General features: G+C 39.0%; 1 protein-coding gene across 5 annotated transcripts; it reads left to right on the top strand.

The window, feature by feature from the left end:
- Positions 1–25,247: 25,247 nt before the first annotated feature.
- adgrl1a (adhesion G protein-coupled receptor L1a) lies at positions 25,248–137,066 on the top strand. Of its 5 annotated transcripts, none has more exons than XR_003674621.1 (26): positions 25,248–26,132; positions 75,263–75,442; positions 89,698–89,911; positions 92,323–92,432; positions 101,457–101,471; positions 108,813–109,020; positions 109,210–109,474; positions 110,204–110,531; positions 112,022–112,315; positions 113,540–113,643; positions 115,517–115,702; positions 115,897–115,935; positions 120,984–121,164; positions 121,987–122,109; positions 122,986–123,194; positions 123,277–123,453; positions 125,089–125,292; positions 125,841–126,061; positions 126,321–126,387; positions 126,558–126,649; positions 127,359–127,527; positions 128,337–128,492; positions 129,941–130,037; positions 133,607–133,729; positions 135,622–135,705; positions 135,791–135,921. XR_003674621.1 is itself a non-coding variant. In XM_028454883.1 (26 exons), the coding sequence occupies exons 2-26, from the start codon at positions 75,373–75,375 to the stop codon at positions 136,684–136,686; spliced, it is 4,566 nt and encodes a 1,521-aa protein (XP_028310684.1). In that variant the 5' UTR covers positions 25,250–26,132; positions 75,263–75,372; the 3' UTR covers positions 136,687–137,066. The 5 variants fall into 5 exon arrangements, 4 of the variants coding, with proteins under 4 accessions (XP_028310684.1, XP_028310686.1, XP_028310685.1 ...); XM_028454883.1 differs by having other exon boundaries at positions 25,250–26,132; positions 135,688–135,705; positions 135,791–137,066; XM_028454884.1 differs by having other exon boundaries at positions 25,251–26,132; positions 123,280–123,453; positions 135,688–135,705; positions 135,791–137,066.
- Positions 137,067–144,179: the final 7,113 nt, after the last annotated feature.

Raw genomic sequence — 144,179 nt, 5'->3', positions numbered from 1 at the left:
GTCTAAATCTTTATTATCATAAAACTGCAGCACATGTAGGGTTTTCAGACCTTAAGATGGGGTGATGGCTTTATATACACACTTACATTTAACATATTACACACTAATTACCCACAATGGAAAAGGTAGGAGAGACTTTAAAACGTATCATATTTATGTCATTTGAAAAACTATAATTTTATAATTTTAATAAACCATTTGCTGAAATCAGATTTTTGGCTCATTGTGCTGTTGCAGGCGTGTCTTTAAAATCAGACGAGGTCACAGTGCAGTCCAGTTAGAGAACCCAGAGCGCACAACGTAATTAAATGTGAGGAATTTTCTGTCCAAATCAGATCTTGAAATGATCGCGCGTTCATCTCATCACGCATTGATTACTGCAATTCGGTTTTCTCCTGTTTTAACAAGTCGACTCTAAAGAGACTTCAGACTGTTCAGAATGCTGCTGCCAGACTTTTGACCGTTGCTCCCAGAACAGCCCACATTACCCCCATTCTCTCTGGTCTTCATTGGGTTCCAGTTAATTTTCATATTGAGTTTAAAATCCTCGTCCTTACTTTCCGTGCGATGCATGGTCAGGCCCCTCAATACATCACTGACATGTTGTGCCCCTACACTTGAGGGCGCACCCTTCGGTCATTAGGCCAAGGTCTTCTCATGATCCCAAAAACTCATTTTAAAACCCAGGGTGACCTGGCGTTCCAGTCAGTGGCACCAAGACTCTGGAATAGCCTACACTAGTCCCTCTGTGAGCTTTTGGTAAAATTGCTTTTAATGTTTATGATCTTTTTATGATATTCCTACTGTTGTTTTAAATTATCTTGTGATTTATTATCCTTTTGTGATGTTGCTGCTGTTGTTTTAATTTCATTTTTGCCTGTACATCAGTTTGTGATTTTACCTGTGAAAAGCACTCTAGAAATAAAATTTACTTACTTACTTACTTAATTGTAAAGTACAAAGAATGTGCAAATTTTACATCGCAGGCTGGGTTTCAGTACAGATTGCAGACACAAAACTAGTTTAAGGTTAACGCACCTCGTTGCATCACTACTGGTAGCAGCTAGTGATTCCACCTGTGGCTCAGTAGCAGGTATTGACGTCTGCCTGCAGTTTCCAAGCAAAACCGTACCTTTCAGCTGATTAGAGGTGTGAAAAAAAAAATCAATTTCAGGATATATCGTCATTTTTTTTGCGTGCCGAATTTAAATTAAAATCAAAATTAAATTAAATGTTCTATATTTTTTGTATAATCAATTTTTTCTTCATTGTATTTTTCACATTTTTGTGGACGTGTGCTTTCTACTGCTGGAGACATTGTCACTTCTCAGCGGAGCAGCCTAACTACAGGGCATGTTGACCAGCTCCTGTTCCTACATAAAAACCTTGAAAATTATACCACTTCTGCACCTCCACTCCGATAGATGGCGTCGTAGATATGATAATAATAATAATAATAAATCGGATGTTTTGAAGCAAATAGTTCTGACTCAATTTGTCCTCTGAATGAACAATATCTTCTGATGAACATATACAGCAACTTGATTTTTCATCTCTACGTTTATATTTGATATTAACTGAGTAGAATAACGCAATATATCGCAATATCGTGATATTATTGTATCTTGACCCAAGTATCGTGATACGTATTGTATTGCAACATCCTTGCCGATACTCACCCATACAGCTGATGTACCGATTCATAATAATATTTCTTAAATGATGCAGTTAAGTTTAACACATAAAGTAATGGAACTTAAATTTTACTGTAGAGCTGTATTTCGCACACAACACCCATTAAGCCAACCTTTTTCCTGTCGTGACCCCATTTTTATATCACAAATTTCTGGAGACCCTAGAAACTTTTTTTTTCTCTCTAAAATACAGAGTAGCCATTATCGACGCACAAAGTAACAATAAGCACCAACTCAGATATATTTGTACTGCATTTTATTTGAACTAGATTTATATTTGCGGATGTGAAAGTACAGTTGTTTGAGTTGCATATGAAAAAAATAATTACTATACAGTATAAGCTTTCTGCGTCTCCCTGCTCTATATGTCTTTTATTAACTGTGCAAAATAAATAAATAAAAAAAAACAGTTTTAAAATGTCAAATTAATTTTGTTTTATTTTATTTATTTTTTTAAATGTAGACATTTTAACATATATTTTTATCATTAAAAAAAAAAAATCTTCAGCGCAAGAAAATAATAGAACAGGGAAGTTTTGACTTTGTAGACGGTCCCTGCCATCCCAACTGTAATGAAGAAAACAGCTCACTACACTACGTTACACTGTGTACAGAGAGGGGTGGACTGTGAGATTATATATCCATGTGAGAAAATAGAATCTGTGAATATCTTTCTCACTTATTGTAACTCATGTGTCCAGCTCTGTACCCAGTGGGTCATGGACTGGTACTGGTTGGAGGGCACGGTGGATGTAATCGCGAGATGGCTGAATGAGCTCTTGTGACACCACCGGCTACCTTTCTATCTCTCTTGTCAGCCAGGTTTATCTTACTGAACCACAGCCCTGAATAATGACGGTGTTTGATCCAGCTGACAGAAGCCCAAGCTAACCCGCCCCTAATTCAAGGAGAACACGCCTAACTCAGCCTCTAGGTAAGCCATGCTGCATGTGCTGGCCAAATTAGGGACAATATTTTTATTTGCAACATTCTATAGCCAGGGTAGGGTAGGATACTCGAGAGTGCAGTTACTTTAGCAAAATATTGCTCTGGTAAATGTTAAGAGTTGCTGTGTAAAGATTTACTCAACTAACTGGGGGTTTCCACTGGATACGTCTCCGCTGTGCCACGGCACCGATCCGGTATTGCCCCTCTGTCCACCGTCCGGTAATCCCCACCGGTTGCGTTTTGAGTGCGCCACGGTGCACAAGATAGAGGAGTTCTCACGATATTTATATAATCACGCGAGAATGCAGTTAAAGGTATGTATATGTGTTATAAACGCAACAATAAACAGATAAACAGGTCAGTGTTCCTAACGAAGGAGAACAAGAAGGTTGGACTCTCTGGATTTGTCGTAGCCACATTTTTTTAACAACAGCCAACAGAGAAGAGATAAAACTGCACCAGTAAAACATGAACTAAATCAAAGTTGCTGCAGTTTACAGTGTAGTTACAGTATAAGAGGAAATAATATAGTGAATGTGATTTTGTTTTTGCACATTATGACGTTTTGGTGATGTAGTTATTTAAAATATAATCTGAAGAGTTTGATTTTGAAAAGTAACCAGATATTTTGCGTTTATCTGGCAGAGGGCACCGGACTGGGAAGGAGCAGACACGCAGCGCAGCGGACCTCGTTGAAATTAACACATAGATTAAAGTGGAGTTTTTACTAAATTATGTGTTTTTATATATTTATATAAAAAACATAATTGTCATAGTCATTCAGTCAGGCAAGTGTTGAATTTCCAATCTGTGTCAGGATTTTGAAATGGAACTGAGATTTCTTAGTAATAACTGTCTAACAAGCTGAAAACAAGTGGTGATTATTTTGAGGGACAACTTCTATATTTGGGGATAAGTGTACAACAGATTAACGACAAATATGAGTTAGAATAAGGTATCAAATACCAAATGAAATCCCCTCTTTACATCTATTTAACACATCTTAGTGTCTCATCAGGACTGAGTCTGATTTAAAGCCAGACAGTGAACTTAGTTTATTGGCTCATTTTTCCCTCTTCCTGTTTTGACAAACTATTATTTAAATGTCCTTGTTTAGGGAATACCCCATTCTTGCATGGCTGGCCAAATAAAGCCCTGACTGTGAAGGTGATGGACAGAGCACTGAAATCAAAAACAGAGAGGAGTCTACGCTTCCCATTTGGCTACAATAAAGCATTAACTCTACGTCGGCACAGCACTGTTGGTGCTTGCACACTCCAATATTTCTGCCTGCCACGTATGACTGTGACTCAGTACGTAACTGATCACAGGTGTACCTTTACTCACAGTAATGGGTCCACAGTTGTAATTGCTCTAAACAAATAAGGTGTGATCACACATTCAGCAAATCTTCACATCAGTAGCAATCACTGACATGTGGTGAGGTTCATTTGTGGTGAGGTATTGACTTTCTCGGAATCAGCTTTACGAATATAATAGATTAAATGCTCGAAGCAGGCCCATCCACACAGTATTGATCTTTTAAAGCAGAGGTAACGCAGCAGGAAGTCCTGATTGCTAAATGTAGAATCACCTCATTCACTGAGTGAAGAGTCATTACATCACAAACATCACTGACATGTTCAAGTTTTGAATAATAATGGAGGGAGAGGTTTTTTAAAAAAATGCGCTGTGGACAATTATATTAATTGAATTATAGGGTAAGATTAATAAAGGAATCAAATCATAATTTGTTTGTTTATTTATATAAAATGTAACTTCCCCTCTCATTTTGCCAGCATTCAATGTCTTGTGTCAGTTAATGCGGTTCTTTACTGTAATCTGCATTATCTTGGTGAATTTACCACTCTTTTAAAGGGGCTTAAGGCAAGATCTAGAAATCAGACTCCATAGTGACACCACAGTGGTTAGTGTAACTGCAGCCTTCAGCCAAGCCACCGCGGGAGCGCGCATCAACTCTTTAGCATCGGAGCACAGCTGATTAGATACTTTGACTAGAGGATGGACACCCGACCAAAGCCTGACGGCACCTGACGGATCGGGTTCAGACAGATTTTTTAGAACTGGTGGTCATGTTTGGTCACATAGTGTTGTTTGCGTGCAGCGTTCTTCCTTTCCCGCTGCAGCTGCTGTAGCCATAGAATGCAGCTTCAACCGAAGCAGTGAGAGCAGGATCCCAGTGGAGGGAGGATGGAGCGAAGGAGGACAAAAATAAAGGAATACATTGTTGAATTAAACGTTCTTTTATCTGCACAATAACATGGATTATCCTTATCTTTGATACATCATGTAAATAGATCCGATGGGTCTCTTGCGTGCGCTGCGCCCCTGTTTATGTTTCACTTTCTCTTGTTACCCATGCGCTGATCTGATGTTGACATTAACAGTTGTTTGTTCATAAAATCGGTGCTTACGACTAAAACAAATGTAAATATGTCATTCTTCTAAGAAAAAAATGAGGTTTTCACTGTTGGGTCGGACTCGGATGAGAAATGCAGCCCGATTCACACTCCACCTGTGACACGGGTATTTATTTACTCGCTGTTCATTTGACTGTTTACTGCAAGACCTGTGCACATGCCTCTGCGTACATCTGTGGAACCAAACAGTAGTTTAGTCAACCGTACTTGTACTCGTACTTCTTACAGTCATCAAGTCGTCTTCTTCTCCTTTTTTTAAAATTTTGGGTCTCCCCTCCAAGAACAAGCACAAGTGTCATTTGACGTCACTATCAGCGTCATTTGACACCATGACTTCAGAACTGCGCTGCAAATTTGTGCCCGGGACAGCAGTACAAAATATATCACACAATCTGTTTAAAGCAATAGAGAGAAATATGTGTGGGCTCAGAAAGTTTTACTTTCTCTATAAACACAAATGAGTAGCTTATTCACCATTGGATAGAACTGATTTAAAAAATAACTTAAACATAACAACAAAACTAAACAAGTTACACATGTATATATCGTCGATAATTACAGAAGCCAGGGTGTATGATATAAAAGTGTTTGAGAACAATATGTTGATGACATTTACAGCACACAACGTTATCTGTAAGGAATTCTGTAATCCAAGGTGAAGTCCTGCAGCTCTGGGCCTCACTGAGTTCATCTCTGTATTCAGAAAAAAGCTTTTCATCAATGTTTGTTTTTTCTTTAATGGATGAGGTGATGCTCTGAACATCCCTGGGTTTAATCAACACAAACTTGTGTCTCTGTCCAATGATAGTTTTCACTTTTTAAGACAACTAAAGCTTTATCCTGGGATGACTTAGAGTTTAACATTTATGTTGGTTTTACATATTGTATGTATTAATGAAATTTCATTAGAAATAATCACACAGTTACATGTCACATTCACTGTTTTTTTTTCTTAATTCTTCACCAATGCAGTATTACTTTGAACTAATGTGTGGAAATCAGGAAGATTCTAAAACAATTGTCAATTATAATTTAATGCAAAACTGGGAAACCATCTTACAGTTCTATGTAGAGTTCGACACATATGTAGTTAACAATTCTTAGAATACGTTTCACATCAAACTTTCTCAAATTTTACCATTTAAAAAACAATTAAAACCTATATTTTCTTTGATTTGGAAGATTAACAAGGTAACCAATAGATAGGAAAGAAATTAGATGAAAGATATTTGTTTTTAGTGTATTTTACAGCTGATTTAGGACCCGTTATCATTACAGATGCGAACAGAAAGCGAACACAAGAGAAAGGTTAACTTTTATTAGGTTATTTATTTTCATCTCAGTAATTGTAACTGATTGTAATTGAACTTTAGTAATTGAGAACATAATTGTAATTTATTGTAATTGGGAAAAAAAATGCTGGTCACTGTAATTATAATTTAATTTTAATTGAAGATGGGTAATTGTAAACCTAATTGTAACGAGGGATAGACCGATGTGGATTTTTTTGGGGCCGATGTCAATTTTTTCCCATCAGCCTGAGCCGATGACCGATACAAACTGCTGATTTCCTTGAGCCGATATTTGCTCCCTTAATTTACATCATAAAAATTACACAATGACAACAAATGGTACGAGTCTCAATTTTTAAAAAAGGACCATTTATTGCAATGAACAAAGGTGAGGTAGATTGACGACAAGTAAAAAATAGTTTACGAATATTAAAAACAGGTGAACAAGAACAAGAACAAGCAAAAAATATTTCTGCTCTCTGTAAATAATGCGGATCGGCGAATGCAGCAGCCCGCATCGCCCGAAGCCGATACATGTAAAAAAATGCAATAATCGACCGATGTATCGGTCTATCACTAATTGTATCTGAAAAATGTAATTGACCCCAACCCTGGTATTAACAAAAATTAATTAGAAATAATCACACATTTACAGGTCACATTCACTGTTTTATTCTTCATTCACCACCAATTGCACCAATGCATAGTATAACTTTGAACTAATGTGTGGAAAACTGGAAGAAATTCAGTTACTGGTAAAATGAGTGCATCGCCAACAAAAGATTCTTATATAGAAATGAAGCTCTGACGAGTGACCTCTCACATACTGTATTGATTGCTTCATCCGAACATCGCACACAGCATATAGAGAGCGGGTGAGGAGGGCATCTCTGATTTTTATTTTCTTTATATCCTCAACGTTAGCCTTAATGACTGAGTGAAGAACTGAAAGAACACAACACAGTTTAGTCCAATCATTAGTTCGATTTCCCCATCCAGAAAACTTTGACTTTGCTTCTTGCTAACTTCTCTTAGTTCTCATAAGTTCTCTGGTCTCCTGATGCCTTTCTTCTTCCCATCTCCCTCATCACCTCCACTCTCATCCTCCTGGTCAGGGAAACTGGTCTCAGCAGTACGACTGACCCCGAAAACCCAGAGCTGCGTACGTAGACACATTTACACACTCCTACTCTTTCAGCGGGTCCCTCTGAGGCACATAGTGTTAGAGTAATATCCAAAGTGCAGGTGGGACTTAGATGCGCTCTTCAGTTTGCTAGCAAGGCTGAACAAAGCATGGACGAGCTTGAATGAGCCAAGTAACGGAGTGATGATCACTGCAGAGATTGAACAATCAAAGTAGGAAGGCCAATGTGGGGGCTTCGTGGAGTAAGGGAACTTGTGCACTAATTGTATCTTATGACTAATTGGTAAATTAGTGAAACCTATTTCAAGGCGGCAGGCTTAGCTTTGGGGGACACCCACAGCTCATTACAGACTCATATTCTGGGCAGAGGAGGAGAAAAATAAAGGAAATTATACAATTGCTCAGGTGAGAATGGCAATTAGGCAAGTGCTTAAGAAGAACAGGAAATGAAGCCTCATACACACATAATTTACTTTAGTCTCTTGTGACTGGCTATAAATCACCGCTGATCCAGTTCATGTAGTTACGGTATATGCAGAGGAAATCAATGCGCCGTGTTTTGCATTCTGTTTACGTCCGTTTTTGTCTGCATACAAACTTCTGATCTTGTTTTCTTTTTTGGTGTTCTGATGTTCTTAAGTGTAATTACACGCCATGTATCAGGTTAATAGAGTTATTAAACAGATTCTAATCAATCACCTAAAAAGTAAGTGCAACTTTTATGGCGCGTCACTTCCAAGTGATGAAATTGATGATAAGCACTCCCTGTAAAACTGTCAGACAGCTTCTTAACACAATATTTATACACATCGATGCTACATTTTTACCCTATTTCTATAATGAGGTTTTTTTGTTTTTTTTCTTTAATTATTGGAGCATGATAAACTGTTTTACTGAAGACCAACATTCGTTTTTTGGTCCTATAAGATTTATTTTCAGTGGACATTAAATCAACATAACCCCAAACTCCCTAGCATTGCTTTGATATATCTTATCTTCTTCAAGTAACAATATTATTGTATATACAGTAAACATATAGCCTGACTAGCTTTCTAGAAACGAAGCTCTGGTTTCATAATGATTTCGTTAAGTTTTTGACATATTTTACACAATTAAAAAGTTTCAAAATTCTACAAAGCTCCAACACAATTGTAGAAATTTTGTGTCTTGCTTTAATTTCCTACAGCCTCCATCTTCTTTTATAATATACCTCGTAAGCCCAAAGTGTATTTCCATTTTTCCTTTATTTTATTTTTTAATGCATTTTTTATATTTCCACACAGACTCCATCGATTCCTCCAAGACCTCTTTCCCAGCCTCCCTAACCAATTTGCAGGGAGTAAAACTAATATTGTCTTTAATCAGATGCAATTAGGTCTGCAAGTTAAGATCTTCTTCCAATTAAAACTCATTAGGCACATAACGTCGTTAGGAGAGTCTTGGGTAACCACCACTTGCACTGGCAGCCCACTCGTCACAAACAACACTGCAAGTCAATCACTATGAGCCACATGGACAATTTATTACATAATAACTGAGCTGAAAAGAGGTGCAGATGTACAAATATGAGTTCTAACCCACTTTATTTGTTCCATTTTATCAATACATCATTTGAGGAAGCTTACAACTCTACATACAATGTCTTAAAACTATAAGTATGCGTCAGTACTTTTCAGAAGACATGTAACAGTTGAACTACAGAGACAATGCTGGTGATTATTACAGAGGGAGAACCAATGGCTTTTGGCTTGAATTTGATTTTTTGCCAAGTGAAGTTTTTCCTCCACTTGTGCAATCATTAAGATTATAATAGAACAGGTGCACGTTTGTGCTTTAAAGGCATCATTACTAAGTGTTCAAATACACTTAAATGTGAGCCTAACATGTGCATTTGATGTGTAGATATGATTAGATATATTAGGGGTGAGACGATATACAAAGTTCACGAGAAGAGATGATATACGATACTGGATTCACTATAACGATACGAGACAATATTTTTGGAAAGGGATAAAACACACAAAAAATGTTGTTTGAAAAAAAAAAAAAAAACATGCTTTCATTTGACATACTTACATATACTCTGGGTATGATCTTTTCAACTCCATATGAATAAAAATAAACAATAACTAAGCTAATAATAATACTTATTAAGACCACTTTTTCCCCAATTGAAATGAAATGCAAAAACAGAGACTGACAATTCTTACCAGTGTAAAATTAAAACCAAATCTCGTTGTTACCATCATGGCAATCTTCAAAAAAAAACATTGAACTACAACAGTCTACACAGCATGTTCTTTCAACAATATTAGCACATCTACATTTAGCAGCAATTAAGACCTTTGGGCACTGACTATGTCCCCTGCAGTTGAAAAGACATCAGTGACGACATACCTTCTTGTGACGTTTTAATATTGTGATATATTTTCACACAATATGTTGTCCCACCCTTAAAAGATGAGGCCAATCCGGAATACAACGCTCAACTAATTAATTCTACAATAACTTACCGTAGTTGTCTTTTTTCATAATGTTAAAACAGGAAATAGCAACTGAAGTTTCCTGTTAACAGGCGTTATACTGTATGTCTTCAAGGGTTTTAGGTAAAACTGTCACTTTAATGCGGTCATTTACAAGAAAAAATAATGCACTAAAAAAATGAACGCTGTTAATCGCTTCTTTTTTTGCACCCCAAACAGCGAGGAACCTTTCTAATTGGATGAGTTCCCGGTATACCCATAGTAATGATGCACCGGCTAAAACGGAACCTGAAGGGAAGTCTTTGTGCGTGTTAATTTTAGTAAAAAATACACACCGGATTAAAAACTGAAGCCCGTTGTGTGAAAATTGTGCAACAAAGAGCTTGTGGATCAGCATAGCTCTGCTAGCCTCCAGCGGAGCTTTCCCACCTCAATGCTAACTATGTAGCAGCTAGCACGGACAGCACAGATCCACACACTGGACATGACTCCTTCACAGTGGAAGGATTCAGAGCCAAAATGAATAAATCCATGAATGACAAATGAACAAAGTCAGTGGATAAATTATTTTAGTGGGCAGTCGACCACTCTCAGTGGTAGACGATGTGGGCGGGGCTACTACTACTACTAGGAGTGATTACTTGATGTTATTACAGTACTTTATTTTGTGATGAACAATTTAATTTTTGATGTGCTAATTTACAGCACTGTGATTTATGGGTCTGTTTAATTTATTATATGTAATCTGAAGGAGAGAAAAAGCATTCATTGTATTGATCATAAAAGTGTTCTTACTGTTTATGATGTGCTAACTTATAGCACTACCTGATGTTTTATTTCATTCATATTTTATATCATTTGGAGATTGACAAAAGTACACATCAATATTTCCCATGATGGTCTAAATTAAAGGTGTCAGCAGCCCTTGGGTCTAGTCTCACATACACAGGAATGTAAATGGTTTAAGTCTGTTAAAAACAATAAATGACTTTATATGGACACTTTATTATACATCAATGTTTCAATCTACCACAATAATGTAATTTAAATAAAAAATACCTAAAGTTGAGGGCACTTTTAGGTTAGATTAAAAAAGATATTAAATAGATTAATTAATCACAGAGCAATCGCACAATATTTTTAATCTATTGACAGCGCTAGTTTTAGTTTCAGCTGTCTGTTGAACTTAAAAAAGACTTTTCCTAGTTTTTATTGTTTATTTGTATCTGTTTAATACACAGGAAGTAGTGCCTTTAACTCCAGGAAGTAGTCACCGCTAGGACTTAGGTGAATACCAACTTACTTTGCATAGAAAGTTGGATGAACACTGAGCAGGTTACCATCAATCAAAAAACTACAAGTTGGTAAATTAAAGGGACCATGTTAAGCTAAATCAACTTTTCTGTGCTTTAAACATCATAAAAGTGTTATCTGGGTTTCATACACATGCTCAAAGTGTTTTTTTCATTGATTCCCTCAATCGTTAGTTAGAGGGTGATTTGCTCCTTTCTTACTGCAGGGTGAGCCCAAACACCTCGTTCCAATTTAATGACGCGTTCCCACTTTGATGACAAATTTGATGCGGCACTGAGCTGAAGAAGCCGCGCCTCCAGGAAGCTCTCTGCTGTGATTGGCATGTAAACAGACAAGCCCACAAAGGTGACCATTTTAGCGTCCTTCGAGAAGTGCTATGTATGTATTTTCTACAGTCTATGTATGTACCGGTGAACGCCCCGCCCCCATGCTCGATCTCATGTTTATAAAGCAACATGAGCTCAGCTACGCAGTGGGTGGGAGGAGGGCGGGCCAGGCCTCTGGCCCTACGTCACCGTGCGGGGAGGAGGAAGTCAGTGTCCCGTCTAAAGACACGCCCACTCATGAATATGCATAAGTAGGACACAAATCAGCCTGTTTGCGTAGAATTGCTCAAAAAGTAACTTTTCAGAGGCTAAAACTCTGGAAAACAGGCGCGTTTGGGAAAATAAACTTCAAATACTATGTTTTTGGGGTTCTTAGATCAAATATAGATGGAGGTAAAAATAGCATGATGTGGGACCTTTAAGTTGCAAAGAAAGATGCGAAAAAAAAAGGAGTTTGAATAGAGGCACGTGCTGTATTGGCGTGAACGCCTCTGCAAAATTGCAAACTTGTAATTACTTTGGAAAGCTGCCATGATTAGCAAGATAAAGCAAATATCTCCATAGCGTTGTAATTTAAAAATGTAGCTCAGCCATGCGGTGAAAGCGAGTGCACTGTCTTCATAAATTTACTCAGAGGGCAAATAATCAATATCGCAGCTGACCATGACCCAACTGTGACACAAGAATCAACACCATCCGAAGCAAGGTCAGACTTTAAGTTTTCATTACCGGCTGATGAATAAAGGGACCATTCAGCACACACATTGCAATAAACCATCAGATAACAAACACATGCACAACATGATGAATCCCCATGAAAACACTTCCTGTTTTGCTTGAACTACCTTACATAATGGCTCTACAAAAACACTGATAAAGGGTAGACATTCTAGTTCTTTTCCGTCTACCTGAAAAGCAGTCCCTAATGATTCCTGTGCCTAGTGCTGAAGAGTTTTTTCTGCAGCCTTCAGACTGAACTACCTTGAAGTTAATATGTTCACAGACACGGGGGATTTTACAAGAGAGAAATTCATACTATTGCAACATTGACTTTAAAAGTACAGAAGTTTCCTTAGGCATGTAAAGAAATCTAACGTCCCTCCGTAATACTTCTAAGAGGCTGAAATGGTTGAACATAAAGTACTGCAGGTTTGGAAAAAGATTTATCAATACAAGGGTTTCAGTTGGAAGGGTAAGGCCTCTAAGAATGCCTGTGTGACACCAATCAACAGTAATTACTGCAGGGGTTAGAGTTTTCCTCTTGTCTCTAATTGGCCATTGCTGTCAATCAACAAGTGATTTCTGTTCACAATCGAACCAAAGGGAATGATAGAAGCTCCGGTGGTGGGATAATTGAAAATAATTGAGCAAATTGCAGATTTGAGAAGTTGGTTTCATCAGCACTGCGGGGGCGGAATATGAGCATGTGGAGGGATGAGAGGTGAACAGAGAAAAATCCAGATCTTAATGATAATGAACAAAACACTCATCTTCATTGTGCCTCCACCCTCGAGGACAGATGCGCTTATCGGAATAATCATCCTTTTCGTGTCCCAATGTCACTTTCACGGGAGGGGATGAGAACCTGTGATCTCAGCATCCTGAACCTCTGAAGCTACGTCACACAAGTCTGAGGGTTTACATCCTGGCCTTGGTCTTAATGATCTAGGAGACAACACATAAATTATATAAAGACAAAAATCTCAAAAACACATACTGTCATGTAAAACCATAATAAATTATATTGTTTTATTGCAAAAAAAAAAGAAAAATACTGTACAATTATTAAACAAAGCAGGATATTATGACCAGGTACAGCCGTTATTTGTTAAATCAAAACGTAGTAAATTTAAAGCTTTTATTCATTATAAAATAACAGATCATGTTCAAAGCAAAAATAAATACTCTTCCAGAAGGAGTTCAAAAAATACTTCTCACTACAGATCGGCAAATACAGCCTAAGAGAGATGTTTATTTTACCAAGAGCAACAATAGAAGTTAAACAAAGATATCTGTCTGTTCTAGGGGTTAACTTATGGAAAACTGTTGATAAAGAAATAAAAATGAATTAAAAAATGAAATGTTGAATATGAAATAAAGTACTTGTGTGTGTATAGTGCAATATATATTGCATTATTTGAAAAAAAGCAACTCAAGCATTCACCTTGCATTTCTTTTGTGTGTATTATTGGAAAAGGTAACTTGAATATTATTTATGTTGAGCATATAAGCATTTTTGCTTCTGCCTGTTTCAGTCTTGACTGGCGCCCTGTTCAGGGTGTACCCCCGCCCAGCGCCCAATGAGAGCCAGAGATTGGCACTGGGAGGATGGATGGATGTTTCAGTCTTGTTTTATATTTTTAAATTGTGATTTATGTTTGAATATTTTTTGTTAGACTGAAACAAACAAACAAACTGAAACTGAAAAGCCCTTTAAGCACGGGGGAAGTGTGCCTTTATGTGTAACTGCTATGTTGATTTTTTTTTGCACATCTATTTAAAGCATGAGTTATGTGTTAAGCCTGTTCTGAGACTCAGTTTGGTAGAGGGTGTGTCAAGACATGAGGCAAGCAGCGAGCATGGTTTATTGAATTGTCCAGGCAGTGAAAACAGGGAACTAGCTTCAGGGTGTGGAAAATAAACATTTGTGTACCACCAACCAAACAACACTAATCTGCTTTTTCCCTTTATTCCATTCTATTGTTGGTCCAGCTGGCAGTGTGACAGTACTGACAAGCTACTAGTACCAAACATTGTCATCAAGTTTCAGGTGTTTGTCAGCTCGCGTGTCTCTACCTCCTACTCTTACCATCCTCAAGAGCTGTTTATCTTCCACATTACGATAAAAAAAACAAAATATCCCATCTGTAATTTACATCTCCATATGCTGCAAGTGGCACCAGGGACAGTGGATAATTGGGTTGTAGAGTGGTGAAGGCAAGAACAGGATAGAAAGGGATACTAGGAAGGCCAAGTGGAAGGAAAAAAAAACTGGCTATTAGAAGACGGTCTCTTTTTTTGTCTGTCACTCGTATTATGCCATGCCTGCCTGTAACTGCTTGTGCAGCTGAATAGATTTACCATGGCCTCCCGTTCTCTTACTACCGGTACTTGCCTCCCCCAGCCTTGCTCCCTCCGCTCCTGCCTCATTCATATTCATCCCACAAGCCTCATGCTTGGTCTCTCTCTCTCTTTCTCTCTGCTCCTTCTCACTCCCTCCCTTCCCATTCCTTACTCTTTTTCTCTCATTTTCACTCAGTCTTCCTTTCTCTCTTTCACTGTCACCCACAGCATGGTGTTAATACACCAATTAGTGCTAAGAGCACATAATGGACGATGTCATGCTGCAAACAAGAAAAAGAAACAGTGAAAAAGTGAATGAAAAAAAAGGAAAGTGAGAATAAATCTAAGTGAGGTAAAAAAAAAATAAAAAATAAAAGAAAACAAGAAGAGATGGAAGTATTTTGCAAATGTGTTAAAACATCCCAATGGAAATAGTGATGAGAAGTGGGTTTAGGTGGACAGAGGTTGGCCGGCAAAAGCAAAAGAGTTACACCAACGCTTTAGTTTGCTCCGAGAACTGCTGTGTTAAGCTTTTGTCAGACTCTTGAACTTTCGTCGGTTTGCTTCTCTTTAAGGAATTGGAAATAACACACAATCTCCCTTCCTGACATTGTGCTCCTTTCAACGCCTACAGGCCTTCTACTTCACTGCAGTGTACATTCAAAGCATGCATGAAAGGTTTTAAAGGCTTCCTCTAGCAACGCTAGTTCTGCATAATGCCTAATATTTTTTTAGTTTTACACAAGCTGGATATTTTATTGTAGGATTTGGATTTTTTAAATAAAAAAGTGAGAAAGTGAACATGTCATTGTGGATGTCTCACTAATGTGATGGGAAGTGTTGTTCTCTTACAGCAGGGCGAGTGGTCATGATCTTTCTGTGCATTTGAGTTTGGATGTTTTACTCGTGTGTTTTCATTTGAGCACACTAAATGTTTTACATTTATAGGAGCAGAGAATGTGGTCTGTCCCTGTAGATCAGTGGTTCCCAACCTTTATTGTCTTGTGTACCCCGTGAGCCTTCCTGTCATACCCCCTGACTCATACGTGTTCATGATTCTCCAAAAGTAGAACATAACACAACTGAATATTCAACACAAGTCATTTTATTTCATCTTCTTAAATTGAACAATTAATATTCAGGCATTATATTCATATTTAATTCAAATTAAACATAAAATTACGTTGCCTTCAAGGCAATTAAAATGATAAATATAAGAAATAATATTATTAATAGTAAATGTTTGTATTATTAATACTGTATTATTAATACTGTATTATTAATACTAATATATTATGATTATATTGTTATTAAAGAAAATAATAAAGTTTAAATTATAAAAAAAAAAGAATAAATAAAAATAATAATTTATATAAATAAATAAATATAAAACAAATAATTAACCTGCCTGTGATATATATTTAAGTTTTCTGACATTAACCACAAAAGGAACTTCTTTGAATATGTCCCCTTTAAACACGCATTTAAACTTTAAAAACAAGTCATTGTGCACACGTACCATTTTATTGACGGACTTGTGAAATTAATAGAATATTTTTTATTATCTTGGAAATAAATAGCTTTTTTTTCCCACGTACCCCCTTGTAATGTTCTCACGTACCCCTAGCAGTACACATACCCCTGGTTGGGAAACACTGCTGTAGATGGATGGATCGACTTCTCACTTGCAGCCTCTGCCTTTAGCCCTGATCACCAATGATCCTAATCACAATAAAGATGTCAGCTATCAAAGTTGGATAGATTTAAGGATGGAATTACTTTTGACTTGTACTAGTATTTTACAAAATGTTGCTCAGCACATTCAAAAATGTGATTGGCTTTCATAATTTGTCGATCAATCTAAAACGAGTATCGACAAAACACTGAAAACAGGAGCTATTTGCTAAAAAAAAAAAATTGCAAAAACGGTCTTGCATAGATATAAGCACTGGGAAAAATTGTCATCATCAAACATGAGCTTGAACAAATTAAAATATGCCTGCTGTATGAGTCAAATTTCTCCTTTCATTAGAAATGAAGGCTTATTCCAGTAAACAAGGCTACTGATGTTTTGTTGATAAAGTATTTCTTATCATGCAAAGACATCAATGTGTGCAGAATATAAATGAGACACAAAAGAACAAAAGCGTGATTTTCAACATCAAGACTTTTAGAGTCATGGTCGAGCTGTAATGGATTTATTCACAACCTTAAAACTACTCATACAAAATCATTACAATGCAAGATATGCTGTGCTTTTCCCTCTAATATTCTTACATTGTATGTGAAAAAAGGGAAATTAGACATCCATAAAATAAAGAGTCCAGTTGTAGTTAGTTTTTTCAATTAAAGACTTATTTAGCTGGGTTTGTCTTGAGTTAAATATTAAAATATTATATGAGTATAAATAATACCAGCTCTTGCTTCAAGACACCTGAAACAGAAAAGAACATGATACACTATGAAACACTCGTTCCTAGTGGTTAGGTTAATATTAATATTAAACGTGATCACTACAGAGGCGAAGCTTGCCCGCTTTAATTATCGCAATTATACGATGTACGCATTAGTAAATACGTAGGTTTTGAATATAGCGGTCTCTCACAATGGTCTGAGGCGTTGATCATTTACTTGTAATGGTCTGTGATTTTGACCAAAACAACGAGACCATGTCTGTTTTAGGTTATTGATATTATACGACATACGCTTTAGCAAATAAGTAGGTTTTGAGTTATTTCTAAAGGTGGAGAGGGTAGCAGCCTCCCGTACTAAAATTGGGAGCTGGTTCCAAAGGCGAGGAGCCTCTTCTACTTCTGGACACTTTAGGAACTTCAAGGAAGACCAGCAGACTGACAGCGGAGTGTTCTGCCTGGACTATAGGGCACTAATAGGTCTTTAAGATATACAGGAGCTTGATCACGTAGAGCTTTGTAGGTTAACAGGAGGATTTTAAACTCTATACTAGATTATACAGGAAGCCAATGAAGGGAAGCTAATATTGGAGAAATATGCTCTCTCCTGTTAGTACCTGTTAGTATTCTGGCTGCAGCATTCTGAATTAACTGGAGACTTTTTAGTGAGTTGCTAGGACATCCTGACAGTAAAGAGTTACAATAATCTAGTCTAGATGTAACAAATGCATGGATCAGCTTTTCAGTATCACTCTGGGCCATGATATTCCTGATTTTAGAGATATTACGGAGGTGAAAGCAGGCTGTCCTTGTTATTTGTTTAATATGAGAGTTAAAAGATAAGTCAGTATCAAAGATAATGCCTAAGTTTTACACTGTGGTGCTGGGTGACAGAGTAATGCCATCCAGAGACACTATTTGCTCTGATAATTTATCTCTGAGGTGTTTTGGATCAAATAAAATCACTTCGATTTTATCCTGGTTGAGAAGGAGAAAGTTACAGCTCATCCAGGATGTGATGTCTTTAATACAAGCCTGGAGTTTTAATAACTGATGAGTTTCGTATGATTTCAATGACAAATAGAGCTGTGTATCATCCGCATAGCAATGGAAATGTATATCATGTTCTCTGATAATGTTAGATACTGGAAGCATATATAATGTAAAGAGTATTGGTCCCAAAACTGAACCTTGAGGAACTCCACGATTAACTCTGGAATGAGCTGAGGATAGATTAATAACGTGAACAAAGTGGGTTCTGTCTGATAGGTAGGATTCAAACCAACCCAGCGCTGTTTCTTTAATCCCAAAAACGCTTTCCAGTCTCTGCAGCAATAAATAATGATCCACTGTATCGAAGGCTGCACTGAGATCTATGAGCACCAGAACTGAGACCAACCCTCTGTCTGAGGCTAAGAGGAGATCATTGGTTACTTTTACCAAGGCAGTCTCTGAGCTGTGATGGGCTCTGAAGCCAGACTGAAAGCTCTTGTATAAATTGTTCCTATGAAGGTGATCACATAGTTGACCTGCCATGATTTTTTCAAGAATTTTGGAAACAAAATGGAGATTGGATTTGGCCTATAATTGGACAAGTCACTTGGATCGAGGGTAGGTTTTTTAAGGAGAGGTTTGATTACAGCGGTTTTAAAGATGTATTAATCCAGTTTACCATATTAGTGCTAATTAGTGGAAAAACATCTTTAAATAATTGCTATTGGATCTAAAATGCAGGTTGTTGGTTTAGAAGCACTAACTATTGATGTCAGTTCAGATAGACCAATTGGAGTGAAACTGTGTAAATAAAAGCTACATATTGGGGATGTTTCAGGAGCTGCTTTGTTTAGGAAATTATGGAGCACGCCTGCAGGGGGATCATTAGCTTTTTTTTTCTAATTGTTAGAGTTTTATCAGTAAAGAAGTTGATAAAGTTGTCACTGCTCAGGTTGACAGGAATATAGGGTTCAACAGAGCTGTGGCTTTTGGTGAGCCTGGCTACAGTGTTGAATAGAAACCAAGGATTATTCTTGTTTTCCTCTATTAAAGTTGAATAACAGGGGGTTCTAGCTTTGCGGAGAGCTTATTTATAAGCAAACAAACTTTTTCTCCAGGATATGAACTCTACCATGTTTGAGGAGAAGCACTTTCTTTCTCGTTTTTGCGATGCCTGTTTTAGAAGACGCAATCCAGATTTAAATCTGTGCTTTGCGCAGCTCATACAAGCATTTCATGGAAACTGCATCTTTTATATAGTCTTAATCTGATAATTATCAAAATTCTGGCCTAAGTATGAGTTAGTCAACAAATGTTTAAAATATTCATTTTTGTCGTGAGGTCTTTCTTTCATAGTAATATGGTTTATACTAAAAACTGTGATAAATCAATCAGCTGATATCACTTGATTAGCAAGACGACACAAATTATACATTTAGTTTAGCATGCCCTGGGTCATACGTTCAATTATTGGTTCATATAGCTATTCTGTTTTACATTTAGTAATGGGTTTGTAGAGTTTTAGTGATTTCCCTGTCCGTGCTCACAATATATCTACATAACAGTAATCATGGTTAGGTAAAAATGTGCCCTAATCATGACCTTCCTATACTCTGCCAATGTCAATTGTTTGCCTTTTGGAATGCATGGATTTTTTCTTTTTTTTTTTACAAATGCAAAAGATCTATTTTTACTGTTTGTTATGAAAAATAGTGCTTCTTGTATTTATTAGGATGCAAACCATGCGGTGCATGCTTTCAATCTCTTCTATTCTGGACTTTGTGGTCCAGACTGTACAGCAGGCGAGGACGTTTGTCTACTTTCTAACTCTCTCTTTATGAATAACTCCCGAATTTGGAGAAAAGACTAACACAGCATGTGTGCATGCCACAAAGCTCAAACTACATTATGCTTGCAGCCTGTTGACACAATGAGGCAGGCAGCCCATGAAGGTCACCCGAACTGAGCAGGTACTGTGTGACAGAAGGCTAAGTGGCGAAGGCGTTAGGAGCCTCTTCTGTTGAACCCAACATTTGCCCTCATAATAGAAACTGACAAAAGCATTTTCAAGGGGCACAGAGAAATTGCAAAATGCACAGTGTACAGGTGCAATTATTACTTGTGATGTGGAAGTTAAATAATTTCATCTGGCAGCATAGTTCACCCCGTCGACTCCTGGCGTCAAAACACTGTCCTGAATTAATCTGAAAACCTGCTCAATCATGGCAAGGATGATCTCATTTTTGACCAATCTGTTAAAAACTGAATTATATATGCATTGTTTTAATGCAATGCTTTCACTTAAAACATATCAAGATCTTCTAAAATAGTCTTCAATTGAAAGAAACAATCAAACTTATATGTTTAAAGTTTGTTAGTGTTTATTTAATTTTTTTGCATTTCAAAATGCAGTTGCAAATGTTTATAGTGTAACAACATTATTCAAATGTATTTGATGTGTTAACACATTGATTATATAGGATTAATCCCAAATAATGTGTAATAAAATGCAGTTGAATAAAGGTTCACCTCCAAAAGAAAGAGACATGACGGAACAAGGCACAAATTGTTACGTAAACATGTAAAAAACTGTAAACTGAGATTTCTATTCACCCAAATTCCAAAGCTTTACTGGTAACAATTTATATAAAAGAACATCTAAAGGGAGAGTGAGGATAGAGGTCACAGGCAAATGGCTAGACATTTTTGAAGGACAAGCCATATTAATCTAAAACACTACCTAATAAAACCCAGATATGTAGAAAATAACCTACTCAAGTCCCATTAAACCTTGAAGCAGATGGGCTCCAGCCGCAGAGGGCAACACATGGTGTCACTTATGTGAAAAAAACAGGGTTAGGTTTACATGATCTCCCATAAATTGGTCAACGAAGGATTGAAGAACCGCTGCCTCTTCTGATAAGGTGAAATTGCTGTATAATTTAAATAAGTTGGGTCAGAATGTACTGACGAGATGAAAGCATGAACAGATCTAACATCATTTCTAAATTTGAGTTGTATCAAAAGCTTGGATTCTTTTGTACTCGAGCTAAAGATGCCTTTCTAGCCAGTGTTGCTTTTTAACACCTGAGCAGGTAGGGGAAAAAAAGCTAATCTTATTAATAAGCTACAAGGTATATGGTATACAGGTTTGAGAAATGTTTATCACTGTTCTCCACCCTTTAAATATTTCTATATTCTGTTCAAATCACAGCTGTTATGGTCATTGACCTTTACGACCTGTATAAGAGCTAGCTATCACACACACTCACAATAAGGATTCCATTCTAGTACAACAGAGAAAAACTAGACCACATGTAGTTACAACAATGTCCTAGTAATCTGAACCAAATTTGAACCTTTTGGTTGTTGACAGTAATAAATAAAATTATATTTGAGAAAATGATGAGTAAAGAACTGCAAAAATAATTGAAATCAAGTGTCCCCTAATGTAAACACTGCACAGGATTAAACGACTTGGCGTCACATCTGGCATAACATGGCTGCTACCAATGGATTGTATTTATGAAATTGTTCAACAGTACTTTAAATGTGTGTTTTTTTAATAATAAATCTGCACACATTTTGTTTATTGGTATTCATTAAACACATTTTATGTCAAACATTTTCACTACAAGTTTAAAAAATGACAGTCTACAAGGTCCAAGTGATTCAAGACAAAGTCTAGATAAAAACCGTAGAAGCTCATTTACTGTGAATATCCAAAAAATGATTCCAGTAAAGTTTTAAATGCACAGCTTTTCTACTGCCAACTTTTGTTCCCTGATTCTCATCAGCAAACGTCCTGGAGGAGACCACCTGAGCTCAACTCGATGACACCTTTTCACTCCAGTGCAGCGGAAAATAAGAACAATGTGTTTTAGGAAAATGTGTACATTATGAAAGAAATAGGAAACAGAAAAAGAGGTCGTTTTGTCTGAGAATCAGTGCTTTGGTATTGGTCTAAAATGTTATTTTCAGAGCAATAAAGCCTTTACAGAAACCTTGAACTCATAGAGTTGCTGTCAAGGTGAGGTTGGTTTAAATGACTCCCACACAATGATCCTATGACTGTTAGCTATATTCTTACAGGCAGTGTGAAACAGTTAACAAACACACATTTACAAAGATGTTTTTTTTAACTGTTCCGGCTTCAGTTTTTGTGATGCTGTGTTTTTACACTTCATTTAAATGAGATTGAGCTATTTTCCAGCAAGTTTCACTGATGTGCTCATATTTTAAAATTACTTTTTTGTAAACCACACATTCAAAACAGGGCCGCTGGGTACAACTGATGATGCACAGTAAGAAAGTCAGTTCAAGCCTTGTTTTCCCCTTTGTGTGTGAGTTATCTCTGCTCTTTCTGTGCTGGGCCAAAGGGGACCTGAATGTGGGAGGGTTTAGTACAAACTGCCCAAAAACATATTTTTTTTTTTTTTTTAAAACAAATAGTTTCTAAATTGACGGCATGAGTAAATTATGTGTGTCTGTTTGTCCCATGATGGAATATAGATCATGTGTCTGCCTAGCTTTTTCCCTTCTGTAAAATTGGAAGGTTTTCAAAGTTTCATGATTCATACAGTGGATAAACATTTTAAAAAAGCAAGCAGCTTGAAAAGCAAAACAAAGATTAAGTTGTGTGGACAATCTGATAAATGAGGCATCTGAAAACTTGTTTGCATTGAAGTGGCACCTAAATAAATTCTGCTGAGTCAAACGCTTCAGACCTTCAAACACAGTGTGGCCTTCAGGCATGAAAAGGGTGGACTGAGTTTAACACAATATCGAACATAAGACCTAGCTTTCTCATTCAGCTCACGACCTCAGAGTTACCTAACTAGTGTTGCAATAGGTTATGCTCAAAATTCTTATGAACACATTGTAGAAAACTGCGACACAAAATACTTGTGACTTAGTGATGTAATTTTTACAGCAATGTATCTTGTCGGATTCATATCCACAGGATTAAAGCTGCAGTATGTAGAATCTTGAGACTTGTATAGAAACAACTAGGGATGTTCCGATACAACTTTTTCTCTTCGGATATGATGCTGATATTGCAGCGTTGCGTATCGGCCCATACCGATATTAATCCGATACGATATCGGCACAAATTATATATACTTTTATTACTTATTTCATAGTGTGGAATGTTAGAAAAGGCTTGATCAAATGATGTTACTCAGAGAACAATAGGCAGCAACAGTAGGTTACTTTGTTGGAGTGTGAACCACAGTCACCTATAGATAGAAGTGCTGGAGCGGAACATTTTATCGGAGAGCATATATTGGTGAGTTTAGATGCAGTCCAATAAAATCCGATATTCGTTTTCTGGCTGATATCGGACCGATATCCGATATCAATATCGGATCGGGACACCTCTAGAAACAACCACGTTCCCCCCTCCCTTTATTGTTTTGAAATCTGGTATCCTCGTAAATACGCACAACTTTTTTCTCAATAGAGACTAGTGACAAATGTAAGGACTTTATCTCGTGTTATCGGACTAAACGTTAAAGCCTGTATCACTCGCTGTTGTGACGACAGTAACTAAAGGCTCACAGCCCCTCCCTCCGCCACAATGTTTACACACAAGCAGTCGCAGTGATCCCAACAGAGCAGACACACTCAATGTCCAGACTACAAATGAATTTAGTCTGTTCTCTCCACCTTGGATACACTTCTCTTAGGTTTACAAGCAATTTATCCCGTCTGTTATCATTCTCCTTCTGACTTGGTATGTGTGGCAGACTGTGCACGGATTTAAAGCATCAGATTCTGAGTCAGAGGGACCTCCGTGAGTATGTTCCATTCGAGTATGTTTGTGCCTTTAGACTGTTGCTTCTCCACGTTGCTCTTCCTTTTTCCACTTGCTTTGCCATGTAGAATAGAATAGAATCCTTTTGTCATTGAACAAGTACAAAAAAATTGCACATGCTCCCACAACATTCATCTTCACTTTAAAGATTCAAAGATTCAAGCCAAACAGACACAATCATCATAAAACAACATAACGTACGGTAAAAGTCTGTCAGAATAAAAACTTCATCAGTAATCGCTGTGCCGGATGACGCAATGTAAACTTCTGCTTGAAATTCCGCCATTGCAATTTATTATTGATGGTACCTGAACGCTCATTGACTTCAGTCAAGAAGCCAATAGTATCGCCCGAAACAGGTAATGGAGAACTCTGTTTGTAGAAAGATCTCTGATTGGCTAAAATCCACTGTCACTCTTCTGGATTTCTAAAGCCTAAATATAAAGCGTAGGAGAAGATGTTCAGTGTCCACTCAGAAAACTTTGAACTATAATATGCTCAAAGGTACTTATGGATATTTTTTTTTTTACCAAATAAAAAAACTTACATTGAAATCCACAAATGCAAACATTTGACGGTAACCTTAATCCCATATTCTCCCCTCCCCCGACATTCTATGACTAAATATCACTATCACTATAGGAATTTGTAAAAAAAAGAAAAAGAAAAGGCCACATTACATTTTTTTTTTCCATTAATCTTGTCTGTTAAATGTGGACACATACAGTGTTAGATATTAAATTACACATGTAATGTCAATGAATTAATAACTGTTTGTAAGTACCCTGAGTTGGGAACCACTTGTCTAAATCAGTGATTCTCAAACTTTTTTGGCTCAACTACCCCATTTCTCTTTTATCTGAATCCATGTACCCCCCTTAGTCGGACTACAACATTTTGCTTAGAAAACTATTCAAAAACAATTATGGAGCATAATGATGGAATGAATGAGTGATAACACACATTTTAAAGAATCAAATTTTAAGAATGTGTGCTGTTTTAATCTTAGAAAAAAAGAAGAAGAATTAAAAAATTTCAAAAATCTATTTTCATTTTTCAGAAATTTCAGGCGAACCCACATGTGGTCCCGACCCCAAGGTTGAAAAACACTGATTTAGTGGCTCCTGAATAGATTTATTTCTATAGTTTTTATAATTTTCGGTCATGCCTGGGGTGGGACGAAGACTAACCCTTTATTTGTTAATTTTCCTCAGTCTCTAGTGGCCCCTTGCGTACCCCCATTTGAGAAACACTGGTCTAAATGATCATGTTGGGGGCTCCCAGCAAACCCCACCTTTGGAGACCACGTGGCTTTGGTTGATACAAACATGGTTGCATTTCACTATAAGAAAGCTATGGAGTCGGTGGGCGGGCTGAAGTGTTTTTCTTAAACCGGGCAATGATATATAACCGCTCTTTAATCAGCCGTTCAGCCCCCACACAGTGAATGAGAGGCAGTGGAGGCTGTGCTGGGTCGTCATGGCTGTGATGCGGAGCCGCAGAGGTGAATGGTCCTGATGAGAGTGCGCGCTGCCTGGCGACAAAAGAGGAAAACCCGGAGACCAGCGAACCACCGCGCTGTGCGTCAAGACGCACCAGATACCCGTCCTGTGCAGTACCTGCAAAACCCAGTCACGAAGACTGAGCTTTAAAAAAACAAAAAAAAAAAAACAAACGCTGAGCTGCACGTCCTACCTTTTGGACGTGAATTCTTCAGACATCCGTGATTGTGCTTCACCTCACGCAGAGGTTTTCTAAGGGAAACACACATTTCCTCTTCCTGCGCAAGCATCTGACGATCCACGGACGGACGGAGGCAGATACGCTCACAACTTTAGTTCACATTACGCTGCGGTCACCTTCAGCTCAGCACCAACCTGCAAAACAACGCTCTTTTAAAACAGGACAATGGTGCCGTCCATGTTATTTATTTTAACGCGCACGCGGGCGCGTCTTTGTGGGCTTTTATCCTTTCCGTGAGGATTTGACCTCACTGCCTGCACTTCATTTTTTTGAGTGGATTTTCCTCTCCCTGTGTCGGGTTGTCTTTAAGATAGCTGGCTATTAATTTTTAATTTCCTATGCATCCACACGAAGGCGGCAGCACAGAGGATCCAAGGGGCGATAAGCAGAGCTGGGGGGAAAGGAGAATGAAGGAGACACGCTGAGCTGTCCAGGAGAGACAGGGAGATTGAATGAATCAAGGTAGGACTTTATTTTGGCCATTATAGCTAAAACACGTGACATCCAAGCCATAACAGTGTGTGTTGCGCACTTGTCAGGCTCCCTGAGCTCGTGTGAGGTGTCCATGCGTGTAATGCACCTTATTTATTCATCTCGGGGCTTGACAGATGTGGAGGTTACAGCATTCTCCTCATATTTTAAATGCTTGTTTGATTTCTAAATTATTCTCAGATTACACAAGAGTCCATTTTTGGGTGTTGTATAATTTCCTGCATATTATTTAAAATAATAAAGGTACTATCTATCTATCTATCTATCTATCTATCTATCTATCTATCTATCTATCTAAAGTTTTCTTGGCATTAATTAACACTCCACCAATGTAAGACCACACCATTAATCTTCAACCTAGTAAAATCATCACCTATATATACATGCTTCTGCTGCTGCTGCTGCTGCTGCTGCTGCTCTCGGGCCCAGCAGTCCTTGATGAATAATTTAGGAAGTCCTTACAAAGTGAAAAAAAAAAAAAAAAAAAAAGAGCAACACAAAACTAATAACACTAGTTTAAACTCAATTCAGCTAAATTTCCTTGTGGATAATATAATAACTTCTTCATTCTGTGTCTTAATATCATCCCTGCACAGCAGGAGAACACATCTGGAAACCCTCATACGTCCCAATTTAATTACATGTGACCCCTTAATATCAGATGTTCATATCTTGGAATATGAAGTGCTATTAGAGTGTTGCTGCATGGGTTTAAAACAATCTGATGAAAATGAATCAACAGCACTTACGCAGTCGTTACTTTGTTGTCGTTATGAAATGATTAAATATAAATGAAAAAAAAAAAAAGAAACTGAATCTTTTGCCTCAGTTTCTGCTTGTGAGCCGTTTTCTTCATTTCAGCCAGATGTGTTGTATTTGCCTTGCCAATTGTTTGGGAGAAATTGGCTTGTCTTCTATTCTGAGGGAGCTGAATCAAATTTAAATTTTTCAGGTGGTAAAACAGCAATATTGCAACTGTCTGATTGCATTATCTGGGCGTTCAAGAAGCCTGACTTGGAATTGGTTTACTGCCAAACACACTCCCGGAAAGACACAAGGATTTATTCCCCCCTTGTCTGTGTGACACATCACAATCATAAAAATTATATTCAGCTTTCTAAGGATGAATAATAGTCATATATTTGCATGGCATTAATGATGATTAGACGCTTAATGAATTCAGCAATCAAATCAAATTTTTTACGCATGTTTTTAGATACTGCGATCAAAGTGGGGAGACTATTTTATCTTTTTTTTTTTTTTTTTTTAACGTACAGGTGATGAAAACGCTGCTGTGTTCAGGACCTGCCTGATGGTTTACAACGGAAAAAACCCAATTATAATCTAATTTATTTAGTGTTTTAAATGGAAATGCAGGCATTGCACACAAACACACACACACACACACACACACACACACACACACACACACACACACACACACACACACACACACACACACACACACACACACACACACGTATACATGTTTCATTTATGAATCAGAAGATTTGTGCCAAGCCCCTGAAGTCAAGACTGCTACCAATCTGTAGCATTTCTGCAACACTCTCCTTTGTACAATATGTATGCACGCCTGCAGCTCTTGACGAGGATGACTAAATGAATATGTTAATGGGAAATAAGCAGAAAAATTAGGGCGCTGATATGAATTTCATAAGGTGACCTATGCTGTTTCACACTCTCAGGAATGTCACAGGCTCAGGGAAATTTTTTTTTTTTTTTTTTAAATTTTTTACTGAATTTAAAACATCTTGAAAGCTTTTTTGAGGTTCATTTCCACACGACGCACCAAGCGACACACATTAAACACGACAATGGCAACATGATGAATGTAGATTTTGACACTGCATACGGATTTGCATTCCACCTGTAAGTAACGTTGACATTATAATTACACATACACTGCGTCCAATGAAAGTGATTGTGTAATAGTCCATTTTCACAGGTACTGCGAGCACAGGGAAGCACACAATGTGTTGGCTATGATAAGTTACAGAATTTACAATTTAGTTGCTGGCTCGGGTTTTTTCGTTCCTTGGCTTGGAGGTGATTGAGTGTTTGTTATGTTTAACTTTCAGAACTGATTAGTCAACAGTTTTTCCGGATATGAATAAGTTGAAGAGTAGTTTTATTGTGATTTTTTTTTTCTTGTTACATTTTTCAAAATGTGTGAAAGTAGTATAACTGAAGGAAGGCCACCCGACAAACTACATTCAAGTTTATATGCCAAAACAATTCACAATAACACATGAAGAGACTAGATGATGGTCACTGTACACAAGTTTCCCGTCATATTTTTTGCAAATTAAAAAAAAAAAACATGTTTGGATACTATTTGCCAATACAGATTAGTAGTTATAATAGTTTTAGTAATAAATGTAAAAGTTTAACTCTTCTGTTTCCATTTATGGCTTTGGGGTGGGACAATACACTGAGTTCACGATACAATACGATAACTCGTGCTGACATTGCGATATAATATTTTCGGAAAGGAAAAAAAAAAAAACAACAAAAACTTGCATTTGGAACATTGCCAATGCTTTTATTTAGATTTCACTCTCTGATCTTTTCAACTAAAGAAGGACTGGATGATACAACTTGTACCTTTGACGATACATCTTGTGACATAATCAATGTCGCAATATCTTGTCGCACGGTATATCGGCCCACCTTTAGCATTTCATTAAAAACACGATTCTGACTGTTTCAGGAAGCCCTTTTGTAGATTTTTAAATTGAAGATTATGTGTAATCGAAAACAACCCGGCAAAAAGATTAAAATGTATTAGGATGATAATATTTGAGCTTTAAAAAAATAAATGAAAAACAATAATCGCTTTTCGAAGCGCAAAGCTAAAAAAAAAAAAAATAATGATAATTCAATTGACTGTCAATGCATTTTTTTATTTCACTTTTTGCAGTAGATGATTACAAAGGTTTTCTCAGCCTATTCCATCTCATTAAGCTGGAGGTATCCCGTGATGGATGTGGCATTAATGGGTTGCATGTCTATTTTTATAGGATCTCTTGAGGCTCTGTGTATCTCTGTATCTGTAGCGCCTGAGCAAAGACCATTGTCTCTTGCCTGTTTATGTTAAGTCAGACTTTGAGGTCAGTGTCGGGCATTTTCTCCTCCAGACTGACCCAGAAGCCGTTTGTCCTGCAGTGTTAGGTAGCTCTTTCCTTCTCCTTCTTGTGTTTATTTACCAGTGATTGTACCGTGTTTGTCCCCAGCGTCATGAGACACGTCCTGACAGGAAATCTATTATAATTTTGAAAACAGTTGTTGTGATTGAGTGTTTTACCTCTGTTGACTGTACACAATGGGAATTGTTTTAAGGATCAAATTATTGCAATCAAAAAGGCCTTGTTATATTTTTCGAGGCTAATCTGTCACAGCCAGACTATGCATTGAATGTGTAACACGGGGTTCCCGCAGATCCTTAGAAAGTCATAAAAGGCATTAAATTCATTAATCTAAAAATAAGGCCTTATTTGTTATTAAAATGTCCTAAATCAATGTTTCAAAAGTCTTACATTTTAACAGATAAGTATGATTTTATGATTGTAAATAGTCTCACATTTCAAAATAAATGGTAACATTTGTTTTTCAAAAAATGTGTAAACAACATTCGAAAATGTAGATGTAACAAAAATTGCCTGTTTTCTTAATGGCTTTTATTTTTTGTGTTTTTGTTGTTTTATAGATTTCTGGCTATTTTTGTCTTCTTGTGTTTTTATAGTGATTTTGATTTTGTTTAATCTGTTTTTTTGTTTTGTTAGTGTATTTCACTGTCATCTTGTGTATTTTTGTGTGTTTACTTTGGGGGCCGCCAGTTGCACATCTGCACTAGACGCCAGAAAAAAATTACCCTAACCCTATGTAATTGATGTGGCGTTTTTTTCCCCCATCCAGTTATGTGTACTGTGAAGTTGGTCTTAATTTTAATTTCAATAAAGAGTCTTAAAAAGTCTTGAATTTAATTTGACTAAAGCTGTAGGAACACGTGTACGTATTTCAGAATACATTAGAAAGTAAGTAATAAAAATAGAAAACCAGAAAAGAAGAAAAAAGATAGGAATAGCAGGTGTGGTAAGAATGGGGACATAAAATGAATGAGCACAATCTGTGTTTTGCTGTATTTAGTGTAAAAAGCAAATTTCAAGCTACAAGAAGGTCCATCTTGATGTTAAGAGGTTTGTGTCGCAGATGTCTGTGTAAATATATTCATGCACTCATGCAAAAGCACGGAACTGTTGCTTATCAGCTCTGTGGTCTCCGCTTCATTTCGGGAGAGTCTGAAAGAGTGAGGTTTGAAAAGCTAACAGAAACTCCACCACACACTAATTTAATTCAGTCGCTGCCAGCCTTGAGCATGAGGCGCCGGCATGGCGCAAATGAACAGGAACAACACGAGTGCATCAACAGAAAGAAGAAGAAGAAAAAAAAATCAATGAGGACTCTTTTTCATAAATGGAGTGGGTGTTAAATTAGCTGGATTGGCCCATGTAGCAACACATTGGATTGAGTGCCTGCTGTATTTGGGTTGTGTCTATTGACTGGGAGACGACTTGGTGCACAGCATTAAAAAGACTCGGCGATGCTCAATCAATGTGACCAATCAGTGGTGTCACCTGCATTTCATTCAGCTTCACACACATTTGTAAGAGGAGGATATTTTTGATTAGGTATTGTAAGATTTTGTCATTGCTGTTTCAATTTTCAAGACCTAAATGCTGTTTTGTAGCAGCCAGTTTCTGACAGCAGTTGTTGTCACATGCAGTAAAAAAAGGGACATTTTCTAACCACTTAAAAAATTTTTTAGGTTTTTTGTTGTTGTCTTTACAGCTTCTTATTCTTCCTTTTTTTTAAAATTATTTTATTTTTTATTTTTTAAAGCCATCCATGTGCTGCTGGTGGTTGTACTTGTTTGCTAGTTTTTCCCAAATATTTATATAGGCTTTTTAAGACCATCTGCAGGACAGAGTTCAAATTAAAGTTATTTGAGAATAATGGTTATTAATGGTCATTTCTGATCAATCAGTGAAGTTAGCTTCTACTGTAAAGGGACCATGTTAAGCTAAATCAACTTTTCTGTGCTTTAAACATCATAAAGTGTTATTAGGGCTTCATACACATGTCCAAAGTGTTTTTTTCATTGATTCCCTCAATCGTTAGTTAGAGGGTGATTTGCTCCTTTCTTACTGCAGGGTGAGCCCAAACACCTCGCTCCAATTAGATGACGCGTTTCCACTTTGATGACGAATTTGACATGGCACTGAGCTGGAGAAGCCGCGCCTCCAGGAAGCTCTCTGTCGTGATTGACATGTAAACAGACACGCCCACAAAGGTGAGCATTTTAGCTTCCCTCACGCAGTGCTATGTATGTATTTTCTACAGTCTATGTATGTACCGGCAAACGCCCCGCCCCCACGCTCTGTCTTGTGTTTATAAAGCAACATGAGCTCGGCTAAGGAGTGGATGGGAGGAGGGCGGGCCGTCCTCTGGCCCAACGTCACCGTGCGTGGAGGAGGAAGTCAGTGTCCCGTCTATAGACACGCCCACTCATGAATATGCATAAGTAGGCCGCAAATCATCCTGTTTGTGTAGAGTTGCTCGGAAAATGACTTTTCAGAGGCTAAAACTCTGGAAAACAGGCGCGTTTGGGAAAATAAACCTCAAACACTATGTTTTTGGGGTTCTTAGAACAAATGGAGATGGGTGAAAAATAGCATGACATGGGACCTTTAAGTGTTAAAAAAAAAGCATTTACAGTATGGAATCGATGCGATTTTCTACTTTCTATTGTATTAATGCATCCAGTCAGAGAAAAGTGCACAATGGCTAAAGATTGAGGAAACAAGTGTAGAAGCTCACTCAAGCCTTTTAAAAGAGCTGTCTGGTTTTTTTTTTTATACACAGAAAATAAAAAGCAGTGGATTGAAAGGAAGAAAAACCTGTAAACCAACAATTCACATAGATGTTGTCAAAGAAAACATTGACAACAGAGATTTACTGTATCTTGACATCTTTGTTGAACTATTGTGGACCAGCTTGGTACAATCAACTTGTCTATCTGTCAAAGGAGGAATAAAAAGAAACGGCAATCAGTAGAACTAATAGTTCCTCCTGGTTTTCTGATGGCTAAAATAAAGGTGAAGGTTAGAGTTTTATGTCATTGGTTAAAACAATATATATTATGAAGATAAGTAGATTAATTAAAAACGGAGTTGTTGATCACCTGACACTCACTTACGTCAGTCCACATGTATTGGCTTCGTCTGGTTTATTTTTGTGTTAACAGCAGTAGGTGTAAAGAGTACTGATTTAACCTACTCAAGTAGAAGTACAAGTGCAATTAAGTCATACATAAAATACTCAAGTAAAGAATTAAATAGTACTCACCGTCACGTTTATTTTTGGTAATAAATCTAGCCACGGTTCCTTTGCATACAGTAAATATCTCATGTATAAACTTAATAAGGAAGAGACCAAATTTTGCACAATTGGAACTTAATTTATTTTCCACAAAGTCATCTTGTATGAAATAAAAGGTTTGTCAAAATGCACATTAATTTAAAAAAATTAAATAAAATAACACCAATGAATTCAATTTAAAAAAAAAAAAAAATAATTCTCAGGCTCTAAGTATAGCTACATTAATGAACTGTAAAACAGTTTCATGTGGGTAACAACACAATAGGTAGAAACCCCAACCTGAACTAAAGAAAGAGGCAAAATAACAAACATTCAGTGCTGTTTTGGTGCAGTGCATTATGTTTATTCTGGTTGGTCGGCTATGATGTGATGCATTTGATTGTTGTCTGGACATTTCATGTTAAAACAAAAAATAATAATTCACTCAGTAACTGTTGGGTGCAGAAATGGAACAATTTACTAGCAAACTTAAGTACAAGTCAAATTACTGATTGAGAAATATACTCCAAAAAGTACAAGTACCCATAAAAACAACTCAGTTACAATAACGTTAGTACTTGTAAACCGTTACTTTCACCTCTGGTTAATCGGACCCTTATAGGATTATTGACGTAGGAATACTTTAAACATGTTTGTGTTTGTGCTTTGCTGTAGTCCATGCTGTTATTGGTTGGAAGAAGCAACATGAAGAAACAACATGGAACCAAACAAAAGCTCTTGTTTTCTTGTCTGCTGACATTTGAGTTGGAGGAAAGCTGCCAGAAAATGGTATGGAGCTCTCTGATAGCACAAGAAGTGAATGAGCACGTTTATTCATAAACAGCTGCAAAAACATCCAAAAGACAATTTCCAGATAGGATGGCTAAAAGGAAGTGCACGGTGATAGAACAGGTTCGATGAACTACGGCCGCACCCCGCCGAATAGCACGTACTATGTTCCCGAGATTTCAGTTAAATGACTCGGTTCCACCAAGTAAAAAAATGAGGCCCCCGAGGGCCCCCTGGCGCCCCCTTGGCACATATATTGGTATGTGTCAATTATTCGGTACCACCAACTGTCACATTATTTTACTCTCAAATAAATGAGTAAACGACTTTCATGAAAATTGGCTAAAAAAGGGAGGTGGGCCCTCAGGCCCCTAATGCAATTGTGCGAGGCATAATCGTAATCTACGTTGAATTACCTTTGAAATGACATATCATACGCCTATGTTCCCATAAATTTGGATTTGACCAGGAAATGAGGGATGGGCCCACAGGCCCCATTTCAAAAAAAGGACTCCCAGTGTCTCATCATATTCATTCATAGAGTATTCATACCAAACTGCATTCTGATCTAACGAGAACTAACGGAGGAGTAATCATTCAAGAACCGGGGGCCCCCTTACTGCCCCCGTGACACGTACGGAGTAATGGTCCCCATTTATATATTGGTATGTGCCAATGATTCGGTACCATCATAATATTTGACTTGCAAATTTATGAGAAATTTACTTTTGTTTGTTTTTCTTCTTTTGGGGCCTCAAATCTAATATCAGGCTCCAAGCGTCAATGCGTACCAAATTTAACCCCAACCGTTTATGCATAACAGAGGAGTAGTGATTTAAACTAGTGTACACAACAACAAGAAGAAGAATAACAACAAGGACAAAGTGAGTGGCATTTTGAGTCCGGTAGCCCGACATAAAAACAGTCCGTAAACATCAGTAGAATTGAACCTGAGCGAGAGCAGGCGAGATAGCAGCAAAGAGAGAGAGTTAGAGAGCAAAGGGGAGCACATCCGGAGTGGATTAATTAAGGATTATAATTATGTCGGGGCTACGCAGGCCTCACCTGAGAGAATCCTGTTCAGTACATCTGCATTTCTCATGAACTTTGCACCTCTGCACATATGGACATAGAACTACAGGAAAATAAAAGCCCACACTTTCACTATTACACAGTCACCTTTTTGACATTCTGTATAAAAGTGAATGGATACGGCAGCTTTTTAGCTCTCTACATGAATATGGAAGTAAAATTGTTATTACGACTGGTTACAGTTTGCACAAGATTTTATCAAATATACTCAGCACCATCCTAAACAATAGATCTGGTAATTAAAAAACAGCTAATAAATAACAGCTTTTGTTGAAATTCTAGAGAAAGCCAAAGCAATCACTTAACATTATTATCATCATATAAAATTGTTTTTTAGTTGGTTCACTACTATGTTTTGTTAAATAATATTCCAACTTCTAAATAAACTGTTTTTTTTTTTATATTAAGTGCTACGAGTGATGGCTGAGAAGTTCTTTCAACACTATTTCGTGTTGTGAGATTTAGAAACACATGCTGTTTGTAAGGATTTTTTTTTGTATAAAAAGCAACAAAATTGAGGTCCTTGTAAACATCCCTTGGCACAAAACTGTATGAATCCTTGTGTTTAATCAACAACTAGCATACAGACGTGGACATAACAGCGTCAGTGTACAAATGAATGCTGGTAAATTACCCAGCATGCTCAGCAAACTCTCAGTGGTTATGTGATGGGTTTTTTTCTTTTAGCCTGGAATGCAGTACCACATTTTAGCTTTAGCACCTTCTTCTATGTATTCTTAGATCTATAAATATAAAGCTGAAGTTCTGTAAAAACTGTTTGAATATAAAAGGCTACACTGTTAGATTTTCCCATGGCATCAGCTGACCTGTCCCTCTTGCCGGCAATCATAATTACATATATAATTTAATGATTACTAACATCGCTTGTTCTCTTCAAGTGCTATTAGGCTATAAATAAGAACCACATACTGTATGACTATCTCTCATCTGACCACAGAAAACTGCTGCTAGACCACTACTCAACCTCTCACCACCTTGCAGCCTCATCACGATGGGAAAAAAGATGCCATAAAACAATCAACAAGAGCATGAATGTGCATAATGTTGGGAGTCACAAATGCATTTAGGGAACAGAATCTGGGAGAGGATTTATTTGAATGTCTGATCATTATAGAATGATCATGTGCCTTGTTGGCATCTTCGTTTTTGTTTCATGGATTAATCTTTTTAATTTGCCAATTCGTGAATTCCAAACAGCGAATGGATGCAATGCCTTCTCGACACAGATATGCAGTTAGAGCGGGGGGGGGGGGGGGGGGGGGGGGTCCTTAATGTGCTCTTGTCTCCCAATTGGCTCCAGTCGTCCATGCGACTTGATTTATTTGACAGATTGGTTTTATTGATTCACTGAATTAATATGGTGCCAGTTTAATCAGTGGCGCTATGAAACTATGCAGAATCTGACATCTTTGTGAACTCAGTATTGATTTGGTTATCCACAGTATTTATTCAGCTCTTTGTCTAGGGTCTGATTAATTCATTGTACACAAAATAATATAGGCCTATGCAGGTGTTAGCATTGTCGTGTTTTTAGTTCTCGGGATAAATGAGAAGTGGTGGTGGGACTGATACGGACTAAATCTGTCTCCCCAGTTATTCGAGCAGAACTATTTGGAATTTATGCTTTTTCATATGCATCATCCAGAGGCTGTAAAAGTAGTGTTTCCTGCAGCCTCAGCACATGTACTGTGTGTTCAGCATGAGTGAATGTATATACACAAATGGCATACACACACACACACACAAGCACACTATGTGTGACATATGGATATATGCTGTGTATGGGTGTGATGTATGTGAAGCATCTCTGTGCAGCACAAATATTCATTGTAATCACACATTGTACAGTAGAGACCCAGAAGTGTTTAATCTGAGATTGAGCAGTATCTGTTATAGAGGGAGAGCAGTTCTCTAATTAGACCAAATCTGGACGGATGTGGATCCTTTCTGACAGTTGTCTCATGGGGTTGGGCTCCGTTTGTAAGAAAAGCATTTGTTTGAAGATATTTGTTTACGCTCATTATGGATAAAAGCAGAAATGTCACATCTCTTTCCACATTTTCTGCTGGATTGGAGATTTTTGTGTGGTACTGTTACATAAATTCAACTGTCAGTGGGTTGCTGGCATTTAAAGAGCTGGGTTTAAATATAAAGCACAAAATGTAATCTTTTAATCCTACTTGGGCCTACAGAGGTAAAAACAATTGACTGAAAAGTACTCAAATACATAAATTTGCTGTTTTGCTGCAGTCGATCTTTGAAGCTCATGTAAATTCTTGAGGGTGCTTGGGTCTTGTGGGGGCATGTGACTCCCGTGCAGTAAAAACACTCCTCGGAGGTGTCTGCACGCCCTCCCTTTGGCACTGACTCTAATCAAATACCTTCAAGCGAAGGAGATCAGCGCAAAAGCGGAAGTGTCAATTTCTCAAAAATGAAATTAACGAAACATACAGTACATAAAATAAAAAAAATTGTGAATTTTCACCTCTTCCAGGTTATGTTTTTGCCAACATTTATTTATTTAGTTGTATCAAATGGGTTTTGAGGAATTTTTCAGAAAATATTCAAATTGGAACAAGCAGTTCAATTTTGGGATGGGTTGGGAACCGTTGGGTTGCTGGTTCAAGTCCCGATGCGGACCATAAAAACAGAAGTTGTTCTGGTAGCTAGAGAGGGCACCGCTCTAGCATTACCAAGGTGCCTTTGAGCAAGGCACTGAACCCCAACACCGCTCCCCTCATTGTAAAGTGACTTTGAGTACCTAGAAAAGCACTACATAAAATTGATGTATAATGATAATAATAATTGACCGATGTTCATGAAACTTGACTCAGACATGTAGGGTTGGTTCCTCTATTAAGTAAATTTTATTTCGAAGATGTAAAATTAAAAATAAAGTAAAAAGAGAGAAAAAAGCAAATGTAAAAAAAAGAAGTATTATGAACAAACAATGAATGACATCATACAAACAAGCTCTGAAAAGCTTTCTATATAAATGTAATGTACACGTACGAAAAGGAGTATAAACTTAAAAAATATATTGATTGATTGATTTAATTTTTATTTTGAACATAAACACAACAGTATTTACCACAATGAAAATAATAATAATAGTAATTTAATTTAATAAATGGTTACAAAATCCTGCTCATGAAGCCTGTACATGTTTGAAAAGGAGTAAGAAGAAGTGTTAACTATGATTCTTCCCCTTGTAATATCTATTACTATACTTATTTCAGTACAATAATCTTCTTATAATATACACCTATTTACACTATAAAAAGAAACATATATATATATATATATATATATAATTAAAGAATTCATGTAATCCACTACACATTCATTTGTCCAAACATACACGTACATGAGTATATACACACCGATTGATATATTTTTTTCCTTTAACACTTCAACGCTTCCAGAAGATAGATTTAATGTATTTATGTGTGTAAATTTCAGATACCATTTGGATCTTAAAGAAAATCACTGATATGGTTTATTGGATTTTCCTCAATATCTGTGTAACAAATAGGTGACTATGCAGTATGGGAGACTGCTAAGGCATGGATGAGGTCTGCGCTCTCTTTTTTCTTCGCTGCCCAGTACCAAATGCTCCACGGACTGGTACTGGTCCATGGCCCAGTGAAAGGGGACAATTGATGTAAAGGCCATTATTCTGTCGTCCGCTGACATTTCAACGCAATAATCTCACAATGTGTAAATGAGCCTAGCAGGAAGTTAAGTTTTTTAAATAAATAGATAAAGCATAATGTTTCTTTGTTTTATTTGTTAACGTTAAAATAAATGATGGACCAAAACGAACCTTTAATTTCACAATGTGAGCTGAGAGAGTGCCAGTCTGCAGCAGTGGAAGGGTTGGTAAACCCTACAAACTTACAAATGTGGGTCACGGATCCGACCCTGATGCTCAGCGTAAAGGCCAAACTGATTGATGTGTCACTAGACACAAGCCCTCTACCATAGCACTGTCAGCTTCTTGTAAAAGCTACACAAAAAGAAATGGTTCATGAACCCCACGCGTTGTACTTCTGCACATGGTTGCCACTGGTCCAACAATTACACGCTCAAGGGTAATTTATCCATCCATCCATTTTCTGACCCACTTGCTCCTTTTTTCAGGGTCACAGGAAGGTTAATTTAACTATTCTGAAATCTTCCTTCCATCCTCATTTGAGGGAACATTGGTCAGGATAGTATCGCTCAGCCTACAAGTGTTAGGCAGCAACGCTATGATTTGGTTCACCAAGCTACCAGCGAACTGAATTTTAACATCCAAGTAAAAAAAATTAAAAAAAAACAGCCGACTGGATAGTTTAACTGACTCAATATTCAGCTCATCCCTGCAGAGGCGTTTCCAAGTCTATTTTATAGGGTAATGCCCATTCCTGCCTGGCTTTTGACTCAGTGTAAATCAATATCACAAAGCCAAGACCAATTATACCAATGCAACGTGGCTTTTCTGTTACATCCTTAAACAACAGAGCATTTTATATTGGGCTTTGTAAGTTCACATAAACGTAAACAATATCCACATTTTTAATGTGGACTGATGCATGTTTCTTTTCATGCCTTGCATCACACAAATAATACAAACACTGTCTCTATAGCTCGTGTAACATTTTAAACATTATTTCATAAACCATAACTGGATTTCAATAAAGCCTGAAGAACTCTTCTTTTCAAAAAGCTATTTTTTTTTTTGCACAGTAATAGCATTCTGAAAGCACCTAAATTAGCCCGTTTCTCAGCTCTTTCTGTTACCCTCAAAACAATTTGTTCTGCCCTTCCAGGATCTATTTGTTGACTAGTCTAAACAATGGCGGCATTTCCGCCCACATACCTGCTCACCCATCATTTTCACTTTGAAGACATGAATGTCCATGCACTCAGAGGTTTCCCTAATGTGTATCTTTTAATGCTCTCGTGGCCCTGCTCCCTACTTTAACATGCGCCTGGTGGACTCTCCTTCCTCTTCACGTACACTAACGTTTGCCCTACGGTCACCTTCTCTCCGGCTCATGTGCTTCCCTCGCTCACCTTTTGATGCAAGCAGATATGGATGGAAATACAAATGACCTCTGATGAACTCAGATATTGAGCTGTTTTAAAGCCAGAGGCTATTGAAATTTTCCTTTCTTTTTGCTTTAACATGTTGTAGGGGGCCTTGATTTTCCCCACTACATCATGGTTTTATTTATTTTCAGAACTTTGCTTCTCCATTGAGAAGTTCTCCCACTTTTAATACACAATAAGGAAACTGGAACATTTTCATTTTGCTTATTAGTTTGTGTATTTCACCCCCTGCCCTGCTTCCTCGTCACCCACCATGCCTTGCTGCTGGAGGTCTTCTCAGAGATCATCTCTGAGCATAGACAGTGGGAGACAGATGGGCAGATGATGGATCTGACATGATAGACAGCAGGGTGATGGATGGTTGGCCGGCTGATAGGGGATTAATGCAGTGCTGAGGCCGCTGCCGCACAGCGGATGGCTTAGTGATAGATAGATAAAAGTGACGAGGAGATAAACAAGAGAGGACTAATCCATGCCCCTGTGATGGACAGAAAATCAAAGTGAGGGACAAGATCTACGGAGGTAGACGGGGGACTTGTATACAGCCATTACAGGGTGTGGAGCTTTAATTGGAGAGAATGTAAGTAGATTTAAGATGAGATCGTGAGTAGTTCTGAAACTGTTGGCCAGTTAACGTGATACGACGATAACATATATTTGTTGATGCAGTTTTGAAGGAGTGTTTTAAATGACAAGTGGCTGAAATTTGGGGATGTGGCGAGATGGGCAACTGTGAGGACTGATGATGGATGCAATTTTAGGAGATAACACACAGCTGACTGGAGAAGAGGGACAAAGCACATGAGCAGCAAATTGGCCATAGTGGGAATTGATGTGACGAGTGGACAACAGAGAGCATTATGTGTAGAAGATAGTCGCAATTGTTGCCTCTACTTTTTTAATGCAGTTTCCCTCAGTGGAACAGCTTAACCTTGGGGGTAGTAGAAAAATAAAAAGTTTTGTGCTGTGATACATTTTAGCAGCGTGTTGAAGAGGCCTGTTGTGATAGCGGGATTCCGAATAAAAGAGGGAAGTTGAGGACAAACACAGTTTTTCTGAAAGTGCAAAGCGAGCTGCATATCTGTGTGTTATGATTAAACACTAAGCTTTTTCTGTGTTTCACAGTAAGAGGGAACCCCAGGGGTTTAGGCATTGATCCTGTGTACTTTGGTTGCACTCCAGTGTCACTTATTTAAATTACAGGGAGCCACTCACTCACTAACAACAACAAAAAACCAAAATGCTGCTATTCATGATTAGCACTTAAGGCACCGTGTAAGTCTAATAATAAAGAGAAAAGGAGAAGTCTTAGAGAGTTATGAAGAAGGAATAGTGATGGGTTCTGCCCTTCATTAAGCCATGGGGGGCTAGAAATGTGTGACAAAGACAAGCAAAATACTACAGGAAGAGAAGAAAATAGTCAAAGAATAAAGCTCAATTAAACAAAACAAAGTAAGACAAAGCCTTTGATTTAAGATTGGTAGATGAAATCAAGGGCCAGATAAGAGCACAAGTGGGTGAGGATATTTTTGCAAAAGTGAAAGCCTGAACAAATGAACAAATTACCAAGCAAACAAGCGAGTGATGGCTTTGTATTTGTGTGTGCTCATGCAGATTGCGGGGGTGTTGTTACACTAGTGCGCTTTGCAGGCGGATGAATGAGTGAGCCATGATGGAGGAGACTAAGTGAGTGAGTAATGGGGGTTAGTGATGGGTGTGTTGACAGAAAGTGTCAGCTTTAACCACACTGACCTGCAAATACAGGCTGCATGCACAAGTGGCTGAATTTTGAGTGCCAACTTGGACGTGATCTGAATTCAAAATTGGATGTGAATTTTGAGTTGGATGTGAAATGAATGCAAATAGGAAAAGTAGGAGGATAGTGTTCCCGCATTTATCTCTATGTGTCAGTCTCCTGTTGTTTTTCACATCATTTCAGACAAGCATAGGAGATGAGCAGCTCTTTAGTTGCTTTTGGCATATCAATGTGGCCACATTTGAACACATTTCATGTGCCGTGTAATTATGACAAGTGATTTCTGCTTGGAATATTTGCCTTTTAAGGAAGGCCCGTTTATCGCTTCTTTTCCTTGCTTCAATCTGGCTTCTAAATTTAAGGCTTATATTCCTATTTTGGATGATTTTGGTTTGAATAATAACCAATTTATTTTAGACATGTTGTTTTACTTAAAAAACAATGATATATTTTTTTCTTTCAATGGAAAGAACAACAGTAATTGACAGTATATGACGAGTAAGTTGGGAGTAGAACTCATGAAGATCCTTTTCCAGTGTTTTTTTCTCCTTTTTTAAAATGAAAAATACCTTTTTGATCCACAGAAATGTGGGTAGATTGGTTTATGTATGCGACACTGTTGGATGGTTCATGTGGGGACATTTTTGAAAAGGCTTTTGCTTGGCTTACAGCTTTTGCAATGTTTAAATCCCCCCACCCTTTCACTTTGTCTCCAACAAAGCCATAAAACAAAACAGATCATGAGCAGACAAGAGAATCTGTATTCAGTAAATTGTGGCTGCACAGTGCACCCCCCCTTCACCCTTACTTTATAACTGTGTCTCATTTTTCTTTCACTTTACCTTTGATTCTTTTTATTTACCGTCTCTCATCGCCTCTGTCTCTCACTCATTTGCTGCTGCATTCATTTCAGACTCTGTTCTAGTTTCCTCCAGGGTCTGTCTCTTGGTGATCAAGCTCCATTATTTATGCTGTATCGTGTTTCACCATCAATTCCCGCAATGGAACAATTGAGACAGATTTCCTTGACTGTCACAATAGCAGGGAGCCTTAGCAGAGGTTGGAAATGGGATTAGCCTTAAATGGAATTTAATTTTCACCGTTGTTGTCTCTAAAGCCTGTCTACCTTCCAGACATCAAGACTCGCTTAGCTGGTGCTTTCACGACGTGTGCGTGCGTGCGTGCGTGAGAGAGAGGGACACAGAGAGAGAGAGAGAGAAATAGCAGATTACTACGTCGCTTTTCAACGATGCACATGCAAAATTGCCTAATTTTCGAATCTACTGAAATGTCTTTGTGAGGATGTTTGAGGTTTTATTCAAGAAAGGTCCTGCACTGAAATCTCCCTGTTCACACTTTGAGATGCTAATGCAAAATACAGCTGGAGATAAAGACAGAATCGTTGTCTTTTGCCCTTAAAGTGATGGAAAGGTGCATAGTGCTCTGTTTTGCACATTACCATTTTTTTTTTTTAACCAATGACAGAAAAAATTAAATTTCAGGTTCAGTAAGTCACAAAATTTCAACAACATCCATCAAAGTCTTTCCCATTACATAAAGATTGTAAAAATGTGATGTTGTTGCCCTGTGACTCAATGTTTATATAAATATGATCTGCTTATCTGAGATCAAAATGTGTGAATTTGTTGTTTTTGTGTTTTAAAAAAGCTTGGTGTTTGCATGTGTCAATGGAACGATGGGAATTCAGTCCTTATTGCAATTAAAAGTGGTATTTGTAATTTTGTGCAATGATAAATAGATGACATAAGAAGTATAGAAACCAACAAATGTCACATGAGCCCTGCCTGACACATGCTACTGCTAAGCCAACCTTGGCTTAAGAGTGTTGTTAGGTCAACATTGCAGAGTGAAAATCAATATTGTTAATGTTATTAAGGGAATGAAAGGGAAAAATGTTTGAGAAAGATGCCATTAAAAAATTATTGAACTTTTAAATTGTTTTCCTTTTCCAGTCAAAGTTCTAATAAATAGATGGGCAGTGGTTGCATGGCATCTCTTGACAAAAGATGCAGCAGTGTTCCGAATAGAGCTTTTGGGGAGGATGTAATGTTGGTTATAAACAGCAGTGAATGGCTAGACAGGCTCTAGGTGTGGGTGTAGTGTGTGTGTTCCTGTGCGGAAACATTAGCATTTGATTTGTTTGCGACTGACAGGGTGCAAGGCTCAAGATTTGTGAGTATTGTATTCCTGTAATCTACTCAGATCATATCAACTGGAGCCAATGTTACAACACTGAGCCACATTCCACACATCTTTTTTCTTTCTCTTTTTCTCTCAGTCTCTTTGTCCCCAACCACTTTCTTTTGCGCTCTTTCTGCTGCAGGGAGAGCTAGCTTTGGTGCAGAGTGAAAGTTGGAGTAAAGGTGGAGAGAGAAAGATAAAACAGATAAAGTCATGATTGATGGTGAGAATTGGAGATCAGAAAGAAAGAAAAAAAAGCAACTTGGGGAAGAAAGAGATTTTGAGAACGTTTTAGCTCAGCTTTTGAGCGTTCCCGTTAGAGCCTGATGTCAAATTGAACAGTGTCTCTGCCCCTTCTTTTCAATAACACACACAGAGGCGCAAATAAACACACATTGCACACAAGGTTTTGAGTTTGTTTTTGGCCAATACTGGGTGGTGCTTGGCAGAAGGAATTAAGCCTAACAACCATGGCATCTGTCTCAGCAGCAGGAGAGTCCCGCCTCTCCACCCACACATGACCTGTCCTGCTTTCATTCACTGGGCTGCCTGCTGCCAGCCTCAGGATAGGCCACTGGCTCTGCCTCTGCCTCTGTCACAGTACGCTACCCCCCCTCCCTCCCTCCCCCCTCCTCCCACCTTGGCCTCTCTGTACTGCCAACCACTCTGTGCCCGCGCTCATGTTTTCCCCTGGAGCAACAACCAGGAGCCCAACGATATAGCTGCTTCAAATATTCATAGCAGGCCAGCTAAAACACAGTGTGCTGCACTCTCTCCTTCATTTTCAGAGGTTATTCTCATGCCACAGCTGCTGAAAGCTTGAGCAGTTTTTGTTCCCAAGTCAAATACAATTGGTCCTGAGACTTAGGCTGTGCAGCAAATCTTTAGTCTCAAGTCTCAACTGACTTTATGCAGAGCTAAATATAAACACCAACTCCTTCCTCTGGTATCACCCCTCCCCCTCATCGGGGTTGAGCACACCCACCATGGTTGCTAAGATGTTGTGCTACTTTCCATGATGGAAACCAATGGCGGAGAGGGGGACGAGCAAAAAAATGTCTATGGTCAAAGAACACTGATTACCAAAATAAGTTTATGAGGGCTTTTTGTATATAAATATTTGATAGAGTGATAGGTGTGAGAGGAGGCCTCCAGTGAGAGATGTTCTATTACCCAGGAAGCCAAAGGCTGGATGAACGTTCATGTGTAGCAGCAGCAGATGCTTTGTCTTCCTCTAATACCCACTCCTCCTCTCCACCATCATCCCCTTAAATCCTACTCCTTCGCCCTCCTGCTTTCTATCTCTCTCATTTCTGTGTACTTTAATGAAGACAACCCCACCCCACAGGCTGTTACCTTCCTTTTGTTTTCTTTGAGCTACATTCCAATTTCTTCACTCACTTTTCTCCTGGTTTCTCCTCCGCAATTTCAGTTTTTTCTCTGCCACTATTTCTTTTGTTCGTCTTCTCTTCTCATCACGCAGGCTGCCCAATAACCCAGAGCCCTGCTGCTTATCCCCGTATTTGCTCATTGTATCTCCAGATTATTTCTTTGGGAGGGGGGGTTCCCATGTGTGCTCTCCACCACACTCTGTTTTCTCACTCATCAAGTGGGCTGAAGTGGATCAGAATCAGTGAGGCTTGTGGCAAACAGGTTGTCCTTCGGGACAAGCTCTAACGGTGATAAGCAAGAGGCCATGGAAGGATGGCACTTTTTCTTTAATGATGTTTTCTAAGCAGTTATGGTTTCTAAACAAGATAAGGCGTCATTAATTTCATGATGTTGTGAAGCGACACAGAGGTGCTACCGTATGTGAATGGATTATGTCTGTCTTAGCTGCTAACTTTGGGTGCTTTATTGCAGTGATTTCAACTTTAATGTAGTTTCTGTTGAATTAATCATCGTTGCCATGGTTCGATTTGAATGGTGTGAGCACTGTTTAATAATCCTTTCAGAGACAGCTTCTCATGTAACCCGTATTTTCTGTCTACTGTCCTGTCCATCGCTAAATGGCAAGCCATCTTCCTAAAAGAGGGGGCGAGAGTGCAAGAAAAAAAAAGGCAACAGCACAGCCCTTATTAAAGCTGGCCTCTGACTGATTCCCCTTGTAAATCTCTCCTTTAATTGGAGAGGGCACAGGAAGAAAGGTGCTGCCTCAATCACAGATGGATTTGGAGTCACTGAGAGAGAGAGAGAGAGAGAGAGAGAGAGAGAGAGAGAGAGAGAGAGAGAGAGAGAGAGAGAGAGGTGGTAAGGTGGACAGTTAGTGCCAAAGATAGAACCACCCTTGATAAAAAAAAAACAAAAAAAAAAACATATGTGTATACTGTATATATATATATATATATATATATATCAATCAAGTTAAAGGTTCGGTCAATTTAAATATTTACATTTTCAAGATGATTTAGAAAAGCACTGAGAGGATTTATGTAAAAGAGAGGAAGAGAAGTGCGATGTGTGAGGTTAATGTAGTCACGGATGATGCAAAAAGAGGAAGTGTGAGCAAAGACCAAATAAAAGCCTTGCTACAAAATAAAGCAAAGCGGCACATAAGTGTGTGCACAAAACAAGGGCGAGGTAGAGGAGCTGATTTCACCAGAGTTGCAGTCTGACTGTCCTCCCTTAATGGGGTTGCTATGACAACAGTGTATAGGAAAGCAAGGATCCAGCAGCAGGGTAGTATGTAGTGGTGTGTAAGTGTATTTGTATGCACGTGCCTTGCGCCCCTTGTGATTGATTGTCTGTGAAACAATACACAATATGGTGCCATAAAAACTGAACATCACATGCAGGTTTTAGTGAAAGTGTTGCTGGGGAGTTTATTTACATTTGTAATGGGTGTATTTGGCCATATGTCTTCATTAAAAGGCCTTTTTTCAGTAATTGGTGTGCAGTAGTTGCTGTTTGGTTCTTACCCAGGGCCTCTCATTTTAATGTCATTGCTAAGAACAAACAGAAATGAGGGAATTCACTTCCTGAAATGGAATTGTCAATATTGTTATTATTTGAAATTATTATTTTCTTAAAAAAGTCCAGTTGAAATTGCAACATGATATACCCTCACATGCATGTTTTCATGCAGTTTTACGTGCATTGAAAAAACAAAAAAACAAAACGTAAATGGGTAGGTAAAGAGATTTCAAATCCTTTACAAACTGCTGCAAAATCTGGAGATTTGAAATATCTACTAAACAGCACATTTGGGACAATATCACACATTTTCACAATATCTTTCACCGTAAAAAAGGTGGCCTAATCTCTAGCAAATCTATTGCTATGATGTTGCATGATTTTGTTGAATTTCTACAGCAGAGAAATACACAATTTCAGGAAGTTTAATAGCCAGTGATGACATCTAGTGATAGCCAATCAAAATGGAAATGTGTCAACTAATGCTGAAACGACATGGAAGTGGGGGAACTCTGAAAATACATTTGGGAAATATTGAAAAGTAAATTCTGAGGCTCTACACACCTCTTGACCCTTGGGTTGCAATGTTGAATGACGCAAGGTGGAGCAAGCTGAATAAGGTTGTTGTTTCAGTGGAAGTGTGTCACATGACACGCAAAATATATCATTATTATCATAAAGACACGTTCAACACGGCAATATCCTCTCTCGCTAACAAACAAATACCCTCCCCCCTTTTCCTCTTCCATCTTCATCCGTTTCCCTTTTACTTCCTCCCTCCTTTTTGTGCTCTCCACGGCCTCGCCCATTGGAGTTTCCTCTCAGATTCAGAAGCTCTCTTGTTCACACACTATTCTCACATTTTTTTCCATTCGCTTGCTGCTTTTGCAACTCTGACCTTCTTTCATTTTCATCAGTGCTCACAGTCCACTCCGCTACCACCAACCAACCAACAGGTTCTCTCGCTCATCATTTCATCCTCATCACACTCATTTTCTTCTCCCTGTCACACTCTCTTTTCATTAGGGAAACAACAACTCTGTGCACAATTCTTATTCTCATCTATTCCTTTTTATCGTCCTCTTTGTTTTTCCAATTACGCTCCCCTCTGTGCTGCTATATCTCTTGCCTTTTTCTTCCTTGTGTCTCCATTACTATCTTTTGTACACCCTGAGTGTTTGTCCATATTTGTGTGCAGTGATTGAGAGGTGGCGGAATGTGATGAAAGCTCTTACTGACCTCTATGTTTTTAGCAAAGCCTGACAAAGTTAGTTTAACTTCTCCAGCTCTTTAATGCTCTCTTGTGTGGACTGAGGTCAAGTTTATCTTTCTTCAAAAGTCTTTGAACTAAAACTTTTTAATTTATTTTTTATTATGCTGTACATATACGTAATTTCAAATCCAAACGTTCACTGCCATTGACATATATGTACGTCAATTGTGTTTAATTCGACAGGGGTTGCTAGGAGACACTGTGGCGGAGGTCTCCCATGAATATCAGCCTTGTACTATGATGAACGATTTTGGGAAACAATCTAATTGCAATTCTTTTCCTCAATATTGCGATTGCGATTTAATATGCAATTGTTTTTTTCAAAGGCCTCTTGTCATATATTTTTCAATGAACACAAACAATAAATCAATCTGTTTCAAATATAACAATTTCAGATTTATTTAAACTTTAAATAGACATAAAATATTAATTTGAAAGCACATATTTGACTAGGGGATGCTTGGAGGAAGGCCAACATACTCTAAGAGCACCGTACAACTTTGACCTAGATGGCAAAATGATAATAATTTTGCCATCAAAAGTCCAGTCTCAGTGTTGTTTTTGTTGTTTTATAGTAGGAAACCAATGTTCAGATGCTTGAGGTGTCACTAAAACTAAAAAAAAAGTCACTGACTGACGTTTTGAGTGAAACTTACTTATATTCAACTGCTGATTAGTCAAGATGGGCGATATTGACAATTATCCCGATAATTTCTGGTATTTATCACGATAACGATAAAAATCACGATAAATAAAAACTATAAATAAAAAAATTCACATCTTAGTGTAAACCGGTTCCTTACAAACTCAAATAAATCTTAATACATCAACACTAGACACATTTAAAAAGGCTACAGTAGCTGCTGACTCACAGAGTTCATGAGCTGATATTTCTTGGAATATATTTGTGCATGTGGATTAGCATTAGTGTTATTGTATGTAATTCATTTATTCACTCACTTGAAATAAAATTATTTAAAAAAAAAAAAAAAAAGCACATGAAAAGCACAAATAACTCCATTAGTGTTTCTATTGCTGATGAATCTTTTTAATTTATCTGATAATGAGTTACATAAAGTCATAACTGATATAAAAAAAAAACTCTCTGATTTCGTATAATTAAGCCAGATCAAGCTGATGATTTAATCATTCAGTATATTTTGGTGTAATAATCTCAATAGGTACATTAGTCTAATGGAACCAGTTTTGTCTGTGAACACGTGAAATATAATTAAAAAATTTTGCGTTTCACAAATTGGGACGGATTAATAGGGACATGTTAAGTATTTATGCTTAACATTTATTTCACACAACGTGTGACATGTTTAGCTTTTATCCTTCGATACAAGTGTTAAATATGATCATAAACAAATCTTAGGCTCTCCGTGGCTTTATGACAGTAAGACGTGTTCTTTTTACTTGGTCTATTCCTATTCCATGGAGTGGTTAGCATTAGCTCTTAGCCCAGTCTGTGTGTCAGTGTGTTAGCTTAGCATAGTTAGCTTTAGTTGAGTTTCCAGTTCATAATCGTTGCTACAGGTTCATCTCTGTCCCCGTGTTTCCATGACCAGTTTTTATTGCGCCATTTAGATTTTGCGTGTTTCCAAGGGTAATGGAAATGCAGCTATTGATCAGTATAACAGCTTGTTGTTGTCCCTGCTGGACACTATAGGCTCCCTTGGGAGAGTGTTACTATCACACCACAGGATCTTTTGTTTTTCAAGAGGAAACATGGTGACAAACAAACTTTTTGTGTGTACCAATGTAAAATTTTAGTTAATTCAGTTCTGCAGAAAGGGTTTAGGAAGGGATCTCCCAATTTTCCCTCTTCAAATATAGATGTTGAATAGCTAAGGGGTGTCTCTAACTAAATTCCTATTGGAGTCCTGGTAACAAGGGTGAACAAGTGAAAGAGAAGCCAGCAAAATGAAGGTAGCGCCGGGTGGAGTGTTACCATAGCAACACAGGCTCCCAAGCAAATAACACATTCAGCGCTATTATCTTCATTGAGATTCCCACGTCCAGGGATGCAGCAGGAGCTGGTGTGATCAACAGCTTTCTTAAATATGATTAGGGAGTTTAAAGTAGGTGTTTGGCAAGTGTTTGGGCGACTATTTTCATCTATAGCTGAATTTTAAAAACATGCCATGTTTTAATGATGTCCTTTGGGAGAGGGTGCACAACAAGTAAGAAGCCAAGCAAGCAAACACTGTATTTAAAAACAAGATAAAAAAAAATGCAAGGACAGCTGGAGAAAGCCAGTGCACCTTTCCCCAGGCCTACATTTATTTCCTGTCATTTATAGTCACTGCGTGTAGGTGTAATTTTACCACATCCACTTTCAAATACTCATTTCCATTTTTGTCTTCCCTTTTCATGGTCAGGAGAAGAAGAAAAAAAAATGTTCTGGACATGATGTTCATTTTGTTCATCGTTACATTAATAATGTTGCTTGTTTAAAACTGGTCAAAAGGCAGACCATCAAACAGCTGTGTGTTCCTATGTGTGTGTTTCTGTAAATAGGCATTTTGTCCACTCGACCTGTCATGTTGGCAGAGAGAACTGGGAATAGTGTCCAAACCTTCCTATCATCCTTCTACTGCCTCTCCTCATCCCAGGGGCAGTTAAATACTGAAATACTCTTCTGCTTCAGCAATGAAAAGTGCAGCGAGTGGCTCAGGTTTAGATTTAGGAGAGATTGAAAAAGCTGCAAATGTTTAATGAATTTGCAAAAATGGACAATTTATGTGGAGAATTAAAAGAAATAATTAGAAAACACCTACTGTTCTTTTACTTCCTGCAAACCAATCTCATCACTAAGACATCAGCAGAACAGAGTGCAAGTAAAGCTGAACAAATGGACAATGTGTTTGGTGATGTTGGTGTCTTTAATCGGGCCTATGCTGCATGCATCCTGTGTTTGAGAAAACAAGCACGTTATCTCCTCTATTCTCTTCTTTCAGTCAGGCGGGTTTCAAAAAGTACCTCTTAGCTCAAGTTGAAGCTATAGCATCTATTTGTACTGTATTTAAAAAGGACGCCTGCACTTAAGGGTTGCTGAATGCCACATGCAGCGGAACATCAGCGGCAGTGAGTGAAAGCAGATACAGGCATTAAAAGCCTCTGCACACTCAAAGATGAACACATGGAACAGTGAGATTCATTCTGCCTCCGTCTCTCTTTCTCTCTCTGAACGCCCTTGCTTTTTTATACTCTTTATGTCTCCCAGGACAGTGCTCAGAAATGTTGAAATGGGGCCTAACCCTACGAAGCAAAGAGGAAGAGTCGTTTAAGCTAAGTTAAACAAGGGCACTTAGATTTTAAGGGGCCATAATCTTCCAAAAGGAATGCTTTAAAATCAATGACAAGACATATAAAAGATAAAGAGTGGTTCAGAAGAGGAAGGCTCGGTTGTTGATAGTTAAATAATTGAGTGTGTTTAATTAAAGTAATTAAATTATGTTCTTTACATGGTCATCTTTTGTGTGTGTGTGGTTGCATCTGTGTTTGTTTGGTAGGCAGTGTGCAGGTGAATTGGATTAGCACCCAGAGTGAGAGTGAGCCACTTCTTTATCCGACATAGTATGAGGGCATTCCAACGAGGGCATCCATCTGGTGACTAAGAATGTGCGATATATCGTCAAAAACATTCGGTAAGAATATGTCATCCCACAATAGAAATGCCCAATTCGGAAATTAGCGAGGGTCACGGGCCATTTGTCCCTCAATTTAGCCAAGAATGCCCCTAAAAACCTTGTTCCAGGGGCCACAATTGCCCACAACGTATTATTCGCTGTTCACAGCAGCTCCTCAGCGGAGCCTCCACGGTGTGCACCACTGCCACTCCCGACCCTCAGCCCTCACACACACACAGAGAAGGCGGTGCTCGTCCTGAAGCTGCCGAGCTGCGATACATCATGGACCGCTACTTGGTTAAAACCAGACAACCATCCAACAAAGTGAACCAATTCAAGTTCCTCCGTCAGATCCACCCAAAGTTCCACAAACACGGGGACAGACATAAACCAGCAGCAACGATTATGAGCAGGAAACTCAACTAAAGCTAACTATGCTAAGCTAGCCCACCGACGCACTGACTGGGCTAAGAGCTAATGCTAACCACTCCATGGAATAGGAATAGACCAAGTAAAAAGAACACGTCTTACTGTCATAAGACATATTGATATTATTACACCTAAATATACTGAATGAATAAATCATCAGCTTGATCTGGTTTAATTATAGGAAATCAGAGAGTTATTTATCAATCATATCTTTATGTCACTCATTATATAATAAATGAAACAAGATTCAGCACCTTCAAAAACACTAATGGAGTTATTTTTTATTTTTTTTTAATAATTTCATTTTAGTTGTGGAAATAAGTGAATTTCATACAATAACACCAATAGAGTGACCCACATGCACTAATATATTCCATAAAATATCAGCTTATGAACTCTTTGAGTTAGCAGCTAGTGTAGCCTTTTTTAATGTGTTTGTGTTTGTAAGGAACCTGTTTACACTTTAAGTTGGGAATTGTTTTATTTATTTATAGTTTTTTATTTATCGTGATGTTTATCGTTATTGTGATAGATACCAGAAATGATTGGGATAATTATTTTAGTCCGTATCGCCCATCCCTACTGGTGACCAATCACGGCCCTGGCTGTGATGTCACAACAAGAGCTGGGTTTCATTGCAGTTTTTCAGCCATTAATCACTGCACTTGTGTGTGGGTGAAGCTGGTGAGTCAGGCTGCAGATACGATCACAGTATGATGCGTACTGTATGGTCAGCAGGACCCGGATGCTGGGTCACTCAAACCAGGCTTTGAAACATTTTCAAAAATATTGACTTTAGAGTCAGTGGGCAGGGATTCATGCCCTTGAGACACATGGACAACATATTGTAACTGGTAAAGTCTCTGTAAATGAATGCTTTTTGATTTTACACAGTCTCAAAGAGTGCCAGTCGCAAGCACCCACTGTGTCACCCTGACACAGAACTACAGGGAAGTGCTTCCTAGCTTTCACACTACTTTTGCTTAGCAGGTCTCGAAGTTGGCAAATGGCTAAGTGAGAGAAAGAAGGACACTGGGGATTGGCTGTCACCACCAAAAAGGCCTCTGCAGGGCATCACAAAGGAAACGCGCAGGAACAGCAGGTCTCAGAAAATGATTTCACAGCGTCAGAAATCGCTGTAACTCTCAGGATAAGTCATTTTTAATCATCCCCCAGTACATTGTAGATTGTAGCGAATTGTCATTTGTGATTCAACTAAAGCCGTGATGTAATAACCCAGGGATGGGCAACGCTATCACAGCGGGGGCCACAAAAATGTGACTGTATCTGATCTGAGGGACGCATTATCAACATTCATTTCCGCATTAGAATAATTATTGATTAATACAGGGGGGGTTTGTCTTTGTGTTGTTGTTTTTTGTCAGTTTTTTAGCCATTTTGTGTGTTTTTGGAGTCATCATGTGTTTTTCTTTGTTGTAATTATGTATATTTTTCTTTGTTGTAATTATGTATATTTTTCATATTTTGCATTTTTGGGGTCACTGTCTGTATTTTTGTTGTCATTTTCAGTATTTTGTGCAATTTTGTTCACAGTTTGTGTGTCTTTGGAGCTATTCTGTAGTGTGTTGTTTTTGTAGTCATTTTGTGTGTGTGTTTTTTTAATTTCTTGTGTGTTTTTGTGTATTTTGGGCAGTTTGCTGTTATTTTGTGTGTTTTGGGCGTTATTTTGTATATTATGTCTGGCTTTATATTCCTTCCAACTTTGTAAAATACAATTCGTGGGGATTTTTTGGGGGCCGGACAAAATTAGACCAAGGGCCACATCTCTGCAATAACACATACAGTGACAAATTAAGTTTAAGACAACAACAAAAAAAATCTGCCTGACAACAGAATTCAAAAATTGTCCAAATTGTTACTTTAAATCCCACAGTTGTGATGTTTTTCGTGGATATACAGTCACTATGATTAGTAAAACCTTTTTAAACCCACCCTCTCTCCCTCTGGTGCTTATCTGATCAGTCGAGCATCCGTCTAGGCCTTTCACATGTAGTCTAATATCAGACATAGGCAGTAAGCCCTTTTCAATAGGCATGTGAGGATGAACAATAATGAGAACATGATATGTGTCGCTGGCTTTTCATCCATGTTATGTAACTAAACAAGGGAGAGCCCAAAAGCTCAACACACGACACATATTGAGAGTGAGAAACATGTGTGCTAGCTAACAATTCAAGGAGAAAAAGGGAAAATATGAGGGAGAAAGAAACCCTTTCATGGTTTGTGCAGAAGGGAATGGTTTTGTCTGTGAGTGTGTTTGTATGCATGCTCTCGCTGCTTCCACGGTCACTTCAAGTGTTATTTTGTCAGACTCCAGATGTGATAAAAGAGAGATAATAAAAGATTTTAACACTCACTGTAGGAACTTGGTTTCTACTGACACACACAAACACGCACACCCCACCCATGTGCACTGGAATTCAATCAGGTCTATATTATTGAGATTGGAATGACTCAGCTTTGTGGTAGAGGATGACAAAATACTTCAATACTGGATCTCAGCAAACCATTTCACGCAACTCAATTTCGATGTGGGCATAACTTACTTTCTCAAAAGTTTATTCTTTTATTCACCAGTGATTTGTATATATACCTATTCACGTTTCCTTAGGACTAAAGGTGGGCGTGCCACTGTTGTTCTAAAACACACAGAGAGACAATCACACACATATTCTAACCTATGGCTAATTTAGAAGCTCTTTTTTCATTCTTGTACCTAGAGAGAATAAACATACGCAAAGCACGACCTGCAAACTCTTATAAAAGTTAGACTAAGGCTGGAGGGTTTAAAAGCAACATTGTGCTCCTTGTGTTGCAACAATTTTACTTATCGTGCTTGTGAGTAGTTCAAAATATGTTTGATTTATTAATTATTTTAGTATTTATTTATTAGTCATAATGTATACAAAGAAGGATTTGTTTATTATATGTACCTGTAAAGCAGGGCCATCCAACGTCTAATTTGGGGCCTGCAAGAAATTAGTTTTGGTCTGCTGCCCATATTTGAATTTGTTTTTTATTTTATTTTATTTATTTTTTAATATAGAAACTAATGTAATACAATACAGTGATTTATAACAAAAAAATAAAAAAAATCTAAAGCTTATGTCCAATTACATTATTTTTCTCGAGTTTTAAAGGATTGTTCAGGGCAGGGCAAATGTAGTGTTTTGATCATATAGGTGGGATATGTTGTGAAGACATTTAAATGTTTCATAATTTTATGCCATGAAACACAAAAAAGAAAAGTGTTATTCAATTACAAAACTACTTTAAGTGTTTATTTTGCACAGTTATGTTACTGGCATATTGAATTTCACGCACTGCAACATGAATGTTTAGTTTTGGCCCACGGAACCTCCACCACGATTCATTTTTGGCCCATTTTTTAACTTGTTTTTGTTTATCTGAATATATCATAAACAATGGTTTTAAAAAAAAAAAATACAAATAGAGCTTGGATTTTAGAAGCAGTGGAAGGAAAAAGAAAAAGCGACAGATAGCTTATATAGAGGCATGACAACCTCTTTCGCCCTTTACTGTATGATCAACATGTGTTATAATATATTGGTATTGGTCCCTCTGTGGACATGGGGTGGCTGATGCTTGGAGTTTCACACTCCACTGGAACTCCCCTGACTTTAAATTAGCATCCCTAATTCTGCTTATTCAGCTCAACTCTCAAGCCGAGAAAGTAGCGTGCGAAAAGTAATGATAATGAAACACTGTCGACATCATTAAAGATAATCTTAGCTCATTTTGTGCTGTGACACTTAATCCAATGGAAACACCACCAATAACAGCGTGAGCTACTTCTGCATGAGTCAGACACGCACACACGTCTTCACACTATCATATCACTGTATGCCTCTACCCTACACACCTTTCATGCTGGTTTGGATTGATGTGCTTCAGGTCCAATAGAAGGGAACCGATCCCAGGTCAAAGGAAAAGCTTGTCTGGAGGCGTCTCCAGCGTGTGTCTAATTGAGCGCTGTGTAGTTAATTGTTTGTGCGTGGGAGGGGAGGAATCAATCTGTTTTCATACTGCCGTAGCTTCTAGGCCCTTAGGTGAGAGGATAAAGCTGACAGACACACACACACACACTCAGCCAAAAAAAACTCCAAACCCTACTTTGCAAGCACAAACTTCCCCATTTAGACCCTAAGCTTTCCCTCTATTGGCAAACACACACTCACAAATACGCACACTCACTCCTTAGAGGGAGAGGATGTGCATGAAAGGTTATTGAGTCAGGGTAAAGTCAGATCCATTTATTGATCGACTGCTTGCCGAGAGAAGAGTCAGGAACGTGAGACCTGCACAGGTCAGAGGGCCAAGAGACAGTTGAGATTAGAGATAGTGAAATGGAGAAAGAGGAAGAACAATATCTGAAGAAGACACAGCGAGCAGCAATGAGCAATATACTGATTTTTTCTTTCTTTCTGAACGCAGAGACGATCTGCTTTGATTTAGGCATGCAATAGGTTATTGTTGGATGATGTTAATTTGCTTACAATAATCAATAATGGCTTACTGTTTTATTCATGAAGTAATACAATTAGTTGCATATTTATTTACACAGCCAGAGTCTTCTTGCGCTTCATTATCTTCAAGAGAGATTTGAGTTAGAGCGATATTTATACTTTTTTGGCATTTAAAATGCATAAAAACTGTCTGAATATTTTTCATTTTCTTCCACTTAAAATTAGACTGAGATATATTTTCAAAGGTTTTGTTCTCCAATGATGAAAGTACAGAGTGGAGGGCATGCAAGATCCTTTTGTTCCCTCCTTTGATTGCTCAGGATTAACTATTTTTACTTTCAATATCTCTTTAATCATTAAGTGAAACAGACCAAAGAGGAATCCACTAATGAGATGTGAAAACTGTGGAGAGATGTATGAACATTTAGGAACAAAACCGAGACCAGTAAGGTGGTTCCCTTTCTCTGCCAAACCTATACAACTGAACAAAAGCAGAATTCAGAGTGACTAGACGCCTGAGACACCTGGAACGAATCGGGGAAAGGTCATATGACACAGAGGCCCCTGTGGAGACTACCAACAAGAAGGAAACGTGTTGGATGGACTGATGTATTTGAAGCTCTAGGGACACGAGGACATGAGTGAAAAATGACAGTTTTAAGAGAAGGAAAACAAGAAAACGAGTGCCGAATTCGTGCACGAGTGTGTTATACCTGCAAATACAAAAAACATACTGTATGTGTGCTCTAGAGCCTGACTGATATTTATGTGGCCGATGCTTATACCTATATTGGGATTTTAAAAAGCCTATATCTGATGTATCTGCCACTAGCTGATACCCCAAAATAGTTTGAGACAAAGAAGCAAAACACTACTAAATCAAAATAAGAATCTTTAGTTAGTAACACTGTCAACATAAGGACTGCAGATTAGGGATGCACCAAAATGAAAATTTGTGGCTGAAGCTGAATAAAATATGAACGCTTGACCGAATATCGAATGCGGTTGTTAAGTTTTTCACTATTTTTTTTAAATAGTGCATAAATAGCCTAGAATAAATTTTTTTACATGTTTTTTAACGAAAGTAAATTTTTATTGAATATTCTGACATTTTTTGAATATTCCAGTAGCCTTTGTTTTCAAAATAAGCACAACAAAGTTTTTCATTTATATTAGCCCTTCAAATAAAACAAAACATGCATTTAAAAAAAAACTAGAGTGCATTAAAGGGGAGGTACGATGAAAAAAATCACTTTCTAATGGTTTTGCTACAGTGATAAACATTCCTTTAGCCTCATTCCGAGGGACAAATGTTGTTATTCCACATTTTGTTAAAAGTCAGCTCCAAACGGGCGATTTGGATTTTGCCCACGTTGGCAGGTGACGTCACTTAACATGCCTCCTAGAATGTGAGCTCCTCCCTCTCCAACTATCTAACAGCTAAAACAAACACTGCGGTTTAATATAGAATATATATTATACTTTATTGCCATATACAGTATGTAAATACAAACTGCACTACTTTTTCTGCTGCCAATCATGTTGGGAGTCACTGTTGTACACGCACATCAGCTGTTAGCAACTCCGTGCTAATGCTACACCAGTCTATGCAGTGAGACCCAACATCGCTTGTGAACTGAGGAGGAAACAATGGGGATGTTTACGGATACGTGGCTCAAAGCGCTAACAACGGACTCGGTTGTGGAATTGGACGGATTCCAACTTTTACGCGGTGACAGAGAACGGAAAGGAGAGAGTCTGCTGCTGCTCTGCTTCTGCAGCTACGCACATTCACTTTTCTGACTCAGAATCACTGTACATTGTTTGATTTTGACATTGCGTCACACGCTACTATTTGGCCTTGCTTTTAACTCACGAAACCGAAGGCCAAATGTTGCTTTTTTTGCAATATTCGGCCGAATATTTGGTGCATCCCTACTGCAGATTAAGCAAACTGTATTTCCAGTGTATAATATAAGAAAATATTCAAAAATAAAGTTGCTCAAATCACAAACAGTAAATATGGATGAATTTAAAATTAAAATGAAGTTAAAATCTTAACTGTAAACAATAAACAGGTGCACTTTCACCAGTGTTGTAAGTTTGTAATCATTACTGCCGATTTGAAAGCATCAGGTTGTAAGTTTAAAGCACAGCACGAGCCACAGAATTTCTACGCGGCATAAAAGCTAATACATCCGTTACATATTATAGCTCGACAGACTAATTGGCCGGGCTATTGACCAATGTTGATTAATCAGTGTTAGCTAAAATCAACGGTTACGATATTTCAATTTCTGAAAAAGTGGATGCGGTGTAGGCCGACCGCGGCATACTCAATTACTCGTCGTTTTTTTAATCTACCTTGTAACGGCAAAATACAATATAGTAGATAAATAACTTGTTATTGTCCATATATTAATTTCTCTCTTTATAACAAAGACTTTAAAAAAATGAAGTCAATCACCTTTATTATGCGTTATAATATGTCTGCCTTAAACTCCCTCAATCATTAAAACAATAAGAAACATCTCCTCCTAGAAATTATTATTATTTTACATAACAGTAAATAATAATTAAATATATACTTCAATAACTAACTGTGAAAGTTTGGATCACATGGTCCCATGCTGACTGAGTTTTATTCTGTCTGTTGTCTGTGGAGACGGGGAAGTGATGAGGTCTAGGCCAAATAATGGAAAATGTACCTTGATTTCCTACATTTTAAGTTTCTTCCAGTGGCTTCTTTGTTTTCAAGCCCATCCCTGGACCTTGCATGATACCTGCTGATGTTTTTTCAATTAAATTTACCAGTATTTGGTCTCTTTCAATCAAGCATATTTAATGATTACAGTATATAGCAGATGTACAGTATTAGCAGAGTCTTTGTTACCCTACATGTAACCTACCGTTATCCAGATGACGGATGCTGATGTTATTTTTTGTTAGTATGGTACAATTGCAACTGCAAAAAAAAATGTGTGCAGCATGTGTGTGCTTTGCATGAGCAGCAGGTTCATTCAAAGTCACGAACACAGGCAGGAGAAAGAAAGGAAGTGACGGACAGCCATGTTTTGGAGCATGCCATTTGGGGCATGTCAGTGGAGCCTGCTGTGTCAGAATCTCCTGATGCCAACTCTGCACATCTTGTAGCTGGATAACCTTGGCAGGCAGATTGGGGTCACTACTATCAAATTATATACATCATTTTACCACACTCACACACAATGGCACAAAATAAAAAGCCCACGGAGACATCCATCCATCCATCCATCCATCCATCTATCCAGTCGCTGAACACTGGAGCTACTGGAGTTACTAATGTCTAGGAGAGCCAATCAAAAGAAAAATCCTGCACACAAACACCGGTTCTATTTTACAGTTTAAAAACACACATTTTTCATGAGACAGTAATGTTTTTAACTGTGAGAAAGTCTTGAGCGCTATGAGCCGTGATAGGCTTTACAACACCTGCCAGCGTTATACAGGATAAGCCCTCGTAGATAAAAGACTAAGGTTTATTTGTTTGTTGCATCCCTAAGGATCTTACACCCTTCAATCAAATGACATCCCTTGAGGACAGAACATGTTAGCATTACTGTGAACTCTGCTAACTAGATTTAATTCACAGTGTAGATGAGGATCATATCGTGTCCTTTCAGTGCTTCTGTGGGTCCTCCTTGGCTCAGTGGTTGAGTGGGTTCGAATCCCGCTCTATCCAAGTCATTGTTGTTGTGTCCTTGGGCAAGGCACTTTACCCACATTGCCTTGTATGAATGGGTATGAATTGTGCATGAATGCTGCCCCAGTGCAGCTCTGGCTACATTGTAGCTAACCACCATCGGTGTGACTGTGTGAGTGACTGGTGTGAATGAATAATGGTTTCTGTAGCTCGCTTTGAGTCTCCTTGAAAAAGCGCTACATAAATCCAAGCTAATATTATTATTATTATTATTATTATTATTATTATTATTATTATTATTATTATTATTATTATTATTAGGAGGGGGCTGGCTCACATCGTGCTAGGTTAACCCACAAGAACAAAAGGCAAAAAAACTGTGGTGAAAAAAATAAAATAAAATGTTTTTTTTTTTTTTTTCAACTCGAATTTGCAAAATAAGAATAGTTTTTATCTCCAAATTTGATAAATTGATTTTTTGCCCAGCCCTATCACTGCATTCTGATTACTAACTCTGTGGGGCATATATTGAATAAGGAAATGTACAATGCTAAACCTAGCTAAGTGGCTAACAAGTGTGGATATCTCCAGTGCCAAAGTGAAAAATGGACAGAAATATTAGTTGATAGAGGCACATTCACAAAGGATGGATACTTCTATTATATGTGTCTCAGAAATATGATGAAAAGAATGTCATCCTATTTTTAAATGTCACCGACTCTTTTTTTTTTTTTTTTTTGAATCCCTGCTCTACTTTGTGCTACCAATCTAAACTGGGTCAACATCACATGTGATGCCCCCGGTGGGCTTTTTGGTGCGTGTACATGTGTGGCTGCGGGAACATTTACCGTGAATGAAGTCATCAAGGCGGTTTAATGTGCACCATAGCAAACAGCAACACTTTGAAGGTGGCGTCTCTGGTTTTCATCCCTCGGGCATGGAAACAATTACAAATCATTTTTCTCCTCATGTAATTATAGTCTACCATTCACAATTAATAGTGAGTATGTATGATCTTCCATTAGTGCATATCTGTGCTGTGTCTGTCCACTGCATTAGTTCATGATATATGCTCTATTGTTTCAGTGAGACAGTGTCTGTCCTGCTGGAGCCTTCAGATTAATAGACAGTGATATTAACATACACAACTCACGGTGCCGCTGTCCTTAATGAAGATGGATCTTGCAGGGGGCTGGCTGTGCAGAGGCACACGGGGTGGCTTGCTGCCAGTCACACCCAAGTGACATCTGGGAATGGCTCATTGCAGGGAGTCGCATGGTGCTTCACTAGAGAGTGCAATATCATAACATTATTACTTTATATCCTAATCCATTGTTGTGACTCATAAGATTTGGCAGTTATCACTTGTTGTTTAGACTTTATGGTCATTATGAATTATTCATTTCATTTCATTGATTTGCAACACTGCTCATCTCAACAAAGTTGACAGCAGAGATTGAAAGATATGGAGTCTGAATCATTCTGCAGAGTGGTTCGAGGAAGAGGAAAGTAATGAGTTTGAAACATTATAAATGCAAAAACACATTTTTCTGATTTTAAAGCTGCGACCCCCCTGACATTTTGGGGGTATGCTACGAATCTAGACTGGATTAATCTCCGTTTCCTGGCTTGAACTAACCAAACATTCCTTTCCAGATATGTGCTGGACTACCAACGTCGATCAAAACACGCTATTTTAAGCCAAGTGATTTCACCCTTGTATGTGCGCGCTCACGTGAAAGGGGCGGAGTTTGCAGCATCTGACCAATCACTGGACAAAACTGGCAGAGCGTCTTCACAGGAGGAACAGCTTATGATCTCATATATAATTAATATAAATCCATATACTTGCTATCAGATCTGATCCCTTTCATAACCTGGTCCCGATCAGTTACGTGTTGCTTTAGTTTAAAAATATGAAGTATTAAAATTCATAATTCAGACCAAAAACACCATTGGTGCTGCAGTAAAAGCAGAAAGTTGTTAATGCAGGAATTGATGAGTGTTAATGTTTACATTTGTGAGATTACAAATGGAGAATAAACAGACATTTTTCTTTTTAACGTGTCTACTGTGGCTGTGATTCTGCATTCATACAGATCAGCCTACATCATAAGGTGGAATATATTTATATTTTATATTATCTACAGGACTGAGGCTCTCATCTTTACCTCAAATTACATGAATTAATTAATTAATTTATCAGTGTGAAAGTGCCCAATGGTCAGCGTCACATCAGATCCACACAGTGACGTGATCACACATCACCTTTCATTGGACAGCTCGTTTTCTAAGAGATCTGATTGGTCAGGAGGCGGGACTTTATCACTAGCTAACATTTAAGCTAGAAAAAAATTGGTCGGGACCAGGTTAGCTGTGAAAGACTAGTTGTCATAGTGATTCAACTTCAGCGAGCTTTGTAGGCCAGCACACACGGATTGAATTTAATTAATTAGCGCGATAAGAGGTAATCTAGATTCGTAGCATACCCCCTCTAACTTCACAGTGTAAACACTAAATTTTATTCTCATTGCATTGTGGGATGTTGAGTCGTGGAGACAGGTGCGTAGAAGTGTTTTTACTTCATTCTGATATCATGAAGAATAACAAGAACAAACTGAAACAAACATGGTGTCAAGAGAATCACTGTCCTCTTTGTCTGGCGAAGAAACACAAGAAATCACTGAAGGAAGTAAAAAAAATATCTTCTATGCATCCGTTTACAGGACTCCACGTCCCACAATGCTCTGCGCAAAAATGTCAACAAAGGGAGTGTTTAGTAGGGATGTCCCTATACAACATTTCAGCCTTGCGTATCAGCCGATACCGATACTGATCCGATATCAGCGTGAATCATACATACTTTTTTTTTTTCTCTCTCTCTCTTTTTTGATATAAAAATAATAATTACTTTTTTTGTATTGTGGAATGTTAGAAAAGACTTGATCAAGTGATGTTACTCAAACAGAGAACGATAGTCAGCAAAAGTAGCTATGAGAAAAACTGACCCATTTATTATTAACCAATTGGTTACATAATTTTTAACCTTCAACATAATATCTACAGTATTCTACAAATGAATAAAATACATTAAAAATGAATTGAAAAAAAAAATTATACGAAATACGGAAATTTGAATCTGATATCTGATATTTGTTTTCAGGCTAATATCGGACCGATATTCGATATTGATATCAGATCGGATCGGGACACCCCTAGCGTTAAGGGTTGGGATGAAAACAAACTTTTTAAGCAGCAAATTCAACCTTTTTCCTTTCTTTTTGGAGTAAATGATGTTTGATTTATTGATCCAAGAAGCTTACAATATAAGTTTATCGAAATAAAAAAAAAATATTGGGGTATCAGCTTTAAAGGTTTTTTGTTTTATTCATCCTCAAACAAATTGTAGAAGCTGGCCAAGCTATCACAATTTGGTTCCAGGAGTAAACCTTTGTTCAGGATTTGCTTTTAAAAGTAGCTACTGTAAGATATTAGAGTTCATTAAAGTGAGGCTGAAGTTTAAGAGTGAGAAGACAGGTGGCTGTTAGGGTCACTTCCTCTGGCAGCTGCCGTCGCCATCACAGGGGCGAGCATTGATGGGTACTGGCATTGCTTCCTGTTGCATCAGTAATAATGAACAGTGACAACTTCACCACAGCAACAATAAATCACAGGCCACACAGAAGACACAGGATGGGACCAGAGAGCAGGCTCTCCCTGCTGAGGGCCATCCGTGCTGACGAACGCACTCGCTGGCTTATTGGGAGCAGACACTCTCTATCACTCATTTAGCAATGCATCAATGTTATCACGCACAGTCAACACCCTATACATCTACTCATGATTATTAGCATGTGCTGCTGTCACTCAGGGATAGCACCAGTAGCCAAAGTGGGGGTGCACTGGGATTTCATTAGGGCTGTGGTGAATAGGAGCAGGGTTGGGGTCAATTACATTTTGTGTACATGTTTTTTTATCCTCTGAAGTGCAATTACAATTAATCACAATTACTGAGCCTGAAATAAATAACTTAGTAAACGTAATCCTTCCTCTTGTGTTAGCTTTATGTTAGCATCTCTTATGTTAGCGGGTCCTAAATCAGCAGCAAAATACTTTATCTATCATCTAATTTCTTTCCTATCTATTGGTTACCTTGTTAGGCTTCCTGATCAATGAAAATATAGGTTTTTTAATATTTTTGGTGTGGCCGTCTGAGCCTTTTTTGTGTCAGTATATCCATATATTAAACATTTTTTTTAAATGGTAAAATGTGGGAAAGCTTCACATGGAAAATATTTTAATAACTGTTAACTACATATGTGTAGAACTATACATAGAACTGTAACATGGTTCCCTAGTTTTGCGTTAAATTATAATTTTTGTCGAATTTTCACGGGAATTACACAACGTTAGTTATCTAAGCTCAATTACAATTCAATTATGGTTACCACAGCAACAGGTTTTCAAAGTTACAATTATAATTTAGCCATAATTTTAATTAATTATCAATTATGCGATTGTAATCATAATTGATATCAACCCTGAATAGGAGTTATTAAACATAATCTATCTTTAGAAAGAGTGAGTGTGTCTGTATTCTCCTCCTCTTTGTCTTTACATCTCATTTCTATACTAGTCCTATTTGATATCACTCCGCTGTGTTCTGCAGCTCTACAGATTCCCTGGTCTCATTTGCATTCCCTTAAAGCTCACTTCCATTAACATCTTCTGCTTTTTGTCTCATCCCTCTTCTGTTTCTTCAAATAGTTCTCTTTTTTTCTTCTTTTTTTCCCAGGGTTGTGCTTTTGGAAGAAGCCCTATTCCCAGTCGACTATCCTGCTCTCCCTGAGTCAGTAATCAAACACATTGGCTGTAATACACAGGCCATTATAAGAGCTCTGATGTTCCATCTGCACACAGACGGCACAATGGTGTCATTATATAAACAGCTCTGCTGCTGCAGCCACTGAAATACTACCACACCACAGTGTCAGCCTTAACTGGCCTATCTTGGTAAATGGAGATGTGTTGCGATGATCTGACCTGAATGTGCTTGTGTAGTTGCGCATGTCTTAACAATATCATCCATCCATCCATCCATCCATCCATCCATCCTTCATGACTCTTCTAACATTACACGCGTCTGTCCTTTCAGACATTGGTCAAGTTCATGTGGTCTGTTTAGCGTTTAGTCAAACGTAATGGAATCAGGTTGTTGTGAGGGAATAACATCTAATGTGTTTATGTTGCCTGTACTCACGATAGCCACACCAAAAAGGATTAAGGAGATTAGAGATGGGTCCTCGAGCAGATGACAATGATAGAGTTGAAAGGACAGCAATTTATTCAAGGGTATAGCTCAGTTTTCAGCTGTAACAAAGGTGTTATTTTGTTGGCATTCAATGGGGGAATTGCTGAAAGGAAGTAATTCCTTACTATTGCTCTAATTTTTGAATATTAAAGCTGGGGTACTCAAATTATTTTCTTTAACTAAAAAAAAAATTCTTTATAGCATCATATAGTTTATCGTAAAAGTAATCATTTTTGAAAAAAATTGTACGTCTGCGTGCTGTCTGTGCATATAATTAAGTATTTTAGTTGATAAAACCCTGGAAGACAAAGTCTTGGCGGTCACCCCTACAGCTCCAATCACAGGATTTAGAGAAAGGAGGGGTGAACAGAGCCCACGAAGGAGCCTCCTCATTGGCTGACGCGATATATAGTGAAGCGCGTTACGCATACTCATGACGATGACATTTATTTTCTGCAAAAAAAATTGGGGGTCTGTTCAAGATTCAGGTAGTGCAGCTTTAATACAACTTTAATTTTTTTGTAATTTTTTTCTTTCTATGCAAACTGTTTTCTACAAAATTGTCTGTACTTCTTGTGTTCTTTCTTTTTAATACATTTTACAATAAAGTTTTAAGCCACATCATTAAAAACCATTAGTATAGTTCTCTGCTGTTGTACATTGGTTTGATGGTAAAACACATCCTCCCACTCAGCAAAGTAGGACTCCTGGAGATATTTTTTTCTGGTACGTCTTATATATATCGCAATGTCTGTTTATTTTCCCTTTGGTGGGTGATTGCTTTTATGGAGGATATTAAGTCATTATTACATTTTCTCTAGTCCTCATATATGGTTTTACTTTTCTTGCAACTTAAGAGATTTAAAAATTCTTTTGAATTGTGACAAAGCAGCAACCGCAGCCGCAGCCGCAGCAGCAGCAGCGTTGACTCAGATGAATACTTCGAAGCCCCCAGGCAAAGCATACGTTTCTGTCACTCTCAACATACCTTTTATAGTAATGCACAGCTAACCTTCACAAAGCCTTTCACGTCTGTCTGAAGCTGATGCCAACTCTCAACAACTTTGACTGAAAATGTACTTTTTTTTACTCTTCTATTTGAATGGAATTTTTACTTGATTGCAAACATTTGATAGAGGTTTGCTTAACTTTGTGAGTGATTATCATTCATTCAGTTTGCATACTTGACCAATTGAATGAGCAGGAGGCAATTATTTACCTTAAAGTTGGACATTTTTCTACTAAAACATCAGCAGTGTTAACATTAATTGCTAATACAACGGAAACAAGCGCAAAACTCCGCCAAGCACCAAATGTCATCTTTGGCAACTTTCTGGATCTGTGATCCTCATCATAATACCATGATCATTTACGCTTTAAAGGCTTTAGAAAATAAATACATTTCTATCCTCATTAATAGCATACAGTAGGTCCAAATGTATGGGCACTCCCAAAAAAAAAAGGATATTGCAATAAAATGCGCAATCCGGATCTGATGAAATTAACTCTAGTCACACTTCATAAAGGTTGGTCTGATAGAAAGTGTGATAGGGATTTTTTTGATGTTTTTTCTAGAATCTGCATTGTTCCAGATCCCAGATTGAAATAAGATCCTGGCGCTAGGGCTGCTCAATTAATCAAAATTTGATTACGATTTTGATCATTACACCCAAGGATTATGAAAATAACATAATCAAGAAAAAAACTTTTTTGAAACATTTTTAACATGTGTTTTATTCGCTAAATAAAACAAACCCACTATTTCGGACATCGACAAATAATAAAACTTGGCACATACATGTTATTAATACTTACGTTGAGTTGTTTAATCCACGCACATGCAAGCTCCTCCCCTCCGCCCCGCCCCTCTAAAGCTAGCCTGCAGGCCAACACGAGGAAAGTTGTTGCTAATGGTCTTGAAACATGGCATGAGGAACGCAGCAAAAACACTTGGTAAACAAGTGGCAAGTCAAATTATCTTATGTGGGAACACTTTGGGTTTGATGATGACGACTAACAGCAAAGACAAATCACATGCAGGAAGTGTTTTGTTTCGTGCAAAAGTGAACATACTTGATTTTATTTATGTTTAAAGAATATCTTTTTGGTTGACAAATAATCGTGATTTCAATTACGACTAAAATAATTGAGATTATAATTTCAGTCGAGCAGCCCTACCTGGCTTGAGGTTTATCTTTGGTTAGAATTGTGTCAAAACCTGTTAAGTACTTTTGACGTAATCCTGCAAACAGTCAAACAAATAAATAAATAAATAGTAATGGGATGAAGTATTCCCCTTGGTTTAAGAAACTATCATCATGTAAAGGTCAGGCTAGTTTTCCCAACAGAATTAATATATGTTTGTGTTCTCTTCATCTCCTCTTTGCCTCTCGTTGGTCTGCATGATTTTAACTTGTTTGTACAGCATGCCTCATTTTGAAATATTCTGCAACACTCATTAAAATGTTTCTTTTTTTTTTTCAGTTTTCTGAACATTTAGCTGTAAGCCGTCAGTTCAATCAGCACTGCAGATCAACAGCAGGGTAGCTTATTACATCAAACAGCCTTGACCTCACTTCTGTCCTGCACCATTGTAAAGTCAAGTGCGTACGTGTGTTTGTGAGTATTATATCCATCCAATAATCACTAAGAGTTCATACACATGCAATCAAATCATGTCAGCTACGTGATCACAAATCACACTAAATTTTCAGCCAGCAGCATCATTTAAGTAATGATTGGCTGTTTTCTTTTTAGATGCTGCTATGCATTTACCTAGAACATTTAAAATCTTTCACTTTTAACATATCATAGCATTGCAACACTGCATGGTCCCAATAAACCAGAGGTATTTAATAAAAAATCAAGTGAAAGTGAAAATGTCTCGAAACAAAGGTCCGGAAAATTGGAATGTTTGATTATTGCGTTTAATTTATATTTAAAATCCTGGTGGCATGGAAAAACAAGTTATTTGAGTAGAAAATACAGTACACAACTATCATTTTGATATATGGTCACATGTTTGTAGTATAAAGAGACAGATAAAATAAAGCCAATATTTTTTAGTGTTGTGCTACCATCCGCCTGTGAATTCAGCTTCGGCTTTTTCTGTAATGTGATGATTTAAGGGGGTATTTTTATACAAAACCGTTATGTTTGTTTAATTATGTCGTCTCACATCCTTTTAATCAACGCCATAGTTTCTGAAAAGATGAGCTCAGTGCTACCTGTGGAAAGTAGAAACAAAAATGAGTGTCCGTTCTAGATAAATGTTCCTTTTTAGCTGTCCACGTGTTTTTTATTCCATGGCTGAAGGCCATTTGTTCCTAATTTTTCATCATTTTCCAACTCACTCATCTCTTTTTTTACTTTCTCTGACTCTATCGTCGAGTCTCTCCTTTTCTCCAGCTCTGTCTGTTTATTTTAGTTTTTCTCCATAATGCAATCTTTGTTCTCTTTCTTCAGCTTTCTCGTACGTTGCTGTCCTCTACTTCTCTGCTCTGAGTCATAATGTTTACCTCCTGTAATGCACAAACCTGATTGGTTGAGCCATATCCCATGGGAGGGCATAACTCGCATGCAGTTGGTTTCCTTGTTGGCTAGAACGCTCGCTACCATAAAGACTGCAATAGCTGCGCAGGCTAAAAATGGAAGCGCTACATAAAGTTTTAGTTCATAACTCCTGTTTAAGTCCAGGTTCGCATGGTGCCCCCTGTGGATCCAACACTGTTAGAGTTGGTCTGATGACAGATTATGGTCCAGAGGGTAACACGCTGCAAAAAAGTCAAAAGTAGGCAGATTGTTTCAGCTGAAAATAATAATTCCTGGCATGAAGAATCCAAACCACAACATAAAATTCCAGACATGCAACTTAAAAATTATGACTTTTTTTGCCGTTTTTCTTTTCTTCTTAGAAATGGACCTACATTCTAGAGCAGATGATATAGTACATGCAAATAAAATAAGCCTCATTCTTTTGTGGAAACAAACCTGGGAGGACCCAGTATAATGACCCAGTGCCAAGCATTACATTGATGGGAAAATCTATCTTTTTTCACATGCAGTGCAGTGTGTCTTCTCCTCCTACCAGCCTCTGTTGACTTTTGTTCAACAGTTGCTCAAACTGTCACAGGGTTGATTGACCAAATATGAAAACTGATGAACCTTTCTGTGGGAAATTTCAGTTTCACGCATTTTAATCTTGTCTATGATATTTATTGTGAGCGGTTTGATTTGGAATGAGTTTAAAGATGTGGCAAACTGGAAGGAGTCAGAACACATACAGTAGATGACAAATAGGTGCTTTTTGGTGTTTGTGAGCCAGAAATTTAGAAGTGCATTAAATGTAGAGTTCAGAAACACTTTTTATTCCAATCTGAGTAGTTAATACAGTATGTGTTCAAGAGTCAGACCTTTGTAGCAGCTGGAATTCTATACAAACTCTGACCATTCCCTGCTCAGGTGCTTCCATGTCCCGTACCCCTTCAGGCATGTACCCCCTACTCCTGCACACTTGAAATTGTTAAATTTGTCCAGGGTTGGGGTCAATTGTAATTGTATTTGCACAATTGTGACAATTAAGACGTAATCATAATTGTAATTTACAAAATCTGTTGCTGTCATAATTGTACTTTAATTGTAATTGAGTTCAGATAATTGACTTTGTAATTGCCATGGAAAGATATTCAATTATAATTTAATGCAAAAATGTAATTTTATCATTTAAAAAATATTAAAACCTATATTGTCATTGCTTAGGAAGCCTATCAAGGTAACCAATAGATAGGAAAGAAATTAGATGATTGATATTAGTTTTTAGTGTATTTTACAGCTGATTTAGGACCTGTTATCATAATTTATTAGGTTATTTATTTCAGGCTCAGTAATTGTGATTAATTGTAATTTAACTTTAGCAATTGAAAATGTAATTGTAATTGGCTTTCTGAGGATAAAAAATGATTGAAATTTAATTGTAAGGTAAGGTTCAAGTACAAAAAGGTAATTGTACTTGAAATTGTAATTGAACATGGGTAATTGAAAAATTGAATATATATATATATATATGTATTGTTCGCTTCATTTAATTAATTAGCCGACTGGCATTTTTAGTGAGAAACCAATCTCTTTTTTGGGAAATGAAGTGATTTTGAGGCTGCATAACGTGGCTCTGCATGTGTAATTTGTGGCGATGCATTGAAACTTCTATTTTCCAATGTTGTTGTGCTGTTTTTAATTTTTATTCACGTACCCCCTATCACAGTTAGTGTACCCCTGGGGGTACCCGTACCCCACTTTGGGAACCTTGGCCCTAAACCATTGATTTTCACAAGCTCAGTCTTGTTTGTCCCATTTATTAAGAAATAAACATCTGTTGCCGCTGACAGAAAAGACCCTGAAAGCAGCAGCGCATAACGTTTAAAAACATGACCTCGGTGGAGTCTGAGCTGTCAAAACAATTTTTTGTTAAATTAAAATGTTGCTTTTTTTTTTTTTTTTATTTTTACTGATGGCCACTTTAAATTTGGTTCAGCCGTTGCAATAATTACGTTTCAAAAAATTAAATGTCATTTCTGTGAACTTTTTCATTACAAATAAAAGCGTATGCAGATAGTTTCTTTTGAAAATCTGTCATCTTCTGTGGTTTAATTACTGTCCCGGTTTTGCGTTTAAAAAAATCTGGTCACCCTACCATGGAATTAACAGGGTAAGTGTACTTTTAATATCATTCCCTACTGGATGTATTCCAAAAATAAAGATCATCTGTGCAAAATAATAATTCATATTCGACTTTAATAAAGGAAAATGTGACATATTCATGTCTCAAACAACGCATATCAGTTTTTCAAAATATGTACAAAAAACCTTTAACAGCATGTGCAGACAAAGTAAAAAAAAAAAAAAGCAATATATTTTATCTTTCTGTTTATCAAATAATTATATGTATGTGTTTTGCTTTCTGGGATTTATATTTATATCAGACGCATGTTTAAGCTTGTGGCGGCATTGGACCGAGCCCCCACGGGAGCATACAGGATGGGGAGGAGGGGGTGGGGCTTAAAGGAGGTCTTGCTAGCTCAAATCATGCTAGCTTTTCACCGTTGCCTCTTTAAATGCCCTGAGTACAGTAAGCAACTTGCACTGTGAAATGCTTGAGCACAACACATTTTGTGATGATTGCCTACTTTATGGAACCTGAGAGCAAGGCAGCAAATGACACCTTAGTTTTACGCTGTCAGAACGGAGCCCTCAGTCTGTCCCACTGGAATTAGCACTCTCTTCGTGGAGAGTAAACGAGTGAGATAGTAATGTGTTGCAAGTCGGAGACTTTTCCTAAACTGTTGACATGTTTTATTTGTTTCACTCTTCCTCCTGCAATGAAACCTTTGTGTAATGAGGCCCGACTGTGAATGTTTTCTTGACAGACACTCACAGCATTGAACAGTAGACCCCAGACTGTGTAAAAAGGGCCCCTGACAACATCTTCTTGATGAAGCTTTCTGTCTATGCAAACAAATTCTAATGATCATGGTGATTATAGTAATGATCCAATAAGAGTAGATAATGAGGTTATTTGCTTTGGATCAAGACAGCCTCTAAATTAATAGCAAAAGAAACAGAGTGTAGCATTTAAAACAGGTTGACAAAGCATAGTGCTTAAGTGGAACGGCTCAGTCTCTTTAAGACGTTCCGTCATTCCGTGCTAGATTTTTAAAAATATAATGATACAACTGACATTTGCCTATACTACCTACTTTCTGGCCTTTTCACCCCATTAACCTTTATAGTCCTGCAAAATTCCAGTTCAAACCCCCTTTTGGGGCTCTGGCCTCTTAGGGATGGGATGTCCTGCACTATTACCAGAGAAACAGAAATGATAATGAAGGTGGAAGTGATCAGTGGTAAAGGTCAGCCCTTTGCCTTGGGCATGTTATAATCTTCTTGTGGGAGAGTTGTCCTAAATCCCCTGAGCTCCTTCAGTCCAGCAGAAGACTGGCACAAAGACACAAAAGAAGAAACGTTTTCTTTTTTTTTTTTTCTAATTTGGCTTCACTTCCTGCCTTCCTGGAACAGCTGCTTTGATGATCTTGGTTATTTGCAGCTGAGCTCCCTGACAGTTATTACTGGCTCTTCTCATAAAGACAGTCATCCATTTCTTGTCTTCCCCATTTCTTATATTTTGCTCTTTCTGCTTCTTAGTTTGGAACTATTTACGTGGTTTATTTGTCTCAATTCTGATATGAATCCTGTCTTTTCTACCTCAACCTTCTATTTCACCTCATACTTCCTATATTATGTCTGTTTTTCCATACATGAAATATGACTATTGTGTACAGCATCTTTCTTTTTTGATTTTTGTATCAAAATAAAATCAATTTATCTACCCTTCACTTTTTGTACTTTTTCCACAATCTGCCCTCCTTCCCTGCTGTCTTTTCCTGCCCATTCTCATATTTTGATTCCACAGGAGAGCTATTGTTGAAAAGCCCAGGCAGGAGCGTTGTCAGGAGAAACTAGAGAAAAGGCCAATTGTTTTGTATTAAAACTACAAATGGTATAAAGAAAAGACTTGTCGCTCCATGGAATGGATTTATTTATTGACTAACAATAATGGATAGGGATTGGGGGGAAGGGGTAACCATGGAGGAAAAGGGTAAGAGAGAGAGAGAAAGAGAAAGGCGGCTGCTACAGTAGTACTCGTATTGCTTTTTGTTTACTGCTTTTCTACTTCTTCTTTTTGTCTCCCCTGCCTTCCCTCTGAGTGTGTCCTTTCCTCTCAGCTGCAGGTCAGCTCAGGGTGGCTAAAATCAAACTAAAATTATAGTGTTTTTGTGTTTGTGTTCTTGTGTGTGTGTACGTGTCCGTGGGAAATGAACTTTCTGCTCAGAACAGCTGCTGTGGATGTGCCTCGCACTTATTCTTCTTCCCTCACTGCCGTTTGCCCTCAGTGTCACTCATGCGTCAGCTTGCTTGTTTTTTTTTTTTTTTTTTACAATATTCAACATACTGATCCACGCAGCGACAACCATTCAGGTCAATGGCTGTAGGCTGGCAGTGCCACTCGGGAGGAGGTTAAATATCAGAGAAGGTCATGAAGAGGAGGGGCTGGAGTGGTTGAGAGAAATCTAAATGAGTGATGATAAAGACAGCGGGTTAAGCCACACAGTCGCTGTAGGTCTACTGTCGTTGGCGCCCAAAGAACGAGAAACGAGGCTCAGCCTTGTCTGCATTTGTGAGGATGAAAAATGACAGCAATGGATAGTAAAGTGGCTCATTAACTTTTAAGTGAGACTACTGTGTTGACTGTTTTTGTTTAAATCAAGTTTTGATCAAAATTAAGTGTGTGTGTGTGTGTCTATATGTGTGTGAGTTCTCAGTGGGAATACATTTGTCTTTTTTGATTAACTGTCTCTGTCATTTTAAAAATACGTTTTTGGAAAAATGAACGATACACGACAGATTCACTTAAGTACAATTTCTTTGACAATGCAAGTGAGAGCCTGAAGATGTTCTAAATTTAAATCAAAGATGGTCTTCTCATGTGTTCAAAAGTGTAGCACTACATGGTGATCCACCGGTTCTGGTGTTGTAGGGTTCCCTACTGTGCTAATGAGCTGCGGACATAAGTCCAGACAATGTATCAACAAAGTTATAGAGTTTATTGCTAAACGGGAGCTATAAACTGCTGCCCTATTACTGTGGAGGAAGATCTGGGACTAAACAAAGAGGGTGGAGTGGCTTCGGGGGTCTCAGCTTATCATTTACCCCCAGAAGGACAAAAACGCTCCGTATGTGGTGCTAACATGTGACCACTGCACCTGTAAGCAATGGCAGCCGTCTATGTGTAAGTCGTGGCTCTGATGGAAGCCGTTTGCTTTGACTGAGTGAATCTACAGAGCGTCACTATGCAAAAGTGTGTGTGCCACACTTCCAGACTGTGAAGAATAATATTTTTACAATATTGTAATATTATTAATAATAGTAATAGTAGTAGTTTAGAAAAAGAGTGCTGATTTTACACTATGGCATGTGGACAGACTTTTGTGCCTCAGCAGCTGAATGTAAAAGAGCAATAGTTTGTGTCTGAACATACGTAAATGTTAAAAGATTGAGCCAATTCTGTAGTTCTCTCATTTTGACATGGGAATTTTCAAAATGTTAAGGTGCGTTCACACTGAAGAATCATAGATGCTCTAGGAATTGTTTGCTTGAATAGTAGGTAATATAATTATCAGCTGTTCTCTGCACATTTTGCCCAAGTCCAGGACTATATCGGTGTGAAAGTTAGGTTCTTTGTGCACTTTATAATAATGGACTATCTGTGTATATATATATATACACAGATATATATATATATATATATATACTGTATACACACACACACACACACACACACACACACACACACACAGTTCTATCTGTCTGTTTATCATCAAGCTGAAGTGGGAGAAATATACCATCCATACTCATCGCCCCTCAAGGGCCAGAGCACGCTCTGCAGTCAAAATATTAGCGCTGAACTTTCTTTATTTCATTTCGCAACGGTGATGTATGAACCCTGAAGCCATGCAAATAGTTCTCACTTTCTGTACTGGTATGCATGGCCGTACCCTCAAACACAAACATACACAAACAAAGGACATGAGTACGGCTCAGTAAACAGCCTCAAAACATATGTAGCATGTCTAATTCAATCAAGCGTCCGAGCGCTTGACAGTGATGAGCTGGTTGTGGCAACAGCTGTTTCCATGCTATCCTGCACAGAAGCCCTCGAAACATTCTACCTGAGCCTCTCTCCTGTCATCTACTCTTAATGTAAATGTATTGCATAGCACATTGCTGCAGTTTACGTTATAGAATTAGGCCATATGAAGACTGAACGGTTTGCAACTCTTTGTTTAGGCTTTAAATGAGTTGGAGAGCTGACCGCTTGTTGTTTAACTTGTTTGCCAACAGGAGAACTTTCAGGGAGGCTGTCAGCTAAGTGACTGCCCCCTCCTTCACCTGTGGCTGCTGACCTTCTCCAAGATTTCAACCCTTCCCTTCGCCGACCCCCCCGCTCAAACATGGCTCTGGCAGCCTGGATCGTCATCTTCTGTTGCTTTGCTTTCAGCAACATTGATCCATCCTCCCAGGGTAAGTGATAAATATTGACGTTTTATAAGATCTTTAGAATAATTACTCTGAAAATCTAAAATCTGCATATATTAGATGAGTATACACTTTGTTGTTAGAGATTTGTATTGATTCACTGAGCCGACTGTGGAGTTACACGTCAGGTCTTTGCTTTACCAGTAACTGCACTGACCAGGTTACTGCAAATGAGGATGAAATATTTATCTTTGCATCATAATAAAGGTTGTAAGTGCATTGACCTGCTGACCGGGCATGAATTGCTGACCTCCTACAACCAAACGGTCTTCTTGTGAGACAGGGAGTGAGAGGGAGCGTGTGAGAATGTCGATAACATTTCTTGTTATCTTGATGGTAGTTGGAGCGTGGCAAGGGAATAAGAAGCAATCCGTGCATGTAATGACTCCATATGTGTGACCTCTTTGAATGTGCTGTGCACCATAAGATATTTCATCTTGTGTTTGTGTGTCTGTTGGCTGTTTTAAGTTTAGCAGCAGGTGACCTGGTTGGATGAAACCGATGCTGTAGGGTTTGTGCTGTTTGATGATAAGGGAAAGGAGCTATCTTCAGCAGGAAGCAATGGGTTAAGTAGGGAGGGGAGGGGCTTAATGGCAATCCTTGCTAGTGGCCTGCCACGCAGACAGCAGCACACCATCTGCTCTATCTGCCCAGTCATCTTTTGTGCCAATGAGCCGCTGGGTGATGGACAGTAAAAACAAGGAGAGGGATGCTTTAAAGACGTCATCAGTTGTCCCGCGACATTTCCCCAGTCAAAGTTTTGATTGATAACTTACTGGTTTCTAGTTCAGTATGCACCCACTGTAAGAAAAAAGAAATCTGCAGTATTGTAGTATACCACTTTTTTAATATTTTTCTAAATAGATAAAGAGAGAAAATGGGATCTATGAATATTAATTTCAATCAGTTTACTTCATTTTTTTCCTGTTAAATGATTACCTCTAGGGACTGGGAAACCAACCAAATATGAATTCACCCCCCCTCCCCCCCTTTGTAAGTCTGTAATTTCAAAAGGTAAATTAAGTAAAGGAGGTTGCCAGATTTGGAAAAAATGTGTCGTTCCCCTTCAATTATGTCATTGTAAGGTTTAAAGTTTTGTATTTGTTATGTTTTGCGATTATCAGTTTCTGTTTGTCATGTTTTCTTTCTTTTTTTTGTTTCTTTAATCATATGTGTCATGTATGCTTTGTTTTGGTCTCTAAAAAAACAAAAACAATAACGTACTGGTTTATTTAATAAGATGCGTTTTTCTGCTTTGGTGCCATTACTGCATTAAAGCTGCAAGTCTAGCCTCTGGACTTATGTTGATTCATTGCATTGCTTTGTGTGGATGTGGGCGCTTTTGTGTGTGTGTGTGTGGAGGGGGTAGTTATCAGCTGCACATTAGCCTAATCAATTGAGTCTATAGGTTATCTACATAACCCCCCTTTTCTGAGTCATATGAGTGAGATGTCTCACTATGGGATATACACCTCTGTGTCATATCTTAGAAGCCCTTTCTCATAAAGCCAACCCTGATTGGCTGATGAAATGTATTCATCCGGTGCAGGTAGTTTCACCTACTACAAATAGAGTGGGCGGAGAATACATTGGCATTCAATCAGCAAACATCTTCTAGCTCAATTAGCAAGAAGGGCTGTCTGGTGAGACATCTTGCTCATATTTCTCAGAGAACCGGGGTTATGTTAATAACTTATAGTTCTCTTTCATAACATTTGTTTCGATGTCTCACTATGAGATCGCAATCGCCTCCTGTCTTTATAATTTATATATTCTACATTGTTGTGTTTTTGTGTTTGTAAATGTTTGGGGCGGAGAGAACAGTAATTTCGATTCTCTACATGTCTTGTACATGTTGTGGACTTGACAATAAAGCTGACTTTGACATTGACTTATATGAATATGTGACAAACAGTATTTCAAAAACCTTCAAATCCATTCATGTCTATGAAAGACTGACATTTGCACCAGAACAAAATGTATTTCTTTTTACCAGACAATGCTGGATATCTTTCCTCACCTTTAGATGTAGCCGTGTTGATGGAGAAGCCCATTAGGCTTGCCTAATGTGGCGGGCACTACAAGCCACTGTGCTACACGTACGTGATGAGACCCTGACGCAGAACTCTCATTTAGCAAAGCAAAGGCAATGACGTGTGCCTGCGTGTTTGACTTTTTGTGCATCAGTGGTGACAGCCAAACCATCACAAGTCTTTTTTGTCTACAAAGTCTGTAATGTAGGAATTTGTAATTTTACAAAATGACTGTGTAAAAGTAGATCCACGAGTGCAAAGATTACACAGCGTTGGGCGGCGTTTTTGATAAATATGTGGATATCAGATTGCTAATAGTAGCATGTGTGTGTGCATGCCAATCATAGCAGAAGCGCCGTGCCAGCTGACTGAATGAATCTGCTCTCGTTTTGGTTCTATTTAAGCCTGTGTGCTCAGATCAGTGGTGTGGAAAGGCCCCCAGTCCATTAGCGCTCACGCAGACATTTTCATTCATCTCTCACTTGTCTCACTTTCTCGACTCTGTCGCTTTTTTTCTGAACATTTGGTATTAATTAAGAATGTTGGACAAGCTGTTTTTACAGATCCTCCCTGCAAAATGCTTATTCTCAAATAGTGGCGTGCATTTAAGTGTCATGGTTCATATAATGCAATGGCAAATGTTTATTTCGATTTAAAAACCGCAGGAGTTCAACATGTTTTTGTAGGATGCTTTTTTTAAATGAGGGAAAGGTTGGTTATTTTGAATGTTTATGTTGCTCAATCCTTAGGTCGGAGAAAAGAAGAAATACCCAAGTATTAAAATGATGATTCCAAAACTGCAATCTACTCGCAAATTCATAAGCATTGATTCTCTGACTGGCTTGTAGCAATAATATTACGAGAAGAGGCAATAAAGCAGCAATCCCACGATTCTTGATACATACGCTCCGACTCTTGGTCTATAATTTGCTGAACAGCACTTTGTGCTGCTGTAATATGGATTTGCAAACTCATTGGCTTTACATTTTCTGTTACAAACTGCTCTAAAAAAAGCAAAGCATATATCCTACAGTGCAATGCTTTTTATTGTATCATTTCAGACCTAAATTGTTAGTGGATATATTAATAATTTGGCATAATCTGTTCTTGATGACAAGGATGTTGTTGATGTTAACCGTGTACACGTTAACAGTGTTTAGTTGACTGCCAAAACACTAGTAGTTTTTTTAGTTTTAGTTTTATAGTGATGTAATGAAACTAAACAGCAGAAATTATTTTGAATAAATGTACGTGCTATACTGTATATAGTGACATGTAAAATATACAACCACAGCAGGAACTTTTTTAAATAATCCATGTTCAGGAAATGCAAAAATTGCAATGCTACCTATGTACCTGTCCTGCTACCAACCACACAACCGCATCACAGACAGTGATATAGTCCAAATACTTTCAGATAAAAAATTTTTACGTTTTTTTGCAAACTGTGCAACACATAAATGCCGTACTTGAATTGATACCAAAAATACATACATACTGCACATTGTTTGCAGTGGTCACGAGTTAACTATCAGTGTGATTTTATTACATTTGAGTAGAATTTTTACTAATACCTTGGTATGCAGAGGATGATTTCAGACGCTTGAAAATGTTGTGCTTTAATTGAACTGTTTTTAGAAATAAATGTGGTATCAGTGTAGTCAACAAGGAAAAAAGGATAACACTTGACTTGAAGTTTTATACATAAGGCTGACATTACGCTGTCGTTATCTGTCAGCATGAATAAGGTGCCATGAAGGCTGTCATTAAATGTTGTTCGCTAAATTATGACGCCTCGATTGGATTACAAACCGATTTTTCCTTTATTTTTTCAAATATAAAGAAAAGGCTCATCCATCCCTTGGTTATATCAGTGATATCTAAAGTGTGGACTGAGCACGTTTATTTGGCTGTGAAGGTACTTCCAGGGTGACTGTGATTATTCATTTCATAAAATATATCTAAAAAGCCTTCAGGATTTAATTTAATACATTTAATTAAGTCAGAATAATCTCTGACATATTCAACATCTATTTGACCTAAAGTAACATAGATTTGTCTTAAAGTTGGTTTTCCATTAGAAGTTGCTCCACTCTTCTGACCTGAATAATGAAGATTCACTTCATTGCCATTAGTGCAAAATGGAAATTTTAGGGATCAGTTTGTACAAGAAGATTTTATGACTTATAAGGAGACTGTGGCATTCAGAGTTTAAGAATGCTTGGCTTGACTAATTTCTGGACAGTTGTGTGTTTTTTTTTGTTTTTGTATTTTTCATTGGGGAATTTGAGTGAATTTCTTTATCGAGTAATAAAGAAAGAAAAACAACCTGCTTAATTTAAGATATTGTAACAAACCCGTGGTAGTTGTTAAATATCTTCACATAAACAAGAGAATAGTCTCGCTCTGCCTTTAAAACCCCTTTAAATATGTTTTTCCCCCATCGTAAAACTGAAATCCACAGGCTTCATGACACTAATTGCTGACCTCGTGCCTTGTGAATATTGCTTATCATGCAGTTTTTTCAATGAAAGACTTTATTCCTCTTTGTGTGTGCTGTGCTATTGTTGCCTCCCCATCTTATTAGCAGCAGTCAGCGCTCCCCCTTTCCTCACCCTAAACACTCACTACTCATTTTCATCCAATCTTTCTGCTCTCTCCCTTAACAACTCGGCTATTACGCCCTCCCTCTGTTGCAATTCCCTTCCCCTCCTCCTGCAAGTTTTCCATTTTCACTGCTTCTTCCTCTATCATTGCCCCTCTATTTATTCCCTACAACACTATTTTCTCTTCCTCTTTTTTCCACTGTCCCCAGCCTATTTCCTCACCTTTAATCCATCAAGCCCTCCCTCTTTGACATTAACCCTGTAGCCTCCTCCAGCCGCCGTGTTTGCCTTGTCTTACCCTCTTTCTAGCCGTCTGTTAACAGCACTCATCTCATGTCTTTGTGAGTCCTTTCTGTTTTCTTTCACTTTCTTTTGCCTCTTCCTATATCTTTCTCATCTCCTGTTTGCTGTCTTCCTGCTGCTGGGGGTTGCTGTGCTCTTCAAAGCCCTTGGCTGAGAGCAGTAGATCACAGACAAGCCTGTGTGAGTGAAAGGTTAATGGATGGCCTTTGAACATATATTGGGAGTTGGGGTGGTTGGATGAGACAGAGAAGAGCTGGGGTAGTGTGTTCTTTCCAACCTTTCTTTGAAGATGACACACGCCACCCTTTTTGTCTGATGCTGAATTCAGTGGGTTGTGCCTTTTTTTTGTTTATTTATTCATTTGCGGCGTCATCTAGCGTATGTGTGTTTTTTGTCCATTTTGTTTGTGTGTTTGGGATTCCTTCTATTTGACTGTGTACAGGGGCCGTGTTAGTGTGTGTACATCGATTTGTGTGCTGCAAACAAGCTCCCACATAAAGGGTTGGGGAGTGTGTTCCTGTTTGTGCAGTCGCTTGATAGCTGCCTCTTCTCTCCCAGGACCTCGCTGTGTAATTTCCATACTTTGTAGTCTAGAAGATGCATGCGTGTGTTTGTGTGTGTGCCCCTGTTTCAACTGTATACATCACGTGCTGGGTGCACTTGCTGCTCATGTGTTTTGCAGATCATAGATTGATAATTACCAGTACCAGTTTTTTCGGCTGGCTGCCAAGGGCAAAAAAAAAAAAAGGGTGATAGTAAAATGCAGGAAGATAAATGTTTTGCTCTTGCTAGTGGGTTTGCTGAAATACTGAAAATAAGTGGAGGAGAAATGGAATGGGAAGGAAAGAGGAAAAGATTGTGGTTGAAGGGTTTGGAAAGGGAAAAAATGGACATGAAGAATGTGCAAGAGAATGTGAAAAGGATAGATGAGAGTTTCTGGTTGGAAGAAAATTGGTTAAGGGATCAAGGGATGGTGTATAAAGGCAAAGAAATGCTATGGTATGAGTTTGCGTTTTGTATGTGGCTACAAAGTTTATTTCCCAAAATGTGGAGGCACACAAATGAATGACTATAGTAACTGCAAACAGATCAATCAGCTCAACACACACACACACACAGTGTCCAGACCTCCAAGCCGTATAAGAGGTTAATTAAGTGTCTAATGCAGTGTCAGAGCCAGGCTTTGACACTCATCGCCACTAACAGGTCTTTGGATACAACTTGCAACACTTACAGATGTGTGTGCACACATATTTCTGACAGCAGGCTTTGTAAGTTTCTCATTTGTTTCCACCCTTGCCCGTTCCTCTTTATCTCACACTTTTACTCCCTTTTCCTTATCACTTTACCTTTCTTGGCCTATCCCCCGCCCTCCTCACTGTCCTTTCTCTGCCTCTGCGTTGGTTTAATTCTTTGCTTCTTCTTCTTCCCAGTGGTTGTTTCCGCCACAGCACCTGCAGTTTTACTCCACCAATGTTAATGTGATTCTGGGTCTGACTCACTGTCTGCTGGCCTATCTCTTGTGATATGTAAGAGAAGCAGGGAACTGATAGCTGTGCTGGGCCTGTAGCATAGCGACTCTCCCTTGAGAGACAGAAGGTATTTCACACAGGGTGAATCTCCTACTTTTTAGTTGGGCTGATTGTTATTTTAGGCTATGCCAATTCCCCCTGTTGAGGCATTTTTACCGCATAATTAGACACTGGGGCCAGCAATGAGGCAGTTTGACAGTATGAGCACGTCCCGTCTCGTTCCCCTCCTCAAGTTTGTGTATGCGTGTTATTCAGTGGCTCTTTAACCACACGCCTTGATCTCCTTGCCTTGCCTGCTAGGTTACCACACAGCAGAGTTTTTCAACACACAAAAAGTTCATGGTAGAGGCTGGATTAAATTTTTGAGTCGTACATATTTTTTTTTGCACTTATCATGTAGGATTATTTACATTTCTGTCTCTTTTATTCCTTTAGTGTTCATGACCTTATGCCTCCACCAAAGATAAAAGAAAAAAACAAGTTCACTATCCTTGTCTTCTGTCTGCTTTTAAATGGAAGGTTTCTGTCTTTTGCTATTGTTACCACATCTCATCTGGTCTCTTTTGTTCGTCTATTCCTACTTGTGTGCGAGTTAGATTTTTCTTCATCCTAGTGGATGCGTGTCATTTTGGCAGAGCTTTGTGTTCTGACCTCGCAGCAAGACTGGTGTTTTGCCATAAAGTCAGTCTTCATCCCATCTCCTCAATCTTCTTTGCCTGTAGCAGACACGCGGAGGAGACAAAGATGAGATCGCATCGTAGCTCTGAGGCCCTTTCCATCCACAAAAACACAAAGAGTCTCCCTGCACCCTCATGTTAGGCCTTTAGGTTTATCTCAGTCTGTCATTTTGTCACTAGTCCACGGTTTGAAGACTGCCTAAATGTGACAGTTGAGGCCGCATCGCCTCAGTTAGACGCTGGTGACTGGCCACACTCCAGTGAGTCATTATGGTAACTCGCAGTGCTTAGTGAGTTGCTAAGATGCAGCTCTAAGCTGATAAACGGCCAGTGAAATTGGTAAGGCTGAGCGGAGGATTCGCTCCGAGAAAGGAATTCCCACCATGAGATCTCTGAGTCCCATCCAATGACTGGAAAACAATTGGTTCTTGCTCATTTATTTGTTGGTCTGTTAACAGGATTACGTCTTAAAAGTGGAGTTCGTAACTTTCAGATCCCCCCTCCTCCTCCCTCCCCGCTGCTCTCTTGTTCTGCCTCTAAAGTCCCTCCCTCAGTGGAGCTAACAAGCTAACGTTAGCCCAACAGCAACGTCACTTCTCTCTCTCAACGTGCACACACCAATCTATCAGCAGCAGCAGCAACAACACAGTGTCACTCACAGCAGCCCACACGGAGGCTGCAGTGAGAGCAGCGCGCGCACGAAGAAACAACACATGCACTACATAGTTCTTGTGTAATAATTACAAATCAAACATAACGTAAATCAAGCAGCAGTAATTACCTTTCTAGCAGAAAAGTCAGCAATTCCGTCTTCTACTTCTCCAGTCCATACACTGTAAAAAAGACGACGCTCCAGGCACTACCTTGCTATGAGCATTGCTGTGTTTTGGCCACTGCGGAAAAGGGCGGGGACTGTGAGCAACAGCTGTCAGACAGTCCATCAAACACAATCCTGGCTCTGATTGGTTTTTTTTGCTCGGACGCGGTGCATTCTGGTAATCTGCCAAAAGCAGCAGGAGGGACTCAATGAGCCTGTTTTTTTCACACAAACTACTAGTTTCATGTGAGGCTGTCCTTACATAGTGACAGCTTTAGCAAATATGACAAAAAGTCACTTTTATAAGAGTCACCTTCAACAGATTTTGACAACATTTTAACCAAAGATAAACCTTATGTCCTGGAAAATTCCATTATATTTTAGAGAAGATCCAGGTCAATGTACTAATTCTGTATCAGTTAAAAAAAAATCCTATCTTTCATCATTGGCAAAATTTGAAAAATGTATACCTCAATAGGGTTAGGGTTGACTGATCCTTAAGAAATTTGACTCAGTTAGGTTGGTTCCTCAATTATCCCACCAAGTTTCATCCAGATCAGATCAGAATTTTGAATTTCATCGCAATAAAAAAAAAATGGTTTTGACCTACTGTATTGTTATTAATGGGGGTAAAATGTATTCCAAACCTTTAAAGTGTGAATGATAAGGATCACTGATCTAGATTAGACTCTTAATCTGATAAGCTTCATGATCTTTTTTACAATGTTTTTCATAAACATAGCTTTGTATTGGTAAAACTTGCAAACACCTCTGAACTACTACCAAATCAAGTGTTCAATTTGATCGGTTTGAATAGATTTGTGCAGGATAATCTAATACACATGAAGACAGAAAAAACTTACCTTGCAAACACTTAACTTGGCCTCTCAAAAAGGTGTCCTTGTCTGATGGTCCAGGCATCTATCTGCCCTCAGGCTTTAATTACTTCGTAAGGATAATGAGTCAAATCCAATCAGTGCTTTCTCTTGCTTTCAATTTGTATGGAGCTTCTATTTTCAAGCCATCAGCTTCATTCCCCCAACCAGCTGCCCTGGAGTCACACCAAGCTCCTGTCTGCTGAGCATGTATAACCTCTGTCTCTTGTATGCTGCCATATCCATCCAAATCAGCTTGTGTAATTATTGAATTGGCTCATATTAGCCATGTGTGTGTGACAATCGGTAATAATTCCTTGCAGATGACAGATAATAGCAAGTTTTTATATACCAAGAGAGATGAGTCATATGGTATAGTCTCATTGCAAGGGATTATATTTCCCTATACATACAGCTGATGTGGAGAGAGACGATTCGTCATTCAGCGATTATGTGTCTGACAGCTAAGACTAAATGGTGTGTGCGTGTGTGTGCGCACACATTGGCTGAAGAGACCCTGAAACCTTAATGGATTCCTGTAGAGTGAAGGACAATCGTAGCCCATGGCCAGTCCAAGCTTATCCTCTGCTCATCTCAGCCCAGCTCAGAGCCAGACACAGCTCCAGCTAGGCCTCGGGCCATCTGGCTCCCTTGCATGCACGTATGCACACACACACACACTCACACACACACACACGCACGCACGCACACACACACACACACACATGCAAGCCCACCTCACTGTCTGTTTGTGCGGAATTATTAGTGGGCCCCGCCCTTTGCCATAAACCCTTTCCTTTCCTGAATATTTATCCATCCCTCAATCCCTTGTCTTGAACATGACTGTTTGTTTTAAGGAGTCGATTATCACTTAAATAAATACTTCCTAAATAAGGTTTTTGATGTTGTTTTGTTAGGCCATACCATCTTTGTCTTGCAATGACTGATGTGTTTCTTTAGGTGAAGACAAACTTCTTTATTCTGATACATCTGGCTTCAAGCTTGTGTTTCCTGGTATTTGTTTGTTCTGTTTGTCTTTTACTGCAAAGCGTCACCTGAGATGTTTAGTTGATGCGGTGACTGGCTGAGAAGCAGGACATAATCAATTATGGGCTGTGACCAGAGTAAATTATCCCTTTAACCACAAATATTTATGTATTGTTGGCATGTTTATCTAGTGATATACCACCTTTAGGCAGAACCAACATTCCATTGTTTTTAATAGGATCGCTCCTGGTGGCTTCGTTTGCTTTTACTCTCCTTGTGTCTCATAATATTGTACGCCTTAAATCTCTGGCCAGCTGTACACTGCTGTATATTCACACCACAGGGTAGTTAAGAGAACAAGGCCACACACTGGGCCCATACATTGTAATCTAAATGAACCAAACTCCGTTAGCCTGAGTGTTAATATGTGCAGTGTGCTCATTTGCTCTGCATGTCTGCATATGTGCAAATTTACTTTGTTGGGTTTTTTTTTCTTTTGTATTTGACTTGTTTGTCTAGCTTTGACTGCGGTTTGCTTCTCTCCGTGCTTTAATTAATGTGTGCTTTTGCATCAAGGCCTTTGTGATTTGGCTCTGGTGCTGCATGCTGGCAAAGCATAAAGGGCTTGAAGTCTGTCTGTGCTACTCATTCAGCCTTAAGGGTGTTAGTTACACAACTGAACTGAAGTCCCTGCTGTGTAAATTGGTGGCATTTAGAAATATGAGCAAGTCTGATGACAGTAACTCATGTAGTGCAGTGCTGCAGAGCATGTTGACTGACATTGACATTGACCCGGACGGGCATTCATACTGAATGGACGGTGGCTGAAACTGAAGCAGCACTACTTTAGTGTCTGTAAAGGAAAACAGTCCATCTGTGGTAAATAGGAATGTAACGATTCACTCAACTCCCGATATGATTCGATTCACGATACTGGGTTCACGATACGATTCTCTCACGATATATTTTACAAAATGGGAATGTAAACAAATATTCCTTTATTATTTATTTATTGTATTTATTATAGAAAATACTGTACTATTTTCCTTTTATATGTAATTGTCAAAAGAATCCCTTGATAAATTATTCAAAACAATGCAACCTAACTAAAAATAAATCTTGAATGAAATAAATAAAGGAATAATACAAATGAAGAAGAAGCCTATTAATTTAAATTCTGGTTCTATAGTAAACAATGCAAAACTAAATAATAGTTCCTTTTCTTTTTAAAAGTGCAACTGAAAATGTATTTTGTGCCTCAACAATTGGACTTTAGAAAAAAAAAAAACAGTCTGCACTGTATTTACGGCAGATATTTGTTTGGTAACCCAGTGGTCGGTTGGCATGCAGATATCCTTGCAGTGAAGAAGAGATGCTATGCGAGCAGACAGAGCTAATAGAAAAACGTGACTTTTACAGATATTCACATAATGTTAGATATTGTTTCGGTGCTAAAGGAGTAACTAATCATTTATGAGCATGTTTAAGAGTAGATGGCGGCCAGAAAGAAAGTAGTAGCAGATTCCGCCCGTCGCCTACACTTTTAGACGAGAAGGATATATAGCACCCTCTGCTGTTTAATAAAAGTACTGCGATTCAATTTTCAGAGCATCGATGTGAACCATGATACATATGAATCGATTTTAACTGCCTTACGATTAATCGTTACATCCCTAGTGGTAAATGTTAAGTGGGAGGGTCCAGCCCACTGCACTTGTATGTAAATTAGCCTGTCTGGTTGCTTTTTTAAAAAAAATAAAAAATCTTCTGTATCTAATGTCAGAGACATGTGCCAAAATATCTGATGTAGCTCCAAATCTGCGAGGAAAATTTTTGAAAAAAGTGGTAAAAACGATTTTTTTTTTTTTAAAGGTCCCATATTATGCTATTTGTCACCCATCTCCATTTGTTCTAAGAACCCCAAAAACATAGTATTTGAGGTTTATTTTCCCAAACTCGCCTGTTTTCTAGAGATTTAGCCCTCTAAAAAGTGACTTCCTGACCAACGGGCTGTTTGCTGCCTGCTTATGCATATTCATGAGTGGGCGTGTCTATACAGTGATTTGCCTGCGAGGCTCCTGCATGACTCGCTCTAAGGCAGATCAGTGATCACTAAAGTGATTTTCTCTTGATATACACACACTGTTATTGTTTTTAGCCAAAAAAAACAGCACATTACAAAAAACACCTGTGTGTTCATCCAGCAACAGCTTCAAACACTCACCAGAGGGTTAAGCTGCTAATTCACTTTCTTCTCGTCCTCATCTTTATTAAATACAGGAATAGTGCTTTTAAGGTGATAATCATTTGTTTATCACCTCAATCGTTGCGTCGCATTGGATCACAAACACGTCAGATCAAGTCAAAGGCTTGATGTCTGCTCCCTGGGTGCCTACACTGCAGTGTTCACCATGGAGGCACGGCACCGGCAGCAGGCACTTCCTGGAGGGGGCGGTTCCTATTCTAGTGATGTCACTAGAATTTGAACTGCTCGTTTTTGAGAAGAGGGCAGAGAAGCAGCTCAGAGAGCAGCATTATTGAGGATTGCTCAGAAATGCAGGAAGGAATGCCCAATAATACTTTGGGGGTGTTTTTGATAAGGAATTAACATAAGGTTAAAAGCTCAAAAAAGTTGATTTGCATGATATAGGACCTTTAAATGACAGTTTAAAAAATATATATGTGACGGGAAACTTCCCATTTTTGGTCCGTATTGTACAGTATGAATGAATCTACTGATGAAGTCATTCTCATTGATAAATACATTGTATAGTTCATGGGTGTGTTTGGTGTGAATTCACAGCATTAAATGGGCTAGCACCTTACACAGGTGCCACCCTAATTGGTCTTGGTAGAAAGTAACGCAGCTTTTCAGGCATACTGTATTTTTTTTAATAATGGAGGTTATATTGTGATTTACATCCTTCTCGACTTGGCTTAAAAAAAACACTTTTAACAAGAGCATTCAGAGAGCGCAAACCTCAGCCAACCAAATATCTTCTTTGAATCAGTGATCCTAATCACTCACAATTTAAAAGCTTTTAAGAAATTTCTATACCCATTAATAACAATTAAGTAGGACCAAACATAGGAGCACCCGTATTTTTTCCAAAAATTGTGATGAAATACACAATTCTTTTCCGATCTGGATGAGACTCAGTTGGATAATTGAAGAACCAAGCTAACAAACTTGTGTCAGATTTCATAAAAATCAGTCAATGATGAACATATACATTTTTCAAATTTGGCCAATAATAAGAGATAAGGATTATTCATTATTCGTTGAAACTGATCTCGAATCAGTATATTGATCCCCTCCAAAATTTTATGAAATCTCCTATAGCATAAAGTCTATCTTTGGTTAACATTTTGGCAAACTTTATGTGGTACTTTTGACGTGATGCTGCTAACTGACAAACAAAAAATAAGTAAACGTCTGTAAAAATATTACCTCCTTGGCAGATGTAATAATGTTTTCAAGAAACACAATCACAAAAGCATCAGTAAGAGTTCAACAACTGATGTTTGTGTTCATGAGCTGCTTTCTGGTTCTTACTGTAATATAAGAAACTAGATTTTTTTTTTTTTTTTTTAAAGTTGTTAAAATAGGACCCAGAGGTAATTTTTCCACCAAAGAAGTTTAGAAAGTTCAGGACCATGGACAGCTGCTATCTCAGTCAGAGCATTTACCCTCAAAACAGAAAACACTCCCTCAACTTCGCTGGAACATCACTCACTCTCTCTGGCCTCACTTATAGTGTTTTTTTTTTCTAGTCCCTATGCTCTAACGAGGGCTCCAAAGGAAGTTTTTCAGGGTGATTTTGAATGTATGAGCACTCTAAAAGGTATTTGGAGAGATCTGAAGAGACAATAAGAGTCTCTCTCAGTGGCTCTTTGCAGTCCTCTTTCATGCCTCTCAGACTGGCTCAGTGGTTAACCTTCACTACCTCCCTGTCCTTGCTCACCCTTCTGCACACAGAGCTACCACAGTTCATTGACATGCCTCTCAGAAGACGGATAACTTCACAGTGCATGTGCAAAGAGTGTATGCACCAAAGGTGAATGCGCACACAGTTGGTAATTAAGTAGTTTCCTGCTTGGTCGACCAATACTTCCTCCTTTTATTTCAGTGTGATTTTGCTGCTGTGCTGCTTTTCTCAGGAGCTCGGCTAAAAACCTTTAAAGTGAGATGGAGATTTCTACTTTTACGCTACAAGTTCAAGAGTTGTGAAACGTTTCATTGTTGACAATGATTTGTCATGTGAAACTAAAATATTCACAAAAACACCTTTCCAAAATGTGTTTTTCTAATTAATCCCAGTAATTCTACATATGATAGAGATTGAAGTATCAGCTTTTCCTACTTAATGTGAACAATCTGCTTCCTCTGCTTTTCTTTTCTCCCTCCAGCTCTGAGCCGCTCTATGATGCCATTTGGCTTGATGCGTCGAGAGCTGGCGTGTGAAGGCTACCCGATTGAGCTGCGCTGCCCTGGAAGTGATGTCATCATGATTGAGACGGCCAACTATGGTCGCACCGATGACAAGATCTGTGATGCAGACCCCTTTCAGATGGAAAATGTGCAGTGCTACCAGCCTGATGCCCTCAAGATAATGTCACAAAGGTAACTGTCAATCTGCACGAGCACACCACAGTCTTTCACATCAGCGTGCCAGATGTTTTTGGATTTACTTTTGATTTTTCTAATAACTAAAATAAGACAAAAATGGAACAGATTACCATACACCAATTTGTGGAGGCATTTAGTGTTAATCACGCACGTGGGCAAGACCTCAGAAACTAATGAGAATAGTATGATAAAGTATACCAGAAATGAAACCTAACAATTCAGCTTTTTTTGGTGCACCAATCTGTTCATTCATCGCTAAATGTGCTTTTTATTGTTGTTCTTTGATGAGAGATGTAAGACGATCTGAGATCCTGCGGGAAATAAACTGCTGACCATCACACCCACACACACACACACACACACACTCACACACACACTCACACACACATACACTCACACACACGCACACACGCATCCACTCACTGCATTGATGAAAAAGAAAGTCTACATTTTACTCTGTATATTTTACAAACTTCATTTTCGAAATATTTTTCTTCATTGTATTTTTTTTTTTTTTTTAATGAATCAAATTCAGTTTTTAAGTATTACTGTTTCAATATAATTTTTGTATTTCGATACAAAGAAGTGGAACAAACTGCCAGCAGTGTTGAAGTCGGCATCCAATGTGAACATTACATAACATTTAAATCCACTTTTTCTCTACTGCGTATGACTGAGAGGGAGATTTTGAATGAATCAGAAATGTGCTATACAAATACATTTGCCTTGCCTTAATATTATGAAAATATTCAATAATTATTTAACTATTGTAATAGTAATAATAATTCTATAATAATAATTGTGACAGTGTAAATATTAAAATCTGATTATTTACTACTATAACCATCCACCCCCCCCCCCCCCCCCCCCCAACACAGTAGATTGTGAAGAGCTGTCCGTGGTAGAAGAAGCTCACGAGCCGAATAAGTGTGTGCACCCCTGCCATATACCAACACACAAATAGATTTTCCAATTTCCAAAAGGCTATTTTCTAATTCTTGTGAAAAGGCTCACTAGCATCTATGTATTTCAACCATCTAGTGATAAATTCAATGCAGATTGATTCAATAATCATCAACATTTTTTTTTTGCAACAAACTGAACTTTGGTATACATTGTACAATAAGACTTGTAGTATTTTTTGTTGGCTCATGAACAAAAAGATTGTTCAAATAGCTTATTTTCAGGCAGTTTAAACCTGCCTACTTTTTTTTTTTACACCCTGCCTGCATTGCTATATTTCCACAGGTCTATCAATAACTTTCACTCATGGAAATTCATATCTGAGGCGAAGTTGGAGTTTCCTATAAAATGCGAGTAATTGGATTGTATGAGAAGGCTGGATGACTTTAAGAAAACCTGCAATGGCACAAAAAGTTGCAGAAAGTCACAAGCGCCTATTCTGATTCTGATGCTGGAATGTGACGCAGCAACTTTAGAATCAGAATATGCCCAAACATGACACTGCTTCCTGCTACGAAAAATTATACATGCGCCTTGCTAATAATTATTGAAAGGGTTGTGAATAATAGCCCATATACACATATTACAATTACAGTAAACAGGATTTCAGGGTTTCCCTAAGCTGCTCCTTGTGTTTGTGCTCAGTATCTGTTTCCTCACAGCACAGATCAATGGATGCCCTCTAACAGCTATCCATCATGCATGTAATGGAGGCACAGGGCGTTAGCTACGGGAGAAAGGAGCCCTGGGGAGAGGATATGTTGGGAAAAAAAAGATTTGAGAAGGTAGAGGCAAGACAGATAGCTAGAAATGATGGGATGATAGAGGGACTGGGAAAGTTATTTTAGATATGGAAGAAGAGAAAGACTGCACTGAGAATAAAGACTTAAAGCTGGATAGTTCAGGATTATGTGTTTGGAATAAATGAGAGGTGTGTGGATTTGTGTTTTTTTCTTGTGTGTGAGTGTTTCCCTGGGTGTGCAGTGGTAAGAAGGCATGCAGTGATGCGGTTTAGATGTGGGTATTATGTGCATATAAATGTTTTCCTTGTGCATGTGGTGTTGTGTATTGGATTCAGCCCCTCCCGTCCTTCCCTGTGCTCTCACCTCTAAATGCTTCCACTCAAAATCCCCCAGGAGAGGATGCTCTTACGTCACGCGCCCTCTCTCTGCCACTTTCTCCCTCCTCAATTCTTCATCACACTCTCGTCATCCAACTCTCTCTGTTCCCCTATTCTCCCCCGATTCCCCCGTCTCCCACCTCCCCCTCGGGTGCGGCTGTCACATGATCTAGTGTAGTGTGAAATTGCTTCTCTGTCCCTCTGTCTTTCAGAGCCTGAAGATGTTTTTTAGAACCACTCTTCTTTGTATTTCTTACAGTGCTGCTCATCATTTTTATCTCTCATGCCTTTTATTTACTGTCCTTGTCTGTCTGTTTCACAGGTGTAATAATCGAACCCAGTGTGTGGTCGTAGCTGGGTCAGATGTGTTCCCAGACCCCTGCCCAGGGACTTACAAGTACTTGGAAATCCAGTACGAGTGTGTCCCTTACAGTGAGTATAAAGACTTTGTCAACCCCTCCCGCCTCATCCTCTCACCCACTTCACCCATTTGGCATCTCTTGGCTCCCTCCCCCCCGTCCCCCACTTGAACCTCTTACTTCCTCCTCCCCTAAAATATCGGTTAAATGACTTTCTTACGCCTTCGTGGGCACACAAGCTCTCTCAGGAATCTTTCCAACACAGACCAAAACAAAACAAAAAAATTCATCCTCACCTGCTCTCTCTGTTTCTTTCTTATTTCTTCCTTCTTGCACAAAGTCACATGCATTAAATCCTTTTCCATCATTGACATAGTGACGCACCAGTGGCAGAAAGGGATTTTCACATGGGGGAAGGTGCTCCACACCTCCAGGGTCCGATAAGGACTTTACGCACACTGTGCGAACGCGGGGTCGGCCATTATTGGCAATCACAGTGTGTGAAGCACACGGCCCCAAACTCACCCACTGATTAACTCCGAGCCATGCTGCTGGTTTTATCTGGTGCCAAACACCTTTGCTGCCCCTCTGATTTCCAATAAAAAAATAAAATTGGGCTCAGTAAGACTTTGAGGCTTGGGTGTTGTGTGTATGCAGCATCGAGCAATGTCAAACAGAAAAAGACATATTGTTAGGCCACATAAAATGGAGTTTCACAAAATGTGTTCCCATGAAAACAATTGCCAACCAGGCAAACACGGTAAAGAATAATAAACCAACCTGACAAAATTATAAATGAAAGGTTTTTAAATGTGTAATCAAAGAGCTCATGGTCCAACCACACCTGAATGAGGTGAGGTTCTATCAGGCTGTGCAATTGGGAGGACATCATCCTCTCTTCTCTTGTGCTGCTCCTACTAATAATTCCTTCGATGACGAAAATATTTTTTAAGCTAGTTTTTGAAATCCAAATTAAAAAACCATAATTCTTTGGAAAAATGACAAAACAAAATGCAGTTTACATTTTATCTATTGACATTGTGAAATATCAATTTTAATGAAAATCCCCTCCCTGAATTGTTATACTTTATATACTTTGTTTACAGACAATATAATGAATGTCTGTCAAATCTAAATCACTACATGTACAAATTATAAATGAATAGGCCTTTAAAGTATAAAATCTATTTAATTATAAAGATACAAACTGCAATGAATGGTTTAAGTTTCTGAAACTGAGTTGAACACTTCCACAACTACACATCTTTGCACACGGAGGTCGGGTTTTGGAGAGAAAATCACAACTGATTTATTCTATGTTCCATGTACAGTATTACAGAGATAGTAAATACAGTCTTCCTCTAAGATTATGAGGGAACTCCATACCAGTGACAAGTCATGCATGTTTTGGTTAGCTTAGCACATAGTAGCGCTGGCTAAGTGCGAGTTCAAAGGGACTAAGCTTTGTTATTGATGGGTTAGTCGTGAAGAGCCTTGCTGAACATTAAGCATGAAAAATGCACACACAAATATTAATGTATTTTTAAAAATATTTTGTGAAATTATTTAAGATTATTTTTTATGAGTTCTGAAGAATAATAGTCACTATTTTTTTATTTTAATAAGGTTGCATTTTTTTTTATTGATTTTGTTGAATTTTTTTTTTTGCTATATAGTATATTTTTGAAAACCACTGCCATAGGGGAGGCCTCAGGTATACTGAATACTCAAAGAAAAGACTGCAGAGTCCAGGAATGCATCGTTCTAAACTCAAGGTGATGACCATGGTACTGAAATCAACGGTATCAATTACCTGGTACGTGGGCCTGGAAAGGCAGAAACATAGTGTTGAGTTGAGTCGTGCTAGTGCGTCATTATACAGTATATTATACACTTTTCTTTCCCAATTACCTCAGCCATAGATTACTAATAACGTAGTAGTCTGTTGAGAACTACAAGTACCGGTACCTGCAATTATGTGTTCAACATTTTTGTTCTTTGAGAACAATGAATACTAAGTACATGCTGACTCAACTGAGCTCTGTTTCCACTGTTACACACAGTCAGTCCTAAGAAACACAGCAATAATTGCAGGCTTTAAAGCCATTGTGCAGCAGAAAAATGAGGAGGATGCATACTATTAAATTTATTAGCTCCAGTTAGCAGTGACTTGCACCGTCAATCATAATAGTGTGTTATTGTCTTCTAATTCATTTACGTCTTTGACGCTTTTTCACCCCAAACTAAAAGAACAAACTTATACAACCAAAGGCTCAGGCACTAGAAGGATTAAATGGTGTGTGGATCCTCACTCATGTGAAAATCTCCTTGCAGTCTCCCCTCCACCCGCTCATGTCTTCTTACTCACTGGTCCTTTTACTGTGCAGGAGCACCTTGCCGAAGGGGAGGTGCATTGCATCTCCCCTCCAATGGAGAGAAGCAGAATTTGGAGAAAGAGGTGGAGAGAATATTGTAGTGGGGGGCATGGTTCTTTCTGAACATTTCTTGTTGTTTGGATGAGGAATGATTGTCTCTACTTTTTTCCCAGGTGCACAGACAAGCAACGAGACTGATCACACGGAGCTACTAATTTCATTTCTATTCTTTCCTCAAGTCTTTTTTTTTTTTTTACCATTACCTCTTGCTTTCCCATACCCCCTATTAAGCCATACATAAGTATCATTTGTTTTTGTCTCCTTTGCCTTTTTATTTACTTCAGTTTTTCTCTCTTTTACTTTCAACCAGCAACTATTTTTTATTATCTCTATTTTCTACCAGACATTTTTTTTAATTTATTTTGTTATTCTACTTATGCATTCGGATCATTCGTGAACAACACTATTCAGACATTCATCTCTACTTCTCTTATTTGCTGTCTCTGTTATTTGTTTTTATTACAGGTGGTGCCAATTTTCAAACAGGCAGCTTTCTCCAGACTACCAAGTGCCTTTATTCAGTAGCTTTTCTTGCTCCAATTTGTGTCTTTGTGCCCTTAGTTTGCCTTCAGCAGTGTGTTAAATCTGAGTCGCAGACAAGGAGTTGTGTTTCATTTGTTGCCATGTATGCTGTGATCTGAATTCTTTCTTTACACCTTTTGGCAACAAGTGTCCTTTATCCGGCTGTGGTCAAATTGACCCTTGGCAAGTGTGTCTTTACTTTTTAGTGTTCTATTAATCCTGTGGTGTCATCTATTTAGGTGTCTGGTAAGGGTCACAGTAGCTTTGCTTGGTTATACTTGTTTTCCATACTAGATGTATTCCAGACTTGTTTCCCCCCTTTGCCGCACAAGGGAGACTGTTCTCTCTGCGAAGCAATCAAAAGAATAATTAAAAAGCTGCTGACTTGCATTTTTCACCCCCCTGTTTAGAAAAAAACTTTGTTTATTGCATCTGAAGCCAGGCGCGACTCAGAAAATTGGAAGCTGATCCCCTTATGATGAAAAGTCCCGGCTGTCTGACGTGACAAAGCAGAGCCAATTACCCTTGTCCTCTGCCTTTCCTACCACCCCGCCTCGTCCTTACAGAAGTACCAACAACTATGCAGGAAAAAAAACACACACAACCTACACAGAAGCTTCTTCTGACAAACTAGAATATGACCTGACTCACTGAGGCTCATAAATGGAACTGTAAATAATAATAATTAAAAAAAAAAACAGTCTTTTTCGCATTGTACGTCACTCAAATTGTCCACTTTTAAATTGCCAGGAGCTGGTAAAGCATCGCTTTTGTTCAGTTCTGCCTCAGTAGAGATTTGTCAAGATTAATTAAATTTGCCGCTGCTAATCATGATGATAATGCTCCATCTTTGATATCTAGCTGTGAACGCTAGGTAGGCACTGCTATCACCCGAGGCTGACGCGTGTTTTCCTGTTGGCTCTCCTGACAAAAAAGGGGCACAATAGAGAGATGATTTTGTATTGGCTAAACGTCACAGCGGCTGAGACAGCGTGCAGCTAGGTTGACGGCTTGGTGTGATATTTTCATCTGACAGGGTCCTCCAAGCGAGTGCCGCCTGAGTCACGTAGGCGCCATGTTTCCATTCACCTGAAACGGCAAGGTGACAGCGGTATAGCCGAGCTGCCACGCATGCACACCTCTGCTGGCTTAGCACAAACAAGTGTCCACGACATGTGCATGTAGGCATTGCTGTGTGTGGCATCGCCACGGTAAAATGTATAATCTGCCAACAAGACAAGTCATATCCCATCAGCCGCTGTGACGTTTAGCAAGGCCGCCCAAGCCATCAAGCATTGTTGTTTTTCTCCATCTGGATTGAAGCAAGACTAAATGGCCCAACTGAACTCTCATTTCACAGTTACAGCATGCATGCTTTAGCGTACTGACTTCCATTAAAACATCACAGAGCCTCGAACACAGCTGCAGCATGTGTATACAGCAGTTAATATCTCGTAACACAGATGTACACTGAGCCCAAGTAAAGACATCCCATGAGAGAGCTGTACCTGTCCCTCTCCTTATCCACAACACTATGCTACATTATTGATTCCTAATGCTCCACACTGGGACCATCCTAGCTAGCCAGAGCCAGAGCCATTACCTCAGTGTTATGCCTCCCATTCTTATTGCCTGTGATTTATCGTGTTAATAAATACACAGCAGGTGTCTGCATGGGAAGCACATAGGAGCTTCAGCAGAGATTCTTAGTTAACATAATGCCTTTTCAACACTTTTCAGGCCATTTCTGGCATAAATGTCGCACAATAACTGGAAAACTGAACTCTTTGAACAATACTCTTTGGACGCAAAGCTCTGAGAAAAGAAATTAACGATCATTAGGTAGTTTTTGCCATATGTTATGTTCCAAGGATTAAAAACTTTACTTTGGGGTTAGTTAAAAAGAAACAAAAACAAAAAAATTAGAAAATTAAAATATTGATGTGTATGGCAGGGTAGGGTTTGGGACAAAATGGTGTAAGCCTGTGAGGACACAGCACTCTAAAACAGTCAAAGTAAGATATCCTGAGTGTGTGTCTCCAGCTACATTCATTAGTGTGGGAGTAATTGATCGGGTTGTAAGGCTCTGAGCAAAGTGATTAAGGGGAGGGGCCAGTGATTTATTTCTCCAAAGAGCCCTGAAACAGAAATGTTGACTAAATTAAACGTTCAAGGCCCATCTATGTTTAATATCTTCTCCAGATCATGGCGCTATACCAAAACACAAATGCAGAAAGACACCAGCTGGGTTTCTATTACAGATTTTTGCAAAATAAAAGCAATATTTCTAAATGTTGACAAAGTATAACTGCTCTTTAAATGTTTTTCCATTCAACATTGTCTTGGGCTGGAGCCTCGCAATTCCTGCGAAATCTCATCCCGTGAGATTTTGGCGACAGAAGACGGACGCTCCAAACGACCTTATATACATCGTTTGTTGTTTCACGCCCAATGTGGCAGTAATAATTTCTCAAGTTCTGTTCTTCTGTTTGCACATATCGCGTCATGTTTACCTATGGTACGTTCACACCAAACACGTTTCAGATGTCAAAATCGTGCCTCACGTGCGTTGATGGACGCTTGTGCTCATTGAATACAGACGCTTGTCACCAGCGTCGAAGATGCTCGGGATGCGCGTCGAGGGGAGGGGCTTCTCTGTTGCCGGTGGTGTTTATACAATGGATGATATTGTGGCGATCAGTTACGTTATTCACCCAGTGACTGTGAAGTGGTGGGGAACATTGTGTTGAGAAGGATGTATTTTGGTGTGACTCAGTGTGTGTACTGTGATGTCAGAGGGTTATAGAGAAGTGCGAGTGAATAGAGAAGAAAGTTTGGAGTTCCTTGATGAACACGCCGCCTCTGACCCCCGTTCATCGGCTCTACATTATCGAGAGAGTGGCTTGGGTTTCTTTGCGCCGTTTCTGGATTCACCAGAACTGCGCTCGGATGAGAGTCGATATCAGCGCTACTTCCGTGTTTGCCGTGCCCTTTTTGACGCCCTGCTGACCCGCATCGGCACTCGTATCTCCTAACAGGACACCAACTACAGGCGCTCTATGCCAGCAGAAGAGAGCCTGTCCATCTGTTTTGTGAATGTAAACCTGCCGCTTTTGATGCTTTCAATGCGTTTGGTGTGAACGCGCCATTAGAGAGTGGTCTTGTGACCAGGTACGACACATCCTGTGATGTGTATTTGTTGAAAAAGTGTTTCCATAGCGTTTTTGCGACACATTTCAACATCGAAACGTCTGAAAAACCTCCTCATGAAAGCGTAAAAACTTTTTAGCAATATTTGTGTTTTTTATTTTTTATTTTGGTGTTTTTATTGCCAGTATTTATTGCCAGTTTTTATTGTGCTATTTGGGTTTTGTGCACTTCCGAGTGCAATGGAAACCCAGCTACTAATGTATTCACACATTGTTTTAAAGAGTAACTAAACCCACAAATCTGCTGAAAACAAATGTATTTGACTATAAAGTCGTGTAGTTGACTGATCCCTTTCAAACTCAGACATTTTAGAGTAATTCCTTTTGGTATATTTTGTTGTAAAAATGTAAGAGTGACTGCTTTTTATGTTTCAAACCCGGCCAATACAATTACATTTTGCTATTGGCTGAAAATTTGTGGTTTGTGACGTTTTGGTGGCTTCTTACATTACGAACCACCACTTTTGGCCCCGCCCCTATATAGAAACTAGCACCTGTTGACTCTGTAGTCTATTGGATTGAGAGAATCGCTAATAGAGAGATATAGTGAATATTGAGTAGGTAATTAGCATAGCGGAGATATGGGGTTTAGTAACTATTTAAATTGTGAAAAAATCTAGAGATCCCAAAAATATCAATACACTGTTTAGAGAGAACGTGCAAACTATGCAAGACTGAAGAAATGTAATTATCGTCAAATGATGAGTGTCATAGGAATAATGTGTTGTGAGCTATATACAGTAAGTAAAACTAAATAAGTTATGCATGGCTTACAATGAGTGGCCTAAAATGTGGCCTTCAACTAACTCTTCAATCACTCTAATGATGTGTTTCTTCTCTCTGTTTGTATTTCAGGTGTTTGTGATGGCCTTGTGCGTGTCTGTGTGTGTGCGTGTGTGTATGTGTGTACGTGTGCGTGTGTGTGTGTAGTGTGTCTATATTTCAGGACAACCAAGACAACAAGAATAATTGTATCGGCCAGTCAATTTTTTTGAATCTTTCTGTCTTTCTGCAGGTCTGAAGATGCTTTCTTTCCCTCTCTGTCTCTGGCTACCTCTCACTTCTCATCATCAACATCTTCTTTAGCAAAAAAATAAAATAAAATAATCTTTAGCATGTTTACATTGCTATGTTTAGGTTAGTCTATGGTCAAAGGATGCTTGAAATGTAGAAAAACAGCTTCATGTGTTTTATTGGGGCTTGATTGTGGTGGCTTTTTGCACAGCCTGCAGCTGTTTCAGTGAGGATGAAAGCTCTGGATGCTTCCAGGCCGACTCCTTTCGTCTCTAAAGTTGGAGCTAATGATGGCTCTCACAGCTGGTGGCTGGATGGAGCGCTTTTTGCCTTTGCCCCAGCTACACAGGATCCTTCAGGATCCTTCCTTCTGCATGTTTACCCCTCTAGGCTCAAAACAGCTTCTATTCCTCAGGCTTTCATAGAGGTTGTTTGTCTTATTTCATCCTAGCATTAGATGATCAGTATTTCTGCTGATACTGATACTGTCGCCTCTGAAAAGGTGCAACTTAATGTTGTAGACCGGTAAAGCTAAGGCTGCTAATATTGGCTTTTTCTGCTTGCTTTGTGCACAGCTCTCCCGCTCATTACTTTCTAGAATATGTTTTTTTTTTTCTTAGCGCATAATCTACAACGTGTTATGAAAAATCGCAAAGGTCCCCCCCGGGGGATGTCAGACTTCCTATGACACATACATGGCAATCATGCTCACAGTTGGGAATGCCTTTTATATGCCTTTTGGCACATATCTTCCCGAGAGGTGTGAGGATTCGTTTGCAAAACACTCACTTCCCAGCAAACTCGTTGTAAAAGCGAGTGCCAGTGCTTTCAAGGGAAAGGCAGAGCTGAGATGTGTGCTTGCACATCCTCCTTCCCTCTAGCTTTTCACACACCAAGCTTTCAACCTGTATCTGAATATTTAGGGAGCATGCCTTAGCCACTAAAGCTTCACAGTGTCTTGACACATCAGCCTCCTTAGCTGAGCCTTAATGAGCCCTTAGTTGATGTTTCTCTTCTCGGTTTTTTTCTTTTTCCAACCCTCCCCCCAACTGTGTCATTCGGATTCTGTGTTTTTGAGGTGCTCCACTCTGTCAGCCCCCCCTGTCAATGTTTTTTTTTTTTTTTTTTCTCTTGTTCTTTGATGAGCAAGCTTCAACCAAGCAAGCCAGCAGTTTGCCATTGATTGGATGGTCGATGGATTGAGTGTTTTTGCTTCTTTTCAGAGCCATCCTGACACTGTAAATAAAGCAAAGCTAAATGCATTGCTTTCTTTGGTCGAAGGGACATCACATAGAGTGTTCCGATGGCTCTAATGTCAACACTGCTACACCTTGAAGACAAAATTAGATAAAAATTAAATAAATACACCAGGAATCATCTGAAAAAATATGTTCATCTCCACCCTTCCATCCACCATTCTTCCATCATTTTCTCTGTTTACTTCCACAGCTGTAAAGAATGACAGGATGCAGTTCTTTCTTTCTTTTTCCTCCATCAGGTTTCTGGAGCTGCACTTTGGCCACAGTGAGATATTGGGTAGGGAAGGTAAAAGGCTGAGTGGAGGTGGGGTCAAGAGTGTGGGCTCGGTTGTGGATTGTGTTGCTGGGGGATTAATAATATATCTAAAATGAAATGAAAATGGATTTAACTTGGGTCACAACACTTTCCCCTCCTCATTTACCATTTGAGTCATCCTCTCTCCAAGCAGCCAATCATATCACAGAAAGATAACTTGCTTGAAAAAGAAAGAGAGAGCGAGAGAAAGGACAGCATTTTATTTAATCTCGATTTTCTCTTTTTTCCTGCACCTGTTTTTTCTTTCATTCTCTTTGCTTTACCTCTTTCTCCCGTCTTCTTACTATCTTCCCCTATTATCTCTCTATCTTCTCCTTTCTCCTTTTTCCGATGCTTGAATAGAAGTGGATCAAAAAGGTAAAGACCACAATGAACATAAAAACCACAGCTCGCCCCTCCCTCCCTCCTAGTCCTCCCTCGTATCCCCTCCTCCCCCATATCTCCCCCTAACCCAGCACCTTGTGTAGTGCTCATGTTCGATGTTGATATTCCTCCCCTTTTCTCTCTCTCAGTCTCTAATCGCCTTCCCTTCCCGTCTTTTTCTATCTCTTGATCTTGTAACCAAAAGCTCTAAAATCTTTCTAGATTCCCTCCTTGGTTCTGATGACATCAGCCTGACCCACACACACACACACACATACACACATACTCACACACACACATTCTCACAGACACAGAAAACACAACATTATGGAAGTTCAGTCCAGTCCCTGTGAGAGATAAACGAGAAATGAACCTCATCCCTTTCCTCTTCAAATTAACACACATCCATTTCCATCACTTCATAGATGGTACATTCTCATCGCACTGTAAATTTGAACTTTGGCGAGTCGACATATCTCCTTATGGAAATGTCATATTCACATTTCATATGTAGTCTTTCTCTCATTTCCCAGCTGCAGTTTTTTTCGGTCGCTTTCTCTCTTTTTTTATTGTGTAGCTGCTTCTATTCTCCACACTGTGTCTCTCTCCCTATTTTTAGAACCCGACGACCGATTCAAAGTTTGTTGTTGCAGTTAATTCAAAGCAAAAACCTCAACAAAGTACCTGGTTAAAGTTGCTGTCACTTCATTAATACAGTGTTCATTTCCAGGTTCTACAATGTCTGTCTTTCATTCTCTGGCTTTTCATTTCATATAATTATTCTCACTGTTAGACAACACTTTCACTCGCACTCTTCCCATTCGTATTCTTTATTGGTCTTTGTTGCATTTGTCACTTGCCCATTGTGTTCTTTGCTGTTTCATGAGTAGTTTATCTCTTAGATCACACATGGGTACACGTGAAGGCTCCCTCCGAGCTGCTCTTACACTTCTTTTCTTCCTGTCTCCTTCTACCGCATTTTCTCTTTTGTTTGTCTCTGCCACCTGCTCATTGTCCTGATTTTAGCAGTAAAGCTGGTTTCCTTTTTGTCCCATACCTGTCTGAGTCTTTCTTATAGTTCTACATATGTTTTAGGGGATGGGGAATGAATGGAAGAGGGAGGTGTATTCGCCACAGTGAGCATTTTAGCTCTGTACGTTGGCTTCTCTGATTCAGTCAGTCCTCTTTAAAGCTCTCCTAAAGAGCTCCAATCAACATGGTCAGTCTCCTCAATCACCAGGCTCCTAAAGAACAAAGGTAGACGTGGCCCATACTCAAGGTCAAAGCAATTTTAGCCTTTCTGATGAATCTCTACTCCACCCTCCTCCCTCAGACACCCACTCTCCTAAACTCTATCCATGAACCTCTACACCAGTTTTCACCATGTCCCTGCATCCATTCGTTAAAGATTCAAACTTGTACAGAAGCCACTGGTCTATGAACCACTGTGCCAGTCACATGGACCATCGTTTCACTTGTTTCTTCTCCCACCACAAGCAGCCATTTTACCGCAGTCTTGCTGCTTGGAGTGGAAGACAATGCTACCCACCCCCCCCCAACCCCCACCCTTACCAAACTGTTAATATTAATTCGCTGCTTTTCGTTCCACCAACGCTGACATACTCTTTCTATCCTCACTTCTTCATTCTGTTCATGAATTAGTTAATTTTTCAGGCTTGTATGTTGGTCAAAATTCATATTACTGAGATTGGTGATGGCATTGTGTGGTGATGCCACTGTTCAGTGAAAATAAAACACTAATCCTCACGACTGTCAGCCTATTTTGGCTTGATAATGGTGTCACATCCCCCCCCCATTCCATCATCGCCTTCTCTTCTCTCTGCCTTTCCTTGTATAGTATTGAAGACTATTAAAATCAATAGTGTATTACTGGTCACAAGAACCAAATAAAGGGTTTTTTTTGCCTCCAGTTGTTTTCCAACTGTCAGGATTGATTGCAAGAAAAAGAAGCTTTTTGTATCAGAGTAGGCATTACAGTATCTGGTAGCAACAGGGACAGGATCATCACTCATTTAAAACACCTCACATGTGATTTGCAGGAAGGAGAGCGTGAGGGTGAAAAACCACTGTGCTTTGTGATAGTAGAATGCAGAGAATGAGTGTGACTGAAGAAAGCGAGGAAAAGTGGTTGCTATAGAGACAATGAGTCAGGCAGCATCCCCTCATTAGGAATGACCCACCACACACACACACACGCAGAAGCCCAGTCACGTGACTTTAACAGTACAGATGAGGAAAGGTAGAAAGGACTGCAAGGAGCCAGTGAAGAAGTCATTGAGTTAGAGCAAAATATCACACACGTGAGGAAGCACATGCAGCTGGAGATGAATTCAAACACAGGAACTGGTTTTAGCATCATCAGGTCACAAGTGTCTCACAAACAAGACGTGCTTTCAATCATGATTAAGGCGTGAGAGCAGGTTAATAACAGGTTAACAGCCTTTTGGTTAGCTCTGCAGAATAAGTCACCCAGTGTAAGCAATGCCCACGTGTCATGTGCTGCATCTGCTACGGTGGCCCGATCGGCTTTTCTGTCACTCAGTGTCAGGATAAGATTTTTTTTTCAATGGATGCTATCTCTTGTTGTTATTGGTTTCACTGAAAGCTATTCTCTGGGGTGAATGTTTGGGTTGTTAAAGGTGCCACTTTGATGCCTTCCTCCTCCTCTGTCTGCACAGATTGTGCCTCTATTCATTCAATTGTGAAGATGTGTTTGTCCAAGGCTGCTTCTGCCATATTGTGTGTGTTTTTTTTTTTTTTTTTTACTCTCAACATCTAATTTATTCAAAGTTTAAAAGGAGCGGAAACACATTTGCAGCTTCTCCTTTCCTTTAATCTGTCACTATTTGTTACTCCTCAGCAAATTAACTCACTCCTTATTCTCATTTCACAGGAACTAACCTATTTACTCTGTAGCTTCACTCCTCTCACTTCCTGTTTGCACACAGAACACACTCCCCCCCTTTTTTCTTTCTCTTTTTGATTCCACATAAATAAATACACACTCCCACACATTACTGCAGAAACATGTACTCACATTAATGAGCTCATGAATGCACCAACATACCTCCAGGATACTGAGTGCACACACACACACACACACATTCACACACACACTCGAAGCCCATTAGCTGTCCAGCATGAGTGTGGGGTACCATGCCATGCTCTATTCTGCCCCCTGCTGCCTTTTTACTGCACCTGCCAGTAACAGGTGGGAGATTCAATTATAGCTGCATGTTCTCAGCAGTCAGTCCTATCTATGTGACTCTATGGACCAAAACTAAGCAGAAACTACAGCCTACAGAGGCCTCTGTGCCACGTAGGTAAAATTTGACTTACTATTGTTCTTTAAAAATATTTATTAGCATGGGACGTTCCAATCAAAATGCTCTCACATCTCGCAAACAACAGCCGACAATCATGTCAAACATTTTAGCTCAAAGCCGTCAGAAATTATTTTACAAGCTGATCACAATTGAAAGCTGGACACTTAATGGGAAGAATTCCCTGCCACTCGCAGGGAAAATACTGGAGCTTTCATCATCACTTCATAAAACAATAACAGGCTGACAAATTACAGCTGACCCACGGCTAGGAAAGGGATTATGCAGAGGGATAGTGGGTTATTACAGCAGTATTCCCCAGTATGTGTGGCAGTAATTGGCATGCTCTGATATGATAGCTACAGCCTGGGGTTTAATCCCTGATAAGGTAAGTTTTATTAGTCGCCTGGACAGTATAGCGAAACGTTGGGTTCTTACACTTATTGTTTTTACTGGGTTGATCATGATTCTAAAATGTCGATCCATGCACAAACGTACATTAATCTATTCTATCTCACCTAATCCCAGATGGCTCTACAGTAGCTATAGCCCAGTATTAGTCGTACTACTAGGATAGTATAGCTAATACTACTGTGGTCATATTAGCCATTAGTTTTTCTTACCAATTCCTCAGCTCCGTAGCTTGCTGTAACCAACCTTTACTGGGAGACAACAGAGAGGCAGGGTTTTAAAAGATTGTCAAAATGAGCTGGTAAACAGGAAAAGCATGTCAGACCTTATTGAAGCCCCCAAGGCTGGGTCTGCACCAGGGCATGAAGCATGACAAGTTCAGTTTCAGGCTGCTCAGTGTGTGTGTGTTTGTATTAGTGTACACATCTCATGGTCTGAATATAACAACCTGTTTTTAATCAAATCTGTACATGGTGGGTTGCTGGAAAGGTGAATTAGAAATAAATGTTCAGAAGGAAGGAAGAACAAGCCGGGCTTTGAGTCTCCAATGTTCTGTAAACTTATTCCGACGACGAGCCCTAGACCGTAATGATACCATTTGGCATCATAGCTAAAAAGGTTTGGTGAAAAATGGACCAAAAACACCCGTCATTTCATTGCGAGCTCTGCAGTCAGTGTCATTTATCAAGAGGAAATTGCAATGAAGTTAAGAAGTCTTTTGCTGCCAAAGTACCGTGTTGTACATGGTGGTTCTCACTTTTCTCATCGTCAATTTTCTTCATATTTGACCTGTGATTAATCCTTAATTCTGAATCTAATACTGACTTTGATAATAAAATGTCATTTTAATGCTAAAATACAAACAAAAAAAAGCAAATCTGGGTATAATATTTTAAAGATATCTAACAAAAACACTGCACATCCAAGGTTATACACTAAATACACATATTACAGCATCTAGCATCATATCTACTTTTGAATACAATTTATAATTGGAGTTACCAACTGTATGCTTGTTTATAGAGTCTCCACCCACTTACTAACCTCATTTACATTCTCTTATGGCGGTAACAGAGATGGATGGGGAGATGTGTAGATTACCCTCCTACTCTTTGCTGTAGGTCGTTGTGCCAACAGAGACCAGGATTGCATGTTTGTTGTTCTTTGTCCTTTATTGTACTGGAGGCAGTGTTTCTGGCTTTTTTTTCTGGGTCACCTACATGCAGAGCATTTCCCCATCCTGTTCATTTCTTTATTTACAGAGGCTTCTGCCTTGAAAAGTACTGCCTTACATTTATCAGTGTTTTTCTGTTTGGTTGTTTTTTGGCATAACTTCCCACATTATTAAACTACCCTATTTAGTTTATATTAGCCATTTCTCAAGTTTTTTTTGTGACATATTTTGGTTGTCAAGTAAGCATCCATCTTATGGAAATTCTCTTTTCCATATTTTCTTGTGCTGGGATTTCATTAGAGTCCTTTTTGCCTGGCAGTCCCAATATCTCTATTGTTCCCAGCAAACAACAAAAGCAGGCTAAGTTCTGAGTTGCCCAGCCTTTATAACATCAACAGCCTGATAAAAACCTGAAAAGGAAAACGTGGCTTATTAGAAGCCTGAGCTAATTTCTCCATCCCTCTGTTATGATTGTCTCCTTTGTCAGACTCGTACATGCAATATTCAAAACTGTTTAAGCCCAGACTGATCCATCACTCTGACAGTCACTCTCGCAGTGCGTGAATGTGTGGGTGTGCGTATGTTGTGCACTTCCTGTGTATGAATAGAAGCAGTCCGAGCCTGCCTGTGCATTTGTGTGTCATCTGTGTCCAAATATCCCTGCCGTGTCCAATTAGCTGAAAGATGCATTCATTCATGAGGTGACCAGCAGGTGACTCTGTCTGTTACAACCCCATGCCAAAGAGGCACACACCTCAGCTGGCAGGGAATATGTGGGGACTCCTCAGCTGTTTTACTGCTCTGTTGCTCTCTGTTACTGTGATGTCAGAGTTGTAAAGATGCCATCAACACTGCTCCCATAGATCACCTGGTTCCTCCAACCTTTCTCTGTCAGACTGGGACATGCGGCATCAGCCTGCAAATTTGCACTGGTTCCCAGTGGAGGACCTCCGTCTGTTAAAGCAGAGGATCAATGTGTGTGCAGGGATGGACTGGGACAAAAATTCAGCCCTGGCATTTTCTGTCCAGACCATTCCACTACATTATCAGAGGACACCATGTAGAAGTTGTTATTATTATACTCAACATGTGGCTTTTTATGTCTTAATTTTAATTATTATTCAGGCCAGAAAACCTTAAAAGTGGAACACTTTTTAAACCTTTTTCACCTATTTTCTTTGGCAATTTTGCAACTTCCTTTGTCCCATTTTTGCCCCTTTCCAAAAAGTTCTAACCCTTTTTTCAGACTTTAGCTACCTTTTGCCAATAAACACCTCTCATCGCCTATTTTTTTGTCCACTTTTGCAAGTTCATTTTGACACTGACTTTTTTTGGACACTCATCCAAATAAGCTCACTTTTGCCCAATAAATACACTTGTTTTCTATTTTCCCTACATTTTGCCTCTTTTTGTTCCACATTTCCCCCTTTTTCACTATTGTTTGCCACATTTTGCTCATTAAAAATACCGTTTGCCATTAAATACCACCTGGTTCCTCTTTATTTGGCCATTTTTGGCCACTGTTGACTGCTTTTGACCCATTTTTTGTCACTTTACACTCAATTCTTGCCATGTTTTTGCCACTTTTGGACCATTTTTGGCCACCTGTTACCTCCACTCGCTCTTGCAAAAAACCTAAAAAACATAGCAGAACGACCCACTTTGGGTCGACGGCCCGGTTTGCCAGGCAGCCAGTTCACCCATGTGTTTGTGTGTTTTTGTCTTATGTGTGCAGACTGTATCTGTTATGAATTGAAACTCTTGTGTACTGTTGTTTGCACCCATTTGTTTGGATGTGTCAGGAAAGGTAGACAAGGAGCAGGCATTTGAAAAATTCACACATTTACCCCCCAAAATATTTTTTTCATGAAATAATTACTTTTCACTGAACACCAACTTTGTGTCCTAATGCAACAAGCTCAAGTGACGGTTTTAGCATGCACTCCTAAGTGAAGTAGTTGAAGTTGAAATAAGGAATATACAGTGAAAATGAAACTCTAGAAAAGATAAATTAGCTTAGAAACATTGGCTAATGCCTGCCAGAAATCTCCATTCATCATTTCAACCCCCTTCCACTCCTAGTTTGACAAGCGAGCTTTTATGTGATTCTCAGTTTGAAATATGATCTACCTCATCGCTACCTGGTTTCTTCCTGCTTATATTAAACTTTTTGTCCCATTTTAAATTCTTGTCCAACTTTCATCTTCACACTTCTTTTTTTTGTCTAATGATATTCTTATTTTCACATTCCATATTCTATGTTAATTCACATTTTCCCACTTTCTCTTCCCTTTTCTGTCAAGTCCATGACATTTTTTTCATTATAGCAAAGCTTCATTTTAATTTTGTATCTCTATGTCTCTTCTTTCTCCCAATCTTTGCCTGGACGTCACTTCTCTGCTTCAGTATTTGTGTGTCCGGGGACGCTGCTGCGGGTGCAGGCGCCCAGCTCTCAGCAGGAAGCAGAACATCAGGCGGGGGCTTGGTGTAAAGACCCACTACAGTCTGGGGACCGTCTCTATGTCATGCCATGGACCCCCTATCGGACCGACATGCTGTTCGAGTACGCCTCCTGGGAGGACTTCAAACAGAGTCGACCAACTACAACCTACAAGTGAGTTCCCCTCCCACTGCTGATGATCGAAAGTCACCGACTGCTGTATTGATTTATTGATTTAAGATGTAGATATGAGTGGTAATAGTGGATTAGTATTTGCGTGTTTATTGTGAGCTCATCATTAGAGATTTTTTTTCACTGTACTTCATCGTTTTTACACTCATCACCGTGTTCTTTTCCAAAAAGGTTACCAAACAGAGTCGATGGCACAGGCTTTGTTGTTTATGACGGAGCCGTTTTCTACAACAAGGAACGCACAAGAAACATTGTCAAATATGACCTGCGTACTCGCATCAAGAGTGGGGAAGCCATTGTGACAAACGCCAACTACCATGACACCTCACCCTATCGCTGGGGAGGAAAGTCAGACATCGACCTCGCTGTGGACGAGAGCGGCCTTTGGGTGATTTACGCAACAGAATCCAACAATGGACGACTGGTGGTCAGCCAGGTGAGAACGGATAGAAAAAAGATTTGGGTGAAATGAAGATTACAATCCACACACGCATTTAAAAGAACAGCCAATGCAGCCCTATATTTTTTTCATTCAAATCACATTCATGGGCCTGCAACATCATTTTCTGAAGGTTAATCATTTTGCAGATGATGGTAATGTATTTACTTGTAGGATCAGATCTGTTTATGTAGCCCATGCCCTTTTTAAAACATTTTACTTGTTCTATGAATCACTAAGCCTTAAATCCTCTTGCAGTGTAATATCTGTATTTGTACATTTTGCATTTTTTAATATTGGTCCACTTTCTATTTCTTGAAAAACAAAACAAAATTATGATCAGACACCAAGTCCCAACATAAACAGAGTTTAAATTAATGTGTTACTCAGATGGACAGGTCCAATTTATCATCACTCTCTCTGACCTTAGCAGGAAATTGTATTTCAAGCTGTGTGAGTTAAACTATCCATCTGAAATATCAAAGCCTTCTTTACAGTATAGACGGAGGAAGTAGCAAAGTGATAAGCAACAAAGTTATATTTTCATCACCAAGGAATTGTTTAGTTTTCAGCCAGTGTTACACATATAGCCCTTTGCTTTGTCACGCCTTATTCATTTCACACTTAGACTTTATATAAAGAAAACTGCCCAGAGTGAAATAAATTGACTTTCAATTCTCCACATTGAACCGTCTCTTTACACCTGGTTATGCTCCTCACCCACAGGTGAATCCATACACTCTCCGCTTTGAAGGCACCTGGGAAACCAGCTTTGACAAAAGGTTGGCCTCCAACGCTTTCATGGCCTGTGGGGTGCTTTATGCAGTGCGATCAGTGTACCAGGACGATGACAGTGAGGCAGGCGGTGACCTATTGTTGTACGCCTACAATACCAACCGTGGTCGCGAAGAGCCCGTCAGCATTCCTTTTCCAAACCCCTACCAGTACATTTCCTCTGTGGACTACAATCCCCGAGACAACCAGCTTTACGTCTGGAACAACTATAACGTGTTGCGTTACCCGCTGGAGTTTGGACCACCTGACCCGACGACGAGTAAGAGGATTTTCTCATATTCATCCTCTAATTAACAACTTGCTATTTATTTACAAAGCCTAGATTAAAGTTGAAATCATATACATTTTTCCTAATATTTTTCAGTTTATCGGTTTGATCTTGACACAGCAATATTGACTCATATATGAGCGTAGACTGGATCATCCATGGATGTAAACTGGTGTAACAATGAGGGGAAATGTATGCATATTGTATCAAGACTTTATTTTTTAAAGAGTGGTGAATTAATGTCGATCAGGCTCAGTATCATTGGAAACAACAACTGTTAGAAGACCCTTCGTTTAAAGTGTTCATAAAGGACAAGAAAGTCAATTAAAATCTGGCTTCACTTGAAGTAATAAACATTTGATTAGAACCTTGCTGCAGTCGGTGACTCCGTCATTTGGTATAATTATTTGGTGTGTCACAGATTTGAACCTGGATTTCTCGTACTTCTCTTTATGAAACTGATCACAAATAACTAAACGTGTAAATGTATAAAGATTACATTTTGATGTCTTTGATCAACTATCTGCAAACATATAAATTGGAAAATTTCATCAATGACTTTTTCATTGTTCAGTTACGAGTATAAAGCATTTGCCGTACTTGTTTTACCTGCGAAAGATTTTTGCAATTATTGCACAGAAAAAAGAACATGTTTTGTAAAGCCCATTGTTTTGTTAATAACCTGCATGGAAGTCATTCAGTCTTATCTAATCAATAACACCTGATGAGAATAATCCAGCTTATTCAGACTGTGATCATCTTACATTTGGGTTCGTCTAATAACAGATGAATTTCCATCCCGACGCAGTTACAGTAAAGCTGCCTTCCAGCTATACTGTAACACTTCATATCAGCTTCAGTGTGTCGTGGATAATCAAAAAGTCATTCTGAAATGATAAGGGCGAGGATGAAATGGGAACACCGCGATGCATGTTGGCACTTTGTCAGTATTAGAGGGCGATCAGAAAGTACTGCATATCTCAGCCAGAAAAAGGCCTGTAGGAAGCTGGGATGAGGTCCAGAGAGGGAGAGGGAGAGAAAGAGATAGACTAGAGACCGACAGGCGCAGTAGGCTACATGCTGACTCTGCATTTGATCAGTTGAGGTTTTGCAGTTGTGATGCTTTTTTTTTTTCTTTTTCTCTAGGCTTTGGTTTGTCTTGTTAGTGACTCCTAGGATGTGTTTGATAAATTATTTACTTCCTCCCTTTTTGTGATGATAGTCCCTCATCAGATCCTCCACGGCTCCTTCCCTTTGCTCTGGAAAGCAAGAGTTTTCTTTATCCCCCCAATTATTGTCAGAGTAACGTTTGAACTCAACTTCTGAAGCACATCCTACATTCACACATGCGCCTTTTTTTCTCTCTCTGTTTTGGCATTTGCTCTCTTGTTTCTGTGCTTTTCCAACAATCCTCTTACTTTTACATTTTTATCTCGCTCTCTCCCTCACATGTCTCGGTGAATCCCTCTTTGATTATTCAGGTCCTCTGGCGACCACTCAAGTGACTACAACTCTTTCAGCGAGGCCATTCACCTCCAGTGCCAGCCCGTCCACCGCCCGCCCTGTAGCTCCCACCTCTCGTCCAATTGGCTCCATCAACAAGCATCCTGATCTTCGGCCGATTACTGCCACTGTTCCGGTCACTCGCCATCCGCCTCAACCTCCACGTGGCCCAGAGTTACAAGTGTGTGAGGCCAGGCTGGTCCGCGGTGTGGCCTGGCCCACCACACAGCGAGGGGAGACCGTAGACCGCCCGTGTCCTAAAGGATCTCTAGGTAAGAACGTCTCTGTGTATGTATTTTTAGCTACGTCTGCATTTTTTTTTAGATCAAATGAACAATCCCTGCGTGTTCTTCCTTGGTGTTTGCTGTTTCGAGGTGCCTGTGTTTGTGCACACACACTTTTTGAGACCACTGAACCTATGATGTTTTCAATAGTGGGCTCAGTCCCAGAGGGCTCACAGATGAAAGCTCATCTTACACAAATGAAGGGCTCATCTCCCACAGAAACAGAGCTGATTGAAAATGGTGAATACTAAAATGAAAGACCAGATAACACTGGCTTCACTCCGCTTCGTTTTGTCTGCCACAGCTCCCAGCATCTAGCATCAAAACAACTCCCTCTAGTCAGAAAAAAAGCCCTCCCTCCCTTTTTCCTCTCCAATTCCTTTCACTGTTTCTTTATGTCCCTGTTGTGTTAAATTAGCAGCTGCTCTAATTGCCTCATTTTGGCAGAGCTCTCAAACCTAATCTGTGGTCGATGGAGGAGAGTACAGAGAAAAGTGGAAGAGTGAAGATTAAACTCAGTGAAAAAGCGGGGTAATGAAATGCACCGCTACGTGTGCTCTGATCCTTTAGTGACCATGAAACTTTGCTGCACTGTCTTTGCTGTCACTCCTTCTGCATTTTCCAACTCTCTCTCTCTCTCTCTCTCTCTCTCTCTCTCTCATTCTGTTTTCAACAACCTTTTTCTTTGTTCCGTCTTCACGTTTTTACTGCCTTGTCTTAGTGGGTGGTTGTTTGTGTTTCCAGCAAGCCGACAGACTGCTCTCCGGCTTTATCCTCACATGTTGTCCTCTCTCTGAACCCTCAACAGAAAAAAAAAAAAGTGCCGAAAATGAGATTAGGTGTAAGGCGCTTCGCCTTTAGGTTTGTTTTTTTGACAGTAAGGGATCATTCACAGTATTTTCGGTGTACGTGACCATGTTTAGAGTACATCTTATGCTGTTTGTGAGGATTTACAGTATAAACGCCTGTTCTGCTGGCTCTATTATTTTTCTTTTCCAATAACCTTCACTTTCCTAATGCCCACATAGTGTTTTTTTTTTTTTTTACCATTTCACTTTAGGCCCATTTTCAATGACATTATCGTCAATGTCCTCTGTGAATAATACTTTGCCCATTTTAATTTCAAAGCCCATTTAATGTCATTTCTCAAACAATAATCACCTTTTGTTGCTGGTCTGCTATCCTCCTCCTCTCACCTCTGTTTTCCTCCAGGCATCGCTTCGTTTCAGTGCTTGGCTGAGCAGATAGTGTGGAATCCACGAGGTCCTGACCTGAGTAACTGCACTTCCCCATGGGTCAACCAGGTAGCCCAGAAGGTGAGACCCCAATCCTCAGACCCTGACCATGGGTCTGTCCTTTAAGTCTCCTTGCTGTCCACCTCCATGTGCATTACCATATCTCAACGGTGTTAAAAAATACAGGTGCACAGGCTTCGATCACAAGGCATGTCTTTTTAAAGGTCCAGTGTTATGCTATATTTCACCCAACTCCAACTGTTCAACATATATTTGAGCGTGTTCTCTCAAACCCACCTGTTTTCTGAAATTTTAATCCCCTGAAAAGTCACTTTCAGACCACTACTAAAAACAGGCTGTTTTTTGAGCCTTCATGCATACTGCATGCGTTGGTAGGCGTAAACACACATGCTGCTTCAGCGTGTGTGTGTTTATCACAGCAGCAGGAGAGTAAATCATTAACAGTCTTTCTTCTCCTCCTTACCTCTTCTGACCACAGAATTAGTTAATTTAAGACAATGGTCCATTGTTTTGGTAAATGGACTTGATTTACTGTATGTAGTGCTTATATGCCTACACTAAAGTAGTCCCAAAGTGCTTTGCAATATCAATTCATTCACCCATTCACACACCAATGGGACTGAGCTGCCATGCAAGGCACTGGTCAACTACTGGGAGCAACTTAGGGCTTAGTGTCTTGCCCAAGGACACTTCGACGCATAGACAGGTTTAGACTGGGATCAAACCCTCTACCTTTCGATCAGAGCCACGGTCGCCCTGTCTAACCGCTGCGTCGCATTGGGTCATAAATACGTCAGATCGTCCCATGAAGGCGATACAAGGTGGAGTAACGTCTACTAAAAGTGAAACTGATTGTGAGCGCTCTTCGGTTTATCTACAGTATATACTGGATTATCTATGTACTGAACGTAAAGATATTTACTGTGATATTACCTGCAATATCAACCTGCCTTTGCTATGTTTGTTTTACCTGTGAGGTAGTTTGAGAGGGAGGAGCTCACATTCTTATGTAGGGTAGGATAAGCTAGGATTGTCAGGAGGAGGAGTTTCCCCGTTATGACAGATTAGTGGGGAAAAATCCAACTCGACCATTTGGAGCTGACTTTTTACAAAATGTGGAATAACTTTTTCAACTTTGGCCCTCTGAATGAGGCTAAAGGAATGTATATCACTGCAACCAGACCATTATGAAGAGATTTTTCACAATACTACTCCTTTAATATTTATTTAACTTTTTAACAACTATACTTATGGAACAAAATTATTATGAAAAGCAGTGGTCTGGACCAGCTAAGACTTTTACCATTGATTGGATGTCGCTGTTATCACGATTTGGTCAACCAATAATTCACTTTGCCTAAAGCTGTTTGGTTTTTCGTCAACTGATCCATTCCAAACCATGTGAACGGACTATCACCAGACTTTGGAGTTCACTGAAAATCTATGATTTTGCAGCCTTTTTCAATTTTTTGCTGAATACATTGTTACAAAGCCATGCACGTCCTCAAGCTTTCCTCCAGCTTTCTGTTATGCATGCGTGCATCTGAAAATAGCATCAAAGTGAAAATAGCATCGTTGGAGGCATCCATTATTCTTTCTGCTTTTGGCAAAAGCAATTACAATTGCTAGGTGTGTTACTCAGGATGTGAAATGCAAAGCAGCATCCATAAGAGATAACGCAATCTTAATGATGCGCTCTATGAGGTGTGTCTACATTTGCAATGTTCTAAATTTGTTTATGATATAAAAAGAAGTTACTAAAAAAGTGGAACACAATGCACGGCTTCTTGTGATTGCAGCATGCATGCAAATAGTGTTGCAATACCAACAGCTTTAGCGTGATTTAACTAATAAAGACAAATCTTATTTTATGTTTTTGCCTTGTTGCTGTGTGTATGTAAATAAGGATATGCATTATTGTTTGCATGTGCAGATAAAGAGTGGAGAGAATGCCGCGAACATTGCTGGTGAGCTGGTGAACCACACACGGGGTCGGATCCAAGCTGGCGACGTTAGCTCTTCCGTCCGATTGATTGAACAGCTTTTGGATATACTGGATGCTCAGCTTCAGTCCCTGAGGCCTGGAAATAAAGAGTCAGCTGGAAGAAACTACAATAAGGTAGAAGGAAGTGTGAACGAGCAGACAGATGCACACACATTCTCTCATCGCAAATTTGTTTCAAGCATTAAGAAAGAGCAGCGAGGTTAATGTGAATGTAACCCCTCAGTGCACACGCAGGGACCAGAAAGCTTGTTTTGTTTTTTTTTTACACCCCAATTTTTAATATCAGGCTTTTTTTTTCTTCATTTCAGTTCCAGAAACGAGAGAAGACCTGTCGGGCGTACATTCAGGTAGCGTTGCTCTACTATCTGCCTGCTTTACCTACAGCTGCACCGCTCTGTGATATGGAATAAATGAAGTGATAGAAATCCTTGATTAGACTGTCACTTCTACTAGCACAATACCTAATTCTGGTGTGTGGAATACAACTGTCAATTGATCCAAAGACGTGTTATTGCAAATTTAAATACAAATATATTGTGCTATAAAATGCTATTAAACCTTTTTAACATTTGTGCTAAGAACAGCCATTCATGTCAGTATGTGGCAGTAGGGAGAACAATAAAATGCAATTGTGTATAGATCGTATAAAAGTGTATGGCAGGGTTGGGGTCAATTATAGTTGTAACCACGTAATTGATAATTAATTACATGTATGGCATAATTGCAATTGTAATTGTCATTTCAAAAAATTGCTGAATTGTGATTGAGTTCAGATAATTGACTTTGTAATTGTAAATGTCTATAAATATTCAATTGTAATTTAACACAAAACTGGGGAACCGTGTTACAGTTCTATGTACAGTTCTACACATATGTAGTTAACAATTATTAAAGTATGTTTCATATCAAGCTTTCCCACATTATACCATTCAAAAGCATTTTAAATCTATGGGTATACTGACAGAAAAAAGGCTCAGGCACCCACGCCAAAAATATTAAAACCTATATTTTCATTGATTAGGAAGCCTAATGAGGTAACCAATAGATAGGAAAGAAAGTAGCGATAGATATATGTTTTGTAATGTATTTTACAGCTGATTTAGCTATCATAAGAGATGCTAACAGAAAGCTAACACTGTGATTAATTGTAATTGCACTTTGGTAATTGATTACATAATTGTAATTGACTTTCTGAGGATAAGAAAAATGTAATTTAATTGTAATTGGAGAAAATTCTGCTCACTGTAATTGTAATCGAAATGTAATTGAACATGGATAATTGAAAACGTAATTGTAACTGAGTAATGTAATTGACCCCAACCCTGGTGTATGGTTATGATCAGACTGCAAGCCAACACTGCCCAAATCTGATTATTTTGGCCCACATGTGATCTGTATCTGATCTGTTAAAGACAAATCTGACCCTGGCCACGTTTATGTGCCCCTAAATCCCATTCATATCTGATATTTTGCAATGCGACTGCCGTCTGAATGGTCAGGTCACATTTATCCCACCTTTACATCTTTGAAATGTGAGAATTGTCAGAATTCTGCCTCCTAAGAGGAGAACAAGGAAAAAACAGCCATGACTGAGGACGGAGTGGAAAGAGCACAGCGGAAGCAGAGCACGGTCTTGGAATTAATTCATGTTTGCAGAGATGAGACGCCTCCATATTTACTTCTGTAAACACAGCGCGTGCTCGCATGGTCACGTATTACCTCAGGACCGCGTTTGTGTATGCGGGTAACTTTTCAGTTCATACTCTAAACTGATAGAAGCCTCATTTCATTTGTAATATGAACAAGCACACACATACAAAAGAGAATTTAAAAAAAAAAAAAAAACTGACCTGCTTTTGGAATGTAGACTTTCTAATGCATGCAATGGGCCTTTGATCACAAATGCTTTAATTTGCACTGTTACTTTGCTGCTTCAGTCTTTTTAGACATCAGAATTGTTTTAAATTTAATCTGGTTTAATTTAGAAACACCTCTCCCTTTCATAATGTCTTGCTCCCTGCTCAAAAAAGTACAATTAGATTGGATTTGTTTTTCATCCTTTTTAGCATCTTTGCAAAGTTGACAATAGAAGATAGTCAATATAAGGATTTAACTAGTGATGTAGTGTTCGCAAAATGTTTTTTTTGATGGCTGCACTGGGATGAAGCTCAAATATGTACTTTTGGCTGTGGATTCACCACGTTGCACAATATGGTACAATATACGTATGTCGCTCGAGGAACAAAAAGCAATTTCTCTGTTATATGAAAGGCAACAGTTTGTGTTGCTATAGTCTTCTGTGCTTTCTCAATATTTGTGCAATATCGTAGGTTCTGAGACGCCTGTAATCCAATATCATGAAAAGGGCTTGTGTATGCTTCTCTCTAATGATGAAATACAGCACTCTGCAGCATACAGTCTTTTATGTGTCTTGACCTATCTGCAGTATTCTGTAATATGACCTCATATCTTCTGATCTCAGCTAGAGAAAGATGAATTTAATGCCTGCTGTGGTGTACGTAACGTGACTATTATTCTCTGTATGGTTCCTACAAGGTAGGTTGCTGATCTGAAGATTAACCAAAAAAAAAAAAAAAGTGTCCTTTTCTTTTATAAAAGGATGGTATGCACTCGGATGCTGAATTCATTTTCTTAACGACAATCGTCTTTTTTCCGCTCAGCAGTCAATCCTTCATTTTGAAAGGTCTGTGCAAGAGAATTACATGATTCATCAAGCAGGCTACTCCAATAAATTGGATTGCTGATACAACCATCACAATTGCCATTAAGTGAATTGTAAGTGTGAAATAGAAAGGTATTTTATCTGGCGTACAGCACTGAAATAAACGCAGTGCAGGAGGAAAGCAGTATTTATAGGAAAACGTGATTTAGTATTCAGCTTCACGTTCAAATGACACACAAGGAAAAACACCAAGAAATTTCCACCACTATCTGGAGGTTCCCAACGGCCTCATTATCAGCTGATGGAATCTTCTAAGAAATGGGAATGAACCTCGAGAAAAACTGCTAACGAACCAGTGTCTAATGATTAGTGGATACAACATCCAAGATAGGGTTTTTTTTAAAAATGTTCCTAAATGACACAAAGCCAATATGCAATAGTCATTACTTTCCAATTTTGCCTGTGATACATTTTGCGCCTCTTTGTATTGTTGAGTACAAAATTAAGTAGTTACTAGAAAAACAGGTTTACTTCATTATTACCTGGCTATTATCTCAGATTACATTACAGACATCTCATTTTCATGTCTAATCGTGTAAAGCAGAAGTTGTAGTAAGTGGGACGTTTACCTGCTGAACAAAAGACTTTAACGCATGCACCGATATTAACGCCTTAATCTAAGTGGCCTTTGTGTAGTTTAAACTGTGGGTAGCAAATATATCAGATTTATATTCCATTCAGGAATCATTTAAAAAATAATGATCTTGCTTTGTTTTTATGCTAGTTCCTGTTGTGCTGGTTGAGGCAGTCCTAAGCTAACACGTAGCATTGCAATGATGAAGGCTGTTTTTAAGTGTGAACCCAGACCAAAGACAGAACAGTCGCAGTGCAGTGGTTTGCCTCGCTGGCCTTCAGACGGAGGGATATGACTGAGGATTTTCAATTTGACGAAACATTGCACTTTGTTTTGTTGAATTTTTTTGGACCAAACAATGAAAGAGACTCACGTTCACAGAGGGAATGACAGACACCAGGTTTGATTTGAGTAGGAATGTTGGATGTGAACTTTTTGCCGATATTGCCCAGCTATCAACTAATTAGGGCTGTCAATCGATTAAAAAGATTAACTCATTAATTGCACAATTTTCTGTAATTAATTGGGATTATCGCATTTTTCTACTTAAGACCAAAGCTTGCAATTAGGCTTTACAACGATCTGATTGACTATATCGGATCGGCCGATATTTTGCATTTTATGCAATTAATGTGATCGGCTGTAATGTCTTAATTCGCCGATCTGATCAATGACGTCATTATCGTGATGAAACTTTCTGTAGATGCTACCATTGCATTGTTTTATCCGTCTCATTTACACCGTCTCATTTTGCTTTACGCTTCACTCGCATTTGTGCACAAAGGTGAAAACCTATGCGCAAATGGCAAAAGTGGAGCGGCTGAGTGCCGGTCGTCTTCCCCAGTCTACTAGTGCAGCAGAGTCTGAATATGTGCATCCCCCCTGGGTAGAGTCAGGACTGCGCCCGCTAGAAGCGAAATTCTCAACAGCTTCAAAAAACTCCAAAAATGCTCGGATCTACTCAAATCAGGTGTCAGCGGAAAGGTCTGGTCCTCCCGAGGCTGCAGAAGTTTGGTGTTTTCCTGCACCAGGGGTAACCTTAGAGGAGTATGAGCAAAAGGGAGCAACTTTGATACTGCTTTCTCCCGTTGGCTTGAGTTTACCCATGGTGCAGGAAAACACCAAATTGCTGCGGCCTCCTGCGGGCACAATTCGGCCTCTAGCCTAAAACAAACCACATATTCGGACTCGGGGGAATGAAACACGTCCGCTGGTGCTACATTTTTTTACAAAATAAGCAACTTTTTTGCACCACGATTGAGTGTTTCGCCTCTAGTGGGCGCAGTTCTAACTCTGCCCGAGAGGGAATATATGTACACATATGTGCAGCTCTCTCGGGTAGAGTCAGAACTATGCCAGCTAGAGGCGAAACACACACAATCGCGGTGCAAAAAAACTGCTCATTTCATGTAATATGTTGCAGCAGGATCGGGTTCATGATGACTCTATTACGTAACGAGGTTATGATTTCTGGCTCGCCCATTAAATCCTGAACACAGGAATGTGAAACACAAACAGTTTGTGAAGCCTCGCTCCACAATTACATTATAAATGGTTGAATGGCTTTTTACATGTTTTAAGGAATACATTTATGACCTATTTAATGTGTTTAAAAGAAAATAACGGAATTTGCTTTACACAGGCTTTAATGCGATGCCCTTTTGGATGTATTCCACAAATAAAGATAATCTGTGCAAAATAGGAATAATTATTTAACTTCAGTAATTTAGAAAAAGTGCCATATTTGTTTTTTATAAGTTGTCTCCAATAAAAGACACATTGATTTCTCAATATGGGTAGAAAAAAACTATATCAGTGTTACATTTTATGCCTAATATCGGCTGATAATATCACTCATCTCTAGATTTGAGCTGTAGGAGGACAGATGTGTATCACTGGCTTTGTTAGCGCTAATGACGGACACTGTGATACTCTCATTAATACTTCCTGATGCAACGAGAGACCAAACTGTATATTTGGGTTTGTGTATTTTGTTGAGCGTTCATTTGAAAGCTGTGAGACTGGGAACACGTAGACTATTATCAACATTGACACTAACCCTGTAATTCCTGCCCTAGGCGGTGGTGCAGACAGTGGACAACCTGCTTCGCCCTGAGGCTCTGGAGTCATGGCAGGACATGAACAGCACAGAGCAGGCTCACACTGCCACCATGCTCCTGGATGTCCTGGAAAAAGGAGCTTTCCTGTTGGCGAACAACATGTATGGAAATCGCTTCACTGACCGAGCACCCAGCATAGGTGGGTAACACCCTGTCCTATACGTTGCTGTTCCCTTAGGCCAGGGGTCACCAACACGGTGCCCGCATGGACCATGTGAGGGGCCCCCAGGAGCTCTAGTCACCTGTGAGCTCCATCTAAAATTTGATTTACTTTCTAGGATTCAAACTCACAAAGATAAATACATATAACAGATGTACTTAATTACAGTTAAATACTGCTGAGAATTATTGTTATTACATTAACCATCTTGAAATGTTTATTTTCACTAAAACATTGTGACAAATGTTTTTAAGTGTAGCAGATCCGGTGTATGGTCAGTGGTATGATATAATATATATAAAATATATATTTTTTAAAACACAAGGTGGAATTTTAATAAAATATGATGAAAATGAAACAAGTGCGTAAATTAGAAGAAATAAAGTGTTTCATGTTGAAACCTCAACATTTCCTGCCTTTATTTTTTCTTTTCAGGAAATTTACTTTGATCTCCTTCCTGACATGTTTTGACTGTCAACTGCCAGTCTTCTTCAGAGGCATCTGCTGATTGCTTTGATGTGAAAAACAGTTGTCTGAATAAATGTAACCGTAACATATTATTTAACATGAAGACAAGAATAACTTGCTGGAATTATTTTGTACCATTTGAAGCTACTGCTAGCCTTACTCTGATTAAAGTGAAACTGCGAAAATGTAGTATTTAAAAAGTGCTTTTCTAACTGGTCGCCCCTCAGACTATGCAGTTCCAATGAAGTACAGTAGTTCACAGTTTCAGAAAGGTTGGTGACCCTTGCCTTAAATCCGAATCATGTTTTATTATAAGTTTGTTGTCTTCATCAGATCTTGAGGTGCACGTTGTAAACACGGAGATGGACCTGCAGGATCTGTCCTTCCCACAGAACTACCCTAGTGACAGCAGCATCCAACTTTCAGCCTCTACCATCAAACACTACAGTCGCAACGGTCAGCAGCCACTCCCCCCCCCCCGCCTCAGACACAAACACAGCACTGAAATATTATCACTCTGTCCTCCAACCCACTCTGATGTGTTGTCATTTACATTTTCATGCAAGCTTAAAACAATCTGCATGTAGTTGCCTCAGTTATTAGTTCATAATAATAGGCTAATCAGATTAAGAAAAGCGCTGAGACTATTTCTTTTCTTGATGGTTTCTTAACAGCAGTCTTAATAGAATCGCTGGGGAGGCGTGTAGATTACAATCGGCCCCAGCCTGACAGAGCAATCTCAGCACTCTCTCTCCTTCCCACTGCACTTTCCGTCTCTCCACCATCTTATCCCCCCTCACCCATCTCACTCGTTCAACCCCCCCCCCACACACACACCCCCACCCCCACCCCACCCATCCACTCTGTCATCCCTTTCTCCATCGCCTCCCTCCACAGCCTGCTCATCGCAACCCTTTTTCTGTTTTCTGTCTCCTCCGCTCGGCTCTGCAGTGGGAACGAGATTAGAATGATTGAAACAAACGCACATGAAATATTCATATGGAATAATAAGAGATCTGTGAATGCTTGAGGGATGAATGTACCATTGCCCTCCACATTAAATCCCGCTCTTCTCCACCAGTAAAAATGAAACGGTCCTTACCATCATTCTAACCTTCACTAACTCTCTCTCTCTCGCTCTCTGTGTGTCTCCTGCTCACTCACCCCGTCACTCCTATCTCTCTCTGTGAGACATTACCATTCCTCCATCACTTTTTCCTCCTGCTATATATTTACCTTTTTTTTTATTATTTGTATTCCTCTCTTAATGTATCATCACCTTCTTTAACTGTCATTCTTCCTAATGTGTATGTGGTTCTCTGTGTTGTGCAGGACAAGTCAAGGTGGTCTTTATTCTCTACAAGAATCTAGGAGCCTTTTTATCCACAGAGAATGCCACTGTGAAGATGGAAATGGAGGGATTACGGCACGATAAAAAACACCTGGTGGTCAACTCCAATGTAATTGCTGCATCTATTAACAAAGAGTCCAGCAGAGTGTTTCTCACTCAACCCGTGGTGTTCACGCTCAAACATCTCTGGGTAAAATCTCATTTTTCGACACCTTTTTTTCCTTGATGGAGTTTTGTTGTCTTTATCTTCACCTCTTTGTTTGTTTCCTCTGGAGTCGGATAATTATCACACCCCGAACTGTTCCTTTTGGAATTACTCCGAGCGCTCCATGACGGGCCAGTGGTCGTCACAGGGCTGCAGACTGCTGGACACCAACAGCACACACACCACCTGCTCCTGCAGCCACCTCACCAACTTCGCCGTGCTCATGGCTCAGCACGAGCCTGATGTGAGTAGACCCCAGGACAGTTACACTGATTTATGCACACGCGTTTCTCAGTCACACATGCGCGCACACACAATAATGTTACCTATCAAAGCTGACAAGTTCTTTGTTTGAAATGTTCTCTTTACCTTTTTTTTTTCACTCAGACTTTCAGAGAAACGCAGGCTCATAAATTCATGCACTGCCACTCCCAGCTGACAGTCCGGAACTTAAATGTCTTTTTTTTCCTCCTTAATAATTGTCTTTTGTTTTTTCACTTTTACTCTTTGCATATATTTACAAATATCAAATAAGGCAATTTGGCTTTCTTTGTCCTGTCCTCTTTTTAAAAAAAAAAAAAAATCTATTCTGATGTTTTAAACGACTTATGGAAACGATAAAAAACATTGATCATCTGACCACATATTTAGGAGGAAGGCGTTATTTCATGAAGTCCGCGAAGGTACGAACCACATGGGTAAAGTGGTTTGACATTTATTTCCAATAATAGCATTTTTCACTCTTGAAAGTTAATTTAGTCGATCATAACTTTCATGAAAATTGTGTTTAGACCAAAATAGATCATTTTAAATGTGTTTTATACATGAATTGTGGTATCTATGAGCTACAGCATGAGGTAATAAACCTAACATATAAGTGCACCATTTTAGCTGTGGGGACTAATAAAGTCAGAATGGTAGCTCTGGAGTACCCCGCACCTATGGTCAACGTATCACATGCACGGGGTAAGTTGTGTCACGAGACAAATTTTTTTGGACAATGCAATATTTTCCAAACAGTTTACCCTCTGGTTTGGTTTATTGGTCAGTCAGAGCATACACAGTCTACACTCTGGTCAGAAACTTTAGATTATGTTTAGCCCCCCCACCCCATTTCACGTCTATATTGCAACAGTTTAAACTTAACCTATAGAAGTGATTGAAAGATGGTCAGACTTGTGATCATTAGCAAAAAAAAAAAAAGGTTAATCAGGGTATTATTAAAAATGTAAGAAGGTCATTTAAAAAAAAAAAAAAAAAAACTGTAAAAAATTGTAATTGCAATTGTAAATACTGTAAATATTGCATTGAATGTTTGTTGAGGTGATCCTTTTGCCAGTGTTTTATCTGTTTTTTATTTTGTGAATGAACTCTTACTGTAAGTATGAATGCTCATTGTCCACTGTATAAACCTAATGTCACTTTGCCTCTGCCCAGGGACTATAGATGAAAATTAGCTTGTAGCTATCGCTGGTCTGTGCAACACATTTGTTGTTCAATGTCCCTGTCAAATAAATAAAAATATTACAAAATACAATATTATTTGATAATCAAAGCAAAAATAATACACACACGCACATACATACATTCTCTTGATACTGACAGAGAATAATATTTCAGGAAGAGAGAAAATAAAAATAAAATACACTTTACTATTCCCTTTTATACACTCATTCTGTTTGTTTGAAGGGATGCACAACATCCTGAAATTATGCAGATATATTACTTGATATGGGGATCCTAATATGAAAAATGGCTCATCTTATCCCACTCTACCCTATTAATTATTTTAATGTTGTCTAATTCTGCTGTTTGTTTCTGTGTCCATCTTTTCTTTTTCACCGCCCTCCCCTTTTTGTCTGATTATGTCGAACACCAGGGGCAGATGCACGAACTGATCCTATTTGTGATCACATGGGTGGGGATTGTCATCTCCCTGGTGTGTCTAGCCATCTGCATCTCCACTTTCTGCTTCCTGCGAGGTCTGCAGACGGACCGCAACACAATCCACAAGAACCTCTGCATCAACCTCTTCATAGCTGAGCTGCTCTTTCTCATCGGCATTGACAAGACGGAATACCACGTGAGTTAGATGTCAAGAAAAACCACGTTGACGTTCGGGAATGATGGATTTTGCTTCTTATATCCACTACTAAGGAGTGCAGTGACTCCTTTTTTTTTTTTTTTTTTGCACTGCAATTTCTCCTTTAAATTTTGAATAATATCCCCCTTAATCAAAGTGAAATACTGTACATGTTAAGGTTCAGGGTTGAGTGCTCTTTAACATTAAAGTGACAGTTACTACAAAACGCAACTGAGTTTTTAATGTTTTAATTGAAGCACTGGGAATCTAAGATTAGGCAGCATCTCATTATGGGAACTCTATAAAACGTTTAGTGCACCACCTAATGAATTACGACTTAATATTACACAGGAAGCCAGTCAGTGAGGGGGCAGCTTATCATTTTCTCTCTGTCAGCGTTACCTGATAGTGACTGTATTCTGTCTTCTGCTGTTTTTCATTCAGTAAAACCATTTCAACAGTTTCTCCTCCTTCATCTTTAATATTTCCATCTCTTCTTCTCTTCCTCCCTCCCTCCCTCCCTCCCTCCCTGGCTGCTGCCCCCTCAGATTGCCTGTCCCATCTTTGCTGGCCTTCTGCATTTCTTCTTCTTGGCTGCCTTCTCCTGGATGTGTCTGGAGGGTGTGCAACTGTATCTCATGCTGGTGGAAGTCTTTGAGAGCGAGTACTCCCGCAAAAAGTACTACTACCTGTGCGGCTACTGCTTCCCTGCACTGGTGGTGGGCATCTCTGCAGCCGTAGACTACAGGAGCTATGGGACCAAGAAAGCGTACGTGTGAAAGACAGGACCTTCCCTCAGCTAACACTGTAATACACAGCTCTGTGTGCACGGCTTCCCACAGTTTAGGCTTTACACTTAACCAAACCCTGATGATTAGCCTTCATAAGATAGTCCGCTGAAACGTGGTAAAAGCGTGTGCACGCCTGCCAATGTGTGTGTGTGTGTGCGTGTGTGCGTGTGCGTGTTTGTTCATCGCTAGCTTAGTTGCATTGGTTTCTAACTATCTCTTCTCTCTGTGCCACTCCAGATGCTGGCTGCGAGTGGATAACTACTTCATCTGGAGCTTTATTGGACCCGTTTCATTTGTTATTATGGTATTAGCTTCACTGTCAGACAAAATTTATTTTCATCCTCATTCTGATATCACACAGTCATAATGTATTTTAACAGTGTGCTTCGTTCCCGAGGATATTACAATGCAAAGTCTGTCTTTTTTTTAGTAGTTGACGCATTTAGTTTTTATTTTTTTATCCTGTGTCCTCAGCTCAACCTCCTTTTCCTCATGATCACTTTAAACAAGATGATACGCAACTCTTCAGCGCTCAAACCTGACTCCACACGCCTGGATAACATTAAGTATGACTTTTATTGTGCAAAATGTTACAATTTGTTAACACTTTACATTAAGGGTCACTTACAGCAGCCCACACGGAGGCTGCTGCGCGTACATGAAACACACATGCACTACAGAGTTCTAGTGTAACAATTACAAATCAATCATAATGTAAATCAAGCAGCAATAATTAGCTTTCAAGCAGAAAAGTTGCTAATTCCATCTTCTACTCCTCTACACCATACACTGTAAAAAAAAACACAGCGATACAGCCCCGGGAAAGGGGCGGGGCCTGTGAGCAACAGCTGTCAGACAGTCCATCAAACACAACCCTGTCTCTGATTGGTTCTTTTTGCTCTGTCGCGATGCATTCTGGCAATCTGCCAAAGGCTGCAGGAGCAGCAGGGGGGACTCAAGTACTAGTTTGACGTAAAGCTGTTCTTACATAGTGACAGCTTTAGCAAATATGACAAAGAGTCACTTTGATAAGAGTTGCAGACTGCAGCTTTAATTAATTGCTGATTAATGCATTAACTAGTATGTTAGTTAATACATTACAACGATTATTATAAAATTATTACAGTTAGTTAGTTAGTTAATTAGTGTTTGATAATGCCTTAACTAGTGTTAATTAAGGGACCCTTATTGTAAAGTGTTACCAACAATTGAACAATAAAATAAATATAGGGATTAATTTGCAATGCATTGTTTCTTTTCATTTGCTGTCGTTAGGTCATGGGCCCTTGGGGCTATCGCTCTTCTGTTCCTGCTTGGGATGACATGGGCATTTGGCCTTCTCTTTATTAATGAAAACACCGTCATCATGGCGTATCTCTTCACCACCTTCAATGCCTTCCAAGGCATGTTCATCTTCATCTTCCACTGTGCGCTGCAGAAAAAGGTAACACGACATGACGAGCAACTCAAGACTTGTTTTTGCTTGGTTTTTTTCAGAGGTGTGAAGAGTACTCAAGTAGAAGTACTTGTTACTTGAAAGTAAAAAGTAGTTCATTTAAATAGTACACAAAGTAAAAGTTACTAGTTTCTTTCACCCCCCCATCCCCCCCATGTTTATTTTTGGTAATAAATCTTGCCATGGTTCCATCGCACACAGTAAACATCTCATGTATAAACTTTAAAAGGAAGAGACCAAATATTGCACGATTGGAACTGAATTTATTTTCCACAAAGGCATCTGTATTAAATCAAAGGGTTGTCAAAATAATAAATATTTAAATATAATAACACCAATTAATTGAATCAACATTCCATGCTTTTTTGGTGCGGTGCATTACGTTTAATCTGATTGGTCGGCTATGATGTGATGCATTTGATTGTTGTCTGGTCATTTCATTTTTTTGTAGTTTCACAATGTCTGTTGATCATTTTAAAACAAAAAATAATAATTAACTCAGTAATGGTTGGTTGTAGAAATGTTATGAATTACTTTACTTCTTTTAAAATGTACTTAAGTACAAGTAAAATGACTGATTTAGAAATATACTCATACCCATTAAAGCAACTCAATTACAGTAATGTGAGTACTTGTAGAATCCGTTACTATCACCTCTGTTGTTTTTTTTTGCATCATTTGCACATGTGAACATTTGTATGTAATGATGTATTTTAATGTACACTACACTTACTGCTGTGGAAACAATTGTCCCTTTGTGTTTGTTTACGCCTATGTTTTGTTTTTTCTCTCCACAGGTCCATAAGGAGTACAGTAAATGTCTGCGTCACTCCTACTGCTGCAGCCGCACGTCCACCACTAGCTCCCACGGTTCCCTGAAGAACTCGGGTCTCCGTGCCAACAACCGTTACTACAGCGGCAGCCAAGCTCGCCATGCAGCAGCCCACAGACAGGTGCGTACACCACACATGAACACACACTATCATTTACACAGCAATCAAACTACCTTACCTGGCTTATTGCTCAGAAAGCTGGGGTAATACATATATAGATCCATCAATGAAATTACAGAAGAGATCATTAAGAATAATAGATAATGTGGAATTCCAGGCACCGACTAATAAACTGTTTAGGAAATCTAGAACAATAAAACTTATGGATAAAGTAAGGTTAAAAGTGTTTGAGATTTTATTCAGAGGAAGAAATAAAGAAAAACATTTTGGTATTATATGACCTGTTAAACTAAGAGAAGGAATTTATATTTTTTGAACAAAGTAAATTTAGAACAAATGTTCAAATGTTTACGGTGTTAAAGATTGGAATGATCTTGAGGATCATCTTAAGGTAATGTTCAAAAAATGTTTTAAAAACTAAATGTTTTGCATCTAAACATAAGTTGATGAATACTGCTGTTATTGAGTTGTTTCTATAGTTTTTTATATATATATATATATATATATATATAATGCTGTTTTGGGGATGGGCTTCAATAAGCAGTTACTGCTTCAGCCCATTCCCTTTTTGGTTGTTAAAAAGAATGTTTATTATTTGTTTTGCATTGTTTATGTTTGAATACAGCCAAGAACAAATAAATATCAATCAAAATCCATACAAAACTATGGCAACGTTTTAAAGCTTTTAACAAGGTTTTTTTTTTAATTTGATTTATTTAATTCATTAATTTAAAATTGTTTTGATAATAGTGAATTAGTTTGGTAACTATGTCACCAACGTATCAAATACCTCACTGCTATATGAGCAGATCTGGGAGGTTTTAATGGCTGACCAATAAACGTGGCTCACACATTATTTTGCTGAGCATCTGAATTTACTGCCTTGCTTTCAGCCCACAGTAGTGAAACATGAGCTTTACTGTTAAAATGTATGATGTGTTTAACAGATGATTCTGTTAAATGTTTATATTCCTGTTGGTACCAGTTAGTGACAGCGCTGTTTCACAAGGTAGATGACTCATTTATAAAGCTATCCGAGGACTGTAGATATAGACGCTGTGCAGGCGAACATGATTGTATACACTGACAAAATAAACAGAAGCACCAAGTGTTACACAAACACAGACACTTCTCCTTCACAATCAACAAACGACCTTTCCACAGTGTAATAAGAATAATAATCCTATCGGTTACTGCAATCATGTCGAACACAGCTCGGGCTTATTAGCTGTTCTGTTAATAACATGACAAAAGCCACGTGGCTCCTCACCCAATACATCAGCCCCTTTGTCTGCCGCGTTTCTCTATTATTCTTCGCGGATCAAAGCGGGGCCCACACTTTTCATTACAGCTGCCTCGCCGAGTTACAAAGTCACCCCGACATATTTTCTATTTTTGAACTTTGTTGTGTTTGTGCTGCCGCTTACTGTGGCTGCTCCTTCTTCCAGAGTCGCATCCGCAGGATGTGGAACGACACGGTTCGAAAGCAGACGGAATCTTCTTTCATGGCAGGAGATATCAACAGCACCCCGACGCTCAACCGTGGTGAGGCTTCCATTACAGCCTTTAAGTATAAGGATGCTGTACGTTTTGGTGTTGGTTGGTGACAATGAGTAAAGCAAAAACACAAAGGGAAGGGATACCAGTTAAAAAAAAAGCACTTCTTAAATACCAAATGTTCACTGTTTCACTTTAATTAGAATCTAAGATAATAAGGAAAACCAGCAGTAACTTAAAAAGGTGGGAAATGTTGAGGTTTTCAACATGAAACACTTTATTTCTCCTAATTTATGCATTTGTTTCAACTTCATTCCATTTCATAGAAAATCATCATCTTCCTATTTTACGAGCTACTAACAAACAACCTCACTCAGGCCAGACAGCGGACGATCAAACTTAAAAAAACAAACCAAAGAAAAACCAAACAAACAACACCCTGGGATTTTCAGATGCACTACATGCATCCGATTCAAACACATTAATATCAAGGTAAAATTACATTTCTATTTCCGTCCTATAACTGAGGAATTGGTCCCATATCTCCTTAACCAGGTCCTCCTTCCCTGTCACTCTATAAATGAACCGCTCAAAACTTGCCATTGTGCTTAACACCTCTATCCATTCATTAAAGCAGGACAAATTGCTTGATTTCCAGCGCTGTAATAATATTCTTCATCCTGTTACCTAACAAACAACTTTTAACTAATCGTATAACATGTGACATTTGTAAAATGTAACAATTATGTCACATTTTGCAAAAATTCGCCTTGCGTTTTTAAAGATACATCTTATATATATATATATATATATATATCATATGATATTATAATATACAACAACCCATACACCAAATCTGCATCACTTAAAAACATTTGTCACAACATTTCGGTGAAAATTAACATTTAAAGATTGTTAGTTAATATTTGACTTTACTAAGTATTAACGACATCTCTCATCTGTATTTATCTTTGTGAGATTGAAGTTTGAATCCTGGAAAAATCATCGATGACTGGTATTCCTGAGGGCCCCTCACATGGTCCATGCGTGCTACCTGATGCCCACGGGCACCATGTTGGTGACCCCCGGCCTAGAGGCTAATGAGCAAAGTCAGAAACATGATTCAGTAGCAGTGACTCAATAGTATAATGGTGGGAATTTTTTTGTAATATAATAAATTACATGTCATAAAGAATTGTAGCAATGTGTGTAATGTTTTCCATAACAGACAGTTTTTTTTTACTTTGTAACTGTACTTAAGTAGGTTTTTTTTTTGGTATCTGTACTTTACTTTAGTATTTGACTTTGTACTTTTACTCCAAATATCTATACTTTCTACTCCTTACATTAAAAAAATGCTACTGTTACTTTTACGACCTTCGAAGATGACGTCACGACATAAAAAGGCACAAACTAACAACTATGATGCCGGAGGAGAAGCTTGAAACATTTTCTTCACTAATGTATAAATCTATAATGAGAGCTAAATTCTCCAGGTGTTCATAAAGGTTAGCAGATTTATTTCCATGTACCAGTTTTATTTTAAACATTTCTTAAAAATGTTAAACTCAAAGCAGCTCTGGGTTTAATTGAGCATTTGCACTTTTTTTTTTTTTCTTGAAACATTTTATTTACAAATTGAATTTATTATGAGTGCTAAAGTGCTAAATTCTCCAGATGTTCAAAGGAAACAGATTTAACTTGTTTCCATGTACCAGTATTCTACACATTCTTAAAAAAACAAAAAAAAAACATGGAATTTTCTGGTTTAAAAAAACCAGACTTATGATATAAGGGACATTTGTTTTACTTTTTACTTTTACTTTTACTCAAATATGGGAGCAACTTCAATACTTTTACTTTTACCAGAGTCATTTTTATTCAAGTAGCTCTACTTGAAGACTAGTACTTTTACCACCTCTGGTATCCATATATCTGAAAGCTGAAAAAGGCTCCAGAATCATAAACAATGTGACAGTAACACCTCCATATGCTCTCCCAAAGGATCAGTCACATCTATATTACATCCATATATGTCCTGTCTACTGTAGGGATGCATGGTTTCCTCTCTAAACTCCACCCAGCACAAGTAATCATTTAACGCCTGAAGGCATAAAAACGTGCCGTCAGTCATTGTTTCTGCCTCAGTGGCTGTTGGTTCACCGTCGCCGCATTCGGAGACGATCAAGGCAAGGCAGGATCAAGTTTGGGTTTAAAGTGGTGTCGAACGTGACGAAGAGGCTGTTGCTAATTCAGCCGTCACTCTCTATGCTAATTTCTACCATTTTGTTTTTAATGAACTGATTAGCGTGTGCGCGAACAGGGGGTAATTATTCTAATTGAGGAGAGTGACAGGAGTAAGGAAGGTGGTTAGGAAGAGGTGTGTTGGAAGGATAAGTAAGAGATGTGTTTGTGTGTGTGTGTGTGTGTGTGGATCATAGCAAAGTGCACTGTCAACATGCAAACAATTGTGCGGTGAAGCTTCTGTTGTCTGTGCTTCTGAGAGAAGTTTGGCAGAAAGTGAAAGACGTGCAGGAGCGCAGAAGGGAGGAGGAAGAGAAGAGATACGCTTCCATGGCGGAGTAATTAAAAAAGCTCCAATGTGGAGAAGAGAAGCTGCGTCGTTATCAGGCATCTCAGATCCCTTTGATTCTCCCTCTTCACTTCTTCATAAAGCTGTATCTCTTCCTGGTAGTCGTAATCTGTCCACAGGAAGAAAAAAAAACCTGTACACACTCCCACACACTGCCTCCCATGATTCCTTTTGTCCTACTTTTCCTTCATATAAAGCTGTTTTTTCTTAATTTTGTGCGTAGAGTTCCTATGAGGAAGGCTCAAACAGCTAATCCAAACTAATTTGCTGCTGTTTGAACATTTTCTGGTGTGAGGAACTGAGAAATTGTGTTTGAATCATAACTGCTTTTAAAAGCCAGGGTTTGTTTGGTGTGCTGGAAAGATGGACAGAGATGGAGTTTAAAAAGAGGGGAAAAAGCGGTGTGTTTATGTGCATATTTTACTTTTTTCAAAATCCCCTGCTTTATTGTGTGTGATGAACAGCGAGCCGGGGACCCGAAGGTTGCACTTTGCCTCGGACGGCGCTCTGTCATGCTGTCCTATTTTTAATTTCATGCCATTTCCGAGTTGCCTGGGGCTGCAGCCATACATGGGCATTATACAACATTCACAGTGTGCCATTTCTTTGAATTATATTTGTCTTGTTGTGGCATTCACATTTGACTGTGAAATTAAGTGTGTTTCAATGGCTGCACCCTATGACTGCATAATGGCATGCATTACTGTTCTCGCACATCTGACTACATTGTCAGAAACCAGAGGGAAGAATGAATTGGAGTGCTCTGAACACTGCCTTTTCCCGTCAATTGTGTTTTTACTGAAAGGTTACAATCAGGAGGCATAAACATTGTGGAGAACACCGAAACGTCTCGGCATAACAAAAAATAACCCCATTCGATATACAATAAATATTGTAAATATTATGATTCCAGGTGCTATTAGAGGCAGGAAATGTGATGGGAAAATGCTGCACCTATTGTGTTCTGTTGCTTACTTTGCATATAAACTTCAGACAAAATCATGATTGTGTTCATATGTTTTAGGTACGATGGGAAACCACCTCCTGACGAACCCGATGCTACAGACTCGCACTGGTAGCTCACCCTACAACACTCTGCTGGCTGAAAGCTTCACCCCTCCCTCCCCGGGGGTCTTCAACTCCACTGGTAAGCTTCTCCTCACAAACATTTCAATCAGTGTGTGCAGTCTTCCCCATCAGTGTATGCAGCATGCGCTCGGCTTGCTGTGCTTCCTGTCACTTACTCTGTCCGTAGTTTGACATGGGATGTGCACATTTACCGCCACGGTGTGTGTGTGTGTGTGCGCATGTTTGTGTGTGCGTGTGCATGCATTTTTTTTTTTTCGGAGTCAGGAGTATGTACCGTAGCTGTCATAGGAAACAGCAGACCGAGCAGAGCACAGCAATGCCTACAGCCCAACTAGCCATCTGGACAGATCTTCATGAAAGGACTCATACATTTATGAGAGTTCGGTCACAGCTGTGACTGCCAGAACTCCTCAGAGCAGGGTTTTCTCTTTTAAGGCAGGAAAAAATGTTTGTCGTTTCAAATCATGACAGCCGTAAAAAGATATCAGGCAGCTCGGTGTCCGGGGACGGTCCATCTGTATGTAGGTTTGTGTCTGTGTGCATTCACTTTTCTTTGTTTGCATGTCCTTCCTTCCATTTCTCTTTAAATGCTCCGACAGCTGTTTGTTCACATCTTTATGCTCTGTCCACTCTATGGATGCCTGTGCTCCAGAATTAGGCATGCGTCGGTTATTGTCATTGCTAATATTTGCTCATTGTGTGGGAACCATGGTGGCATGTGCTTGCTTGCTTGCTTGCTGGCACGATATAACAGGCTCAAAATCTGAAGGCTGAAATTTAAAGCTTGGTTTCTGTTAAATATTTCAAAGCCTCTATGTGCAATAAGTCAAGCTTGATGGCCACAGGCCGAGCAGTCGAGTCATTTTTAGATGAGAGTGGTGGTGGAGGGCTGGGAGAAATGCTTCATTAGAATGTCTAATTACCCACTCAACCACCAAAGAAGAACGTTGATTAAAGTCGTACTATGCATTAAATTTTAAAAACATACAGTACATGCAACATGCTCACCTTTTTTTTTAGCTGTGCCGTGATGCAAATTTAGAACAAACAAGATCACTGGTGTGAAGAGAAAAAATGCATAAAATTAGCAGCACTGCTTCTGTACAGGGTTTTGTATAAATCATGAATGCATCCAGGTATGGCTAATGGTCGGAAATTAATATCTTAAATGCCGCCATGGATGTAGAAAGAAAATGTCTCCGAAGGTTTAGTTAAGTTACGTTATTTGACAGCACAGAATGCAGCGTGGAGCAAAAAACAAGCCGCAAATGTCATCTTCGTTCTCTTTATGCAACTTTCCTTTGAACATTCATGGTAGCTATTAAACTCTTCCAGTACCCATGCAGGCGGCGACCTATTTCTTGGAACCGTGCTAGGTTTAGATCAGTTAAAGTGGCAAAAGAGTGACTGCATCTAGACCTGTCAATAGGCAGATGAATGTAGATCCTTTAAGCATAAATCATCTCAGAGGGCACACGAGTGGTTGCCAGTCTGCAGGAACATCTTTTATTCACATTTCTCCCCCTTCCCATTTTGCAGCATTTTCTGTGCTTTTACTCTTCAAATTGACTTTATTTATGCATCAGAGTACTCTTCACAGTTCTAGTAGAGGATGAAATCAATGTTTTTGTCTCTGTAGTGACTGACAGAAAGAGTAGAAATGAGAAAAGTTGATCTTACAGTATATACTTTAAAATTGCTTCGTGTTGCAATAGTAGGATATTCTGTTTTAAATCGGGTTGAATTTTTTCTGTATCATTATTGATTACATTACAGTTGGGAAATTATTTCTTAGAATTTGTGGAAGGTCTGAAATGATATTTTGGGATGTTGCTCCCAAAGCAGGACCAGTTCTATCTGTCTGTATCTTGGTTTGTATTGTTGTTATTTTACTCTTTAACTTTCTCCCTCTGGTAATCATTTGCAAATAACGCATTGTTTTCTCATCAGGAAGGGTCTTATAATCACTCCTGTCTTTATTTATCCTTTTCGTTTGCCTTTCTCTGTATTGGACAGGAACCTTCCGTGACCCAAGTAAGCGCAATAACATCTTACATTATTTTAAAACTCATGCTTCCTTATAATATATTGAAACCTATCGGCTTGTGTTTGAATGCAGAGAGCACACATTCGAAAGCCAGGGATCCCTGTGGGATGGAAACACTGCCCTTGAATGGTAACTTCAACAACAGCTATTCCCTGCGTGGTGTCCCAGCAGGTGGAGGCAGCTGTGACTTCCTCGGTGGTGTGAGCGGGGACAGTCCTCCTCCCATCTTTAATCCCCGCAGCTCAGAGACCATTGGGGGAGTAGATGGAAACACCCGCCGAAACCTGACTGATGCTGCAGCGTTTGAGAAAATGATCATCTCTGAACTTGTGCACAACAACTTGAGAGGTGGAAGTGCAGACATGGGGGAGCGAGCGTATGGCAGTATGGCCAGAGGATGTCCTCACGGTGTGGAACGAGGGACAGCAGTCACCAACCAAGACTCGTCCATTAGCTTGGACGATGACGAGGACTTTCTTCAAGACGAACGACAGCACACGCCACAGGATGTAGAGCTGCTCTATAAAGCTCTGGAGGAGCCACTGTTGTTGCAGCGTGCTCAATCAGTTCTGTACCAGAGCGACCCAGAGGAGTCAGAGAGCTACACGGCTGACCTCACAGAGAGCCTAGGCCACAGTGGAAACAGCTGCCAGAGTGCTGGTGGCCAGGGAGACAACAGAGCACCTGATTCTCCAGCCCACGACTCCCTGTACACCAGCATCACCAACCTGCGAGACTCACCCTATCCTGACAGCAGTCCCGAGCCCCTCGAGGTGGTGCCTCGTTCTGCTCAGCCTCCTGAGGAGCTGTACTATGGCTCTGGGAGGCCGGCCGTTGGCTCTCGTGGGGCCCCAATGCAGACCTTCTATCAGGTCACGCCCCGGAGGCCGAGTGGTGAGGGACACCAGGCTCAGGACGCTGCTCACACCGAAGGAGATGGACAGATGCAGCTGGTCACCAGCCTGTGACTGGAGCCACAAGGAGGAAGTTGAGGACTTACATGATGGACCAAAGCCTCCTCCTAGTCTGCCTTGCTCTTGTTTCTCTACACTTTCTGCTTGTTTAGTTGCCTTTCTTTCTCCTAAATTACATTGATCAACTTTGAGGTAAAGGAAAGACTTTCTGAGGGCAGTCTTGGCTGAGTCTGCAGAAGCAATTTTGATGTTGAAGTCTTCCCTGTCAAAGGGAGATGAAGGATGACTGCTGTTCTGCAGTGTTCATTGGCTCTGTGTAACTCTAGTCATCTCCGGTTGCTTTGGTACCCTAAGGCCAAGTCCAGCACTCTGAATGTACCAGTCTACCCCTTTACCTGTGAGAAACTTTTCAAAACACAAAAACTTTGTTACATCTTTCATGTAATTTTCTTCAGACCTGCCTCCGGAGATGGGAGTATCATTTTATATTTGATCTCATTTCAGTTTTTTACCATCCGTGGGTCTTTTCTGAATCACATTTTTGATAGGATTACTTTGCTGTGGTGACAGAGGATATAATATACTATTGTAACCTGAAATCTCTCACAGAAAACTCTTCGTTGTTGCCAAAAATGTTTATTGAGCCAGAACAGATCTAGAACATTCAGTAAACACACACACAATGACTTATAAAGAAGTGCTCATTAGTAAACATCAAAAAGTTTCCCATCTTTGTTGAAGTAAGCCAGAACTTTTGTTCCAAGCAGGGAGAGAAATCTAATTCAGTGTAGTTGCCTTTATTTTCTCTTGCTGCGTGTTGACGACTGCACAGATGTGGAGCTGAAAGGACTGAAGCACCACTGCGAGTTCTGCCACTGAGCAGGAAGGCCAGCACCCATGGGACTGGCCAATCGTCTCCACCGTTTTTTTGTTTTTTTTCTGGTTGTTTGCTTTAGGAATTTTAAAAAGCTCAATGATTGCCTTGGTATTGTTTTGAAGAGAGTATTCAATCTGTTGTCTGGGTCTATACCTTTTAGGAGCAGTGAGTGCAGATTGGTGTGGCCTCTCTGGGTCTGTATTTTGCCTAGCCATTTAAAGGACTTGATTCCTGTGTGTTACTGTGACAAGCAAGACTGAAAATGTACCAACTGCTCTGGCTGACCAATTGGTATACCTGTGTAAATACAGATCACACATGAATCTACTTTATTCCTACCGTGTAAATAGAGACAACAGATGATCAAAAGCAACAAAAAGTAATAATTATTATAAAAAAAAAGACTTCTTGTACTGTAACAAACTAATGAAAGAAAAAAATAAAAACGTTTTGAAGTTTGTGATCTAAACCAGTGGTTCTAAAACTTTTTTGGCTCATGTACAATCTTTCTGTTATTTCTGAATCCAAGTACCCCCTTTGTCTGACTACAACATTTTGCTTAGAGTACCATGAAAAAAAACAACTATAGAGCATAAGGAAGGCATGAATGAGTGATAACACACATTTGAAATAATCTAACTTTGTAAATAATTGGAATGAAACAGTATTTAGTGCCTCCTGAAGATATTTATTTCTATAGTTTTTTAACATTTCCAGTCATTTACCACTTAATGTGAGACCAAGACTGACCTTTGTGTATTTTCAGTTCATGTTCTTATCAAGATCATTTCTATCATCATTGATATGATTATCACTTTTAGCTAAAAAAAAAATAAAAATCATAAAGCCCCATATTTTTAATGCTTTCATGTGTTAAATTTCCACTCTCCATCTCTCAAGTACCCCCTGTAGTGCCATCACATACCCCCATTTGAGAAACACTGATCTAAACGTATCTTTGCTTCAGCTCGGTCTCTCACTTTGGTACCACACTCGTGCTGGTCATTTGGAGGTAGAAAGAAATGCGTCAGGGGTTTCGTATATATAAAATATAAAGTAACATGTAAAAAAGAATACAAGGGAAAAGATAATCCAGATACAACTGTTGGGCAATTAAACCCATTAAAAGTCAGTAATGTTTGAAACTTGATGTTCCGAAGGAAAAATAATCAAAGGCAGCATGGGCGAGTAGCAGTCGAATGGTATATAGATGAACCAGTGTTCATTTTGCAGTGGAAACTATTGAAAAACTATATGAAAGTACTGTAACCAAAGCTAAATAGTTTATAATATCAAACCATATGGAAACTCTTTAAAATCAGAAGTAATATCATCCAACCAATTGCTAATGTTGTAGTCCAGCAAGTTAATGTAAGGGTGCAGGGCATGATTTTCAAAGCACTATGTGAAAATTATAAAAGGTGGCATAATATATGTGTTAAAACAATATATGCAACCCACAGCATGAATGCACTTTAGATGATAGCTGTAAATGAGAAGAATAAACTGCTTCTAATCCATGTAAGAAATGTCTTTGGAGTGATTTATATCAACTTTTAGCTTAGAAACATCCCCTTATATACCAGCATACATGTAAAGGGACATCATCCAGTTCTTTTTGACGTTATGACATTATCGTCCAAAAAAACAGGAACATTACAGTGGACAGAGAAACAAGTAATCATACTTTGAAAACGCTGCAGCGTTTGGATGCCACTATCAGCCTTACTACTACAAATCTACCATTGCCTCCCAGCTGAACAAGGAAGACACCTTTGAAAAAAAAAAAAAGATAAGTCTACACTACCTGTGAAATAATCACATACCTTTAACCTCATAAAACCAGTGAGGGTTACATGGAGCACTTCCTTGAGTAATCACTATGTCACATTGTTCCTCTGCAGGTGTGTGTTTAAAGAACTAGTACAGTGAAGTATGTATTCATGTCGTGGGGGCTTAAGTAGAGTTGTCAATTATGGCCAAATGAGTATATGTTTCTAGGTTGGATGAAAGAGGTGTCCATACTCAGTACTCTGTAGTATTATAAAGGGGTATATTTGCAGGTGCAAAGTAAACTTGTGTGTGATTTCCCTGGTTTAATTCTATGGGATATACGCATGATAAATATGTTTGTTTTTATTACTCATTTTTATACATATTTTTTGATTGGTGTATTTTCTGTGATGTATGTTTTTTGGAGTCATTATGAGTAATTTTGTATCTTTTTGTTGTCATTTTGTGCATTTTTTGTATAAAAAATGTAGTTTTGTGTATTTTGAGTCATTTTCATATTTTTGTTGTTGTTTGGTGTATTTTTCTGTAATGTATGTTTTTTGGTGTCATTTTTGTATATTTATGTGCATTTCTGTTGTCGTTTTGTGTACTTTTTGTATAAATATTGTTTAGTTTTTTTGTGTTATTTTACTCATTTAGTATAATTTTATTATAAATACCTTATGTGTGGTGAGGTCGTGTTTGGAGGTGTGTGTGTGTGTGTATGTGTGAGAGAGATTCAGACTCTCTATCTCTTGCGTGGGTTCTCTCACACACACACGCGCAGCAGCCGCGCGCATGCACATACTCCGTAACAGGTTGTTGAAATGCGTGAGACACAGCGCGTTAGTGAGCAATTACACGGACAGTTAAATGGTTTAAAGAATGGGAAACTTCACCAGTGGCTGACGATTTCAAATAATCTTTTCAGAGAGCCTCGTGTTTGAGACGCTGACGATAGCATGGCACAGTGATGGAGATGGAGGAGGAAGTGGACTCCATGTAGGTTTGATTGAGAGAATTGAGTAAGTAGTTAGCATAGCATAGATTATTCTATAGAAATTTTATATTTGATATTTTAGACCATTATCAAGGTATTTTTTTTAATTTTCAGCCTAGTGCACGTCAGCCAAAACCTCAGGGTTTAGTTACTCTTTAAAGTGATTTTTTATTTATTTTTAAACAATGCAGCATCTGAATCGTGTCTTATTACAGTAAAGTTTACTTATAATAATCAGTTGACCCGTCATTGTTTTTTGGGTTGTATTGATGAGGATAAAAGTACATTTAGTTACCAATAACAGTACAGATTTAGTCAATAGGATTTTCCAGTTTACACTAGTGATGACTACATTTCTGAGACTAAATCAAAATGTCTTGTAAAGTTATCCCTGGGGTGAGTGACAGCATCCATTGAATGATTAAGTTTATTGTTTTTGTATCATTTGCATATTAAAGAAACCGCTAGATGAAACCAACGTGTCTGTTAACATGTCCTGTGCCCGTGTGCGTGTGTGTGTGTGTTGATGTGAATGTGTTGGAGCAGCTGTCTGCCTGTGCTGAGTTTGGGATTCATGAATCTGTGTGAGTGCAGTGCATGCTGTTCACCTGCACATACACACTCACATTTTGAAAAGCTGTTTTTTGGGGGATATGACTTGAATGCACATCAGACAAAGAGGGGGATATTCATCTCCGAGTGCTGCCATTTCTATTTCGCCTCAAATGGAAGTTGCTCTTGGCGGTGTTTTTGGTGTGTGGAGGACAGGAGGACTCAGGCTACCTGGAGAGGCAGACCTTAAAAAAATGACTGACCATTTTATAAAAACACGTTTCCAATATGCCATCTTATGCGAGCAAAATTACCTGTCAACGAGCGGCTGCTCACGAGGCCCACTTCATCCTACAGCCGTCTGCTTGACCTTTAAATAAGAGGTGGCCTTCCTTTACGCTTTATTTAAAGCTATTTCTTATGATTTATTTATCAGTTTTTATATGTGTGAATGTGTGTTTGTAATATTTATTTACAATGATTTATTCATGCTATCTTTTTCTTCTTTTTTTTTTTTTTTTTGAACGTCTCTCCCAAACCTGCGTCGAGCTAAGGAGTGTATCATGTGGCCATAACGTGAGCAGAAAATAGATGCTTCCACTGCGGTGTGACATTTGGCAAGGGCCCGAGTGTCCCACTTCACAGTGAACCCAGAGGACAAGCTTTTAGCAGCAGCTCCTGGGCTCCTGGGTCTGAAAGAGAGAGAGAGGTTAAAGACAGATAAGGGAGAGGGATTACAAGGATTTGCCTCCATTTCTTCTTGTTATTTTAATCACTTTGGTAAGTAACATTGTACAGAATCAGTTCAGGCAGAGCATGTGATGAAGCTCTTTAATAGTACAGGATTGGAAATGGGAGTGTTTGCAGATGAAATGACTTTTTTTTTTTTTTTTTGCACACCCACTCCGCTCTGCTGCTGTGCTGTGAAGAGAACATCTGATAGCTCAGTGGCCCCCGACTGAGGAAGTATCCGCTGGTCAACTGAGGATGATCAAATGTGTTTCAACAGGCAGGACTGTAGATTAAACAGTTCAGCCCGGGGAGACGGCGTTAATGGGAAACACAGGACTGTTATTGCAATCTTGATCCTCATTGTTCTCATCAGCATCATCATTACCTTCACCCTTTCCTTATTGTATTGGATTAACGTGCTGATGCTGATCTCCACAGTTCAACTGGGACGTTGCCCTGAGGAGAAACACTGTTTAGTCAGATACCTCATGAACATCCCCCCCCCCGAGAGAGGAGGAATGTGCGTCACCTCGGGCCTGCTGCTCTTTTTTTTTTACAGCTCCTTCTATTTTTTTTTTATCTTCTTCCCTTCCTTCTCATCTACATTTTTAATATCAATCTCAATGGACTCCATTAGTGCAGCACTTCTTTGAGAGTGTTAATTTGTTTTGTCAAAAGCTTTGTTTACACCAGATTAATATCGTAATAAACAGAGGAGGGCTGAGCTGTAGTAAATGATAGTGATTATGCAGTACAAGGTCTGTAACCCCCGCTGTCGGACGGAGGCTCACACAAAGAGAGTTTCTCCTCCATTCCAAGCCCTCCAAACCTCTGATTACAAAAGCTTTGTGGGTACTAATTTACTGCAGTGAACTCACATACTCTCGTTCAACCTCTCGTTTACTATCTCTGTTTGCGTATAGCTTTGCGCTGATTGCCAAAGCAAGTATGGCATGCATGAATCAGTGATTAAATAGGAAGCGCAGCCTTTGACACAGTGTTTGACCCCTGCAGCTCCCTGTCTGCAGAGAGCGAGCGATGGCATTGCTCACTCTGTCATTAGACAGCCGTCGCAGGCGGCCCACTGTCTGCTCACTCACAGATGACCCTTTCACATGCAGCCTTTTTTGTGCGGACGACACTGTGACAGGAGGGCAGTTTGGATACCGCTCAGTGAGTTCAAGCCCAGCAGGGGAGCTGAGGGTTATTATGTCTGCAAAGAGCAGCGACAATGACGGCGTCAGTGGAGATGTCACAGATACACAGTGCACCGGAATGGAGATAGAGAGATGCATTTCTTGAGCCGATATTTGGAGCCGATACTTTTACTCCCTCAATTTACATCATAAAAAAATACACAATGATGATAACAAATGCTACAAGTCCCAATTTTTCAAGAGGAACATTTAGTGAAATTAACAAAGGCGAGGTAGAATGACAACAAGTAAAAAATATTTAACAAACAATAAAAACAGGTGATGTAGAACAAGAACAAGCAAAAAATATTTCTGCTCTCTGTAAATAATGGGGATCGGCAAACGCAGCAGCCCGCATCGGCCGATACGTACATACGATTTTTGCGTTTTGTACGTATCGGCCGATGATTTTTCGATGTCTCGGTCTATCACTACGATAACCCAAACTCTGAATGAAATGTTCTAATAAGTTGTAATTGCAGTATGAAAAGTTTGTGTATGGTAGTTGTTCCGCAGCACAAAAAGAATGCAGAAATTGTGTTAGCATCGTGTACATTTTGTTGACTGAATATTTTTGGCGACTACATTAAAGTTACAATAACGAGACTATGACTAATCAAAAAATACATGTGAACCAAAACTATGTCAAAAATAAATTGACAATTTTGTTGACTAAAAATGAAACTATAAATTAGTCTCATGGGACAAAAGCCAATCAGTGATCATGTGGTCTTACATACACACTGATCACATCACATCTGTCTGTTTATACTTGTGAACATTAATACCATCCCATGTCAGGTTGATAGATGGTATTTACAGCTTTAAAATATGCATGAACTCTTCTTCCTTATATTTTAGTCGACTATAACTCTAACACAATTTCCTGATGACTACATTGTGACTAAAACCAACTTGCATTTTAGTCAAAAGACTATGACTAAAAGTAAAACTAATTCTGTCAGAATTAACACTGGTTGGGGGACACAATAAAATGGAAACATTTCTTTGTGTGAAAACGTCACGTTTCCCCGTCTGATTGTGTTGCCATGTTTTCAATGTTTTACTGCTCGATGCAGCTCTGCAGGATTGCAACCCTCAGGGAAATAATTTGGACACGCAAACCTGTGTAACAGTTTAATACCCTAGTGGAGAAATGCATAAATTAGATTCCGAGGAAATCATATTTTTAGAACGCCTTTTCCTTTGGAGCATCCTTTCAAAAATGAGCTGTCCTCCTCTGCTCCTGGATGAGGGGATTGTTTCCAATTGTCAATGTGGCAGTCTTTAAAATGTGCTCACACACACACACACACACACACACACACACACACACACACACACACACACACACACACACACACACACACACACACACACACACAGTCTGCTGTGAGAGATATAATATTACCTGGTG

The sequence above is a fragment of the Gouania willdenowi genome, chromosome 8 (assembly GCF_900634775.1).
Source record: "Gouania willdenowi chromosome 8, fGouWil2.1, whole genome shotgun sequence".
NCBI lineage: Eukaryota > Metazoa > Chordata > Actinopteri > Blenniiformes > Gobiesocidae > Gouania > Gouania willdenowi.
The sequence above is the reverse complement of the archived record's forward strand: the minus strand, read 5'-3'. Positions and strand labels throughout refer to the sequence as shown.

Coding starts and splice junctions, on each gene's coding strand:
- adgrl1a (XM_028454883.1), top strand. CDS start 75,373: ATGGCTCTGGCAGCCTGGATCGTCATCTTCTGTTGCTTTGCTTTCAGC. Junction 89,912..92,322: donor CTCAAGATAATGTCACAAAG/GTAACTGTCAAT, acceptor TCTGTTTCACAG/GTGTAATAATCGAACCCAGT. Junction 126,388..126,557: donor CCGTTTCATTTGTTATTATG/GTATTAGCTTCA, acceptor CTGTGTCCTCAG/CTCAACCTCCTTTTCCTCAT.